Source organism: Neofelis nebulosa, chromosome 10 (genome assembly GCF_028018385.1).
Source record: "Neofelis nebulosa isolate mNeoNeb1 chromosome 10, mNeoNeb1.pri, whole genome shotgun sequence".
Classification (NCBI taxonomy): Eukaryota; Metazoa; Chordata; class Mammalia; order Carnivora; family Felidae; genus Neofelis; species Neofelis nebulosa.
This window is the reverse complement of record NC_080791.1, coordinates 99719750-99825906: the sequence shown is the minus strand read 5'-3', so window position 1 is coordinate 99825906 and position 106157 is coordinate 99719750. Positions and strand designations below refer to the sequence as shown.

Here is a 106157-nt window from a genome sequence, read left to right as displayed (position 1 = left end):
TGAGCCCCACGCTGGCCTCAGCACTGAAAGTGCAGAGTCTGCCTAGGACTCTCTCTCCCTCTATCTGCCCCTTTCCCACTTGCGTGCTCTCTCTCGCACGCACAAAACTAAACTTAAAAAATACACGTATATGTATACACATATAGATAGAAGTCTTTGTTATGCTAATCAGGTGAGTAGAGGGGGACCCTTAGATAAGTTCAGAATAGGGCCAGTTACCAAGAAGACCAACCCTGTGATGGTGAATCTAGAGTTGGAACTTTGGGCCAGGCCAACCTCCTGGGAAGACCGGGAACCGGAGATGGAGTTCATCGGTCACACTGGGCAATGATTTAATCAACTGTGCCTGTATAATGAAGTCCCAGTAAAAGCTGTACACCAAGGCTGAACAGAGCATCCTGGTTAAGGAAATTTCGTTGTGCCTGGAGGAGTGATATGCCCTAACTCCACGGGGGGGCAGGCAGCATGGGAGCACTGTGCTCCCTCCCAGACTTCCCCCCATGTTTATCTTTTATAATAAAAGTGTAGGGGCACCTGGGTGGCTCAGTTGGTTGAGCGTCCGACTTTGGCTCAGGTCATGATCTCACGGTTCGTGAGTTCGAGCCCCACATGGGGTTCTGTGCTGACGGCTCAGAGCCTGGAGTCTGTTTCGGATTCAGATTCTGTGTCTCCCTCTCTCTCTGCCCCTCCCCCATTCATGCTCTGTCTCTCTCTGTCTCAAAAATAAATAAACATTTAAAAAGAAAATTTTTTTTTTTTTAATTTTTTTTTTCAACATTTTTTATTTATTTTTGGGACAGAGAGAGACAGAGCATGAACGGGGGAGGGGCAGAGAGAGAGGGAGACACAGAATCAGAAACAGGCTCCAGGCTCCGAGCCATCAGCCCAGAGCCTGACGCGGGGCTCGAACTCACGGACCGCGAGATCGTGACCTGGCTGAAGTCGGACGCCTAACCGACTGCGCCACCCAGGCGCCCCTAAAAAGAAAATTTTTAAGTGTAATTGTAAGTATAGAGCTTTCCTGAGTTCTGCAAATGGATCTAGAGAATTATCGAACTTGTTGAGGTCGTGGGAACCCCCAATCTTATAGCCAGTCCAAAGTGTGAGTGTCCTGGGAAATCTGAGAGCTGGCTTCTGAAGTAAGGGCAGTCTTGTGGGGGAAGTGAGCCTATAGAATCTGATGCTAAATCCCTAAGGGGGGGGGGGGGGGGAGGCGGTGCTTATTGTCAGAATTGAATTGATCAAAGTGCACCCAGTTGGGAGTGAGACTGATAAAATTTAGATCACACACACACACACACACACACACAGCTTCATTCTACCCTACTAAAGCTGAGACTTCTGTAGACAGTCCATTTCTATAGGTGACCTCCTGAAGTTCCAAAACCTAGAGCTTTAAAATGAATTCAGGAAGGTCAACTTTTGACGTTAACATCAAATACTGAGTAAAGACATCACCCCATTGCACATCAAATAATAATTATAATTAAATATATATTTAATATGTAAACACACATCTATTTATGGAAGTTTATTTATTTTGAGAGAGAGAGAGTGAGAGAGAGAGAACACATACAGGTGGGAGAAGGACAGAGAGAGAGGAAGAGAGGATCCCAAGCAGGCTCTGCACTGTCAGTGCGGGGCTCGATGCAAGGCTTGAACTCAAGAACTGTGAGATCATGACCTGAGCCAAAGTCTTACACTTAACTGACTGAACCACCTAGGGGCCCCTGAAAATGTTTGTTTACTTAAACGATTGTTCTTCCTAGGTTTTACTTGTCAAATGTCAGCCCTGATCATTTGGTTTTACTGAAACAACATTATCACCACAACCAAAAAATCTCAGTAATTCCAGAGGTGCTTAAGTCCCCAGTAAACAGGAATCAGGCCTGATTTTTCTTTAAAGGGAGTAACTTTGACCACTTTTAGTCTAGATATATACAAACTTTCCTGTAAAGAGCCAGATAACATTTCAGCCTTTGTAATCTAAATATGGTCTCTCTCACACATTCTTTGATTTTGTTGTTTGTAGGACCCTTTAATTTTTTTTAATGTTTATTAATTTTTGAGAGAGAGAGAGAGAGAGAGAGAGAGAGAGAGAGAGAGAGAGAGAACAGGGGAGGAGAAGAGAGATAGGGAGACAGAATCAGAAGCAGGCTCCAGGCTCTGAGCTGTCAGCACAGAGCCCAATGCAGGGCTCGAACTCACAAGCCGTGAGATCATGACCTGAGCTGAATTCAGACGCTTAACTGACTGAGCCACCCAGGAGCCCCTTTGTAGGACCCTTTAAAAGGTCTGCTTTAGGGGTGTCTGGGTGGCTCAGTTGGTTGAGCTTCCAACTCTTGATTCCAGCTCAGATCATGATCCCAGGATCGTGGGACTGAGCCCTTCATCAGTCTCCGTGCTCAGTGTGGAGACTGCTTGGGATTCTCTTTCTTTCTCTCTCTCTCTCCGTAGAATAGAATAGAATAGAATAGAATAGAATAGAATAGAATACAATACAATACAATACAATACAATACAATACAATACAATACAATACAATACAATACAATACAATAGAGGTGCCTAAGTGCTCAGTTGGTTAAGCATCCAACTTTGGCTCAGGTCATGATCTCGCAGGTCATGAGTTTGAGCCCCGCATTGGGCTCTCTGTTGTCAGCACAGAGCCTGCTTTGGATCCTCTGTCCCCCTTTCTCTCTGCCCCTCCCCTGTTCATTCTCTCTCTCTCTCTCTCAAATAAATAAATATAAACTCTAAAGGGGTGTCTGTTTGGCTCAGTTAGTTGAGCATCCGACTTTGGCTCAGGTCAGGAGCTCACAGTTCCTGAGTTTGAGCCCCGCCTCAGGCTCTGTGCTGTCAGCTTGGAGCATGCTCTCTGCCCCTCCCTCCCTCACTCATTCTCTCTCTCTCTCTCTCTCTCTCTCTCTCTCTCTCTCTCTCTCTCAATCTGTCTCTGTCTCAAATAAACATTAGGGGCACCTGGGTGGCTCAGTCAGTTGAGCGTCTGACTCCAGCTTAGGTCATGATCTCATGGTCCATGAATTCAAGCCCCTCATTGGGTTCCGTGCTGACAGCTCAGGGCCTGGAGCCTGCTTCGGATTCTGTGTCTCCCTCTCTCTCTGCCCCTCTCCCATTCGCACTCTGTCTCTCTCTGCCTCTCAAAAATAAAGAAAGGTAATAATAAAAAAAAAAAACTTTTTTAAATAAATAAATAAACATTAAAAAAACAAAAAACTTTAAGGGGCTCCTACGTGGCTCAGTAAGTTAAGCGTCTGACTTCAGCTCAGGTCATGATCTCACAGTTTGCAAGTCTGAGCCCTGCATTGGGTTCTGTGCTGACAGCTCAGAGCCTGGAACGTGCTTCACACTCTGTATCTCCCTCTCTCCCTCCCTAGCTTGTACTCTGTCTCTCAATCAATCAATCAAACTTTAAAAATAATTATAATAAAATAAACAAATAAAAATAAAATAAAAGGTCTGATATAGCTATAATTTGCCTAGTCCTGGTCCAGATCCCTAACACCTTCTCTGAGGGCAATAACAGCAGACTATGTCTCCTTCAAAAGCCAGTGGTTCTCAACCCTGGCTAAGCATTAGAATACTATAAAGAGTTTTTAAAAAAATAATTCATAGGGGTGCCCGACTGGCTTAGTCAGAGGAGCATGCAACTCTTGATCTCAGGGTCATGAGTTAAGAGCCCCACGATGGGTGCAGAGATTATTATAAATACATACATACATACACACAGACAGACAGACATAATTGATATTGGGATGCCTGACTGGCTGGCTCAGTCAGTAGAACATGCAGCTCTTGATCTTGGAGTCCACGCTAGGCATACAGCTTACTTGAAAAGAAAATTTGATATGGGTGGGCACCTGGGTGGCTCAGTCAGTTAAGCATCAGACTTTGGCTCAGGTCATGATCTCACAGTTTGGGCGTTGAGCCCCTCGTCGGACTCTCTGCTGTCAGTTGGGGGCTGCTTTGGATCCTCTGTCCCTCCCTCTCCTTCAGCCCCTCCCCCGTTGGTTCTCTCTCTCCCTCTCTCTTTCTTTCAAAAATAAATAAATAAACTTTAAAAATTCTTTCAAATAAATAAATGCATATTTAAAAAAAATTTTTTTAACGTTTATTTATTTTTGAGACAGAGAGAGACAGAGCATGAACGGGGGAGAGTCAGAGAGAGAGGGAGACACAGAATCTGAAACAGGCTCCAGGCTCTGAGCAGTCAGCACAGAGCCCGACGCGGGGCTCGAATTCACAGACCGCGAGATCATGACCTGAGCCAAAGTCGGATGCTTAACCGACTGAGCCACCCAGGTGCCCCAGTAAATGCATATTTGAAAAAAAATTGATATGAGCTCTGTACTCCCACCCCCAATCCAACTGATTCCGATTTTTATATTGCTTTAGCGCTATCCAGATGGTTTTATGAAGAGACAGCATTGAGAACTATGGTTATAAATATTACAGTTATTTCAGTCACCTCCAGAAATATAAGTTCCCCAAGAAAAAAACCTTTCCCATTTCTGTGCACTGTGATTTAGCTCATCTCAACTTGGTTCCACCTGTTTTATAATAGGATCCAGATTTTTGTAAAAGGCTTATTAATAATAATAGCTACCATATAACGATTGCTTATTTTGTTCTTTGTACAAGACAAAGATCTTAAAACTATGTTCTAATTTAAACTTCACGGCTACCCTAAGAATACTGTTACTAGCACATTGTATAGCTGCTGAAACAAAATTTAGGGTTGTTAAGAAACTTATCCTGGGTGCCTGGGTGGCTTAGTCGGTTAAGCATCCAACTTTGGCTCAGATCATGATCTCACAGTTTGTGAGTTCTAGCCCCACATTGGGCTCTGTGCTGACAGCTCAGAGCCTGGAGCCTGCTTTGGATTCTGTCTCCCTCTCTCTCCCTCCCCCGCTTATGACCTGTCTTTCTCTCTCAAAACAAACACTAAAAAAGTAAAAAGAAACTTATCCAAGCAACCACATCTGGAAGGTGCAGAGGGTGAGTTTTTGAACCAAGATGTTTGGCTTCAGAACTCCTATGCACAACTACTATATTACAATGCCTCTTCCCTAAGAAATGTCAGAAAACTGAAAATAGCTTCAAAGCAGCAAATTATCCTGTTTCTAGCTGCTAATTTTTCAGAAATTTGGGGAGTCTAATCTCAGGACACTAATCCAGATATTTCTCCCATAGGCAAGAAAGAATTCTTGCTACTTATTTCAAGTTTGTACATGTTTACATACTATATTCATTTAAAAAATTTAGTGCTTATGTTCCAGAAAGTGCGTTTCGTAAACAGGGAACAAACTGGATAAGTCACGGTTTTCATGGCTTTTACATCCAAAAACTGGCTGGCTCAGTCAGAAGAGCCTGTGACTCTTGACCACAAGGTCATGAGTTCAAGTCCCATGTTGGGTGTAGAAATTATCCAAAAAAAAAAAAAAAAAAAAAAAAAAAATGGCGGTGCCTGGCTGTCTCAGTCAGTAGAGCATAGCAATCTTGATGTCAGGGTTGTAAGTTCCAGCCCCATGTTAGGTGTAGAGATTACTTAAAAATAAAATCTTTAAAAAAAGAAAATTTGAGGGGTTATCTATACATTAGGGGTTATCTACCATACAAGGTTGTGGTGAGAAAATACAATTTTACGTGTAAAGCGCTTAGGCAGTGAGTGCCTCACACACAGTTAAGTGCTCAGTGAACGTTAGTTTACGGAATCTCGAGTGCACTAGGTCTTGAGTAATGGAGCATTTCCCATTGCGATGCTGTATTCCCCTAGCGTCCAAGTGGCTGGCTCCAGAGGAGGGAAGAAGGGGAGAGGGAGGGGAAGAGTGCTAAAGGACGATGAAGCAGGTTGAGGATACCAATGGGCCAGATTGGGAAAGCTGTAAACCATCGCAACAATTTAGGACTTTCCCTCTTATGAAGTACAATGTCTAGTGATTTTTTTGTCTATGTCAATATTTTTTTTGTCAATGTCTAGCTGGTAAGTAACCCAATGAGACATCAGATTTGTGCTCTAAGAAAACTTACAAAAGCGTAAAAGACCCTCTATTCTATTCAGTGTTCAATATTATACCCCAAGTAACCCACAATAATCAGGACGAAACTCGGAAGGACTCGGAAAGCACGGCAACCTCCGAAGGCACACACACATAAAAACAACCAACCGCAGGCAGAGAATAGGGACAAGATGGAGGACAAGGGGCATAAAGAAAAGACTCTGCAAAAGACGCATGGGTGGAGTTCGTAATGGGAAGTCGTTCTAACTCAGGCTCTTCCGCGCTATTGGCTTGACTCTCACTCTTTTTCCTTTTCCACTGGCTACTGGCTCCTTCAATGGATCAAAACAGCCAATCGCCTAGCACCGTGGGTAAAGCCCGCCCTGCCTCCCTGGAAGGAGGAGCCAGAATAGCGTACAGGATCCAGGGCGCTTGCGCGGGCGCGCGCTCCGCCGGTTAAAAGCAGATTCTCTGAGGAGGTGGTGTCGCGGTGCATGAATATTGATTACGCAGCGCCGCGCCGAGCGCCCGCCCCTCTCGGCTGCCCGACGCTCGCGGCTCGCGCTCAGGCTCGCGATGGGGAAGAAGTCCCGGGCGGTACCCGGCCGCAGGCCTATTCTGCAGCTCTCTCCGCCGGGTCCCCGTAGCAGCACCCCGGGAAGGGACCCGGAGCCGGAACCCGACACGGAGCCGGATTCGACGGCGGCGGCGCCCAGCCAGCCAGCTCCGGCGGCGCCACCGACGACGACGACGACGACCACGGTGACTACTGCCGCCGCGGCCCCAGACGACTCGCCTTCAGAAGGTAAAGGTGCGCGAGGGAACTCCGGCACCTAGGTGGGGCTTCCGAAACTCGAGCTCGGGGCTTGCGGCCTAGGGCAGGGCCCTGGGAGGAAGAGAAACCCGGGCGGGCGGGCTTGCTCCGCATCCGAGGCCTGCTGCGTGGGTCCCGAGGGGAGGACCGATGTGGGCCCCAAAGGCGGCGGAAGGGGCCGGCGGCGCCTCGGGCGCCGGCCCGCCCGAGGGGCGCCATCTCTGGTGCAGGGGTTGGCCTGGCCTCCCGAGTCTCTTCAGCGTCGGCGCTCGGGTTTGCATAACTTCAGGGGATATTTGTGAGAGTCCGGGCTTCGCTTCCGAGGCCTGGAGATAGGAAACCTGCCCTTTTCTACACGTCTTGTGCTTTTACCTTCGTTTTTGTTGAAACTGAGAGGGATCCTTTAGAAGTGAGTACGCCCATTTTATTATGCCAGCCAAAGCGAACGTAACTCCAAATGGGTAGGTAACCCCAAAATTCCTGCAGAAGTGGCGCTTGTGGCTTCCCAAGTACTTGTTGGTTTCTCCCCGGAATGGTTCTTGGAATAAGAGTAACTGTTCAGCGCGCTGCTACGGGGCCAGACGCCGGAGATGCCGAGACCTTTTCAGGCGCTAAAATAACCCCTTGGTAGTTATTGCGGGGGGGGGGGAGGATGCTATGGCTAGCCTTGCTTATTTTTATTTTATTTTATTTTATTTTTTAAATATAACTTAAATCGGTTTCCATTGGCTATGCTTGTTTAAAGGCCCAGTGGTATCCCCGAGAAGATTTGTTCTGTGTCTGTGTATTTTTAAAATTTTGAATGACTTAAGGTATACTTTTATGTACCATCCTCGCGTCCTTAATGTTAAAGTCGCTAGTCACGTGGAAGAGTCTAGCTCTGCTTGTTTATCATCTCCCAGTTATTTGGGTCAGTGATGGATTTATACACCCTGTTTTCAAGTTGGTGAAATTGAGATTTGAAAGGTCAAATCAAAGATTGTTTTGTCACCTGTAGTGTTTTCTCTGGTCCACCGTCTAACTGTAGTTTTCTTTTGTACCTTTTTAAAATCCAGATGAACAGGAAGTGGTGGTGGAGGTTCCCAGAGTTCAGAATCCTTCCAAACCACCAGTCATGACCACCAGACCTACAGCCGTTAAAGCAACAGGTACGCTTTTTTTTTTCATCTTTTCTACAAGGTCTTTCATTAGGGTCAGATTGGGTTTGTATATATTTTGTTGAATGCTTCGGTGCTGCTTACATTTCTCCCGTAAAATGAAAATTTAACATTTTTGAAAATAAAGTAAATTTTTGTATGTGATGGCTTGCTGGTATGTACACTTAAACCAAAGTAAGGTTTGTTGTTGCTTTTCTTTCTGTAGCCAAAATACCTTTTACTATTTTTCTTCTAATCCTGTTTTGTAATTTTCTGGCTCCCCCACTAGCTTGATGTTCTTTAAGGATACCAAGGATGTCTTTCATTCTGTGCATTTCTTTTCCAGCACTATGCTTTGGTTGGTACCTAGCAAATGTTTGTGGAGCTGAAAATTGCTCTTATTAAATATTTTTTAGGGGCACTTGGCTGGCTCAGTCAGTAGAGCCTGTGACTTTTTTTTTTTTTTTTTTTTTTTTTTTTTTTTTAATATTTGTTTATCCTTAGAGAGGGAGAACACGAGCAGGGAAGGGGCAGAGAGGGAGATACAGAATCCAAAGCAGGCTCCAGGCTCTGAGCTGTCAGCACAGAGTCCGATGTGGGACTTGAACTCACGAACTATGAGATCATGACCTGAACCAAAGTCGGACACTTAACCAGCTGAGCCCCCCAGGCGCCCCAGAGGGTGTGACTCTTGATCTCAGTGTTGTGAATTTGAGCCAGACCTTGGTTATAGATATTACTTAAAAGAATAAAGTCTTAAAAACAAATAAGTATTAAGTGTGAAGGAATATTTGCAACAGTGGTTTTGTAGATAAACCTGGTCTCAAATTGGCATTCTAGCATTAATGCTAATACCTTGGGAGTGCATTCATCCATAAAATAAATCTTATGGGAGGGCACCTGGGTGGCGCAGTTGGTTAAGTGTCCCAAGACTTGGTTTCCATTCAGGTCATGATCTGGGGGGTCATGGCATCAAACCCGGGGTCAGGCTCTGTGCTGACAGCTTGGAGCCTGCTTGGGATTTTCTCTTTGCCTCACTCTGCCCCTCCCCTGCTCACTCTCTCTCTGTCTTTCTCTCTCTGTCTCTCTCAAAATAAATATTAAAAATAATTTTTTTTTCTGAATCAGCCAGCCCTAAGTTGTTTTGAAGATTAAATTGAACAGGGTACATGAAGTTCAGATACACAGCAAGTGCCAAGAATGTTAGTTTTTGCTAGTCTTTATATATCTTGAAAGATCAAAATATGTTTTGATACTAAATTTTTTTTTAAGTTTATTTTTTGGGAGAGAGAGAATCCCAGGCAGGCTCCACGCCAACGGCACAGAGCCCAACATGGAGTTTGAACCCACAAACTGTGAGATCATGACCTGAGTTGGATGCTTAACCAACTGAGCCACACAGGCACCCCTTGATACTAAATATTTTATAATTGGTAATAATTTTATTCTTTCAGTTTGGAGTTCTGTCCAAACATGACACCTGAGATAATAGAAGTTTGTTCTCCTTTCCTCCCAGTTGCCATGTAAAAAAAATAGGGTCGTTTAGAAAAGCTAAAACTTGGTTGTAAGAGAAATTTCAGAACTAGGAAATGCCATTTTATATTTGTAAACTATGTATGTTATTTTGAGTTTTCTATGATGAATAGAAATTTAATGTTCCAAGAAGAAATTTCTTGAATTGCTCTGTCAGCATTTCAGCCCTTCATGTGCCTTGTGAATAGAACTATTTTCATTCTGTCCAATTTCATCCTGAAACATAAGGTATCTGCTTTATTCAGTTCTTAACCTACCAGTTGTGATACTCCGGAAAAATGTGTCAAACAAAACCCAAAGTGAAACCATTTTCTATTATTTGTATGGCTTCTATAGCTATTAGAGTAGATACTCAAGAATTTTCCCTTTTTTTTTTTAGATGATTTTAAAGAATTTTACTTTTATCACTAGAAACATGCCAGATTTCTTTCCACAGAAATGAAGTATAAATCTTAAGTTGTTAAAGTATGTTTTTATAATACAGTAGAGCACCTTGGTGGCTCAGTTGGTTGGTCAAGCCTTCAACTCTTGATTTTGGCTCAGGTCATGCCCCCCCATCGGGCTCTGTGCTGACAGGGCAGAGCCTGCTTCGGATTCTCTCTCTCCCTTTCTCTCTCTCTGCTCCTCCCCTATACTGATCACGAGAGTTCTCTCTTTTTCCAACGTTTTTTTTTTTTTTTTTTTTTTTTTTTTATTTTTGGGACAGAGAGAGACAGAGCATGAACGGGGGAGGGGCAGAGAGAGAGGGAGACACAGAATCGGAAACAGTCTCCAGGCTCCGAGCCATCAGCCCAGAGCCTGACGCGGGGCTCGAACTCACGCACCGGACCGCGAGATCGTGACCTGGCTGAAGTCGGACGCCCAACCGACTGCGCCACCCAGGCGCCCCGAGAGTTCTCTCTTAAAATAAATAAACTTAAATAATACAGTACAGCAAGCATAGCTAATATTTTCATGCAGAAGAATATTATGGTAATATGCATATGAAATTAAGAAAAATTCAGGGGTGCCTGGGTGGCTCAGTCGGTTGGGCGTCCGACTTCGGATCAGGTCATGATCTCACGGTCCGTGGGGTTGAGCCCCGCGTCGGGCTCTGTGCTGACAGCTCAGAGCCTGGAGCCTGTTTCGGATTCTGTGTCACCCTCTTTCTCTGACCCTCCCCTGTTCATGCTCTCTCTCTGTCTCAAAAATAAATAAATGTTAAAAAAAAAATTAAAAAAAAAAAAAATTCAGAGTGAGCTCTGAAGTTAGATCAGTTGACTACTATGATAGTCATTGATATTTCAGCATCATCTAGGAAAGGGTAATGTAGCTCCACTGATGAGTGTCAGAAGTCTGTAAATTGGCTAAAATTCTACACTCAGGTGTGTTTTCCTGGAAGAGGGTCCATAGTTTTTATTATATTTATTGTTAGTAGTTTCTGTAACCAAAAGGATTGAAACACTGTTCCAACGATGTATTGAGGCAATTGTAGACTTATTAGAAAAATAATAGTTACTGTTTGAAGCTTATCAAGTTAAGTTTATACCTAAGAAATAATTTTCTACCGAATGTAGTTGATTTGCACTATAAATTGTGTGGCACCATCCATTAAAGGTAAGCCTATTGAGGTTTCAGCAGCCAGCACCCCTTTCAGTAAAAGACTGCTAAGGACTATGGCTTCAAAGAATGTCCTGGTTTTATTTTATTATTTTTTTTTTTAATTTTTTTTTTTTAATGTTTATTTATTTTGAGATAGAGACAGAGCATGAACAGGGGAGGGGCAGAGAGAGAGGGAGACACAGAACCTGAAACAGGCTCCAGGCTCTGAGATGTCAGCACAGAGCCCGATGCGGAGCTCGAACTCACGGACCGTGAGATCATGACCTGAGCCGAAGTCGGACACTTAACCGACCAAGCCACCCAGGCGCCCCAAGAATGTCCTGGTTTTAAATAGCTGTATCATCTCAATAGTAGTCTGGGTTATGGTCCTATGAAGCTTTTGTTTATTTATTTTTTTTAAGATTAAGCAAGTTTACATAATATTAGGACTTTATTTTCAGTATCAGCTCTAAATTCATTCCTATTCCTTATCATTGATGGAGTAAATTTTCATAGGTGTGATTAGAACTTAACATGCATCTCATGGCTTGCTTTTATCTTCCTTTTATTCCTTTAGTGTTTAGTTTTTGTCCCATTAGCATTTTTGCATGTAATCCTGTAATCTGATTAATCATAAATTAATATTGCATCAGGTTCGATGCTATAATTTGTTTTGCCAGTCCCCTATTTGAGAGCATTTGAGTTGTTTACAGCTTTCATTATTTAAATAAAGTTGCCAGAAGCTTTGTGTGAAATTTTTTTTTAGTTATTCCTTGGGGTTGTATTCTCAAAGATGGGATTATCTATCTTAAAGAAACTTGGAGTTTTGTGGCTTTTGGTATGTGTTACCAGATTATTCTTTTTTTTTTTTTTTTTTTGTTAATTTTGTTTTAACGTTTATTTATTTTTGAGACAGAGAGAGACAGAGCATGAACGGGGGAGGGTCAGAGAGAGGGAGACACAGAATCTGAAACAGGCTCCCGGCTCTGAGCTGTCAGCCCAGAGCCTGACGCGGGGCTCGAACTCATGGACCGCGAGATGATGACCTGAGCCGAAGCCGGCCGCTTAACCGACTGAGCCACCCAGGCGCCCCGTTACCAGATTATTCTTAAGAAATAACCAATTTAGGGGCGCCTGGGTGGCTCAGTCGGTTGGGCGTCCGACTTCAGCTCAGGTCATGATCTCATGGTCCATGAGTTCGAGCCCCGGGTCAGGCTCTGTGCTGACATCTCAGAGCCTGGAGCCTGCTTCAGATTTTGTGTCTCTCTCTCTGGCCCTCCCCCGTTCATGCTGTGTCTCTCTCTGTCTCAAAAATAAATAAACATTAAAAAAAAAAAATTAAAGGGGCGCCTGGGTGGCTCAGTCTGTTGAGCGGCCGACTTCGGCTCAGGTCATGATCTCACGGTCTGTGAGTTCGAGCCTCGCGTCGGGCTCTGTGCTGACAGCTCAGAGCCTGGAGCCTATTTCAGATTCTGTGTCTCCCTCTCTCTGACCATCCCCTGTTCATGCTCTGTCTCTCTCTTTCTCAAAAATAAATAAACAGTAAAAAAAAAAAAATTTTTTTTTAATTAAAAAAAAAGAAATAACCAATTCAGGGCACCTGGGTGGCTCAGTCGATTAAGCGTCCAACCTCGGCTCAGGTCATGATCTCACAGTTTGAGTTCGAACCCTGTGTCAAGCTCCATGCTGACAGCTCAGAGCCTGGAGCCTGTTTCAGATTCTGTGTCTTCCTCTCTCTCATCCCCTCCCCCACTCGTGCTCTATCTCCGTCTCAAAAAGAAATAAATGTAAAAAAAAATAATAATAATTTATGGGGGCTCTTGAATGGCTCAGTTGGTTGAGCATCTGACTTGATTTTTGCTTCGGTCTTGATCCCAGGGTCCTGGGATGGAGCCCCACGTCGAGCTCTGTGCTGAGCTTGTGGCCTACTTAAGATTCTCTCTCTTTTCCTCTGCCCCTCTCCCCTGCTCGTTCTCCCTTTCTCACTTAAAAAAAAAAAAAAAAAAAAAAAACCTTTTTAGGGCATCTGGGTGGCTCAGTCAGTTAAGCATCTGACTTCAGCTCAGGTCATGATCTCACAGCTTATGGGTTTGAGCCCCGCATTGAGCTGTGTGCTGACAGCTCAGAGCCTGCTTAGGATTTTGTTTCCCTCTCTCTCTGCCCTTTCCCCACTCACACTCTGTCTCTTTCTCAAAAAATAAATAAACATTAAAAAAAAAAATCTTTCTAGTCCGCTTTGAATATTTTAGAAATTTGGGTGCCTGGGTGTCTCAATCGGTTAAGTGTCTGACTCTTGATCTCAGCTCAGGTCATGATCTCACAGTTCGTGAATTTGACCCCCAAGCTCTGCATCTAGCACTGCGGTGATGGTTTAGAGCCTGCTTGGGATTCTGTCTCCTCCTCTCTGTCCTTCCCTACTTGTGCTGTCTCTTGTGTGCACTCTGTGTGTCTCTCTATCAAAATAAATAAATAAACTTAAATTTTTTAAATTGGTATTTAGTGCAAGAACTTTACCTGTATGGTAAAGATAATGAAGGCAAGATTGATAGGACTAAAACAATGAATGTGAACCCCTATGATAAATGAAGCAACCTAATGTTTATTTTTAGATGATCTCATGAATTCATTTATGGAATTATGATACAACTAGATTTTACTTCCTGATAAATCTGTTCATTTACCAAATATTTACAGAGAACATAGGCTGTTGCCAGACCCTAGGAAATTTAGTCTTAGTGATAGCTGAAAAGTTGGCTGGAGTTTAACATTTAATGTATCTGTTACAATAAAATTAGATGTAAAAAGAGAATATATGCTTGCTTAATTAAAATTTTTTTTAATGTTTATTTCTGAGACACAGAGAGACAGAGCATGAGTGGGGAAGGGGCAGAGAGAGAGGGAGACACAGAATCTGAAGCATGCTCCTGTCTATCAGCACAGAGCCTGATGCGGGGCTCGAACTCACAAACCGTGAGATCATGACCTGAGCCAAAGTTGGTCGCTCAACGGACTGAGCCACCCAGGCGCCCTTATGCTTGCTTAATTTTAACATTAGAGTGGCCACAGGTCGTACAGAGGGAAATGGCATACATAGCAGCATTACAGAAGCTATATCTGATACCTCTTAAGTTTGAGGAAGACATTGAAGATTGGTTCTGGCTGGGTTTTTGTTGTTTGTTTTGGTTCTAGCACTTTGATTTCCATTATAATTAGTCCCTTCTTGTTTGAGGAAAAATTGGAAAAGATTTTTAGCTTTGAAAATCTGTTTCATCTACTAAACCCTAATCAGCTTTGTTGTTTCAGATGGACACATAAATCAACAAATTCCTTTTTTTTTTTTTAATGTTTATTTATTTTTGATAGAGAACATGTACAAGCAGGGGAGGTGCAGAGAGAGAGGGAGACAGAATCCCAAGCAGGCTCCGAGCTGTCAGCGCAGAGCCCAATGTGGGGCTCAATCCCATGAACCACAAGATCGTGACCTGAGCCGAAATCAAGAGTTGGAAACTTAAACAACTGAGCCACCCAGGCACCCCTACGAATTCTAAAATCAGGATTTACTCTGTGCTATTTTGAAAAAGGATGAGGTTGATTGGTTGTATATTTTGAGAAGGATGTCAAGTAGCTATGTGGATGGTTTTATTAGCTCTAAATGCATATTATAATTTCTATCTCTGTGGTAGTTCAGTGATGACTCATTTTGAGGCTGTGTTCTAATCTGTAAGTAAACTAATTGTAAACTCTGACTGAAGAACAAGGTCATATTTTTCTTCCTGGAGCATACTGGCATTGTTGTCACTAACATTTACCATTTTCTTTCTAGGAGGTCTGTGCTTACTTGGTGCATATGCGGACAGTGATGATGATGAGAGTGATGTTTCAGAAAAACCAGCACAGTCCAAAGAGACAAATGGAAACCAGTCAACCGATATTGATAGTACATTGGCCAACTTCTTAGCGGTTAGTGGTGCTTTTGTTTGGCTTTTTAGCTATTGAAGCCACTTTGGGACCTGGATCTCAAGTGGTTAGCCTGCTTGTCAGTTTCGGTGTTTCTGTCTTCTTTCTCCCCTTCCACATCTCTTCCTTAGTCCCTCCCCATCCCAGTCATCTCTTTTTTGTAAAGGTTGTAAGGAGGAGAAAACTGGAGAATTAAAGTGTTTGGGGATCTTTTACATAATTGGAAATTGAGAGTTTTGATTTAAGCTGAGAATTGATCATGTAGAATTTTTTTTATGGTGATTGTCATTTTCTCAGTGTTCTAGTTTTGAGGTTATTAATGCATTTGTTACTATTTCCATACTAAAGGAGATTGATGCTATAACAGCACCTCAGCCTACAGCTCCTGTAGGAGCCTCTGCTCCACCTCCAACTCCACCTAGACCAGAGCCAAAGGAATCAGCAACATCTGCCCTTAGTTCTACCACTTCAAATGGAACAGACTCCACTCAGACAGCAGGGTGGCAATATGATACTCAGTGTTCACTTGCAGGAGGTAAGTTTGATACTTTGATTTTTTAAAGAAGTCTGAAGTGTAATTTTCAAAGGTGTTCTAGGCATTGAAATTCCCAAGGATGAAAGCCCATATGCTTTAGCAGACTTTTAACCAGTTGCAATTTTATGCCAAGTGAATAATTAAAGCCATTATTTATTTTATTTACTTGTTTTTTTTAATGTTAATTTTAGAGATAGAATATGAGCAGAGAAGGGGCAGAGAGAGAGGGAGACACAGAATCCGAAGCAGTAAGGCCATTATTTTAAAGGTTCTTTTTTGGGGGCACCTGGGTGGCTCCGTTGGTTAAGTGTCTGAGTTTGGCTCAGGTCACAATATCATCGTTCATGGTTTTGAGCCCCGTGTTGTCAGTACAGAGCCTGCTTTGGATCCTCTATCTCCCTCACTCTGCCCCTCCCGCTCCCCTCAAAAATAAAACTTAAAAAAACCCAAAAAACTCCAGAATCCTTAAATAATTCTTTGTCTTTTTTTTTTTTTAACTTTTTTGAAATGCTTATTTATTTTTGAGAGAGAAATAGAATGTGAGTGGGAGGGAGGGAGACACAATCTGAAGCAGGCTCCAGGCTCCCAAATTGTCAGCACAGAGCCCGACATAGGGCTTGAGCCCACGAACTGTGAGATCATGACCTGAGGTTGGACTCTTAACCATCTGAGCCACCCAGGCACCCTTGTCAAACTTTTTTAAGTAATTTGTGCAAAAATGATTTGGGAAGGAGGAGTTAGACCTCCAGGGGACATTTGACTGTGTCTCTAGACATACTTGGTTGTTACACCAAGGGGTGGGGAACTGTTAGTGCATCTAGTTGGTAGAATCCAGGATGCTAAACACTACATGGGACTACCCTCACCACAACAAAGAATTATCCAGCCCAAATGTTAACATTGCTAAAGTTGAGGAACCTTGTGTTAGATTGTTAATAGCTTTAGAGCTGAGTTGGGGTATAAAGTGAGAATTGTGGAGAAATTTATGCTTCCTTTTTTAATTTTTAAAATTTTTTATTTTAATTCCAGTATAGTTAACATACAGTGTCCTATTAGTTTCAGGTGTACAGTATAGTAATTCAAGATTCTATCCATTATTTTGTGCTCGTCAAAGTGCACTTCTTAATACCTATCACCGATTTCACCCGTTTCCCCTCCTCCCGCACCCTCTAGTAATCATCAGTTCTCTATAGTTAGTCTTTCTTCATTTGTCTCTCTCTTTCTTTGCCTTTGCTCATCTGTTTTATTTCTTAAATTCCACATGAGTGAAATATCATATTTGTCTTTTTCTGACTTTTCTTAGCATTGTACTTTCTAGCTCTGTCTGCATTGTTACAAATGGCAAGCTTTCATTCCTTTTTATGGCTGAATACTATTCCATTGTGTATATACCACTTCTTTGTTCATTTATAAATAGGTACTTGGGCTGCTTCCATAATTTGTCTATTGTAGATTATGCTACAATAAACATAGGGGTGCATGTATACTTTCAAATTAGTATTTGTGTTCTTTGAATAAATACCAAGTAATGCAATTACTAGATTGTATAGTAGGTTTTTTTTTTTTTTTTTTTCTTAATGTTTATTTATTTTGTGAGAGAGGGGGTACTTGTGCATGTGCTGGTGAGCAGGGAAGGGGCAGAGACAGAAGGAGAGAGAATCCCAAAGTGGGCTCCGCACTGTGAGCACAGAGCCCAGCACAGGGCTCAATCCCATGAACCCATAAGATCATGACCTGAGCCAAAACCAAGTTGGACACAACCGACCGAACCACCCAGGGACCCCTATTTTTAATATTTTGAGGAACCTCTGTACGGTTTTCCACAATGGCTGCACTGGTTTATATTCCAGCCAACGGCGTGGGGAGGGTTCCTTTTTCTCCACATCCTCACCAACGCTGTTTCTTGTGTTTCTGATTTTAGCCATTCTGACAGGTGTGAGGTGACACCTCATTGTATTTTGACTTGCATTTCCCTGATGATGAGTGATGTTGAGCGTCTTTTTCTGTGTCTGTTGGCCATCTGGATGTCGCCTTTGGAAAAATGTCTGTTCATGTCTTGCCCATTTTTATTTGGATTATTTGTTTTTTGCTTGTTGAGTTGAACAAGTTCTTTATATATTTTGGATACTCATCCTTTATCAGTTATTTCATTAATAAATATCTTACCATATTCATGGTAAGATATTCATGGTAGATATTCATGGTAAGATATTCATGGTAGGTTGTTTTTTAGTTTTGTTGATGAGAAATTTTTGGTTTTTAAAATTTGTCTTTCTTCTAGTTGGAATTGAGATGGGAGATTGGCAAGAAGTCTGGGATGAGAACACAGGATGCTATTATTATTGGAACACACAAACAAATGAAGTGACTTGGGAGTTACCCCAGTATCTTGCCACCCAGGTACAGGGATTACAACATTACCAGCCCAGGTAAGAATAGACTTACAGGAGAAATTACCTAGGAAGAAGTTAGAGTCTTTCTCTTGTTGATAATATTTGCCTTTTCTCTTACTAAGTGTATATCTATATCTATATCTATATCTATATCTATATCTATATCTATATCTATATATATATATTTTTTCAGTTCTGTAACAGGTGCTGAAGCTAGTTTTGTGGTTAATACAGATGTGTATACAAAGGAGAAGAACGTTTCTGTTTCCAGTAGTAAAAGTGGACAAGTCATAGCCAAGCGAGAAGTCAAAAAGGTAAGTTCAACATATCATTTGCTTGCTTGCATGCTTATTTATTTCTTTATAAATGCTTATTTATTTTTGGCGGGGGGAGGGAAAGAGAGAGGAAAGAATCCCAAGCAGGCTCTTACATGGGGCTCATACCCACAGACTGCGAGATCATGATCTGAGCTGAAATCCAGAATTGGATGCTTAAACGACTTAGCCATCCAGATGCCCCTCATTTGCTTAGTTTAAATCTTTTTTTTTTTAATTTTTTTAATGTTTATTTATTTTTGAGACAGAGAGAGACAGAGCATGAATGGGGGAGGGGCAGAGAGAGAGGGAGACACAGAATCGGAAGCAGGCTCCAGGCTCTGAGCCATCAGCCCAGAGCCTGACGTGGGGCTCAAACTCACGAACCGTGAGATCGCGACCTGAGCTGAAGTCAGACGCTCAACCGACTGAGCCACGCAGGCGCCCCTGCTTATTTTAAATCTAAAGAACTTGACTCTTGCTCTGGAACAGGTATAAAAGCTTTCTGTTAGTATTTTATAACTGGATGTGAAATAGGACAAATGTTTCTTAAAGCTTTATTTGATGTTTATGTTTAATATGTAGCCCTTATAACAGTTACCCAGTTCATTGGTTCTTCTGGAGCTTTAGGGTGCCAAAGAGGCTCATTGGGTCATCATGAAAAGGATGTGGGAGCAGGCAGGCTTCAGATCTCCTTCTCTAGTTCAGAATAGTTCTATTTTGGGAACCCATATGTTTTTTTTGTTTTAAGCCGAAATCTAGTTGGACACTAAACCCACTGAGCCACCCAGGCTCCCCATATCTTGAATTTTAATTTTTTTTAATGTTTGTTTATTTTTGAGAGAGACAGAGCATGAGTAAGGGAGGGGCAGAGAGAGGGAGAGATAGAATCCTTAGTAGGTTCTGAGCTGTCAGCTCAGAGCCTGACATGGGACTCAAACCCACGAACTGTGACATAATGACCCAAGCCAGAGTCAGACGCTTAACCAACTGAGCTACCCAGGGGCCCCATGTACCTTAAATTTTTAAATGATGGGTTTAAATAGGAGGTATATTAACATATATTTTTAGGGGGTGCCTGGCTGGCTCAGTCGGTATAGTATGCAACTCTTGGTCTCAGGGAAGGGAGTTCAATCCCCATGTTGGTGTGGCACCTACTTAAAAATACATACATACATACATACATACATACATACTTTTGGAACAATTTGGTTTTTACAACTCCAGGCGGGAGATAGACTATTTTTCTTTTGAGGTGGACTAAATATTATACCAGTGTAGGAAGTGAGCAATATAGGTATAACAACACATTTCACTTTTCTCTTTGTCACTTTCCTAACATACCTCTTAGGTTATGTCATCTTACAAAAGAGAGTAGAGATTTATCCAGTTACATAACTGACAAAACTTAGATTTTATTTAATTGTTTAAATCTGCTTCTTGCTAACTTGCCTTTTGACTTGGGAGAATAGGTGGAAGGATATGTGTGAATCGCACCCAGAACTAGGTTCTAGTTCAAACACTGCTTTCCTTGTATGGAAAGATCCCAAATGTCCATCGATGGATGGATGGGTAAAGATGTGGTAGATATATACAATGTAGTATTACTTGGCAATCAAAAACAATGAAATCGTCCCATTTGCAGCTACAGGGCTGGAACTAGAGGGTATTATGCTAAGCACAATCAGCCAGAGAAAGACAAATATCATATGACTTCACTCATATGAGGAATTTAAGATACAAAACAGATGAACATATGGGAAGGGAAGGAAAAATAATATAAAAACAGGGAGGGGGAGAAAACATATAAGACTTCTTAAAAAAAAATTTTTTTTTTTTACATTTATTTTTGAGAAGCAGAGCACAAGTGGGGGAAGGGCAGAGAGAACGAGACACAGAATCCGAAGGAGGCTCCAGGCTCTGAGCTGTCAGCACAGAGCCCAATGTGGGGCTTAAACCAACAAACCATGAGATGATGACCTGAGCCAAAGTCAAGACACTTAACTGACTGAGCCACCCAGGCACCCCAAGAGACTTCTTAAATATGGAGAACAACAGAGTTACTGGAGGGGTTGTGGGGGGGGGGGAGGGGATGGGCTAAATGGGTAATGGGCATTAAGGAATCAACTCCTGAAATCATTGTTACACTATATGCTAACTAACTGGGATGTAAATTCAAAATAAAACAAAAAAAACCACTGCTTTCCTCAAGTAACAATGTTTGCATTTTACACTTGTAAGGAAAATGGTACAAATATATATACTAGTCTGTTGGCCGTTTGTGGTTTTTAAGAACATCCCATGGTTGGGGCGCCTGGGTGGCTCAGTCATTTAAACATGCAACTCTTGATTTAGGCTCAGGTCGTGATCTCATGGTTCATGGGTTGGAGCCCCACATCAGGCTCTGTTCTGACAGTGAGGAGCCTGCTTGGGATTCTCTTTCCCTCTGTGTCAGCCTCTCCTCTGCTTGTACATGCATGTGCTGTGTCTCTTTCTCAAAATAAATAAAAAGGAAGGTTGATAATTTAAAAGAAAAAAAATATATATATATATATATATCTCCCCATATCCAGTGATTGAGGGGTCCCTGGGTGGCTCAGTCAGTTGAATGGCCAACTTTTAATTTCTGCTCAGGTCATGATCTCACACTTTGTGGGACTGTGCCCCGCGTTGTGCTTTGTGCTGCCAGTGGGGAGCCTGCTTGGGATTCTCTGTCTCCCCCTCTCTCTGCCCCTTCCCCCCTTTCAAAAATAAATAAACATTAAGAAAATAATATGCACTAAGTGGTGCAGTTGCTCTGGAAAACAGTGTGTGAAGGTTCCTCAAAAAATTAAAATAGATCTACCCTATGACCTAGCAATAGTACTGCTAGGAATTTACCCAAGGGATACAGGAGTGCTGATGCATAGGGGCACTTGTATCCAATGTTTATAGCAGCACTTCAAACAATAGCCAAAAAGGGGCGCCTGGGTGGCGTAGTCGGTTAAGCGTCCGACTTCAGCCAGGTCACGATCTCGCGGTCCGTGAGTTCGAGCCCCGCATCAGGCTCTGGGCTGATGGCTCGGAGCCTGGAGCCTGTTTCTGATTCTGTGTCTCCCTCTCTCTCTGCCCCTCCCCTGTTCATGCTCTGTCTCTCTCTGTCCCAAAAATAAATTAAAAAAAATAAATAAATAAACAATAGCCAAATTATGGAAAGAACCTAAATGTCCATCAACTGACAAACGGATAAAGAAGATGGGGTTTATATATACAAGGGAATACTACTTGGCAATGAGAAAGAATGACTTCTGGCCATTTGTAGCAACATGGATGGAACTGGAGAGTATTATGCTAAGTGAAATAAGTCAGGCAGAGAAAGACAGATACCATGTGTTTTCACTCATGTGGATCCTGAGAAACAGAAGACCATGGGGGGAGGGGAAGGGGGGGAAAAGTTACAGAGAGGGAAGGAGGCAAACCGTAAGAGACTCTTAAATACTGAGAACAAACAGGGTTGATGGGGGGGTGGTGAGGGGAAAGGGGGTGATGGGCATTGAGGAGTACACCTGTTGGGATGAGCACTGGGTGTTGTATGGAAACCAGTTTGACAATAAATTATATAAAAAACATGCAGTGATTGAAAAACAGTCATTTTTAGCATGAACAATTGTGTTATATTTATTCAGGTAAAGTTTTTTTATTTTTTCATTTGAAAAATAAATGAGATTATTTTATTTATAGGAAGTAAATGAAGGAATTCAGGCTCTCTCAAATAGTGAGGAGGAGAAGAAAGGGGTGGCAGCATCACTGCTTGCTCCTTTGCTGCCTGAGGGAATAAAAGAGGAAGAAGAGAGATGGAGAAGAAAAGTAATTTGTAAAGAATCAGAGCCCGTTTCCGAAGTGAAAGAAACCAGTACGACAGCAGAAGAAGCAGCAACAATAATAAAGCCACAGGAAATTACATTAGACAACATGGAAGATCCTTCTCAGGAGGATCTTTGCAGTGTTGTTCAATCTGGAGAAAGTGAAGAGGAAGAGGAACAAGATACCCTTGAATTGGAGCTGGTTTTGGAAAGAAAAAAAGTAAGTTTTTGTTAAGTACATTTTTTCCCCTATTACTATCACACTCTCGGGTCATTGTGCTCTGTTTATAGCCATTACCAGGATTTTGTTTTTCTCAACCTTTTGTCTACATATGTTTAAGCTGATGCAATAAAAACCTTAACTATCGAGTTACAGTTCTTTTGGTTCCTGATGATGCTTTTGATAGTTGACTAATAAAGACTGACATTGCTCTGATTTAATGATAGCTAGATACAGTGAGGAATGACTATCTTTGATTTAGACTCTTAACAAATGAGCATGGTAGATTCTTAGTGATAACTTGGTTTTTAAATTAAAGTACAGGTTGACTTCCAGTGATCCACCTATGGCGTTAAATAGTTAAATGGGTCTTGTAAGATAATAGATTAAGAGAAACTCATAATTTCATGTGCTTCCTTTCAAAAAAGATGGTCCTCAGGAAATTTTCTCGATTGAGAAGTTGATTTTTACAATTTTCTGCCCTGATTTTTCTTTTTCTTTTTCTTTTTCTTTTTCTTTTTCTTTCTCTTTCTCTTTCTCTTTCTCTTTCTCTTTCTCTTTCTCTTTCTCTTTCTCTTTCTCTTTCTCTTTCTCTCTCTCTTCTCTCTCTCTCTCTCTCTCTCTCTCTCTCTCTCTCTCTTTCTCTTTCTTTTTCTTTTTCTTTTTCTTTTTCTTTTTCTTTTTTTTAATGTTTATTTTTGAGAGAGTGTGAGTGAGCCAGGTAGAGGCAGAGAGAGAGAAGGAGAGGGAGAATCCCAAGCAGGCTCCATACAGTGCTCATCATGGACCCCCACACGGGTCTTGATCCCACAACCACGAGATCATGATCTGAGCCAAAACCAAGAGTCAGACACTTAACCGACCGAACCACCCAGGTGCCTCTGCCCTGATTTTTCTTGAAACAGTTTTGTCTAGGGGCGCCTGGGTGGCTCAGTCGGTTAAGCGGCCGACTTCGGCTCAGGTCATGATCTCGCGGTCCGTGAGTTCGAGCCCCGCGTCGGGCTCTGTGCTGACCGCTCAGAGCCTGGAGCCTGTTTCAGATTCTGTGTCTCCTTCTCTCTGTGACTCTCCCCCGTTCATGCTCTGTCTCTCTCTGTCTCAAAAATAAATAAACTTTAAAAAAAAAAAAAAAGAGTTTTGTCTGCTGTTTGGAGTATGAATCAGAAATGTAACAGGTGTTATAACGGCAATATCTCCTTTAAGCTTTTCCACTTTTGAAAAATTTAAAGCTATCAGGGACAAGCTACGTTAGACTCTATCTATTGTGTTCATGTACTAGAAACTTTGTCTCAGTGAATCTCTAGAACCTTTTCCCTTTCAAATTGGTATTTGTTAACTACAATCATGAATAAGTGTTTGCTGAGTAACGAGCATAATGCTTGGCGCTGATGGAAAAAATGTATTAAATACTTCTGTCCTCAAAGGATTTTAATTCTGATAATGCACAGTTATCATTCTTGGTCTCACAGATGCTTAAGTGTTGACGAACAGGTAATAACACTCTAACTTTGTTGTCATGTTCATTGTAGGCAGAGTTACGAGCCTTGGAGGAAGGAGATGGTAGTGTGTCAGGGTCTAGTCCGTGTTCTGACATCAGCCAGCCAGCGTCTCAAGATGGAATGCGTAGACTTATGTCTAAAAGGGGGAAATGGAAGATGTTTGTTCGAGCTACCAGTCCAGAATCTACCAGCCGGAGTTCTAGCAAAACTGGACGAGAGACTCCAGAAAATGGGGAAACTGGTAATTTGTGTTTTATGTTAAATTTGCAGAGTTGAAAGATACAAAGGGGAAATCCTTAGCCTTTTTTTGTTTTGTGTTTTGTTCCCTTTTCAGCAAGAAGGAGGTAGCACTTGCATCCTTTTATGGAAGTGCTGGAAAGGGAGCTTCCTTTCACTTCTTTAACTGCTCTGTGAAAAGTAGAGAAGTGAAAGGAAGCTCCCTTTCCAGGAGCTTTGGTTGGGGATTCACTACTGATTGGGGACTACCTCTCCCTCAAAAACAGGAAAGCAAGATTCACTCCCTTTTTAAAAATCTTGGTACAGTAACTGCCTTATCTGTATTTTTTTAAAACATTTTATTCATTTATTTTTGAGAGAGAGAGAGAGAGTAGGACAAGCAAGGGAGGGACAAAGGGAGACACAGAATTCGAAGCAGGCTCCAGGCTCTGAGCTGTTAGCACAGAGCCCAACATGGGGCTCGAACTCACGAACTGGGAGATCATGACCTGAGCTGAAGTTAGACGCTTAACCCACTGAGCCACCCAGGTGTCCACTGCCTTATCTGTATTAAGTCCATGAGCTCTCATTAGCTCACTGTTTCTGTTTGTAAGCAAGGCAGGCAAAGACTACCTCTGCCAAGCCCAGCCTCCTCTCTACTCTCTCTCTGGTTTTTTGTTTAGATAGATTAGTCTTTTCATGAGGACCCAACTTCTCTCTATTCAGGGTAATGTAGTAGAGACCCTGCTGCATCTTTCCAATCTGTTAATAGAACTAATATCTTAATCTCCATTTGACCCTTATTCTTTAGTGGAAAATTAGCAGTAAGATTTGAGCACTAGACCTTAGTTTGGTGTACTTAACAAAAGATACTTTTATGGGTTATGGTCAAAATACGATAAATAAACAAAAACACAGTAATAAGTAAATGCAGACATCCTTGTTCGAGATTTTTTTTCAATCATATAGAAGAATATGAAGTGAAAATCTTAAAGTCCCCCTTCATCTTTTCCCGATTTGTATTCCTTACCTCTGAAGTCCATTTTCTCTGTCCTTTACCTATATCTTTCCAGACCTTTTCCGCTGTATTCATTGGTGGTTGTGTGTATATGTGTAATCTGTACATGTGCATGTGTAATTTTTGCCATAGATGAGATTAACCATGTGGATTGTTAAACATACTTAAAGTGTAAAATTACTGTTTTTAACCACCAAGTACAAAAGATATTTTCGTTTAACTCTTCTTCATCAGTGGACATTTGAGTTGTGTCCATGTTTCACTTTTAAAAGTAATACTGCAGTTGTATTATTAGGTAATACCAGCAAGCCATTCAAGTGTCCATCCAGGGTAGAATGGATAAATTGTGGTGTGTTCTTGCAATTGAATACTAAGCAACCATGAAAAAAGGTCAGTGGTCTACAGTTAATATGCATTAAAATGAATCTAAGAAACAATAGTGTTGAATTTAAAAAGCTACAGGAGAACGCATATGTTTGTATTCTCTGTATGTAAGTTGGAAAATCGTAAAAAATACTGTGTTTAAAGATCTTTCCATGATGGAACTAGAGGAAGGCACTTAAACCACAAGGGTAGAGATCACGTTTGATGTGGATGTGATGGCAGAGGCACTGTGAACTTTAGAAGTGCCTGTGATAGTTTTCCACTAAGCTGGGTTGTGGTTTCTTGAGTTCTCATTTCATTCTTTATATTTATTATATACATACAGTACTTCACAATAAAAACAGTGTTGTAATAAACATCTTGGTATATATATCTTTATGCAGATTTTAGTGTCATTATAGTATAGATTCCTAGCGATATAATATTATTAGGTCCAGGGGTATATAGATCCTATCTAATTGCCCTTTGAAATAGGCAAAAGTCTTAGAGCACTAGTAGTGCTTTAAATTGTTAAAGTCTTTTACCTGCCAGCAAATGTAAGATGTCTAATATACAAATGAATTACAAACTGGTAAGTGGGGGGGGAGAGATTTGGTTTCAAACAATTTTTTTTTAATTTTTTCTTATTTTTACATTTATTTTTGATAGAGCACAAGTGGGGGAGGGGCAGGGAAAGAAGGAGACACAGAATAGGAAGTAGGCTCCAGGCTCTGAGCTGTCAGCACAGAGCCCGATGCGGGGCTCAAACCCACAAACTGTGAGATCATGACCTGAGCTGAAGTCAGATGCCCAACCGACTGAGCCACTCAGGTGCCCCGGTTTCAAACAATTTGAAAACGCAGAAGGAATATTAATAAGAGCAAGGCCGTTATATGATAAGATTAAGTACTTAATATAAACTTTTAGGCCAATAAAAGTTATTGAAAGTGATGTTAAAAGTCACATTATTCTTTACATCAAAGATTAACCAGAGTCAAGAAAAAGTATTTAAATTTAGTTATTTCTTAAATCACTTGATAGCCTCATGACAGAATGATTTATATCCTGTATGCGAACTAGTTTGATAAGCACACATCTAGGTGGTAAGCAAACATAACAGAGAGGTGGTAAGCAAACATAACAGTTTGTGTCTTTTACTCCATTTAAGTTGATGGTAAACCTGTTCTCTTTTGAAGATTCCCACTAAGAGACATCACCAAGCAGAAGAGTAGTTTGGTCCGATATAGATTGTCTACAGGTATTAACCAGTTTAGAAAGGAGTTTATCAGGTAGTTTAAAATTAATGCTGCTGTGATAGTGAAACCCTTTTTTCAAAACTCATATTGTGAAGAAACTTTATGTATCCCAGGTTTGATAACCTAGCTTTTATAAGTAATTGAAGTAATGGTATCCTGGAATAGATTAGAAAAGATAAATAGATGAATGTGAAAGGGAAACTAAAGACTACAGGGTAATGTGTTAAAACAGATTGTTATTTATAGACATTTTAAGAAAGGGGATTATAGAGGATAAGGTTTTTTGGCTTTTTAAAGACAGGTGGATAAGTCATTACGGTTTATTTAATAAAACAGGCAAAGGAAAAAGAACAAATTTTTTTTCAGATACCGCTGCTATAGGAGTAAGAAAAGTTACGTGATGTACTATATTAGTATTCCTTTTGAATTAATTTTACATGTTTTCTTTTGTAGTAATTGGTGCTGACACTTCAGAAAAAATAGATGAAAATTCAGACAAAGAGATGGAAGTCGAAGAATCTCCAGAGAAGATAAAAGTACCAACAGCACCTAAAGAAGAAGAACAAGATTTGAAAGTATGTATTTAACATGGCTTGACAAATTTTTTAAAAAATATTTTTAATGTTTATTTTTGAGAGCGAGAGAGCGTCCAAGAAGAGGAGGGGTAGAGAGGGGGGACAGAGGATCCGAAGTGGGCTCTGTGCTGACAGCAGAGAGCCTGATACAGGGCTCAAACTCATGGACCATGAGATCATGACCTGAGCCAAAGTTGGAGGCTTAACCAACTGAGCCACTCAGGCGCCCTGACAAATAGATATTTTTAAAGTTTGTTTTTCTTTTGAGAATGAGTGTGTGCATGAGCAGGGGAGGGGCACAGAGGGAGAGAGAATCCCAAGCAGGCTGCACACTGGCAGAGCAGAGCCCAAGGCAGGAGTTGATCCCACAAACTGTGAGATCATGACCTGAACAGAAGTCAGGAGTTGGATGCTTAACTGATTGAATCACCCAGGCACCCGGACAAATATTTTTAAATTGGGCAACTGTTAAACTACATTCTTTGTTAGCAAGTACTGAAAGTAATCTTTGCTATCTCCAAATATAAGTCATTTATTTAGTTATGTGAAAAGGTCATATTTCAGGCTGTAACACTGAATTAGAAGACTGACTTGATGTAGAGAAATTACCTAAAAATAAATTCTAAATGCTTTAATTGCTTTCTTTTAAAATTTTTTTTAACGTTTATTTATTTTTGAGACAGAGAGAGACAGAGCATGAACAGGAGAGGAGCAGAGAGAGAGGGAGACACAGAATCTGAAACAGGCTCCAGGCTCTGAGCTGTCAGCACAGAGCCTGATGCGGGGCTCAAACTCACGGACCGTGAGATCATGACCTGAGCCGAAGTCGGACGCTTAACCGACGAGCCACCCAGGTGCCCCTAATTGCTTTCTTTTAAAAGTTTCGCCTTCTGGGGCGCCTGAGTGGCTCAGTTGGTTAAGCATCCGACTTCGGCTCAGGTCATGATCTCACGGTTCGTGGGTTCGAGCCCCGCATTGGGCTCTGTGCTGACAGCTCAGAGCCTGGAGCCTGTTTTGGATTCTGTGTCTCCCTCTGTCTCTGCCCCTCCCCCACTCACACTCTGTCTCTCTCTGTCTCAAAAATAAACATTAAAAAAAAAAAATTAAAGTTATGCCTTCAGGGGCAACTAGGTGGCTCAGTTGGGTAAGTGTTCGACTTCTGCTCAGGTCATGATCTGATGGTTTATGGGTTTCAACCCCACATCGGGTCTTCTGCTGTAAGCACAGAGGCCACTTCAGATTCTCTGTCTCCCTCTCTTTGCCCCACCCATGCGCACGTGCCCATGTTCTCTCCTCTCTCTCATAAGTAAATAAACATTAAAATATGAATAAATGAAATTTAAGCCTTCATTGGAAAGCAATAATAGTGTATCAATGTAGGCTCCTGTAGTTTGGAAGTACTGAAGAGACTAAAAGTCACAAATTTAATTTCTGCGTGTACTTCTCTTTACATAAAGGCTAACTCGGTTCCAATTTTATTTCTAGCCTGATGTCAAGAGAATTGGACCATATAAATATGTGGCTATTTAAGGATGGTCTGTTGGAAAAATCACATAGTACATTCTTTTGACTCAAAAGAGTTTATCCAGTCACTGGCTAGTGTACAACCATGTGAAAGGGACTGGGAGAATTAATTTTGTTCAGTGCGTAGCTGATAAAAGCACTTAGTAATAATTAAATGATAGTTTGGACACTATTGGGAGTTACATCATTTAGCATCTGTTTTCACCTGTTGAATTCTATATTGTCTCAAAGTATACATTCAATTTCTCTAGGCTTGTCCTTATTTATCACTTATTATGTGAAGTATTTTAACGTAAATTAGAGTTTTCTACATAACTAGAAATAACTATAGTTATTTTCATGACTGTTCAGATGCAACTATTTAAGAAGGGCTGTTTCTAGGCAGAGCCTTTTTAGTATGTTTAAGAACAAAATAGTTTACATAATACAGAAAAATGTGGCTGATTCAATTTTATTTTTCTCTTTCTTTCCTACATTACAGTTTCAGATTGGAGAACTGGCAAATACCCTGACAAGTAAATTTGAATTCCTAGGCATTAATAGACAGTCCATCTCCAACTTTCATGTGCTGCTCTTACAGACTGAGGTAATTTAGGCATTTATGTATAGTTGGTCTTTGAGTAAAATGCTCTATGTATAAGGCATTCATCTTATTTTTTTAATCCTAAATTAAAATTTTTAACATTGGTGCAAATCTGAACGACTAACCCAGGAAACAAAACTGTGTATTAGCTAAAGCAAAACGTAACTATGAAGATAAATACTAAGATTTTATGTGTGGGGATACCACCTTCAGTAGGCATATATTCTATTTTATGTTTAAAAAATATTTTTTTATACAAAAATGCTGATTCAAAGGGGCACACGTGCCCCAATGTTTATGGTAGCACTGTTAACACTAGCCAGATTATGGAAAGAGCCCAAATGTCCATTGACAGATGAATGGATAAAGAAGATGTGGTATCTGTATACAATGGAATATTAGCAATCAGAAACAATGAAATCTTGGCATTTGCAACAGTGCAGATGGAACTAGAGTGTATTATGCTAAGTGAAATTAGAGAAAGACAAATATATGACTTCACGCATATGTGGAATTTAAGATACAAAGCAGGTGAACATACGGGAAGGGAAACAAAAATAATATAAAAATGGGGACAGGGACAAAACATAAGAGACCCTTAAATATAGAGAACAAACAGGGTTGCTGGAGGGGTTGTGGGTGGGGGGATGGGCTATAAATGGGCAAGGGGCATTAAGGAAGACATTTGTTGGGATGAGCACTGGGTGTTACATGTAAGGGATGAACCACTGGATTTTACTCCTGAAATCATTATTGCACTATATGCTAACTAACTTGGATGTAAAATAAATAAATGAATGAATGAATGAATGCATTAAATAACACAATGAGCCTAATAACAGATTCACATCAAACTAAAAATAAAAGTTTGGAGTCCTTTTGTAACCTGAATAGTTTACAACATGTTAGAGCAGGATTCAGTAAGGAACTCCTGTAGGAAGCTTACCTCCCTAAGTATTGAACCTTTGCTTTTGATTACTGAACCAGATGAACTCTCTACCAAAAACTAAAATTGTTAGGGAATTAATATAGTCCAAAGGAGAAAAACAAAACTGCTACTCATTTCCACAGATACTGGAGAGTTGGCAGCATAAAAATGTACTAAGGTCCAATCTTGTTTTTCAGAACTGTGTAGAGCAAACAATATTTTATATGAAATTAAGACAGTATTTCTGTGCGTTTTGGGCCTACTTTCCTTTTGTGAGAGTATAGCAGTACAGTTGTAGACCAGAAGACCTGTCCCTTTTATTTTTGTCTTCTGATGTAACAGTAAGCCTTTTAACTTATTTCTCTGTTTGTTGATTCTAGACTCGGATTGCAGACTGGAGGGAAGGGGCTCTTAATGGGAACTACCTTAAACGAAAACTTCAGGATGCAGCAGAACAACTAAAACAGTATGAAATAAACGCCACTCCTAAAGGCTGGTCCTGCCACTGGGACAGGTACGCACTCTTCTCCCCTTTTCACCTTTCACCTTTGACATCTCAGACATGATTTGTGATCACCACCACCTGACGACATGACAGCCTGTCCGGAGACTGAGAGCAGCTGCAGTTAGCGGTGCTGGGCAGGCAGAGCACCGCAAGCACTTACAGTTTGGGCCAGCCACACGGAGAAACAAAAAGCAATGTTTAAAGTGTTCCATGTAACGGATTTTTTCCCAAGATGGACAAAGCTGGTTTTTACTCTCCAGAGTGTTGTTGCACGGAGTAGGGCGGGCTTGGGGGTTAAGCGCATGCGAGAGCTCTGTGCGCTTTACAGGACCTCTGGAAGCAACTACTCCTGATTAACCTCGGTGAAGTTAAGGAAAGCTTCGTGCCAGAAGATGTGAATGAAGAACAAGATTACTATCTTCTGCCAGCAGGTCAGATGAAAACATTTCTTTTTATATTTGGCTTTTCTTGATTTTTTTTTTCGTTATTTGAAATCTTTGCTCTTTTATTTTTCAGCTCCCAGATCCTCTCCCTCTCTTTAGCTTTCACTGTGTTTGATATCAAGAGTATGAAATGTGAATTCCACGGTCCAAGAGGGGAAGAGTCACCTTTCGCAAACTTCGTTGTTCTCTTCTTTGGAAGGGAAATTAGTGTTCTAGGAGATTGAGTCCCTTCGTTAATGAAACTTGAAACCCTGTTAAACATTGGCAAAAAACAAAACAAAATGTGAGAGGTGTTTTCTAAGTCATCTGTTGGAGTGAGGGCTCAGGGCTGTATTCACAGAGCTGCTGGCAGTGCAAATAGCTTTGAATTATCCTTGGTTCTTCATCCTCAATTGTCAAAGCTCTTTGTTGCCTTTGTGAATAGCAGTCCATTAAGAAGAGGTTCGTCCCTGTGAGAGCAGACTGCTGTCCTGGGACAGGACCAAACGGAAGTGTCTTTGTAGGAGAATGGGTCTTAAAACGTGTGTTTTCTTTCTTGTAATTTAGGGATCATAGACGATATTTCTATGTAAACGAACAGTCGGGCGAGTCTCAGTGGGAGTTCCCAGATGGTGAGGAGGAAGAGGAAGAAAGCCAAGCACAAGAAAGTAGAGACGAGACTCTTCCTAAACAGACCTTGAAAGACAAAACTGGCACTGATTCAAATTCTACAGAATCTTCTGAGAATTCCACAGGTGGGACAATTTACCCTATATTAATTGGAGAGAAATACTTTTGGAGAAAAAAAGATTTGTGTTAGTTGGTACCATAAAAGAAGAAAGTAATTCAAATCATAGCATAAATTTCTAGCTAAAAAATAGTGGCTTAACATAAAAATACAAGAGTTAATACTGAAGAAAACTAAGGCAGGGACTGCTTAGAAATCAGCAGACTATTGATATCAGACTTTGCTAAAAAATAAAATGATGAGCCAATATATTTTGATTTTTAAAAGATTGTCCCATAGGAGCTTCCATCTGCTTTCTAGATAGGATGCTCCCGATTCAGGAATCATTTAATGTACCCAATTAGATCTAACAACAACAAAAAGATTGTCCTATAACCACTCTGTCATGCCACAAAGCCGTGTATCCACTAACAGGAATGTTAATGTTGAGGAACTAGTAGCTGAATTGTCAATATCTTTGTGGAGTGATAATAGATTTGTTTTCCCTTTCTGTAGAAAACTTAATTTGTAGATAGTGCAGCCTCATTTTTGCACTCCACTATTCTTACAAGTATGGTTGTTGTAAATCAAAATATTCTGAAGAAATGGTATGAAACTAGGACCATTATTTCAGGGAAGCAAAATAATCATTGGAAATTGCCAACAATATTCTAGCATAAAACAGTCAGGATGGCTCAACACAGTAGATGTTCTCCTAGAGGTCTTTAGTTTTGTTGTATACATTAACTTATTTTTACTTATGTATTTATTTTTTGAGAGTGTGGGGGAGGGGGCAGAGGGGAAGGGAGCATTTTAAGCAGGCTCTGTCCTGAGCAGGGGGCTCGATATGGAGCTCGATCCTATGACCATGGATCATTACCAAAATCAAGAGTTGGATACTCGACCGACTGAGCCACACAGGCACTCCTTATTTTGTTGTATACGTTTTTAAAAAGGCTTTCATAGCTCCTTAGTTAATAGGAGCTCCTCTAAAGAGGAGTGGCTTGATTTCCACATCTTGGAAGATGCATTTTTGCCCCTCTAAATCCACCATTCTTGGAATGACAGAAATAAGTGAATAGTGAAGCCTAGTCAAGGCTATGATTTTTCATTCTAAAAAACTGGTAGCTGTTTGTTAAAATGACAGTACGTGAAACAGGAGTCTGTGATTTGGCTTTTAAAGTAATAAACATTTAAAGGTAAAGGCATGGAATTTGTTGGTAACATAGGGAGTGGACAGCTGAATTCTTTTGTCCTCTGCTTACGAAAAATGATGTTTTGTATTCTGTTGCTCCCTGATCCCAGTTAAAAAGTTCTGATAATGTACCAAATGAAACTGATCATGTTAGATGATTTTTTAATTTCTAAAATAGCCTAGGGGCAGTTATCAGATCACTAAACAGAAAGCCACATTTGGCTGCAGTGATAATTTTGCATGAAGCAAAAGGGTGGTTTTATTCTACTTACTATTTCAGAAATATATTTTCTGAGTTACAGGGTGTCTTAATATTTTCACAAAGGGATTTTCTTTTGATTACTTTCCTCATTCTTTTCTTTTGGTAGTAATGATAGATATGTCTAATAAGTTAGTTTTATCATGTTAACTGAAGTTTGTCCAGTGAAGGCTTGATGGTGGTTCTGGATAGGAGATTCCACTCCTGACTGCTGTCTAATGTCCCTTTCTTGTATGTTACAAAGCTGAGTATTCTAGAATTACCAACTCTTAGGTGTTCTGTGAATACCTTAGAATTATTTTCTCACTTTGTTGAAGACACATAAAGTTGGGTACTGTCTGGTTAAAGGAAGACTGAGACATTCCTATCTGAGTAAAACAATTATGCTGTAGGAAAAAGTCACTGATAAACTGTTTATATTCTTAAGCCTCTTTAATGAGAGCCATTAAAACTTGATAATCTTGATCTAAGTAAAACCCAGATCTTGTACTAAGGTTTTTGGGATTTAAGAGCAATACTGATGGTTATTTAAGCCTGTCAAGAAAGTTTAGTATATTCACTTTGTCAGCCCAGTAGTGGTTAAAATCATGTTTTAAATAAGAAAAATTACTACACTGTGGGGAGCAAGGAAGTTTCAAACTTCTGTTCATTTCAGTCTTCATTCATTGTTTGAATTTAACATCCTGTCTCTAAAGATGAGTGATATTTCAAGATACCTACTGTGTCTGTCTTACTAGGCTTTGTCACTTTGGGTAAATTCAGCTGCTTTTCAAAAGTCTATGGAACTATTATTTATACAGTAACTGCTAAACTGGCCTCTTGGTTCAGAATACTAAGCAAAAATGTTCTCTTTGGAGAAATACAGGAAAACAGTAAAGGGAAGCTTGCCTAGAAATAGAAAAAAACAGGTTCTTGAAGAGCAAAATTTGTATCCCCACACTATTTATTCTAAGCCTGTAACTTTCAAATTTATTAGCATATAATAAACGCTGTGTTTACCTTTATGTTTTTAATTTTAATTTTTTTTTTAATTTACGTTGTTAGCATATAGTGCAATAATGATTTCAGGAGTGGAATCCATTGATTCGTCCCTTACATATAACACCCAGTGCTCATCCCAAAAAGTGTCTTCCTTAATGCCCCTTGCCCATTTAGCCCATCCCCCCACCACAACCCCTCCAGCACCCCTCAGTTTGTTCTCTATATTTAAGGGTCGCTTATGTTTTGTTCCCCTCCCTGTTTTTATATTTTTGCTTCCCTTATGTTCATCTGCTTTGTATCTTAAATTCCACATACGTGTGAAGTCATGATATTTGTCTTTCTCTGACTAATGTCACTTAGCATAATACACTCTAGTCCCATCCTAAAAAAAATTTTTTTTTAGTTTACTCTTTTTTGAGGGAGGGGGAGACAGGGACAGAGAGAGGGGACACAGAATCCAAAGCAGGCTCCAGGCTCTGAGCTCAGCACAGAGCCTGACGTGGGGCTCCAACTCAAGAACAGGGAGATCATGACCTGCGCCAAAGTTGGCCACTTAATCAACTAAGCCACCCAGGTGCCCCCAAAACTGTGTTTTTTAATCTCTCCTTGGATTTCAGACTTGAAAGTTCGCTTAAATGGCAAAATATACCAACTGGGTTATATTTAGAAATGAAGAGAAGCATCGTGTAGTAGGATATCTATTAATATCCAAACTTTGTGTTTAAGCTAAAGAAAGCTATCAGTGTTAAGACACAGCTTTTATGTTTTGAGCAAACTTAGTATGGGATTCAAATATTAACTAAAAATGCTCCTTGTTTGCTGCTAAATTTATCTCCTTATTGACAGTTTAATTAATTCTGATTATCTTTGCTGGAGGTTGTAAACCCCATTTTTAACCTTGAACCTGTATTTCCTTGAGTTGCTTTGCATAGTAGCATTTTGCCATCATAAACATTTCTGTGTTGCATTATGATTTTAGACGAGAGTATGTAAAATTTAGCTTATTCATTTACCTACCAAATGTTGTTGAAGGTTTAGTAGAAGGAAGTTTGATAAATTATTAATTCTCAGTACTTATTACCTTAGTTCTGATGTAATCTTGATGTTCTATTATTATGTAACATAGTAAACTGCCTGGCCAAACTTTATTCATCTAAAGGTCAGTGTATAAATTCACATTAGATATGACCAAATAAAAAAGTTAATGAGACTTTTGAAGTCTATTAGCTGGAAAACTGCATTCTTGTTTTCTGGTGAATTTTTTCTTTCAGTGCTCCTTTCCTTTGCTAAGTAAGCAACATCTCAGAATAATTACAGTAACCTTGTAAATCCTATTCTTAAAATCTTTTGTGTAATATTTTTACCTGCTCCATAAAAAGTAAAGCTATCCTAAAAGCCAAATGGTTCATAATGGCTTAGGTTTTACCTTATTGAGAACAGCGTGGTATCTTCAAGCCAAGTAAATAAAGGGTTTTATCCTTGTCATAGAGACTTTTGTTTATGGTATATGGTTATACCATCACTTTTGACCATGAAATTTAACAGGTGATTGCATTTAGATCTCTATTCCATGAAAAGTGAGATTTATTTTTTGTACTATTAAAAAATTTTTTTCTTAATGTTTATTTTTGAGACAGAGCATGAGCGGGGGAGGGAGGGGCAGAGAGAGAGGGAGACACAGAACCCTTAGTAAGCTCCAGGCTCTCAGCTGTCCAGCACAGAGCCTGATGTGGGGCTTGAACCCACAAGCCGTGAGTTCATGACCTGAGCCGAAGTGGGATACTTAACCGACTGAGCCACCCAGGTGCCCCAAACTGAGATTTATTTAACTGTGATTTCTAAATCTGTTAGATCCCTGGTATTTCACCAAGACTTCTTGGTAAAATAGCACTAGACTAGGAGTCAGACCTAGTCATTGAGAGCTGTATGATCTTGGGCAAGTCATTTCCCTCCTGGGTTTCATTACCTTTGAAATCAGAGAGTTGAACTAGATGATTTCTCATGTCTCTTCTACTCCTAAATTCTATGATTTTTAGGGAGAAAATTCCCTTCAGCATTCCTGGGATATATATCTAATAGTCCCATATATTGTGAAACTTCCCTATTGACGATAAAGAGGGATGGGGAAGGCTACAAGTAAGTATATCCTCCTATTTTCTCTAACCTTTAAAACTTTTCCCAGGAGAGAAAGGACAGTAATTAACTGGCTTTTGCAGAATTTGAGGAAAGCTGATCCTGCAGCTTTTCAGCTATAATTTCTTAACTCAGACTTCAGCAACTTCAGATCTTCTGCATCTTCAAATACCTCTTTCCTCTTTTGTGTGTGCCTTTGTTATCCTTTACCTTGAAGATTTGTTTTTCTAAATTTCCCTTTCTCATCACAGAAATAAAAAAAAAATACCTTCCTTGATTTGTGTTGCTGTGGTTTAGCAAATAATTCATACAAAGGTACAAAGGAATGATAGAGTTGACAAGACCACCTTGCAAATGGATTTTTAAAACTTAGTAACCCAGATTAATAAAAGGTATTTTGAATGAGTACTTCTCTGGGTCATCCATGATCAGTTATCTACTCGCTAAAAAATAAAATAACACGGAATCAGAATCACAAATGTACATTATTTACTCCCCTCTTCTTTTTTGAAATAAAGACCCAGAGCATTCCCTTCTAGTTGTGTATGTTGAAACTGTGAATGTTTGAAATAAGAAACTTCAAGCTCAATGACCAAATTTCTCATTGAATTGATGTGATGTACTTCATTTATTTATCCATAAATCTGGGCCCAAAGAACACACTAGTATATAACAGCTAGGGCAGGTGCTAACTGTGGGGTTCACAAATTTATCTTTCTATGGAAGCATTTTTGAACTGAATTGCTTAATATTTCAGTAGTATGAGTGTAGAGAATAGATGCCTGTAGGTCCAGTTGTCTCACTAGGCAGTTGAACATTGTTGTGAATGTAAGCCATGGAGCTTTTGTCTTGCCCTTTTCCTGACTCCTATTTATTTTCATAGGTTCTCTTTGTAAAGAGTCCTTTTCTGGCCAAGTTTCTTCTTCATCACTCATGCCACTTACTCCATTCTGGACTCTCCTTCAGTCGAATGTGCCTGTGCTTCAACCTCCATTACCTTTGGAAATGCCACCACCCCCACCTCCACCCCCAGAGTCCCCTCCTCCCCCTCCCCCTCCCCCTCCTCCTGTAGAAGATGGTGAGATCCAGGAGGTAGAGATGGAGGATGAGGGAAGTGAAGAGCCTCCTGCCCCAGGAACAGAGGAGGATACTCCATTGAAACCTTCCACACAAACCACAGTTGTAACTAGCCAGGTGAGAAATGCTCTTTGGCATTCCAAAGGGTTTCTGGGGACTGGGGCATGACTGACACCATGTTTTATATTAGAAGAGGATGTTTAACTAGAGCTTTTAGCCACTGACTAGATTCTCTTCTGTTTCAGAGTTCAGTTGATTCTGCCGTCTCTAGTTCTCCTTCCACTAAAGCGATAAAAAGAAAAGCCACAGAAATTAGTAATGCAGTAGTTCAGAGATCAGCTACCATTGGTAGTTCTCCAGTCCTCTACAGCCAGTCAGCTATAGCTGCAGGTAAGCATTGTGATTGAAATCTGTTTTCCTGAACATATTACATCTTTGTTTTTGAAATTAGGTGTCATAAAAGGCTTTTAGATATCATGTAAAGGCTTTTCATTTCAAGAACTCCTTATATGTTTTTCTTTCAGTTACTAAAAACTACTGTTAACAATTTGACATGTTCCATATTGTTTTCTGTGCACTTACATGACATCAGTAATTTTGATAATTTAAGTACCTTAATGCTGAAGTGCCTGGCTGGCTCAAGTCCGTAGAACATGGAACTCTTGATCATGGGGTCATGAGTTCAAGCACCACGTTGGGCTTAGAGCTTTTTTTTTTTAAAAAAGAAAAAAGTACCATAATACTAAAGTATTCAGAAATATTTTGCTGCCAGAAAATGTGGCTGTATTTTTTGAGGAGAAGGTATATTGGCATCATTTTATAGGTGATCTAACCCCCAAATCCCTTTTCTATCTTTGTTTCTGCTTTGTCAAAGTGTCCTTCTTAATAGTTTTATTTTATGGCTTGTATGTTAGGTCATCAGGCAGCAGGGATTGGACACCAGTCTGCAGGGATTGGACACCAGGCAATATCTGTTAGCCATCCAGCAACAGGAATGGGTCATCAAGCCAGAGGAATGGCCCTACAGTCAAATTACCTAGGACTGGCAACAGCTCCTGCAATCATGAGCTATGCTGAATGTTCTGTCCCAATGGCAGTGACTCCCACATTGCAGCCAGTCCAGGCCCGAGGTGCTGTGCCTACCACTGCCATTATTGAACCACCACCTCCTCCTCCTCCGCCACCACCACCACCACCGCCGCCAGCTCCCAAAATGCCACCATCTGAGAAGACAAAAAAAGGAAAGAAAGATAAGGTACAGTAAATCTCTCCCAAGTTTTTATTTAAAAATTTTTATTATTGAAGTGATATTCATGTAAAAACCAACATTTTAAAGTATATAATTCAGTAGCATGTAGAAGTATGAGTTCTCCAACTTTGTATGTAATTTTCAATATTGACTATTTAGGCCCCCTTGTAATTTGATACGAATTTATTCAGCTTTTCTATTTATGCATAAAAAGCCAGTGGAGTTTTGATAGGGATTGCATTTCATGTCTGAATTGTTTGGGTTATACTGCCATTTTAACAATATTGGATTTTTCAGTCTGTGAACACAAGATTCTTTCCATTTATTTAGGTCTTCAGGGTTTTTTGGGGTTTTTTTTTTTGGCAATTTTTTGTAATTTTCAGTGTAGAAGTCTTTTACTTCCTTTCCTAAATTTACTCTTAGGTATTTTATTCTTTATTCTGTTGGATACTATCATAAGTGATCGTTTATTTGGTTTACAGTTTTAGCATTATATAACGTCCTTTTTCATCTTTTGTAACAGTTTTTTACTTAGTCTCTTTTATATTAATGTTGTTAACCCTTGCTTTCTTTTGGTTACTATTTGCATGGAGTCTGTTTGTCCTTTTACTTTAAATCTGTGTATATCCTTAGAAAATTAACATTTACAGACATCACCACTTCAATTCTGTTTTTTTGTTTATTTGTTTTGAGGGAGAGTGCTCACTTGCGGATGGGGCAGTGAGAGAGAGAAGGAGAGAATATCTCAAGCAGACTCCACCACTGTCAGCACAGAGCCAGGCACGGGCTCAATCCACAAACTGTGAGATCATGTCCTGAGCCAAAATCAATAGTCAGACCCTTAACTAACTTGAGTCACTCAGGCTCCCTATTCAGTTCTGTTTTTTTAAATCCATTCTGCCAGAATACATCTTTTAATTGGAGAGATTTATTTACATCAGTAAATTACTAATTTATTATCAGTAGTTACTGACAGGGAAGGACTTACTGTTGCCGTTTTGTTACTTGTTTTCTGTATGTATTCTGAAGATTTTTTTGTCCTCATTTCTCTCACTGCCACCTTTTGTGTTTAGTTGACTTTTTAATGACACATTTTGATTTTCTTGTCATTTCCTTTAGCATATGTTCTATATTCATTTTCTTTATTTATTTATGTTTTTTATTTTTATTTTTTAACGTTTATTTATTTTTGAGACCGAGAGAGACAGCATGAACGGGGGAGGGTCAGGGAGAGAGGGAGACACAGAATCTGAAACAGGCTCCAGGCTCTGAGCCATCAGCACAGAGCCTGACGCGGGGCTTGAACTCACGAACCGTGAGATCATGACCTGAGTCGAAGTTGGACGCTTAACCGAGCAAGCCACCCAGGCGCCCCTCTTTTTTTTTTTTTAAGATCTTTTTAAAAAGTGTTTTGTTTTTTTTTAATGTGTATTTATTTTTGAGAGAGAGACAGAATACGAGTGGGTTAGGGGCAGAGAGAGGGGGAGACACAGAATCCGAACCAGGCTCCAGGCTCTGAGCTGTCAGCACAGAGCCCGACGTGAGGCTCGAACTCACGAGCTGTGAGATCATGACCTGAGCTGAAGTTGGACGCTCAACTGACTAAGCCACCTAGGCGCCCTTATATTCATCTTCTTTATGAAATCATGGGTATTATATGTAATGTGCTTAAGTTATAATCAGTTTTAAACTGATACATTCTATTGCAGACAAAAACCACTCCTATATAGCTGCATCCCACTCTGTTATGTTATTGGTGTTATAAATTATATTTCTACATACTGTGTGCCCAGTAACATAGCTTTGTAATTACTTTTTATGCTTTTGTCTTTTAAATTCTGTAGAAGAATAAAAAGTAAGAGTTACAAACCAAAATCACAATTCTACTGATTTTCATATTCATGTGTTTACCTTTATCAGAGAACTTTATTTTTTTGTATGACAACTTAGGTATTTAGCATCATTTCACTTCAACTTGAAGAACTCCCTTATGCATTTATTGTAGGATAGGTCAAGCAATAATGAACCCCAGAGCTTTTGTTTATTTAGGAGTATCTTAATTTCTTCTTCATTTTTGAAGGAAAGTGTTGCCTGTACAGAATTCTCAACTTTTTTTTTTTTTTCTTTGATCACTTTAAATATATCATTCTGCTGCCTTTGGCCTGCACCATTTCTTCCAGAAATCCTGATAATCTTATTGAGGAAGCTTTGTACATGACAGGTCATTTTTCTTTTGCTGCTTTCAAGATTCTCTTTGGTTTCTGACAAGTTATGTGTCACAGGGTGATCTTTTGGGGCTTATTCTACTTGGAGTTTGTTAGACCTCTTGGGTATGTATATCCATGTCTTCATTAAATTTGAGTAGTTTTTAGCTATTATTTCCTTTTAATTTTTTAAAAATTTATTTTGGAAATAGAGCATGCAGACAAGCAGGAGAGAGGGGCAGAGGGAGAAAGGGAGAGAATCTTAAGCAGGCTCCATGCTCAGCACAGAACCCAACATGGGGCTCAGTCCCACATGACCCTGGGATCATGATTTGAGCCAAAATCAAGCTGAGACATCTTGGGTGCCCCTTGGCTATTCTTTTTCTTTTTTTTTTTTTTTGTTTATTTATTTTGAGAGAGAGAGAGCATGCACACTAGTGGGAGAGGGGGAGAGACAGAATCCCAAGCTGATGCCACACTGTCAGTTAAGAGCCCAGCATAAGGGTCGATATCACAAACCATGAGATCATGACCTGAGCTGAAATCCAGAGTCAGACACTTAACCGACTGAGCCACCCAGGCACTGTGGCTTAAAATATTTTATTTCTTAAAATAAGTTCTGCCGTTTTCTTTCCATATTCCTAGGATTCCCATAATGCATATATTAGTCCACTTAATGGTGTATTATAAATTACTTAGATTCTGTTCACTTTGTTTCATTTTCTTTTTTTTAATCTCTGAAAATGCACTTATGTATTTTCTTCAAATTCTTATATAAATTCTAATTAGTTAACATATACAGTGCAATATCGGTTTCAGGAGTAGAATTCAATGGTTCACAGTGTTTTTCTTTTTGCTCTGCAGACTCCGTAATTTCAAATGACCTACCATCAATTTTGCTGATCCTTTCTTCTGCCTATCAGAGTTGGCTGTTGAGCTAATGAATTTTTCAGTTCACATTTTTCAGCTTCAGAATTTCTATTTGGTTTGCATTTTCTTACAGCTACCTGTTTGTTGATAATCTCATTCATGTGTAATTTTCCTGATTTCCTTTAGTTCTTTGCTTTTATTTTTCTTTAGCTCTTTGAATACATTTAAGACAACTGTTTTAAGGTCTTTAGTGAGTCTGAAGTATGTATTTATGGTTGGTTTCTAGAGATTTATTTTGTTCCTTTGAATGCACATGTTTGCCAGTTTCATCTGTGCTTTGTGATTTTTTTTCTTTGTTGAAAATGAGGCATTTGGCAAAACAACTGTCTCTCCCAGTCTTTGCACATGCATTCTCTTTGTGGAAAGACCTTCATTAAGAAGCCCAGCATGAAGGTTTAGATCTCTTTGGGCCTTTTCTGGGCATCTATGTCCCCTGTGTGGATTTTTTTTTTTTTTTTTAATTTTTTTTTTTTCAACGTTTTTTATTTATTTTTGGGACAGAGAGAGACAGAGCATGAACGGGGGAGGGGCAGAGAGAGAGGGAGACACAGAATCAGAAACAGGCTCCAGGCTCCGAGCCATCAGCCCAGAGCCTGACGCGGGGCTCGAACTCACGGACCGCGAGATCGTGACCTGGCTGAAGTCGGACGCTTAACCGACTGCGCCACCCAGGCACCCCTTTTGTTTTTTTTTTTTTAAGAGTGTGCAAGCATGAGAGAGAGGTAGGGGGGAGACAGAGAATCTTAAGCATGTCCCAAGTTCAGTGCAGAGCCTGAACGCAAGACTCAGTTCTACGACCCTGGGATCATGATTTGAGCCAAAATCAAGAGTCAGACACTCAACCAGCCAAGCCACCCAAGAGGCCCCCCATCTGTATACATTTAATTTATTTATTTATTTTTTTTTTTCAGTTTATGTATTTTGAAAGAGAGAAAACTTGTGTGTGAGCAAGCAGGGGAGGGGGAGAGAGAATTCCAAGCAGGCTCTTTGCTGTTAGCACAGAGCTGGACGTGAAGTTCGAACCTGCAAATCATGAGATCATGACCTGAGTTGAAACCAAGAGCCGGGTGCTCAATCAGCTGAGCCACCCAGATGCCCCTAATTTTCATCTTCCTGTCTTACACCTTCTTTTTTCCTAGGAGCTTTATATGTTGTTTAGTATTCCTCTGCCCATAATCTCTGCTCCTAGGTATCCACAAGACTGCAGTTTCCCTGTGGTTTTCACATTGCTGCAGTACCTGCTGCTGCCTTTCATGGCTTCCAACCTGAGATTCAAAATATGCTGCCATTACCGCTTGAGCTCCAAGTTAGTCAGTGTACCGAAACCAGTCCTTCAGGCAGCCACAGACAGAAGAGAGAATACTTTACTCTTTTCCTTCCCTCCTCAGGTAGGGAACTGAGAATTGGGCTGTTTCATCCCAACCACACAGGAGAGGGTGGTGCAAAGGCAAGCAAACATGCCACAAAATCTCCTACCGTTTTGAGTGTGACTTTTGTTTTTTGTTTTTTGTGTTTTTTTTAGATTTTATTTTTATGTATTCTCTAGACCTAACATGGGTCTCAAACTTAAAACCCTGAGATCAAGAGTCCTATACTCTACCTACTGAGCTAGGCAGGTGTCTCAAGTGTGGCTTCTTGATTGAGTGTTCTCTTGTTTGCTGCAGATCTTCATCTTGTTTCCATAGTTCCCATAAAGCAGTTTTAGTCTGTATTTGTTTTCATAATGTTTCCTTGGGGAAACAGGGCCTGGAGCTTCATGGCCTTCCATTTTACTGATGTCACGTCACATTCAGTGGCCACTTTTGAATGCCCTGATTACCCAGAGTTTCTCATCAGCTATTTCTCTGTGTTGGCACTTTATCTGCCTGAACCAGAATCATTTCTCCAGGGATCAGCAGGGCAAATTCATTTGCCTTACCATGGTTAAAGGAACCTTACTGAATGAGATATGTGTTCACACAGAATAGGCCATGTGATTCCACTTGAAACCCCTTGTCCAGGTTAGTATTATGGTTTCAGAAATTATCCGGAAACGAAGTAAATATTATGGAAGTCAATGATAACAATTAGAACACTGTATTTAATATAGTGTCAAGGTCTATACTATAGCATATATGGTTCTCCTGAGCCAACATACTGTTTACCACCTCCATATCTTTGCTTTGTCTACCAGTCCCACTACTTTTTGTTCTTTACACAATTAAATGTTAGAACAACGAGTGCTGGGGAATCATTTCTTGTACGAAGCCTTCCTTGACACTCTTTTCTCCAATTCTCCAAAGATTTCATGCAGTAAGTAATTTCTTAGCCGGTCATGCTTTAATGGTTTTGTAAATAATACTTTAGGAAATCCAGAATTCTAATTTGTTAATATGTCATTTTTATGTACTTCATATTAAAACAACGATAATCTTATCTTTCCTGTTACAGGCCATTTTAAAAGAATATAAAATAATATACTTCCTTGGATGTTTAAGAATATTTGAAATGCATGTTTTCAATCTTGTTGCTGAGGAATTTTGTGTGCAGCTTACTAGAAAATAAGCTAGGGGCGCCTGGATGGCTTAGTTGGTTAAGTGTCTGACTCTTGGTTTCGGTTCACGTCATGATCTCACAGTTCATGAGTTCAAGCTCCACAGCAGAGCCTGCTTCAGATCCTCTGTCCCCCTTTCTCTCTGCTCCTCCCCTGCATGTGTTCTCTCAAGAATAAAATAAAACATTTATTAAAAATATCAAGTGTCCTAGGGGTGTCTGGGTGGCTTAGTCGGTTAAGCACCAAACTTCTGCTCAGGTCATGATCTCAAGGTTTGTGGGTTCGAGCCCTGCATTGGGCTCTGTGCTGACAGCTTAGAGCCTGGAGCTTGGTTCAGATTCTGTGTCTCCCTCTCTCTCTACCTCCCCTGTTCACGCTATGTCTCTTTCTCAAAAATAAACGTTAAAAAAAAATTTTAAATACCAAGTGCCCTTAAAAAAAAAAAAAAAAAAGGCTAGAAAACAAGTCCTAGCCATTGGATCTTTATTCATCTGACTGCCTGTTCCCCTGTAAAAATGTGCTGGAACAGCCATTGCAGGGGCCCCTGGGTGGCTCAGTTGGTTAAGTGTCCAAGTTTGGCTCCAGTCATCATTTCATGGTTCTTGTGTTCAAGCCCGTGTCAGGCTCTGTGCTGATAGTGCAGAGCCTGCTTGGAATTCTCTCCCCCCTCTTTCTGCCCCTGTCTAACTTGCACTTTATCTCTCTCAAAATAAATGAACTTTAAAAAGAAAAAAACAGCCAGTATAATTCTTTATCCATGGTTTTGGATGTGATTGGCAATAAATAACTTCTAAAACAACTTATTTTCCCATGACAGGAATCAAATGTGATAAAAAATTTTTTCACAAAACCTATAGAAGTCAAAAGGAAACAACACTGACTCTACCTAGAGCTTTGGATTTTAGTCATGTTTGACAGTGTTCAGTGAGAGGTCATACCTCACCGAGCCCTCTGTCCACATATGACCGTTATTAGTTCATGTTACTTTTTACATGTATGGTTCCGTGCTAACCCCAGGTGGGCTGTTTTGGAGCTTGTTGGCAGGGTATGTATGCAGTGTGTGAGGCTGAACCACAGGTGAAATGACAGCCTAGATTGTGGGGGTGTGTGGGGCTAAAGGTATAAACACAACAGATGGAGCACTAAGTTCTCCAGAACGTTAAGAACTGTCCATTACAGTCAAAATATGGTATTGAGCAGAGAGCAAAGTAAGAGAAGAAAGACTGAAAATCTAAAACTTACTTTCTCAGATTTTGGGGAATTAAGAAATATCTCTCAAGTACAGGCAGGAAAAACAGGGTGGGCCCCCATACCTGGTCCAAGATGAGCCCAGCAGCAGTTAATCACACCTACCACTCAACTGCTTGTTGTGTTTCTAGTGTAACCTGGTCAGGTCTTCAAGTACATAGCTCTTCAAAATATAGGGTTAAAAAACATGTTTCCCCCCATGTCTGATACAGGAGCCTTTGAATTTCACATAACTAATCACAGATTCAACAAATTTGGTTTTTGGTTTTATTTATTTTTTTAACATGATCAGGTTTTTTTTGTTTTTAATGTTTATTTATTTATTTTTGAGAAGGGAGTGTGCAAGAATGAGTAGGGGAAGGGCAGAGAGAGATGGAGAATCCGAAGCAGGCTCCAGACTCCGAGCCGTTAGTGCAGAGCCTGATGTGGGGGTTCTAACTCATGAACTGTGAGATCATGAACTGAGCCAAAGCCGGATGCTTAACTGAGTGAGCCACCCAGATGCAGGTGCCCCTCAACAAGTATATTTTTGAGGCATACTATTTGTCAGGCATTCTCCCCAGAAGCTGGGGACGCAGAAGTGAATCAAATGTTTCTGGGGGAATACAAAAGAATACAAACCAAAGAAGTGGGGGAATGGGGTCGGGGAGACAGATAAGCAAATGCATACATGTTTGGTGCTTTAAAATGCAGTGAGAAAAAACAAGCAGTGTCAGGACAGAAAGTGGTCTTTGGGAGGTGGTGCTGTTTCCAGTTAGGTTGGTCGGGGAAGGCCTCTTTGCTAGGGTGCCATTGATCAGAAGCCTGATGATAGTGATAGAGCAAACCGTGTTGGATATATGTAGGCCTACTTTTGCTACTTTCACAAGATTTTTTTTTTATTCTGAAAGTAAATACTTACTATAGAAAAAATTTAGAAAATGAAGATGAACCAAAAAACTTTTATTATATCTCCTCTTAGAACCATTCTTACCATTAATATTTTGATACATCTTGCTTTGTAAATATTTGTTGTCATTGACTTTGTTGCTGTTCCCAGGAAAGCTGGTCATTTGTTTCTCAGCTCTATTTTACTTAATGTGAACACTGCATTTAGTTAAAATTTGCAAGAGGAAACACTGTAATTCTGAGATAAGGGCAACAGTTTTGAATTCCATAGAATAATGAGGCTGAAGGAAATTTTTCTGACCTAATTTTATAAAAACACATTTATGGGTTTGTTTTTTTTTTTCCAGTTTTTAGAATTTTGACCAAGCATTAATTAGATTTATAGTTGGTAGAAATTTCGGGCAAGAATTTATAATAGTATTTATTTTTTGTGTTTCTGTCCTTTTGATTTATTTTTTTGTCGTTTTGATTTTAAAGTTTACTTATTCCTTAGATGTAAGAAGAACCTTGATCTTGTGTGGATCTTATTTCCATATTTTATGTATTTTCTTCCTTCTGACCTTTACCCTTTGTTCTAGGCAAAGAAGAGTAAAACCAAAATGCCGTCTTTGGTAAAGAAGTGGCAGAGTATCCAGCGTGAGTTAGATGAAGAGGAGAACTCTAGTTCCAGCGAAGAGGACCGGGAATCAACTGCACAGAAGCGAATCGAAGAGTGGAAACAGCAGCAGCTGGTCAGGTAAACAAAAGCCCCCAGATGAGTGGGTTATGGTGGTGGTTTTATTTTTTTTTTTTTTTTTTTTTTTTATTTATTTATTTTTGAGACAGAGAGAGACATAGCATGAACGGGGGAGGGGCAGAGAGAGAGGGAGACACAGAATCGGAAACAGGCTCCAGGCTCCGAGCCATCAGCCCAGAGCCTGACGCGGGGCTCAAACTCACAGACCGCGAGATCGTGACCTGGCTGAAGTCGGACGCTTAACCGACTGCGCCACCCAGGCGCCCCAATGGTGGTGGTTTTAAAGCAGCAGTCATATTCTTTAAATCACAATCCTTAATTTTTGATATATTTTACAAACCTTTATCTAAAAGTTTATAATTCATAATGATTATTTCCCTGTGAGAATTATGATCTACCCTTTTTCAAAATTATAGATATCAAGAGTTTAAAATTTTTTTTTAATGTTTATTTTTGAGAGAGGAAGACCATTTGAGTGGGGGAGGGGCCAAGAGTGAGGGAGACACAGAATCCAAAGGAGGTTCCAGCCTCTAAGCTGTCAGCACAGAGCCAGACCCAGGGCTCAAACCCACAAACTGTGAGATCATGACATGAGCTGAAGCCGGGCACTTAACCGACTGAGCTATCCAGGCATCCCAGAGATAACAGTTTTAATACTTTATCCTACTGATTGTTTCTCTTAAGCAAAAAAACTGTCTTTAACGTACCTGTCTTAGCATACCAGGAAAAATACCTGTCCCACTTACCATGTAGATCCAATAGACCCTTTCATAAATTTTTTTTGAAATTATTTTACAGGGGCACCTGGTGGCCCAGTCGGTTAGGCATCTTGATTCTTGATTTCAGCTCAGGTCATGATTTCACGGTTCATGGGATAGAGCCCCACGTTGGGCTCTGTACTGATAGGGCCTACTTGGGATTCTCTCTTTCTCTCTCTGCTCTCTCCCCCTCTCATACTTGCATGCATGCCCTTTCTCTCTCAAAATAAATAAACATTTAAAAAATTATTTTGCAAATAATTTACAGAAGTTAAAGGGAGGGGGAGGGGGTGTGCCTGGCTGGCTAGTCAGTAGAGAATACAACTCTTAATCTTGGGGTTGTGTTCAAGCCCCACTTTTATTATTTTTTAAATATTTTATTTATTTTTTAGAGAGACAGAATGGGAGTGGGGGAGGGGCAGAGAGAGAGGGAGACACAGAATCCACAGCAGGCTCCAGGCTCCGAGCTGTCAGCACAAGAGCCTGATGTGGGGCTTGAAATCTTGAACCGTGAGGTCATGACCTGAGCCCAAGTCGGACGCTTAACCGACTGAGCCACACAGGCGCCCCTGTTCAAGCCCTGCTTTGAGTGCATAGCTTACTTAAAAAAAGATTTAAAAAGGGAAGGGGAGAAAACTTCATTAGAGATTTTTCTAAGAATTTAAGCATAGCTAACTCAAATTTTTTTCTTTATTTTCTTGGTTTTAAAGGTGTCCAGACTAAAATGAGTAACATTCTTTGGATGCAACTAATTGTTTAGTTGTTACAACATAACCTGGAAGATACTCATCTCATAAATAGTGCTGCCATATTTCAGATTCATCTTTGATAGGTTCTAGCTTATTATTGCTTCTGGTTCTTAACATTTGCAGCATTCATAAATGTAATACTTAACGAAACCATTTGGAAGAGGATAGCCATCTTTTGTTTCCTAATTGAAGGCATTTTTAGTTTTAGATATATAAACACCAATTAGAATGGTCACTGTAAGAGGTTTTTTGTTCCTAAAATATCTATTTCTGCAGTCATTATATACCTGCTTTCAGCATTTGTCTACTTATAAACCCTCTGAAATGAATTTTAGCATACAGCATCATAAAACCTGAAGGATTCCTGTCGTGTCATTTTAGGGAAATGACATAATCCTGGTTCTTTTTGTTTGGTTTTTGTTAATATTTATTTTTGAGAGAGAGAGAGAGCATGAGCAGGGGAGGAACAGAGAGGGAGGGAGACACAGAATCCGAAGCAGGGTCCAGGCTCTGAGCTGTCAGCACACAGCCTGATGTGGGACTTGAACTCACAAATCCTGAGATCATGACCTGAGCTGAAGTCAGGTGCTTAACTGACTGAGCCATCCAGGCACCCCAGTCCTGATTCTTGTTACAAAATAATTGGGTGGTGGTGTTCCTTTTTAATGAGAAAATTATACTTCTTTTTTTGTTAGAGATACACTGTTCACACATGAATCTCAAATTTGAGAAAATTCATCTAGGATGTGGTCCTCTTCATACCCATAGTCTGAAATGTTACTTACCCAATAAGTTTTACCATCATAATTATTAGAATGTACAGTGCCACTGTCTGTTTGCTTTTATCCTTTGGTTTGTTTAATACTTGCAAAGCAAAGCAGGGGCACCTGGCTGGCTCAGTCGGTAGAGCATGCAACTTTTGATCTCGGGGTCACGAATTCAAGCCCCACTTGGGGCATAGAGCTTACTTATAAATAGTAATAGTATGGGAGAGGGGGGGCATACTATGAATGAAGATGTTGCCTCCAGACTCTTTTACTTCCTTGAAAGGTTACATGCTTTTGGGGGGCAACACAATAAGAAAGCTGGGGATGCTGTTACTGACAATTTGTGCTTTTGCCTCATCCTTGTAGGCGATTCTGTTACTTGGGTTTTCTTATTATTTTAGTCTTTTTGGTATTGCTGGAAATTGAGTAATGATTAATTCCTAACAATGATGAAATAGGAAACTATTTCAAAATGATAGGTGGGGAATCACAAAAGATACTGTATTTAGATTATTTTAGATTTATAGAGATTTATAAAATGGATCCAATGCACCCATTCTGGTAATTATAGTGTCTGAGTTTAACGTATTTTGAAGATGATTGAATAAGCTATGAGATAGCAATGCTTACAAATAGTTAGAACTGTTCGAAAGAGAATTTCAAAAACATTATATCCAAAGGTCTTTGATAGTAAGTTGAAGGTTAAAATATATCTTTCCTAAAGAATTGTAACTCCTTGGGGCTAAGAAAAACTTTCACAAGAATTGTTGTATTCCTTCAATGTGACTTTAATGGTTACTGGAGATAGATAAAACTAAGCATGCACTCACGTATCCATAAAACTGTAGAGAGAGTATATCTTTGGTTGACCCATCAGAATTAAGAAATTTGATGAAGAATATGCTGGTACTTAGCTGAGAAACTGTTCTTTAAAACTTTATTTTTGAGAGAGAGAATGAGTGTGAGTGGGGGAGGGGCAGAGAAAGAGGAGGAAGGAGACTCTGGAGACGTCAGTGCAGAGGCTCGATCTCAGTTCTTGACCTCCTGACCTGAACCATAATCCAGAGTTGGATGCTTAACTGACTGAGCCACCCAGGCACTCACTCCTGAGAAACTTGAAGCATTGTAATGAACGTACTTGTGATGGGTCAGATTTTCAGTGTTAGGCAGTGGCTTTTGTTAGGAAATAAACAGTTTCATATTTTTTCTTTCCATTGAATAATCTGTATGTTGTTTTCACAGTGGCATGGCAGAGAGAAACGCTAATTTTGAAGCGCTTCCTGAGGATTGGCGAGCAAGACTGAAGAGAAGGAAAATGGCTCCAAACACATAGTTTGGGGTGGGGTGGGGTGGGGGTGCTTTTTTTATAGGTTGTTTTTGTTTGTTTTTTTGTGCATTCAGTTCAGAGTCTTAACCAGTTTTACTGTCGTCAGTAAACAAAATGTTATGAGGGAGAGCATATAAATTTCCTGGGCAAAAGCATAGACATACAAAGTTATCACATTTGTGAAATGTAATTTTTCTGTTTTGCTGAAGGGTGAGGTGAGGTTGACTGAATGCTTTGACATGGCTGCCTTTATTTTCACACTGGCAAACTCAGCGTATTAGGTACATTAACCTCTGATTGGGAACATGTGGTTCATGAGTATAATACCTCAGTGGAGGACTCACTGACAAAAAGTGAAGGATTTTCCTGTCTAGTAGAGGCTCATTTAGTTCCTAGTGTGGCTCTCTCTCATTAACTTCTACTCCAGAACAAGTGCAATTAAGAAGGCAGCTCTGTATTCTGTTTTGCTTAACTGGGATTATCGGAATCTCTGACGTCTTCTTCTAGCCTGCCACCCCTGAAGTGCTGAGGTATATTGAGGTGTTTACCTTGTGCTGACAGATGGCCACACTCTTTAGAGGATTCTCACAGATTCTAGAACTGATAGCTCAGTCATTTCACACACTAGTGGCATATTTAAATCTCAATACAGGCAGCAGCAGGTGTTCATATCTTTAATTTTGAGGACTTCCCCCTCACATGTGTGGCAGTAAATGTAACAAGAGCCACTGTATGTATTAATGTGTCTCCATTGTCTTAACCTTGTTCCAAAATTCACCTCCCTTTTATGTGAATGTACTCTCCATAAAATTCCAGTATTTAAAAAGCAGTTTACTGTTCTGTACTTTCTATTGTATCACAATCAGGTAAAAGTCACTTTAAACTGAAGAAAAGGCAAATTGTGTTTTAAAGCTGTTTGTATTTCTCCAGTTTCTGACCTTGTAAATTTGTATATATGCACTAATAAAGCTTTTTTTATACTTCTGATTGGTTATCCTTGCTCTTCCAAGCCTGTTATATCATGATTGTACAATCAAGACTTTGTAAGTCCAGTCATACTTGTCTTTTATCAAATAAATACAGTATAACGCATGTGTAAACACTGAAGAGGACAGCTCTCAGGAAAAAGAGCAGCAGGATCTTGCGTCATTTGTGGGTGGGAGAGCTGTGGGGACGGTGAGAAAACAGGCTTCTAGCACCAGAAGGTACTCTGTGACTTAAATTTTGGAGCTTGTATACTATAATATTAGCTAACGTTTGACCTAAAATCCTGGAAATGATGTAATGTGGTTAACATTTTAAGATTGCTTTATTCCCTCGGACTATAAAAGTAACCTCTACTTTGGTTATATTCATATAAAATTAACCAAAGACAACAGTTAATAGTTTGATTTTTATTCCAGTACATTTATATGCATAGGAGTTTTACCTACTGGGTGTCCTGTATATCAGTGTGTTTACGATTAATGCAAGTGTTGGGGTGACATTTTGTATATAAACTTTTTCTTATAATTTTACTAGAGCAAATTTCTAGAAAAGCTACCAACTAGCAAAGCTTTTAACTCCCTAGCAGTTCTCTAGACGTGTAGGAGTTGTTGCAGAGCACCAGTACGTTTGTCATTATCTTAACAGAATGGAGCACTTTCTAAAGTCAGATAATTCCATGGTCAAAATGTGTGGTTTCAGTTTTGTAATTTTTCAATTCTAGCTATGGGCTGCTGAGACTATAAGGTCAAAGAAAAGGGGAATCCGCTCCATCTGAGCAACACTTACCAGTTACCTCAACCTAAGGAATGGCAAAGAAGTCTGGAATTACTTTTGAGGCCTGCTAACTGATACTGTATTCACCGGTCTAATTTTGGTTCCCCAGAAGCGGGGCTGCAACTGAAAGGAGGAATCAGTGTGAAGAGCTGGAGGCTGGCCAGTCTTCCACCTTTTCTAGGTTCCTCCCTCATACCCTGGAGGCGGGGCCTCGCTCCCGGAAGCGTCCCGCCACCCTGCTCTCCTACTTCCGCTCCGTCGTTGCTAGGCTACCGGGGCCCTAGCAGCAGAAAGCCGCGGCAGGCGAGTGCTGCAAGCGTGTTCTTTGGGCGCTGAGCGTTTCGGCCGCTGTCCCTGCAGTGAGGTGGCCTTCCGCCTGGCTTAGGCTCCTTTGCCCGGGACGGGCCGGGGAGCGGAGGCGATCGCACCCTTCCCCTGCCTTTCTAGGAAATCTCCACGCCCCCGCCCCTATTCTTCGGGAAACTGCCCCTCACCTCCTCTTCTAGCACCAGAAAGCCCTGAACCCCTGGGTCCCGTTTTCGCGGGCCCACACTGCGGGCCCCTGACCTTTCTTCTCTACCCCGAGGCGACTCCGTCGCATCCCTCTACCCCCACCCCCCATTCGCAATTCTTTCACTTTCCTGTTGCGTCCTGGTGGTGGGCATCTCCCTCCTCGGAGAGGGAAGCATGGGACCAGCACGGGTCCAGGCGCCTCCGGAGGCAGAGGCTGGAAGACAAACCGCCCTCCCTAGTTCCTCAGGTGTGCCTCCGAGCCTCAGAGTGGGAACCAGTAGCCAGGTGCTTGTATGTGTGAGAAGCTGGGTTGGCAGGGAAGAGGGAGCGATGCGGCAGGGTTTCCTAAAATTCGCGTGAGAGCCGCGCAGGTGGAGGAGGGTGGGGGAGAATATCGGCAGTTTTTTTCAGTTGTCCTGTTCTGGTGTTTTAGCTTCTGTGTAATCAGCTGCCCTTTTGGAAATCGGGCGGGGGTTGTGGCTGGACGCCGGTGTCACTGACTTGTCTTCAGCATAGAATGCAGAAGTAACATGTTCCCAGCACTGGAAACAGAGGTAAAGCAGGAGGTTGGTACACTCCCCTCTCCAGGAACTCCACAGAAATCCAGTACTTCTATATCAGAAGGTATATTCTGGTGGCACCTTTTTCCGGCAGGAGATCTTGATCCCCAAGATAGAATAATTTGCATGAATGTCTTTCACTCGGTTTGTTTACAGAATCCTTGGGTATACTGTCCTTTGCAACAAACACTTCTTGTGTGCCTTTTGTTAAGAGTTCAATATTACTTGAAAGGACTTTCGTGATTGAGATGACTTTTCCTTTCACAGACTCTTCCTGATCCCTATGAAGACTTTATGTACCATCATCTTCAATACTATGGCTACTTTAAAGGTAATATCTCATTCTTACCTAGCATCACCTTTTCTGCCTTCATGGAGTAAATGGTTTCATTAACTGGAAGAGTTGCACTTGGATGAACTAATGGCGAATTTTTCTAGCACTATAAGGGAAAGGTGAAGGGAAGTGAAAAGTACTTCCTTTCTCCATTGCTGTGCTGCTGTGTGTCACCTCTTTTGAGTGTGTATACAAGAGTCTGTCTCTCCTTGCGCCAATACCACCACCCTTTCTTAATTATACCATATGGCATTTAAGTAGTCTTGATAATCTGGAAAGACATGTCCTGCATCTTGTCCACAAGTCTCTTGGCTGTTCTTACCTTTTCCATTGTATTGAATCTGTAGATCAAATTTCAGAAGAAGTGAGAATTTTCTAATACTGGTTCTGCAATCTATGAATATACTCTGTTTCCTCGTCTACATAGGTGTTGTTTAATGTCTCCCAATAAAGATTTGTAAATTCGTCATGGGACTTTGTATCGTTAGGCTACCATAAATGGTATCTTTTTAAATTTTGATTCTCTTTGTTCCTAGTATCTAGAAATAAAATTAAGTTTCATTATTGATTTTATTTCTATCAACCTTGTTAAACTTTCTTATTAACTGTTTCATTTTTAAAGTGATAATTTGTGGGGCACCTGGGTGGCTCAGTTGGTTAAGTGTCCGACTTCGGCTCAGGTTACGATCTTACAGTTCGTGGGTTTGAGCCCCACATCGGGCTCTTTGCTGACAGCTTGAAGCCTGGAGCCTGTCCCTCTCTTCTGTGTCTCCCTCTCTTTCTGCCCCTCCCCTGCGCGCACTCTCTCTCTCTCAAAAATGAATAAACACTTAAAAAATAATAAAGTGGTAATTTGTTGAAAACAATTTCCAGTTAGCCAGATTCAAGAGCCCTCAAGACAAAGCAGCTTTGGGCACCTTTCTCTTTCCACTGTACCATGCTGCTTCTCAAGTCTCTCCTCACTGTAAAATGGAGAAAATGATGCTTAGCTCACGTAAATTGGAATATGAAAGCTTTTTGGAAAATAGGACATGTTCATTGTAAAAGCCTGCCGTGGGTGATGGGTGGTGACAGAACTAGTGGCGGGTTTGGTAGTGGTCGTGGTTTTGGTATTAACCTAGATGTTACAGGTGATGAACTAGCCTTCCAGCACCTTTGTTGAATTGTCTATTCATAGGTCACAGAGGTAGTTTACCAACCTCAGCTACGCACCAGCATGTTTGGAAGAATAATCCTCGATACCTGTTGAGCGGCTCTTTTGGAGAAAGACAGGGTATGGTACCAGACCCTCTGCAAAAGGAGAAGCTTCTGTGTGAGTAATAATGAGTGTCTGTGAACCCCAGAATTCAGTTGCCTTGAGCAACTCCTTCAGGTATTGAGGAGAATATGGCCTAACTCGAGAGAAGCCAGAGAAGCAGCCTCGGCCACCGTTTCCTGACATCACTCAAAAATGTTCTATCTAGATCCACTTTGGAGTATAGGTTTTAAATTAAAATACTATACCTTCTGGGGGCGCCTGGGTGGCGCAGTCGGTTAAGCGTCCGACTTCAGCCAGGTCACGATCTCGCGGTCCGTGAGTTCGAGCCCCGCGTCGGGCTCTGGGCTGATGGCTCGGAGCCTGGAGCCTGTTTCCGATTCTGTGTCTCCCTCTCTCTCTGCCCCTCCCCCGTTCATGCTCTGTCTCTCTCTGTCCCAAAAATAAATAAAAAACGTTGAAAAAAAAAAAATACTATACCTTCTGGATTATCTTTTTCTTCAAATTGTTGGAAAATTTGTTAAGACTCTTTGGTCAAGAGGAGCACATTGATTTTTACACAGATTTGATGGATGTATTTGTTAAGGCAGTTTGCATAATAGTGGTGGAAACCAGGGGACTCCTGGGTGGATCAGCCAGTTGAACCTTCCAACTTTATTTCGGGTCATGATCTCACAGTTCACGGGTTCAAGCCCCACGTCAGGCTCTGTGCTGACAGCTCAGAGCCTGGAGCCTGCTTCAGATTTTCTGTCTCCCTCTCTCTGCCCCTCTCCCACTCATGGTCAGTCTCTCTCTCTCTCTCTCTCTCTCTCTCTCTCTCTCTTTCAAAAATAAACATTAGAAAAAAAAAAAAGAATGGTGGAAACCAATTTCAGCTAGCTTAAGCAAAAAATAAGTTTTCACAAGGATTTTATAGGTTCCTTCTGGAATCTAAGGGCAGGTGTGCAGTTGAATTTCTCCCTCAATACATATGCAACCAAAAGTCAATTCACTTTTCTTTTCCCCATATCCTCCCCTGATCCCAGTTCAAGCTGCCGTCATTTCTCATTATTGAAACAGCCCCAGTACTTGGTCTCCTGAATTCTTCTCTTGTTTCATGCTAACCCCTTCCAGTCTGTTTTCCACACAGCATTATTCTTTTTTATATGCAAGTCTGATTGTGCCCTTTTTCTAGTTAAAACCTGTGAATGACACGACTCAAAAGCCATAAAATACTGTGAAGAAAGCAAAATAACAAACTGAAAAAGAAAAAGTTTGCGACAAATATGTCAAAGGATTACAGTCCTTAACATAACAGGCTCTTACAAATCAATATGTAAAAGATGACCAGACAGGAAAATGGGCAAAGACAACCAAAGCAGAAAAAGACATGAGCAAGCCTTTCCTAAAAACAAATACAGTCAACAGGCTTATGGAAAGATGCTCGATTTCACGTCTGATTAAAGATACAAATCAAAATGTCAAGGTGCCGCTTTTTTAATTATGGGATTTGGGAAAAAAAGCTTTTTTTAATGACACCTAGTATATATAGGTCAGGGTATGGGGGAACACTCCTCCACTGCTGTCAGGGATGTGAACAGGTAGACTATTTTAGGAAGGCAATTTGACACTACCTGGGAAATTTAGTACAGTGCACGACCCTTGACGCAGCAATTCTGTTTTAAAATCTATGTCTGCGCACATCCCAGTGCCCTGAAGGCTCTTCCATTCTGTGTCCCAGGGCTCCTGACAGGGAGTTAGAAAGGCAGGGGTTGAGCGAAGGAGACTCATCTGGGTGGGATGGCTTAGGAGCCAGCTGATTGCCCCACACCCTTCAGTTTCCTCCTGCCCCATTTAACTGACACTCAAGATAACATTCATAAGAAATGATTGCCAGGCTCAATAGAATAAAAAACATGAATGCAAAATCAGCTGGTAGAGGCAACAGTGTGAATGAGGTTTAGAGTGTGATTGATAATAGGATGTGCCCGGGAACCTGTGGGTGGACTTATAGAAGTCTCCTCCTACGATAAGTTCATCTCAGCCTTACTGCTTCTGTCCACTTTGTTCACAGTAAGGGGTAGTCCTCACAGGACAATGCAGCTGTAAATGCATGATCCTTATAGTAAACTGAGAATCTCAGTGGTATTAAGGAAAAATGATCTTTAGAGCAACCAGACTCCAGACTTTTTTTCCTGTTTTGATCGTTGAAGTAAAGATCTTTTTGCATCATCTTTGTAGCAAAGTATTTTTATGCTGTTGGTTTTTTAACCAGAAAAGAACAAAGAGAAAAAGGAATGGGTTACAATACAATCTGCTTATTTAAAAAAAGAAGAAAAAATAATAAAGAAGGGCACCTAGGTGGCTCAGTCAGTTACAGTTAAGTGGTCCAACTTTGGCTCAGGTCATGATCTCATGGCTCGTGAATTGGTGCCCTACATCGGGCTCTATGCTGACAGCTTAGAGCCTGGAGCCTGCTTTGGATTCTGTGTCTCTCTCTCTGCCCCTCCCTCACTCATTCTCTGTCTGTCTCTTTCACTCTCTCAAAAATAAATAAGCATTAAAGAAAGTAAATGAATAAAACAAAAGAAAAGGAATATATGTGTAAAGTTGCAAATTCAAATGGCAGAAAAAAAGGAAAACTAAAAGCCCTCTGTGCCCTACTCCTGATAAAGTCATTATTGTCTTAATTCTTTTCATATATCCTCATGTATCTGTGTATTCTTGTCTTTTTAATTACTCACAGGGGATACTATACACAATACTATAATACTATAACTTTGATATTTTTTTTCCGTTTAATAATACACCTTACAGAGCTTTTTCAAATGAGCACACACACAATTTTTTACCTCATCTTTTTTTTTTTTTTTAACGTTTATTCATTTTTTGAGAGACAGAAAGAGAGCATGAGTGAAAGAGGGGCAGAGAGAGAGGGAAACACAGAATTCCAAGCAGGTTCCAGGCTCTGAGCTGTCAGCACAGAGCCTGACATGGGGTTTGAACTCACAAACCACGACCTGAGCCAAAGTTGGACGCTTAACCGACTGAGCCACTCAGGCACCCCTACCTCATCTTTTTTAAGGGCACCTACAGTATTCCACCTGATTAATATGTCATAATTATTTTAACTTCCCTTTTGATGTTTTTGTTTCCACATTTTTGTTATTTGAACATTGCTTCAGTAAGCGTCTTAGTATGTGTAGTTTTTTTCTTTTTAAGTTTATTTATTTATTTTGAGAGAGAGAGCGAGCAGGGGAGGGCCAGAGAGAGAAGGAAAGAGAGAGAATCCCAAGCAGGCTCCGCACCATCAGCACGGAGCCCGACATGGGGCTTGAACCTACGAGGCATGAGTTCATGACCTGAGCCAAACCAAAAGTTGGGCATTTAACCGACTGAGCCACCCAGGCGTCCCTGTATGTGTATCTTGATGAATTTTTGTGAGAAAATCTGTAAAGTAAATTCTTAGCAGTGGGATTGCTGGATCAATGGTTCTGTATTTTAAATGTTACTAGATAAACTGCCAAACTGCTTTCCAGAAAGTTTGTACTGATTTGCCCACTTGCCAGCAGGTTCTGAGAGTACCTGTTTACTTAACACCTGTGCCAGAATGAATGTGAAAACACATAAATGCTTTTTGTGTCTGTTAGGTAAAAAAGTGGTATTTCCTTGTCATAGTGGTTTACATTTCTTGATGTAACGCTGAGCAGCTTTACCATCTTTCCAAGTGTTTATGATCCCCCCTCCCCTCATTAAACTAGGGAAAAAATTAAGAGACAGAAAAAACAGGGCCCTGAAATTAAAAAGAAAAAATTTTAGAGAAAGAAAAGAAAAAAAGAAGGAAAAATGGGGCCCTAAATGGGGGTGGAGGATGGAAAGGGATAGGGAAAGAGGGAAGAAAAAAGAAAGTCACAGATCCCTAGGACAAACCATGCCTTCTTCTTCCTCTTTCTAGGGCCCACCTGTATATCTTCACCTGTGCATAGACAGATAGAAGCTGTGAGCAGAGGTATTCCATGTCCTTCCAGACCCGAAAACTCATGCTGCTGCTTTACAGAAATACGTCTTCACTCCCTGCTCTCCCCTCCAGATCTGGCACTCACCACACCCAGGGGCTTTTGGCCTTTCCTTCCCCCTCTCCTTGCCTTTCTTTGCCTTCTTCCTCTCATTTCTCTTCTTTTTCTCCGTCCTGGGAGCCTCTTTTCCTCCTTTCTTTCTCATTCTTTTTCCCAAGAGCTCATCTTTCTCTCCTGCCCCTGCTCGCTCCTCTTCGTTAGTTTCTGTGTCCTCCCAACCATTGTATTTTGAATTTGAAAGTTAATTTGTAGATTATTTCTACAAATTAGTTAATAGTTATTAGTGTTGTTAATAAAGTCTTACGTACTTTTCTCTAAAACGCTAACAGATGAAATGCAGTTTCCTCTTTTGCCTCTCTCTAAGCAAAAATAATATGACATAATTTGATTTAAAAAACAAAAAAGTTTCTTCTAACTTACTCTAAACCTTTACATTTAAATATTTAATAGACTGTGTAGAATTTTAATAATGTAGAATTTTAACTTTGCATAATGTCAGTGCTGTCGTCTTGGACTAAATCTCCTTCTTGAAGGAGACACCTGTCTTAGGATTGTGCACCTGTGCTCATATTTTAATACAGTGCTTCAAGTTACTTGGTTGTCACAGTTGAGCTGTAAAGTCACCAAGGAGAAAAGGAAAGCTGTTCACTCATTCCCTTTCTCTCTGCAGATTCTCTTATGCTTAGTTCACCACTTCTTAAGAGCAGGCAGCTTCTTCATGATGAATTTGGTGAAGTCAGCCCATGTCTTCGAGAACCCCGAGATCTCTTTACCTTCTTCTCTAGCAGTGGGCCTCTGCAGGCTCCGAGGTGGCCAATAGAATGTGAGGTCATCAAGGAAAACCTTCATCATATTGGTAATGTGACTTCTGTTTCGCGGTGCTGTCCTGACAGACATTATTATGAGAACCTATTAAGTCCAGCATACTGAAGTACAAGGCAGGACAGATTCAACATCTGTTAGCTCATCCTGAAATGATTAAGCCCTGGGAAACTGATATACACTGGTCAAAGTAAAAGTTACACTAATGTGTAAGCTTAAATGCTTCAGGGTTTATTGGAATGGAGGGATACCTTTCTAGAGGCAGAAATATATCAGTACTTACATCTGCCTCAGTATTAATATGCTTGAGTTTTAGGAATTGTATTTTTTTTTGACTCAAAATCACATGATGTAACATTTTTTTTTTACTTTTTTTAACTATTAGAATTTATTTTTTAAATGTTTTATATGTCATCTTTAGATACTTTCTATTATGATCTTTTTATTTGTTTATTTTATTTCATTTTATTATTATTATTTTTTAATTTACATCCAAGTTAGTTAGCATATAGTGCAACAATGATTTCAGGAGTAGATTCTTTAGTGCTCCTTACCCATTTAGCCCATCCCTCCTCCCAGAATCCCTCCAGTGACCTTCTGTTTGTTCTCCATATTTAAGAGTCTCTTAGGTTTTTGTGCCCCTCCCTGTTGTTGTATTATTTTTGTTTCCCTTCCCTTATGTTCATCTGTTTTGTCTCTTAAAGTCCTCATATGAGTGAAGTCATAATGATATTTGTCTTTCTCTGACTAATTTCACGTAGCATAATACCCTCCAGTTCCATCCTCATAGTTGCAAATGGCAAGATTTCATTCTTTTTGATTGCCGAGGAATATTCCATTGTATATATATATACCACATCTTCTTTATCCATTCGTCCATTGATGGACATTTGGGCTCTTTCCATACTTTGGCTATTGTTGATAGTGCTGCTATAAACATGGGGGTGCATGTGCCCCTTTGAAACAGCGTACCTGTATCCCTTGGATAAATACCTAGTAGTGCAATTGCTGGGTCGTAGAGTAGTTCTATTTTTAATTTTTTGAGGAACCTCCATACTGTTTTCCAGAGTGGCTCCACCAGCTTGCATTCCCACCAGCAATGCAAAAGAGATCCTCTTTCTCCGCACCCTCGCCAACATCTGTTGTTGCCTGAGTTGTTCATGTTAGCCTTCTGACAGGTGTGAGGTGATATCTCGTTGTGGTTTGATTTGTATTTCCCTGATGATGAATGATGTTGAGCATTTTGTCTTATGTCAGTTGGCTATCTGGATGTCTTCTTTGGAGAAGTGTCTATTCATGTGTTTTGTCCATTTCTTCACTGGATTCTTTGTTTTTTGGGTGTTGAGTTTGATAAGTTCTTTATAGATTTTGGATACTAACCCTTTATCTGATAGGTCATTTGCAAATATCTTCTCCCATTCCATCGGTTGCCTTTTATTTTTGCTGATTGTTTCTTTCGCTGTGCAGAAGCTTTTTTATTTTGATGAGGTCCCAATAGTTCATTTTTGCTTTTGTTTCCCTTGCCTCTGGAGACATGTTGAGTAAGAAGTTGCTGAGGCCGAGGTCAAAGAGGTTTTTGCCTGCTTTCTCCTCAAGGATTTTGATGGCTTCCTGTCTTACATTGAGGTCTTTCATCCATTTTGAGTTTATTTTTGTGTGTGGTGTAAGAAAGTGGTCCAGGTTCATTCTTCTGCATGTCACTGTCCAGTTTTCCCAGCACCACTTGCTGAAGAGACTGTCTTTATTCCATCAGATATTCTTTCCTGCTTTGTCAAAGATTAGTTGGCCATACGTTTGTGGGTCCATTTCTGGGTTCTCTATTCCGTTCCATTGATCTGAGTGTCTGTTTTTGTGCCATAGGAGTTGTATTTTTACTAGCCTTGGTATAGCTGATGAACACTATACATACCAGAACATAGTTTTTACTGTTGTTGTTTTGTTGTTGTTGTTGTTAGATTTTTTTTTTTGTTTTTTTTTTTTTTTAAGTAGGCTTAAACCCACTGTGCAGCCCAGTGCGGGGTTTGAACTCACGATCCTGAAGATCAAGACCTGAGTTGAGATCAAGAGTCAGACAGACACTTAGCTGACCGAGCCACACAAGTGCCCCAGTTTTGGCTGTTTTGGTTTTTTTTAGAGAGAAAGAGAGGTAGGGTGCAAGTGAGAGAGGGGCAGAGAGACAGAGAATCCCAGGAGGGGCAGAGAAAGAGAGGGAGAGAGAGAAAAAGAAGCAGGGCTCATGCTCACCTGAAGCAGGGCTTGTGCTCAAACGAAGTGGGACTAGAGCTCACCTGATGTGGGAATCAAACTCATGAACCCCGAGATCGTGACCTGAGCCAAAAGTCAGATGTGTGACCATTAAGCCACACAGGTGTCCCAGTTTTGACTGTTTTTAATTGCATTTTGAGTTTATTGGAGTGTTTTTGTGGAAATGGTGGAAACTAGTTTTGTGAGATTGCTGGTCATACGTTTGAGCTCTTGGTGCAGATACAATCTTCAGCATTCATTATGTGAAGGTTTCAGAAGTGGGTTGCATTGAAGTGGAGACTTTTCTAATGGCTGGGATGCCTACATCTATCAAACATTATGTCTCTGCTTTAGACTGCTAGATAAACAACTGGATGTTTCTTATTCTCACACTTCCCTCTTATAATATTCATTCAATATATATTTAATAAGCATCTGCCATCTGCTAAGTGCAGTGCTTGGTGTTACAGATATAATGATAAACAAATGGAGACACCGAGAGTTCACATACTGGTGGGGTTGTTGAAGATACAACCAGGCAATTGCTTAGAGTTTAGTCCCTCTGGGAACGCTTAACACCAGCCTGGAAGATTAGGGAGGGTTTCCCAGAGGAGATGACACATATACTGAGATCTGAAGGATGATAAATTACAAGTAATCCACCTGAGAAGGTCAAAGAAAATATTCTAGTTAGAGGACATAGAGGAAGAGCATGGCATGTTTGAGCAACCATGGAGCATTGAGCATGAAAGACAGGAGATAAAGCTGAAAATAGAGGGAACTTCTCAGTGTCTTAACTGGGCACAGGATTCTGCTCTTAAGGTGTTTGGAAATGGAGGGTGAATTTTGAATTTGTATAATAGCTGAGAAGTCCTAAGATCAATTTTCAGATAAAAGTCTTAGTTGATGTGGCTGAACAATAGGATTTTGCTTTTCTCTGTATAAAATAAGCAGAGAAAATTCCTGTGAGGATTTTGGATGCAGTTCCAAGAGGGGGAAAAGGTGGGAAACTGGAATTAAATAACCACGTTATTGCAGTGGTAATTCACAAAAGCACTAGATTTTTATTTATTTTTTTAAGTACTATGCCCAACGTGGAGCTTGAATCCAGAATCCCAAGATCAAGAGTTGCACCCCAGCACTAGATATTTTAAAAGGCAATTCTTTTTAATTTCAAGGAAATTTGATAACAAGCACCTTATTGTTTAAACCAAATTGACACCCTCATCATTTCCCATCTCTTTAAAGATAAGAAATTAGCATTGTTTTTTAAAATTTTTTTTAATGTTTTATTTTATTTTTGAAAGAGAGACAGAGCACAAGTGGGGGAGGGGTACAGAGAAAGGGAGACACAGAATCTGAAGCAGGCTCCAGGCTCCAAGCTATCAGCAAGAGCCTTACTCGGGGCTCAAACTCACGAACCGTGAAATCATGGCCCTGAGCTGAAGTCAGACACTCAACTGACTGAGCCACCCAAGTGGCCCAAGCATTGTTTTTTAATGAGTTGCATCTTTATTATTTATTTTGTCTTTATTTTTTTATACTTAGTCAGTCAGAAGATAATATTAGAAGCAGTAAAGAACTGCAGGGTTTTTTTTTCATGTTTATTTTTGAGAGAGCACGCATGTGAGTTGAGGAAGGGCAGAGAGAGAGGATGACAGAGGATCTGAAGGAGGTTCTGTGCTGTCAACCCAGAGCCCAGTGTGGGGCTTGAAATCATGAACCCTGAGATCATGACCTGAGCCAAAGTCAGATGCTTAACTGACTGAGCCACCCAGGTTCCCTAAGAACAGAAGTTTTAAGCACAGATTTTGGAGTGATTCCAATGAGGTTCTAGGCCCAGATCTGCCACTTACTAGCTATGACCTTGAGCTCATTTTTTTTTTTCATTCAAATTTATTTAAACTGAAAAAAAAAAAAACAAAACTGGTTACCCATTTCTCCCATCTACCTCTGGCAACCACCAATGAGCTTATTTCTTTGGTTTTGTTGTTTGTTTTGTTTTTTAAATCCAATATGTAAGAGATCACACAGTATTTGTCTTTCTCTGTCTGACTTATTTCACTTACCACAATGTCCTCAAGGTCTGTACATGTTGCAAATGACAAGATTTCATTCCTTTTTTATGGATGAATAATATGTCATTGTGTATTTGTACCACAATTTCTTTGTCCATTCATTCATCAATGAACACTTAGGTTATTTCCATATCTTGGCTATTATAAATAATGCTGCAGTGAACATGGGGGTGCCCTTATGTTTTTGAGTTAGTATTTTCATTTTCTTTGGATAAATACCCAGAAGTAGAATTGCTGGATCATATGGTAGTTTTATTTTACAATTTTTTTTAAGTTTTTTTTTTTTTTTTTTTTTAAGACAGCGAGAGAGAGCACAAGGAAGAACAAGTGGGGGGGGGGGGCAGAGACTGAGGGAGAGAGAGAATCCCAAGCAGGTCCCTCATTGCCAGTGCAGAGCCCTACACAGGGCTCAAACTCAAGAACCATGAGATCATGACCTGAGCCAAAATCAAGAGTCAGATGCTTAACCGACTGAGCCACCCCTGTTTTATAATTTTTTTGAGGAACCTCCATACTATTTTCCATAGTGGCTGTACCAATTTACATGCCCCGCCAACAATAGGGTTCCCTTTGCTCCACATCCTCACTAACATTTGTTATTTCTAGTCTTTTTGATGATAGCCATTCTAACTGGTATGAGGTGATTTTCATTGTAGTTTTGATTTGCATTTCCCTAATGATTATGATGTAGAGCATTTTTTCATGGCTCTGTTGGCCATCTGTATGTCTTCTTTGGAAAAATGTCTATTCAGATCTTCTGCCCATTTTTTAATTGGAATGCTTGTTTGTTTGCTATGAAGGTGTATGAATCCTTTATATATTTTGGATAGTAGCCTCTTATCAGATATATTATTTGCAAATATTTTTTCCCATTCACTGGGTTGCCTTTTCATTTTGTTAATGATTTCCTTTGCTGCACAGAAACTTTTTAATTTGATGCAGTCCCACTTGTTTATTTTTGCTTTTGCTGCTTTTGCTTTTAGTGTCAGATTTAAAAAATAATCACCAAGGGGCACCTGGCTGGCTCAGTCAGTAGAGCATGTGACTCTTGATCTTAGGGTTGTGAGTTCAACCCCACATTGGGCATGGAGCCTACCTAAAAAACATCATCACCAAGACCAATGCCCAGCAGCTTACTGCCTATGTTTTCTTCTAGGAGTTTTATGGTTTCAGGTCTTAAATTCAAGTCTTTAATCCATTTTGAGTTTAATTTTTTGTATGGTGTCAGACAGTGTTCCAGTTTCATTCTTTTGCATGTGACTGTCCAGTTTTCCCAACACCCTTTATTGAAGAGACTGTCCTTCCTCATCATATATTCTTGGCTCCTTTGTCATCAATTAATGGACCATGTATATGTGGATTTACCTCTGGGCTGTCTATTCTGTTCCATTGATATATGTGTCTGATTTTATGCTAATACCATACTGTTTTAACTACTGTAGCTTTATAATATAGTTTTAAATCAGGGAGCATGAAGTCTCTATCTAGCTTTGTTCTTCTCTCAAGATTGCTCTGGCTACTCAGGGTCTTTATGGTTCCATAGAACTTTTAGGATTCTTTGGCCTATTTCTGTGAAAATAATGCCATTAGAATTTTTATAGTGACTGCATTGAATCTGTATATTGATTTGGGTAGTATGGACATTTAAAAATATTCTTCAAATACGTGAGCATGAATATCTTCTAATGTATTTGTGTCTTCTATTTCTTTCATTAATGTCTTATAGTTTTGAATATATAGGTCTTTCACCTCCTTAGTTAAATTTATTCCTAGGTATTTTATTCTTTTTGATACAGTTGTAAATGGGATTGTTTTCTTAATTTCTTTCTGATAGTTCATTACTAGTGTATAAACATGCAACATGTTTTTGTATTGATTGTAGTGATTTTGTATTCTGTATATTTACTGAATTTATTTATTAGTTCTAGCAGTTTTTTGATGAAGCTTTTACTATTTGGGGGAGTTTTTGAGAGAGAGAGAGAGGGGGGGGGGGCATATGAAGAGGGAGAGAGAGAATCTTAAGCAGGCTCCACACCCAGCACAGAGCTCAACACAGGGCTCAGTCTCACGGCCCTGGGATCATGACCTGAACCAAAATTAAGAGTGGACGCTTAACCAACTAAGCCACCCAGGTGCCCCTTTAGTGTTTTTTATGTACAGTATCATGTCATCTGCAAATAGCAACAGTTTAACAGTTTTCCTTTCCAATTTGGATGCCTTTTATTTATTTATTTTTCCTTGCCTGATTACTTCAGCAAGAACTTTCAGTACTATGTTGAGGAAAAATGACGAGTCAGCATCTTTGCCTTTGCCTGATCTTAGAAGAAAGGCTTTCAACTTTTCACATTTGAGTATGGTTTTAGCTGTGGACTTGTCATATATGGCCTTTATTATGTTGAGGCTCTCTCTATACCCACTGTGTTGAGTTTTTATCATAAATGGATGTTGAATTTAGCCAAATGGTTTTTCTGCATCCGCCAAGATGATTGATGATTGTTATCCTTCATTTTGTTAATGTGGTGTATCACATTATCTAATTTGCAGATGTTGAACCATCCTTGCATCCCTGGAATAAATCCCACTTGATCAATGTATATGATCCTTTTAACGTATTATTGAATTTCATTTGTGTCTTTATATGCTGTTGGCTTTCATCAATGGCTACTGTAGTTAAAATGATACTGAGAGTTGCCCAAGTCACATACGAGAAATCTTTTAGAATTGAGTGTTACTGAAAAAGCTTTGTTTCTTCTGAAATAGTTGATATACTTGTTCCTCTATGGTAATATAAATTATGTAGCTGATCATATTTTCCTGCCTTTAAAAAGAACTTTTGGGCACCTGGCTGGCTTAGTCAGTAGAGTACATGACTCTTGATCTCAGTGTTGTAAATTTGAGCCCCGTGTTGGGTGTAGAGATTACTTAAAAATACAATCTTAAAAATAATTGCCAAAGAGAAAGAAGCTCAGGGCCAAATTTTGAAGAGTTGTTAGAGCAACTGTAGATCAACTATATTGACCTTTCTGGCTTATTTTTAAGTCTTCTATTTAAAGTTTATATTTTGGGGCGCCTGGGTGGCTCAGTCGGTTAAGTAGCCGACTTTGGCTCAGGTCATGATCTCACAGACTGTGAGTTCGAGCCCTGCGTCAGGCTCTGTGCTGACAGCTCAGAGCCTGGAGCCTGTTTCAGATTCTGTGTCTCCCTCTTTCTGACCCTCCCTCGTTCATGCTCTGTCTCTCTCTGTCTCAAAAATAAATAAACGTTAAAAAAAAAAATTAAAAAAAGTTTATATTTTTGTTGTATATGCTTTTTGTTAAAAATCTCCTCATAATCTTTATGGAAAGAAGCAAGACATAATTTACAAACAAATTGGAGACTTACTATGAGAATTTGGTTTGATTCAACCAGACTAACCACATGAATAATAATTATTATATATAATTTTACATTAGTTCTGGATAAAATACCTTTTATGTTGCTTCTTATTTTGTACATTTTTAATGTTTTCTTTCAGAGTGGGTTCCACCTCAACCAGAATATTTCTATCAACCTACAGGAAATGAAAAGTTACCAGAAATTGTAGGAGAAGAAAAAGGCACAGTTGTCTTTCAATTAGATTCAGGTATTGTTATTACACTGAACAGTCAGTGATAATCATGACAATATTGTAATAAACATATTTTCTATAATAACAGTTATTTTTAACAAACTATAGTTTAGTGGTAAATAAACTGTCCTTCCAGACCAGCCTGAATAGGAGCCATGATATTAATGGCTAATCAGATTTAAAATTTCAGTTGTTTTTTGGGGCGCCTGGGTGGCTCAGTAGGTTGAGCGACTGACTTCGGCTCAGGTCATGATCTAACGGTTTGTGAGTTTGAGCCCTGCATCGGGGGCTGTGCTGACAGCTCGGAGCCTGGAGCCTGCTTCAGATTCTGTGTCTCCCTCTCTCTCTGCCCCTCCCCCACTCATGCTCTGTCTCAGAAATACATAAACATTGGGGCGCCTGGGTGGCGCAGTCGGTTAAGCGTCCGACTTCAGCCAGGTCACGATCTCGCGGTCCGTGAGTTCGAGCCCCGCGTCAGGCTCTGGGCTGATGGCTCGGAGCCTGGAGCCTGTTTCCGATTCTGTGTCTCCCTCTCTCTCTGCCCCTCCCCCGTTCATGCTCTGTCTCTCTCTGTCCCAAAAATAAATAAAAAAACGTTGAAAAAAAAAATTAAAAAAAAAAATACATAAACATTAAAAAATATATTAAAAATAAATAAATAATAAAATAAAATTTCAGTTGTTTTTTAAAATGACAGTACCTTTTTCTTAATAGTTCTAAGCCCATTTTAGAGGTTCTTTTGTATTGGGGAGCCTCGGTGGCTTAGTCGGTTGAGCTTCCGACTTCGGCTCAGGTCATGACCTCACAGTCTATGAGTTTAAGCCCCACGTTGGGCTCTGTGCTGACAGCTTGGAGCCTGGAGCCTGCTTCTGATTCTGTGTCTTCCTCTTTCTCTGCCCCTCCCCCACTCATGCTCTGTCTTTTTCTGTCTCAGAAATAAATAAACATTAAAAAAATAAATTTAAAGGTTCTCCTGTGTCACTCCACTTCCTAGAAATCAGATATTGGATATTTGGGGGAACTTGCTCTTCTTTTCTCCATCTCTGTGTTCTAGTGAGTTCTTTGTAGTATGTGCATATAACTCTCATTTACCATGTGGTTTAATTGATTTCCATTAATTTGCAGCCTTCCTATAGGTAGAATCCATCTCTCTCTTTTAATGTTTATTTTATTTTGAGAGAGAGAAAGAGAGCGCAATTGCAAGCAAGAGAAGGGCAGAGAGGGAGAGAGAATCCCAAGCAAGCTGTACAGTCAGCACGGTGCCTGACACGGGGCTCAATCCCACAACCATGAGGTCATGACCTGAGCTAAAATCAAGAGTCGGACACTTAACCAACTGAGCCACCCAGGGGCTCCTAGAAAATATTTTTAGGGGCACCTGGCTCAGTTGGTTAAGCATCTGACTGTTGATCTCAGCACAGGTCTTGATCTTGGGATCGTGAGTTCACACCCTGTGTTGGACTCCTTGCTGGGCATGGAGCCTACTTAAGAAAGAAAAAAAAGAATGAAATTTGGGAAATATACAAATACTCAGAAATTAAATCGCATATATATATTTTTTTTAACATTTGTTTATTTTTGATAGAGACAGAGTGTGAGCGGGGGAGGGGCAGAGAAAGATGGAGACACAGAATCTGAAGCAGGCTCCAGGCTCTGAGCTGTCAGCACAGAGCCCCATGTGGGGCTCGAACTCATGGACTGCGAGATCATGACCTGAGCCAAAGTCAGATGCTCAACTGACTGAGCCACCCAGGTGCCCCTAAGCAGCACATTTCTAAGTAACCCATGAATTAAAGAAATCATAAGAGATGAATATTTTGAGCTGAGTAAAAATAAAACAACATCAAAATTTATGGGATGCAGTTAAAGTACTGCAAGGTAAACCTATGGCTTCAAATGCCTATATTTGAAAGGAAGAAAGAGCTCCAATTAATTACCTAAGCTTTCATATTAATAAATTTGAATAATAAGCACAAACTAAGTCCAAAGCAACCAGAAGGAACGATATAATAAAGATAAGGATGGAAATCAGTGAAACAGAAAATAGGAAAACAATGTGGAAAATCAAACCAAAAGTTGGTTCTTTGGAAACCTCAACAAAACTGACAAAACTTTAGCTAGACCAACCATGAAAAAAGAGGAAGGAAACACACACAAAAAAAGAATTACAAGTTACAACTTATTGCCAAAAAATTAAACAACATAGATGAATAGGAAAAATTGTTAGACACAACTGACTCAGGAAGAAATTTTAAAAATCTGAATAGATGAAAACAAAGAAATTGAGTTAGTAATTAAAAATCTTTGTGCAAAGAAATTCCTTGCCCAGATGGCTTGACAGGGTTTGTTTGAATTATATCAAACATTTAAAGGTGAAATAGTACTAGTCCTTCATCAGCTCTGAAAACAGTAACAGGAGGAAACATTTCTAACTATTTGTGAAGCCAATATTCAAAGTTAGACAAAGACATCACAGAAAAGCCGTATTCCTTAAGAATATAAATGCAATGTTTTGATGATTTTTTTTTCTATCCAGGTTCATAACTGTGGAGACTTATATAATAAGTATTTTAAAAATGAGGACCTCTAAAAAAAATAAGTAAATAAAAATAAATAAGTAAAATCAGGATCCCTAATAATCATCTTTAGGGCAGAAATGTTTCCTTGCTGATGGAAGCTAAGGACATTTTACTCTTTTCGTTGTCAGCGCAATGATTGCAGGTTGCCTTCAAAATCTTGATAATTCACTGTGGCTCCAAACGTTCTAGAATCATAGAGGTGGAAGGCACACCGTGTTCTCTCCTTCCCTCTCCACCTTCCTTCCACAATACTGGGCTCCACTATGTGTATCAGTAGCAAACATTTATTAAGCAGTTACTATGCACTGCTATTTTTTCTGCATGCAGTCTTAAAAATCTCTTATCTTGTAAATGAGAGATGAGGTAAAATCAGGAAAAGAAGAGGTAAAGAAAAAGATTTTTAAATAAAGAAAATAATCTATTGCTTAAGAAAAATATATAAATGCAAAAATCCTCAACCAAATATCAGTAAACCAATTCCAACAGCATATTAAAGGATTATACAGCATGACCAGGGAGGATTTGTTCCAGGAATGCAAGGATGGTTCAGGCTAAAAACCATACACCAATGTGGCACACCACATTAGAACAAAGGGAAGAACACGATCCTCTCAAGTGATGCAGAAAAAGCATACGAACATTCAAAAAACTAGGAATAGAAGAAAATTCCTCTGCTTGAAAAAGGTTATGGAAAGGATGAATCAACTTCACACTCACTAAAATAGCTATAATAAAGGCAATAACAGGTGATGGGTAGGATGTGAAGCAGGTGGTAATAGAAACATTTAAGACAGAAAGGACATAAGGGCACCTGGCTAGTTCAGTTGGTAAAGCATGCTAGATCATGCGACTCTTGATCTCAGGGTTATGAATTCAAGCCCACATTAGGGGTAGAGTTTACTTAAAAAAAGAAAAATAAAGGAGAGATAATGTTCAAGAGCAATGAGTCAAGAAAAGTTAATAGGAACCCTCCCAAGGATGAGGAATTAAGTTTTAAATTCATAATCTCAGAATGTGAAGTTAGTCATAGGGATGGACATGGCAAGCTAGAGAAGCTTTCAATAAGGGCATCCTTCGTCATCACCAAAAATTACCTGATGCTTATTGTATATATACGTACCAGAGTTAATTAGAAGTTTTGTTTTTTTTTTAATTTATTTATTTTGAGAGAGAGGTAGACCACGAGCAGGGGAGGGGCAGAGAGAGAGGAAGAGAGAATTGCAAGCAGGCTCTGCACTGCCAGCATGGAGCTCAATGTGGGCCTCGAACCCACGAATCATGAGATCATGACCTGAGCCGAAGTCAGACGCTTAACCGACTGAGTCACCCAGGTGCCCCTAGAACTTTTTAAAAGGGGTTCTCTGAGATTGGGAAATGTTGTATTCAAGAAATAGCAAGAAAAATATTCTCACAATTTGAAAATCAGTATTTGCTATACAGTAATGATCAGAAAGGAAATCAATTTTATTGGAGGAGGAATATGTACCAAGTTTAGTTAGTAGAAATAAAATGTGTTAAGTCAATGAAATCAGGGTAGGCTTCTAGAGAAACAACCAGAACTAGGAGGGAGGGACCGCAGTGTTCACATTTCCACAACTGGAAAAATGAAATGAACCGATTCTAGCAGGTGGCCCAACTTCGAAGTAATTTCATATGCTCTGCTCCCAGTTGCCTTGATTATGAGTGCTTGTGTTAGTAATACCGTGTTGGGAAAAGCTACATGTGGGGAAGTGAGTGAGGTGAAGCAACTTACAGTCTCCCTAGCTCCACCTACGGAGAGTCTGAGAAGGAGTTTGGAAGACATTCAAGTATAAGGTCTTAAGTGGATAGACTTCAGTCATAAATAATGGAGGATGTACTGCTCCTGGAACCTCAGGAAAGTATTGGGCTTTTTTTTTTTTTTTTTTTTTTAAGATTTCATTTTTAAGTGGGGAGCCTGGGTGGCTCAGTTGGTTAAGTGTCTGACGTCAGTTCAGGTCATGATTTCACAGTTTGTGAGTTCCAGCCCTGTGTGGGACTCTGTGCTGACAACTCAGAGCCTGGAGCCTCTTCAGATTCTGTCTCTGTTTCTCTCTGCCCCTCCCCCTGCTCATGCACTCTCTCACTCTCGCCCTCAAATATAAATAAACATTTAAAAAAAGAAAAAAAGGATTTCATTTTTTAAGTAATGTCTATACCCAAAGTGGGGCTTGAACTTCACAACCCCGAGAACAAGAGTTGCATGTTCAACCAACTGAGCCTGCCAGGTGCCCCAAAAGTCTTGGGTACTAGAAGTCTATTTTACCTCTTGTTGACCTGGTGGTAGTCATTTTCAACAAACTCCTTGACCTTGAATTCAATTGCTTTACCTGTTCTATTCAGAGATGTTTTCTGCCTAGGAGCAACCCCTAGGGCTGAGAGCTCACTCTCCTGAGGGCAACTTTTGTGAATTTTCCTTATTGTCCTGTTAATGCGCAGTTGTGGCAGTGGTCTTGATCTTGTCCTTTGGATTCACCAAGGAGAATTGAGCCCACCCTGTTGGAGGAATGAAGAAACAGAAAATGGAGAAGATGGGACTCCAGGGAGAATTTGGGAGTTTGTCGGTTTACCTGCTATGAGAATAATGGGGAGAAACAAGGAAAGAGGTTTTATTTTTGAGAAATGTTACTGTGGACTATGAATTGGATCATCTTTAATGTTTTTACCTGAGAGACTCAAAAAAATGTCGAAATTCCTGTATTAATTACATCTGGTTGCTGGTCTATAACTTTGTGCTTCCATGAAGAGACTGAACCACATAGGTCCCCAGCTTTTAGTTGCATTACGTGACTCTGCTCCTGCCTCCTCTGTGCTTGTTTTCTTCTTTTACTCGCTTCTTTATATGCTTGCTTTTCTCTTTTGCTCTCATTATCCAAATATTTATTACCTAAGTCTCCACAGCGACAGAGTTGCCTATTGAAACAAAAGCTGTCGTAACATGAACAGATTTACTAATAAATTAGACTTATATAATCAGTCCCCACATGTCAGCATATTACTGTTTAATGCTCCCATCTGCCCTGCCCTGTGGTCAGCGTCTTTGTTAATATCAGTCACTTGCCAATTGGTGGATATTGTTAATATGTGACAATATAATGCAAGTACAGTAAAAATCAGCTGCAAAGTGAAATTATCCTTAACAAGAGATGCAGGATTTTATGAAGCTGATGGATGTTAAGGAATTGTTTGAATCACTTGCAAAGCCACTGACAAATGAGAATCTAGACATTTTTTTAGCAGTTAACAACAGTTGAAGAGAAAATCAACAAAAGATGACGAAATAGGCTCTTCTAGACATAATGATAAGAATATGGTGGTACAAAGTCTTTGGGAAAACTACAAAGTTTTACAAATAGTTTTGAAATAGTTTTGCAAAAGAAACTGTAAAAATCAAAGATGTCAGATGGCAGTCTTACTGAATTTGTCTGAAAAGTTGCAACCCCACTTTTTTTTCTTTTTTTTTTTTTTAATGTTTATTTTTGAGAGACAATGAGAGTGGGGGAGGGGCAGAGAGAGAGGGAGACACAGAATCCAAAACAGGCTCCAGTCTGAGCTGTCAGCAGAGCCCAACAGGGGACTTGAACTCACAAACCGTGAGTCACAAATCACACTCACAAACAAGTTAGATGCTCAACTGACTGAACCACACAGGCGCCCCTCAACCCCACTTTCTAAAACAAATTAACAATTGATTATTGCAAGGATTAGAAAGAGATGATTATAATCTAAATTTTGTTAAATAAAATAAATTATATATATACATATATTTGTTGTTTGTTTTAGCATCATTTTAAAGATAAAATTTCAATCATAACCTTTTCACTATAATTACTATAGATATTTTGGTTCCCTTCTTAGGCTAATTCACCCATGCCAATTCTTCTCAAACTTCTATTATTTTTTTATATTTAAATCTGGAAGGATATACCAAAAAAATTATATGAAGTATACTTTCTTTGTTTTTCTCCATTATCTTTTTTTAATGTTTATTTTTTATTTTTGAGACAGAGAGAGAATGGGAGAGGGGCAGAGAGAGAGGGAGACACAGAATCTGAAGCAGGCTCCAGGCTCTGGGCTGTCAGGATAGAGCCCGATACAGGGCTTGAACTCCTCCCAAAATGCAAGATCCTGACCCGAGCAGAAGTCGGAAGCTTAACTGACTGAGCCACACAGATGCCCCTCTATTATTATTATTTTTTTTTATTTTTATTTTTTTAATTAATAGATGCTCAGTTGGTTGGGCGTCTGATTCTTGGTTTCGGGTCAGGTCATGATCTCACAGTTTCATGGGTTCAAGCCCTGTATAGGGCTCTGCACTGGCAGTGCAGAACTTGCTTGGGATTCTCTCTCTCCCTCTCTCTGTCCCTCCCCTGCTTGTGCTATCACTGTCTCTCTCAATATAAGTAAATAAATTTTTTTAAAAGTTAAAAAATAATAGATGCTATTTTTTTAGAATAAAGATTGTAAATGTTTTCAGATGCTCTATGTAGAATCTCATTTGTTTGTCAACGTCCTTTCAGATTAGGGCTTATGTGGGTACAAACAGTATCTGAGATGCCAGGGGCAGCCGTGCAGCAAAAGGAGGTGCTCTACACCACTTTAAAGGTCTTCAAAGAAATACAATGTTTAAAATTAAAAGTCTCAGCAAGGACCCTTGAAAATCTGAATATTCATTATCGTTAACCTAGAATGGCGTTAAACACACAGAGGAGCTCTGTGAATATTGGCTGGATGAATAGATTCTTAGTGGAACCTGCTCTAAATAGGTCTGTCTCCTCTGCAGTGCCCACCGAAGGTTCCTATTTCACTAGTTCCAGAGTGGGAGGCAAGCGAGGGATCATCAAGGAGCTTGCTGTTACGCTGCAAGGACCTGAGGACAAGACTCTCCTGTTTGAGTCAAGGTTTGAGAGCGGGAATCTGCAAAAAGCTGTCAGAGTGTGAGTAACAGGAATTTCCCAAAGGGGTGATCGCTGGAGGGACTGACTCACATCTTCAGGAGTCATATTAGGAGTTAGGGGTGTTTTTGGAAAAGAGAGAAGTGGTGAGAAATGGTATGAGGATGAAGAAAAATTGAATAATTGTGACTCATTCCCTCAGGGTAAAAATTTATCTACATTTTTTTTCTGCTTATGAAAGAAATTAGTATTAATTTAATTTGTATTAATAGGGGCGCCTCGCTGGCTCAATCAGAAGAGCATAATCTCAGGGTCGTGAGTTCAAGCTCTGTTTTGGGTGTAGAGTTTACTTAAGTAAAACTCAAGAAGAAATCTGTATTAATAAAAATACATAACATAAAAAATTGAAGTTCTGTAATCGTACCTCTCAGATGCAGAAACTGTTAACAGTTTGATATACATGCAGTAACTTTTTCCCCTTTTACTGTGTATGTATAATATACAGAAATTATTTTGTTTTTAAAAATGGGATGATGGTATACATACCGTTTTGCAAATTGCTTTTTTCCACATAATAAGCTTTATATTTTTCCTATGGCAATACTGCAGATTTATCTCATTATTTTTTTAATTTTATTTTTTATTTTTTAAATTTTTTTTTTTTTTTTTCAACGTTTATTTATTTTTGGGACAGAGAGAGACAGAGCATGAACGGGGGAGGGACAGAGAGAGGGAGACACAGAATCGGAAACAGGCTCCAGGCTCTGAGCCATCAGCCCAGAGCCTGACGCGGGGCTCGAACTCACGGACCGTGAGATCGTGACCTGGTTGAAGCCGGACGCTTAACCGACTGCGCCACCCAGGCGCCCCTATTTTTTATTTTTTAAAATTTACATCCAGATTAGTTAGCATATAGTGAAACAATGATTTCAGGAGTAGATTCCTTAATGCCCCTTACCCATTTAGCCCATCTCCCCTCCTACAACCCCTCCAGTAACCCTCAGTTTATTCTCCATATTTATGAGTCTCTTCTGTTTTGTCCCCCTCCCTGTTTTCATATTATTTTTGTTCCCTTCCCTTATGTTCATCTGTTTTGTCTCTTAGTCTTCATATGAGTGAAGTCATATGATTTGCGTCTTTCTCTGACTAATTTCACTTAGCATAATACCCTCCAGTTCCATCCACATAGTTGCAAATGGCAAGATTTCATTCTTTTTGATTGCCGAGTGATACTCCATTGTATATATATACCACATCTTCTTTATCCATTCATCCATTGATGGACATTTGGGCTCTTTCCATACTTTGGCTATTGTTGATAGTGCTGCTATAAACATGGGGGTGCATGTGTCCCTTCAAAACAGCACGCCTGTATCCCATGGATAAATACCTAGTAGTGCAATTGCTGGGTCATAGGGTAGTTTTATTTTTAGTTTTTTGAGGAACCTCCATACTGTTTTCCAGAGTGGCTGCACCAGCTTGCATTCCCATATCTCCTTATTTTTAATAATTCATATTATTCTAGGGGCGCCTGGGTGGCGCAGTCGGTTAAGCGTCCGACTTCAGCCAGGTCACGATCTCGCGGTCCGTGAGTTCGAGCCCCGCGTCAGGCTCTGGGCTGATGGCTCGGAGCCTGGAGCCTGTTTCTGATTCTGTGTGTCCCTCTCTCTCTGCCCCTCCCCCGTTCATGCTCTGTCTCTCTCTGTCCCAAAAATAAATAAAAAAACATTGAAAAAAAAATTTAAAAAAAAAATAAATAAATAAAATAATTCATATTATTCTATTGTATGGATGTTCCATATCATGTGTAACCTGTGCCCAGCTGATAGGAAATGAAGGTATTTACTCTTTTTTGTTTAATGAATTAACAGAATTAATACTCTTGGGCACTTTTTAAATTATATATATATATAATTTTTTAATTAATTTTTAAGTTTACATCCTAGTTAGTTAGCATATAGTGCAACAGTGATTTCAGAAGTAGATTCCAGTGATTCATCCCCTACATATAACACCCAGTGCTCATCCCAACAAGTGTCTTCCTTAATGCCCCTTACCCATTTAGCCCATCCCCCCTCCCACAACCCCTCCAGCAACCCTCAGTTTATTCTCTATATTTAAGAGTCTCTTAATGGTTTTTCCCTCTCCCTGTTTTTATATTATTTTTGCTTCCCTCCCCTTAGGTTCATCTGTTTTGTATCTTAAATTCCTCATATGAATGAAGTCATATGATATTTGTCTTTCTCTGACTAATTTCACTTAGCATAATACCTCTAGTTTCATCCATGTAGTTGCAAAGACATTTATATTTTTAAATATTTGTGATGTTATGGGATACATTCTAGAAATATAATTGGGGGGCCAAAGGGTTTGAACACTTTAAGTATTGCTGTTTTTTGCCAAATTACCCTCCAACATGATTTCAGTTCCCATCACCGGTGTATGAAAGCGACTGTTTCCCAAAGCTGGAATATGCATGAAATGGAGGGAGAATGACTTCCTATTTTAATTTGCCTTTCTTGCATTATGCCTGTGTGGGAGCATCTTTTCAGGATTTAGTATTTGTATTTCCTCTTCTGCTACTTTTCAGTAAGGTGAATGCATTCCAGAGATGCCCCCTCATCTTCAAACAGTTGATAATCAGAGCTAAAATAACACCTGAGGCTGACAGTTCTCCTCCATAGTGGTCATGTCCAGGAGGTAGCTAACAGCCAACAGAGGGCTCTGGCTTCGCTGCCATTAGGTGTGGTTCTAGAAATGTGTTGAAGTGGTTGGGAACTGCTACTGAACACTCCAGAACGATACTAAAAAACTCACAGAGCTCCAAAATACCCCAAATAAACTTGGTTGACCCATATTTCTTTCAGCCTAATGTATGAGTTGAGGAACTAGGTACACTAGAAAATTAATGTTTGAGGTAGCAGGCTTTCCTGTTGAAATAAGATCTATTTTTGCCCAGGTAAAACATTTTTTAAGCTTTGTTTTTTGAGGGGGGATGTGGTGTTACAGAGATATTCTTCTATTTTCTCCACTACAGAGATACCTATGAGTATGAGCTCACCTTGCGAACTGACCTCTACACAAACAAACACACTCAGTGGTTTTATTTTCGAGTGCAGAACACTAGAAAAGATGCCACCTACCGCTTCACCATTGTCAACTTGCTAAAACCCAAGAGCCTTTATACTATAGGGATGAAGCCACTCATGTACTCCCAGTTGGACGCCAAGACCCACAACATTGGCTGGAGAAGAGAAGGAAATGAAATCAGGTACTATAAGAACAACAGGGACGATGGGCAGCAGGCCTTTTACTGTCTCACATGGACCATTCAGTTCCCACACGACCAGGACACTTGCTTCTTCGCACACTTCTATCCATATACATACACTGACTTGCAGTGCTACCTGCTGTCAGTGGCAAACAACCCTGTCCAGTCTCAGTTCTGCAAACTCCGAACTTTGTGCAGGAGCCTTGCAGGAAATACCGTCTACCTGCTCACCATCACCAACCCATCCCGGACCCCTCAAGAGGCAGCTGCAAAGAAAGCTGTGGTCTTGAGTGCCAGAGTCCACCCCGGAGAAAGTAACGGCTCCTGGATCATGAAAGGCTTTTTGGACTTCATCCTGAGCAACTCTCCAGATGCCCAGCTCCTCAGAGATATCTTTGTCTTCAAAGTGGTTCCTATGTTAAATCCAGATGGAGTGATTGTGGGGAATTACCGGTGTTCATTGGCTGGAAGGGACTTGAATAGACATTATAAAACCATTCTGAAGGAGTCTTTCCCTTGTATCTGGTACACCAGGAACATGATCAAAAGGTGAGCCCCTTTATCTGTTGATCTTCCTCCGAATGCTGTGAGTGCTCTCTGATGGGTGCGAGGGCTCTCTTTGATGATTGATTGATGGCAATCAGATACGGCTTGAGAGAGAGTCTGCCATTCTCTTTGCAGTCACATGAGTTCGTTCAGTTTCAAACATTTAAGTCATGTTTTGTCTCTGGGGTTAAACTGAACATGCAACATTTCTGCCAGGGGTTGTTTGACGTATAAGTGAAACAATGGAATAGAGAGGTCAGAAGTCAGAAGTCCATAGGTCTTTGTCAGGAGGCCTGGCGAATAATAATAATAGTACCTAACTACTAGGCAGTGTTTGTGTATAGGGGACAGGCGGTATTCTCAGTGCTTTACAGATACGTGACCCGTGTAATCTTCACATTAACCCCCTGAGGTAGGCACAATCAGTATCCCCATTATATATGGTGAGGAAACTAAGGCCCAGAAAAAAGTCACTTGGCCAAGGTCATAGAGCTAATAAGCAACAGAATAGATAATTTGAATACATGCTCTCGGGTTCCAGAATCTGAGTTCCTTATTACCTCTTATATTTCATCGCATAAAGAAAGAATAATAAAAAAGTCAGGTAATATTTTCCAAGCCTGTGTGAAAGCAATTGAAGGCTATGATGTAATAGTACCCACCTTAAAGGAAATGAAACTACAGCGTGTAAGATACGTGAATGCATACACCCTCTAACCTTATCTGTGTGAGAGGGTGGGGGGAGTGTTGGGCTGGCAGGCAAGATGGCTAGGGGCATGTGCTTGGGAGTCAAGACAGGCCTGGCTTTGAGACGTGGTGTTACTACTGGCTGGTTCTGTGACCTTGGATGTGATTGCACCTCTCTGCACTTCAGCTTTCTCATCTGTAGAGGAGGGTAATCTTACCTGCCTTGGGTGGTTACTTAAGAGAATTAGATGAGGACCCTTGTCATCTGTTTAGCGCAGTGCTCAGCACATTGTAAGTGTGTGGCATTACTGTCATCCTCTTCATCCTATCATTATCATCATGGAGAAGGTGACCGTGATGGAAGACTGAGGAGGTGTCCTGGGTGAAGAGGAGACAAAGAGGAGCTGAGCCTTACAGGAACCGGTACTGGAAAGTCAGGGACCCAGGCTTTCTTCGTTTCCCTTTTTCATCCCTCCACTTACAGCCTCTTCCCTTCTCTTTCTCTTTCCCCAGGTCTGCCCCCAGAGGGGGCTTTCTTTCAGTTGATTTCCTCCACTTCCTTGTCAACTTATACAGGGCCTACCCAGGACCCCTTTCCACATCAGGGTGTTTTCATTTCAAGTCCCTCTGACTGGCAGGGGTGAGGAGTGCTGGTGGCATGTTTACAGCAGTAGCCGAGGGTGGGGACAGGGTCATTTGAAGGGGTTGGCATTTTCTTTAGTGGGAAGGTAGCAACAGACATACTTAAGGAAGAGACTGTAAAAGATCCTTGATTATTTTCATGCATCTGGATGTCCACTAAATCTTTTGTTTGCCCCTCTCAATAGACTTCTTGAAGAAAGGGAGGTTCTCTTGTATTGTGATTTCCATGGCCACAGCCGTAAGAATAATATCTTCTTGTATGGCTGTAATAACAATGATCGCAAGTACTGGCTTCATGAGCGAGTCTTTCCTTTAATGTTAAGCAAAAATGCGCCAGATAAGGTAAGCACACAAGGTAAGCACATAAGGTAATCTTCCGTCCATTGACTAAGGAGGAAAGGAGTTCGCTGCATCCTATATGTAGTGTTTGATCTGCCACTTCACATTTCTTTTCATTATCTTGGGTAAATCCCAGCAGCCTGGACCTCAAGACTTTACTCTGGTTTTCGTTTACAATATAATGATTCAACAGTTCTCTACATTATTCAATGTTCATCGTAACTGTACCCTTAATCCGCTGTATCTATTTCACCCATCCCCTGCCCTCCTCCCCTCTGCCAACCACCAGTTTGTTCTCTGTACTTAGGACTCTGCTTTTTTGTCTCTTTTTTCTTTGTTTTGTTTTTTAAATTCCACATATGGTTGAAATCATATGGTACTTGTCTTTCTCTATTTCACATAGCATTTTACCCTTTAGGTCCATCCTTGTTGTTGCAAATGGCAAGATCTCATTCTTTTTTATGGCTGAGTAATATTCCATTGTGTATCTATGCCACATCTTCTTTATCCATTCATCTATTAACAGACACTTGGGTTGTTTCCATATCTTGGCTGTTACATATGGGTGCAATAAACATATGGGTACATGTATACCTTGGTATAAACATATGGGTGCCATAAATATATGGGTACATATATATCTTTTTTGAATTAGTGTTTTTGTTTTCTTTGGGTAAATACCCAGTAGTGGAATTACTGAGTCATATGGTAATTCTATTTTTAACTTTTTGAGGAACCTCCATACTGTTTTCCACTGTGGCTGCACCAATTTACATTCCCACCAACAGTGCATGAAGGTTCCTTTTCCACATCTACACCCACCCTTGTTATTTCTTGTCTTTAATTCTAGCCATTCTGATGGGTGTAGGTGATATCTCATTGTGGTTTTGATTTGCATTTCCCTGATGATGTGTGATGTTGAGGATCTTTTTATGTGTCCATTGGCCATTTGTACATCTTCTTTGGAAAGGTACTTCAAGAATTTAGAAAGATGTGGCTTTAAGAATTACTCTGTGTACATCCACAAAAGAACAGATAAATAATATATAGTATATCCACACAATGGAATGTTATTCAGCAATAAAAAAATGAGGTGCTGATATGCTAAGACATAGGTGAATCTTGAAACATGCTACGTGAAAGAAGCCAGACCTAAAAGGCCACATTTTTGTGTGATTCCATTCTATGAAATGTTCAGAAGAGGCAGATCTGTAGAAACAGAAAGTAGTGATTAGTCAGTGGGGAGGGGGAGGTGGCCTGACTGCTAATAAGTACTGGGTTTCTTTTTGGAGGTAATGAAAATGTTCTAAACAGAGAGTGGTGATGGCTGCACAACTGTAAATATACTTACATCCTTGAATTGTGTACCTTAAATGTGTGAATTTTACAGCATGTGAGTTGTATCTCAATAAAGATGATATTTTTACAATGTTTTTTTAATGTTTATTCATTTTTGAGAGACAGATACAGACAAAGTACGAGCAGGGGAGGGCAGAGAGAGAGAGAGAGAGAGAGAGAGGCAAAGAATCCCAAGCAGGCTCCAGGCTCTGAGCTGTCAGCACGCGGGGCTCAAACCCACAAACTGTGGGATCATGACCTAAGCTGAAGTCGGACGCTCAACCGACTGAGCCACCCAGGCGCCCCTCAGTGAAGATGAGTTTTGAAAATTGTTCTGGCTGCTTTTCCTGGGCACAAGTTCAAATTCTTAGTAGGTAACTTATTCTCTTTAATCCTGTGCGTGGCAGTGGAAGAAGGGATTGAATGATACACAAAATACTAATATTATATGAGTCTCCACAGAAAAGTTTATATAAGACAAGATTACAAATAACTGTAAGATAGTAAATGGCTAATAAAAACAACTTAAAAGTCTTTACCAGTTGGCTGAGTAACAGCTCTGACAGTTAGGCATAAACAGAGGATCTGCATTGGCTTAGGCGTTGGTTTTCAGCATCATAAATAGATCCACAAAACATAATTTCATTAGAAAGAAGACATTAGGGGTGCCTGGGTGGCTCAGTCAGTTAAGTACTCAACTTTTGATTTTGGCTTAGGTGGTGATCTCATGAATCGTGAGATTGAGCCCATGTCAGGCTCTGCACTGATTGGGATTCTCTTTCTCTCTTTGCCCCTCCCACACTCACATGTGCGCTTGCTTTAACAAATGTTTGTTTATTTTTGAGAGAAAGAGAGGGAGTGGGGGAGGGCAAAGTGAGGATCTGAAGCAGGTTCTACACTGACAGCCAAGAGCCCAATCTGGGCCTTGAACTCACTAACTGTAAGATCATGACCTGAGCTGAAGCCGGTCACTTAACCGACTGAGCCACCCAGGTGCCCCATCAAATAAATAAACATTTACCAAAAAGAAAGAATAAATGAGGTTGGATTTAGAAAAGTTTTTAAATGATAGTGCACATTTTCTCCTATAAAGATATGTGACAAATATTTTATATCTACTATTCTTACATTAAAAAGAAAGAGGAAGGGGCGCCTGGGTGGCGCAGTCGGTTAAGCATCCGACTTCAGCCAGGTCACGATCTCGCGGTCCGTGAGTTCGAGCCCGCATCAGGCTCTGGGCCGATGGCTCGGAGCCTGGAGCCTGTTTCCGATTCTGTGTCTCCCTCTCTCTCTGCCCCTCCCCCGTTCATGCTCTGTCTCTCTCTGTCCCAAAAATAAATAAAAAACGTTGGAAAAAAAAAATTAAAAAAAAATAAATAAATTAAAAAAAAAAAAAAAAAAAGAAAGAGGAAGCTTTTCTTTCTCCCTCCATTTTTTTCTTCCTTCCTTCCTTCCTTTTCTCTTTGTTTTTAAAAAATCTTCCTGTCTGTGTTTGCTAGGGATCTCTTTAAATAAAATGGCATCCAAATATGTGTCTTGTTAAAAAAGATGTTTTTTAAATTAAAAATAAATGACATCCAGGGGCACCTGGGTGGCTCAGTTGGTTAGGCGTCTGACTCGATTTCAGCTCAGGTCATGATCTCTTAGGTTTTGGGTTCGAGCCCCATGTTGGGCTACATGCTGACAGTTCAGAGCCTGCTTGGGATTCTGTCTCTCCCCCCACCTCTCTCCCACTCACCCACTTGCACTCTTGGTCTTTCTCTCTCTAAATAAATAAGTATTTTTTAAAAAATTAGGGGTGCCTGGGTGGCTCAGTCTTGAGTGTCCGACTTTGGCTCAGGTCATGATCTTGCGGTTCATGGGTTCAAGCCCCACATCGGACTCTGTACTAACAGCTTGGAGCCTGGAGCTTGCTTCAGATTCTGTGTCCCCCTCTCTCTCTGCTCCTCCCCCACTCATGCTCTCTCAAAAAATAAAATAAAAACATTTAAAAAAAAGTTTTTTAATTAAAAAACAAATGACATCCAGAACCCAGTATCTAAAACAATTAAAAACAGAGCTATACTAAAGAGGGATGGCAGGCTTGGAACCTTGCCCATTCTGCCTCCTTCAGTCTTTGTGGCCTCCTTCAGTCTTTGTGGCTTGAGGCTCCTCAGTAGAACCCCTGGATTCCAGGGTGCACCACTTAAAAACCACTAGGTGGTGAAATGCCTTCCCACTGTAAAGCATTTTCAGCAGGATAGGATAGGTCGGGATAGGTGCCAAGTGTACATTACAAACTCCAAGTAAGGAAAAAGGGTTGGGGTGGTCATGAAGGACAATGGAGGATATTGAACTCTGAGCCAAGAACATTAAGTATGAGGAAGTGAGACAGTTCTAGGCAGATTATAGGGGTGAGGCATACCCAGATCATATGTAGAGGATAAACCCAACTGGATCCAAGGGCTCAAGTTGCAGAGGAGTAGAAAATAAATCTTAGAAATGTGGCTAGTGTCTTGAATGCCAAAGTAAGCCAGCATTCCCAAACTGGAGTTCAAAGAACCCTAGTCCTGCAAAATGACCCTGGAAAGGTAGGGAAGGGAAGGAAGGGTTCACGGGCAATAAGGAACAGAATTTACTCTCTCCCCTTTGGAGACTCACAGTCTACAATAATGAAATGCTTGGGAGAGGGGGTGCCTGGGTGGCTCAGTCGGTTAAGCATCTGACTCTAGGTTTCTGCTCAGGTCATGATCTCGTGGTTTGATGGGTTCAGGCCCCACGTTGGGCTCTGTGCTGGCAGCGTGGAGCCTGCTTGGGATTCTCTGTCTCCCATTCTCTCTGCTCCTCCTCCACTCGCGCTCTCTCTGTCTCTCTCAAAATAAAAAAAAAAAAAGGTCCTGCACAGGAAGACTGTGTAATTTTGTTAGCCCCTCATCCTCCTGACCAACATGACCATAGCACTAATTTTCTCCTCTGTAATCCCTTAGAATTATTACTATTTTATGGAACATACTTTAGGAAATAATATATAGACCCCAGGGAAACCATTCTTATATTAATGAGTCATTGGCATCTTATATTTGCCAGTTTATGATTAACAGAGGATTTGGGTTTCTCTTTAGTTCTCTTTTCATAGTTGTAATTTTAAGGTCCAAAAGTGCAAAGAAGGAACAGGACGAGTTGTAATGTGGCGGATGGGAATCCTGAACAGCTACACCATGGAATCTACCTTTGGGGGGTCCACACTGGGTAAGCTCTCTTTTGTATATCATAGGTCAGCATGACAAGGGGAAGCCAAGCAAAGCTCTGAGGACGTGAAGTCCTTTTGAATGTTGGGGAGATGATTGACCTAGAGAGTTTTCTTAACTGCGCCTTATGCCAAATTTGACTAACCCAAATATGAGTGTAAAATATAACACTTGGTGGGGCAGTATAGCCCCAAATATAATACTTGATGGGGAATCAGGCAGATCTGGGTTTGAATTGCCTCTCCATTTCCAAGTTGTGTAATCCTGGCTCAGTTACTTCATTTACTCTTTGAACCTCATTTTTTTTTTTTTTAACTGGCAATAAAAGTAGTACCTGCATTATAGGTACTACTTAATGCACGTAAAGCCCTTGGCATAGTGCCTACCACAGAGTAAAACTTCAGTAATCATGGCCATCATGATTGGAAATTTTTTCATTGTCAGATTCTTCTGAACCAAACCAGATCTAGAAGGAGAAAGACCCTGTCCAGAAGCACAGTATTCTAGAATCAGAGGTGGCGTTTCTAAGGAGCTATTCATAAATTAGATTTGCATTTGCTTATTATTTAATGAGAAATGTTTATGAATTTTTTTTTCAGGCAATAAAAGAGATACTCACTTTACTACTGAGGATCTAAAGTCTCTAGGTTATCATGTTTGTGACACCCTTCTGGATTTCTGTGATCCTGACCGAACCAAGGTAAAAATGGGGTTCAAGAAATGTGGTGGTGCTACTGTGATCAGTTTCACATGGGTCCAAAGTCAGCCTACTGAGATTATAGGTGGTCTTTATTTTCCTCTTAATATCGTTCTGAAGTTTTTATAATCAGTAAAAGAAAGCCCCCAGCCTGCACACTGTCCACAAATAGCAACCTCATAACTCACCAAGAATATAGAAGCCTTCATGCCAACCCTCCTTCAGCACACCTCTCCCTCATTTTGCATTCCAGAAAAGCAGGAGTTCTTCCCCTTCTCTGAAACTAACCCTTCCCTTTGTGCACCCACCAGCCCCTCAATCCATGGCCTCCCTAAGGTCTTGCCTTATTAATTACCTCCTCCCTTTTCTGTGTCCTCAGTTTTTTCCTCTTCTTACTTCTTTTTTTAGTTTATTTATTTATATATTTTTAATATTTATTTACTTATTGTGTGTGTGAGGGGGGGGGGGTCAGAGGGAGAGAGAGAATCCCAAGCAGGCTCCAGGCTGTCAGCACAGAGCCCGTTGGGGGCTCGAATTCTCAAACTGTGAGATCATGACCTAAGCCAAAATCAAGAGTTGGACACTTAACCAACTGAGCCACCCAGGTGCCCCTTTAATAAAAAAATATTTAAAAGAGAATCAGCCACAATACAGCCTGTTATATCACATCTGCCATAAGCCAAAATCTGAACAACCCCATTCTAATGTTTCCTTCCTTGCTATTTACAAAAATACAATAAATCAGACCGTTGAATTGTTTAAGAAGTTTGTTATTGTCCATAGCCAGGGAAAAGCACCTAAGGCATAAAATTCACTGATGTTCTGCCCGAGAAACACTTTTACTGCAGCTCATGTAATTTATATGTTAACATGTCCTTAGAAGCAGAGGTTACCACTCACACATCTTTATGTCCCCAGCAATAAATAAAGTGCCTTTCCGCATATGCTTAGTAAATATTTGACATATAAATAAGTGAATAATCAAAAATGTCCTTTTATTGATTTCCACAGTTCATACAGTGCCTAACAGAGCTTAAAGAGCTCTTACAACAAGAAATCCATAAGAAATTCAATGAGCTTGGACAAGATATGGATTTAGAAGGAAGTTGGAGTGACATCTGCTTGTCTGACATTGAATCCAGGTAATGAAATGAAACTTCATTTCAAAGAAAAACCAGAGAGGGGCACCGGAGTGCCTCAGCCAGTTAAATGGCCAGCTCTTGGTTTTGGCTCAGGTCATGATCTCACAATTGTTGGTTTGGAGCTCCGTGCTGACACTGACCATGTGGGAGCCTGCTTGGGATCCTCTCTCTCTCTCTCTCTCTCTGCCCCTCCTATGTACGAGAGCACTCACTCCCTCCCTCAAAAAAAAAAAAAAAAAAAAATCCACAAGGAAAAACCAGACAAGTTCTATTTTTTTATTGTTTTCGTTTGCTCTGTTGTTTTGTTGGTTGAGCCAAAGGTGCAAAATATTGAATAAATTGTAGTGCACTTAAATATATATCATTTCTTCAGCAACTACGTATTGAGTGCCTGCTCTTTGACAGCATCTTTTCTAGGTTAGGGAGATGGGCAGGCCGTGCGTGTAGGGCCTTGAGGCAGTTGTAAAGCCTTTGTCTTTCACTCCAAGGGAGACGAAAGCTTTTGGAAAGTTTTAAATAGAGAAGTGTCGTGTTCTGACTTGGGTTTTAGTTTCAGTGGGAATACCCTGGCTGCTATGTGGAAAATAGATTGTAGAGAGGAAAGGTGTAAGCAGGGACATGCATTTGGAGGCTCTTGCAATAATACAGGTAAATGCAGGTGGTGGTCTAGACATGAGTAGTTGTAGTGGTTGGGGGTGTATGAATTGGTTGGATTCTGGATATATTTTGAAGTTTCAAACATTAGGATTTTCTTTTTTTTTTTTTTTTTTTTTTTTTTTTTTTCAACATTTATTTATTTTTGGGACAGAGAGAGACAGAGCATGAATGGGGGAGGGGCAGAGAGAGAGGGAGACACAGAATCGGAAACAGGCTCCAGGCTCTGAGCCATCAGCCCAGAGCCTGACGCGGGGCTCGAACCCACGGACTGAGAGATCGTGACCTGGCTGAAGTCGGACGCCCAACCGACTGCGCCACCCAGGCGCCCCACATTAGGATTTTCTTATGGATGAGATATGGAGCATGAAAGAAAGAGAATGAGTCCATAATTGATTGGATGGAGTTGCCTTTTAAGTGAGATGGGAAAGATTAAGGTGGTGGAGAAGGTTAGGGGAGCGGTGAAGGTCAGGAGGCTAGTGTTGGACATGTTCAGTCTGAGATGTCTATTAGGCATCTAAATGGAGATATTAAATAGGCAGTTGAATATATGAGTGTGTAGTTCGCTGGAGAGGTCAAATAGAGTCATCATTGGATAGATGATGTTTAAACCTTAAGACTAGGTGAAATCCCAAGGGAGTACGTGCAGCTCGAGTAAATAGGAGGTCCAAGTCTAAGCAGGGTACACAGCGCACAGGCCACAAAGATAGGGAGGATCCAGCAAATGAGGTAGAAAGACCAGGACCCTACAATGGCTGACAGGCTATAGGATCTAGCCACCTGACACCTTATAACCTCCACCCTCACCCTTTCACACACCTCTCTCTATGGCTACACTGGCCTCATTCTTCTTCAGACTTGCCAGGCCCTCTTCTGCCCCAGGGCCTTTACACTAGCAGTCCCAGCTGCCTAGAATGCTCTTCCCGCAGATACCTACATGGCTCATTCCTTCACCTCCTTCCAGTCTTTGTTTAAATGTAAAATTTGTCAATGTGGCCTACCCTCATTACTCTAATACTGCCACTTGCTCCCCTGCCTTTGCCCTCCTGCCACTATTCCCTATCTCCCTGAGGTACTCTACTTTTTTTCCATAGCATGTTATCACCTTCTGTCTGTCTTAGGTCATTTACATCTCTATTGTGTTTATTATGTATTATCTGTTTCCTCCTATTGGATGTAGGTCCCACAAGGTCAGAGATCTTTATTTTGTTCACCTCTGTATCTCATGTGCAGAGTACCCGGCACATAGGGAGAGCTCAATAAATATTTGTTGAATTAATTTAGTTTGTAAGGTCTCAGCCCCACACTCATAATCTCTTCAACTATTTTAGGAAGCCTACCAGGTGGGTGAGTATCTGACAGGTGGGCAGGAACACCTTCTACTCCAGCTTACTGGCCAAGGTGCCTCATACCCATCCCAGCTGCCCTCAGTCAGAAGATTTCTGGGCTGGACATGACAGAGGCTGCGCTGTAGACTGTGGTGGACAGTCGAAGGCTCTCCTTCCTACTCTCTGTGGACATAGAGTTGACATCTGGGCCCTAAAGCAGTTCTGCTGGCTGAGTCTCCCAAATGTGTCCTTAGGAACCTCAAGTCAGACCATCAGGCCAGGCAGTGTGCCCCATTCACCACGTTGCCTCTTCCACTCTTCCAGAATTCTTTGCCTTGCTCTCCAGGACCACTGCATGAACCACTCTTCATCTCAGCCTCAAAAACAAAATGCCCCTGCATGTCAACCTCTTGGTACCGAGCCCGGGGGGAGTCCACTCCGAAACAGGGAGACTGCATCCTAGCTGGCTTAGCAGGGACACATTTAGTTAAGATACATTTAGTTAAGAATTATTGAAACCATTTTGCCGGCATCTGAACAGGAAGCCAGCTATCACGGGCCTCCATGGGTCTCCACCTCTCCATTCTCACCATTACCCAGAAAAGCAGACTGCGAGTGTCCAAGCCCAGTTTGAGTGTGCCCTGTGTGTGCACGTCCATGGTTTTCAACGTTTTCCGTGGCATGCCGCATCTAATGTTTTTATCCCGTTGACTAATAGTTTTCCGTTATCTCCAAAAGGGACTTCAGAGACTATTATCCAGTAGTGGATAATATTCCTATTCCTCAGACTAGAAAAGCCTTTTGAGAACAGGGAATTGGGAATTAGATCTGAGAAGAGAGGGTGTTCTTCCCGCTGTCTTACCGTGGGGTTCCTCATTGTGGACTGAAGGGAGGGAGGTGGAGCATGAACAGGATGAAAGTCCTGAGCAAAAGAATGGTTTGAAATGCTCTTTTCCCAGGAGATCTGAGTTTTGTGCCTAAGACACTTTTTTGTACATGGAGGCCATGTTCTAGAGCCCAGCTCTGGCTTCTGGCCACGCACACCCCGGGAGAGGGGGATGTATAATGGGACACTTAAACAATGGACATGATGAAGGACACAGGGATGGAGAATCCAAGTCCTCATTCATCCTAGCCCTTGAAGGAAGGGGGAGCTGACCCTCTGTGGGGGAAGACTTCAGATCCGTCTGGACCTGCATCCACAACTTTTGAAGTGGGAATTGAGATAATAAAAGTAATATTCCCGTAGGTAATAACCTACAGATTCCTTGTTATCAAATATGTTTATGTATATATTCAACGCAGTTTTAAAGAGTACCCGGGAGGCTCCTTGCTCTCTGAACTGGACCTGGCCAGACAGGAATGAATGAAACAAGCCCCGCTTTCAAACAAATCATAGTCTGTTATTCTCTAGAGCTGCACAGCGTCCCACAGTCACTGCCATGGGCAGCTTTGCCCACCTGGCCAGTACTTACTTTGCCACATGGATTACAGACTCCTTGGGGCCAAGGGCTTGGTCATGCTCATCTCTGCGCTCGATGCCCTGCCTGGCACGTAGTAGGTGTTCAGAATGAATGAATGAATGTGCTTGTCCGGAATTGCTGGTCATTGAAATGCAGGCACTGGGAGCAAATAGCAGACTGGATATTCTACTCCCACGCTGCCAGTCTGGCAAATGTATATGTCCTAGACATTAATAACAGGCATCTCCCTTTCTTCTTTCCTTCTGGAAACAGCACCAGTGGTTCTGATAGTTCCCTCTCAGATGGTCTCCCTGTTCACCTACTGAACGTAGCAGATGAGGTAAGATTATCAGACTCTTCCACTCAGGAAGTAGCAGCCTTAAGGAAAGCATGAGTCTCCTGGATAATTTGGTGGAATTTTCCAACTATCCTAGAATCTATAGAAAATATAGCAATAGCATCCTAACTGGTTACCCTGCCCTGGAGTCTTTCATTTTGTCCTTTATCACTTTCCTTTTATTTATTTATTTAAGTGTTTTATTTATTTTTGAGAGAGAGAGAGAGAGAGAGAGAGAGAGAGCAAGGGAGGGGCAGAGAGAGAGAGGGAGACACAGAATCCAAAGCAGGCTCCAGGCTCTGAGCTGTCAGCAGAAAGCCCGATGTGGGGCTCAAACTCACGAATCCTGAAATCATGACCTGAGCCAAAGTCGGTTGCTTAACTAACTGAGCCACCCAGGCGCCCCTATTTATTTGTTTTTAATAACTTTCCTTTGAAAATCTAGGAGAAAAAAATGTGAAGACTCCATGTTGACTACAAAGTCAACAAAATTTTTTAAAAAGTTTAAAACTGAAAAGCATCTTTTTTAAAAAATTGTTTTTACTCTTGAGAGAGAGAGACAGAGTACGAGTGGGAGAGGGGTAGAGAGAGAGAGAGAGAGAGAGAGAGAGAGAGAGAGAGAGGATACACAGAATCGGAAGTGGGCTCCAGGCTCCAAGCCATCAGAACAGAGCCCGACATAGGGTTTGAACTCAGGAACCATGAGATCATGACTTGAGCCAAAGTCGGACATTTATCCAACTGAGCCACCTAGGTGCCCCTAAAAGTGAAAACATCTTAAGAGATAGAGGTTGTCTCTTGATCTTGGGGTTTCAAGCCCCATATTGGGTGTAGAGTTTACCTAAAAAAACAAAAACAAAACTATTTCAAGAGATAGAGGTTGTTAAAAAGACCCATACTTTAAAAAAAAAAAAGTGTTTCTTTTTTTAAGTTTATTTTATTTATTTTGAGAAAGAGAGAAGGAGAGAGGAAGAACATAAGCAGGGGAAGGGCAGAGAGAAGGGGAGGGAGAGAATCCCACGCAGGGTCTGCACTGTCAGCTTGGAGCCCGAGTCGGGGCTTGATCCCATGAGCCATGAGATCATAAGCTGAGCCAAAATCAAGAGTCAGATGCTTAACCAATTAAGCTAGCCAGGTGCCCCAAAAAAGTGTTTTTTTATTCATATAGTTTTAGATAGTTTTTTATACTTCCATGTATTAAATTTTCTTTGCCCCATCTCATTCACAGATCTTATTACATAGATGATATATTTGTTGTGGTTCATTATGCACATAATTTCATAGTTGCATTAATAAATACCTCCATCATACAAGGCACCTGGGTGGCTCAGTCAGTTGAGTGTCCATCTCTAGATTTCAGCCTCGGTCATGATCCCAAGGTCGTGGGATTGAGCTCCACGTCAGGCTCCGTACTGAGCTTGGGATCTGCTTGCTTAAGATTCTCTCTCTCTCCTCCTCTGCCCCTTTATCCTACTCACTCTCTCTCAAAAAAAAAAAAAAAAAAAAAAAAAAAGGAAGAAGAAGAAATAACTCTCTCATAGGGTGAGATTAAGGCTGTGTCAGATGGAGCCTGCCAAATCAGACTGGACCCTATAATTTTTTCAGCTGCATTTACAACATCGATATAAGCGTCGCCACTCAACAGGTCCCTGGAAAATCAGTCCTGAGCTTCACTTGCTTAATTATTAAAGCCACCTTGTGTAACAGCCAGACTGACTCTTAACTACACACCCGATATCAGTATTGTCTGTACCTGACATTATTGCCATAAGTAATCTGGTTTCATATTGTAAAGCACAGATATTTGGATATTGATATAGGTGTCCCTTTGGCAGCATACCTGCAATAGTGGGATTTGGGGGTGTTAAATGGGGAGCGGACTCTGGTAACAAGGCAACTGAACTGTTCGTCCTCCGAGCCAGCAGCAGTTAGGCACCGTGAGGGCCCACGTCCCGGGGCAGCTCTCCTGTCTTGAGTGTTGTGTAAAAGAGTGCTGCACGCAGGTGGTCATTTCCTCCGGAATCCTCAACGACTAGGTTCTCTGTGCTTTTTGGAACAGTTGAATCAAAAGAAGAAGATGTATAAGAAGAAAAAAAAGAAGCTGCTTCAGACTAGGAAACAGCGAAATGAACAGTATGAGAAAAATAATTGGATGCAGGAGTTAAAGTTAACAGAAGATGCCCTGGTAAGAAGGCTCTGTTGCCTACTTCTGTGGTCTGGTTAAAGAGAATTCCAGAGCGGGAGCAGGACAGGGGGTTAACGTTTACTCTCAACCAGAAAGGGAATGGGGAATGGGGTAGAGGGAAGCTATTTTGAGTTCAGAGCTCTTCCATGGGTCCTCTGGACATCTCTGAGCAGATTTCCACCCTGGCCCCTGCACTACCCTCTGCCATGGCACTCTGGTCTGGATTTTGGCCATGTCTGGATTTCCAGAAGAAACGGGGGTGCTGGAGAAGTGGTGGCTGGAGCTAGCCCAGGGTTGCTGCGTGGCCGAGGTGTCAGGCCTCGTCCAGGCTGGCTCCTTCCCAGTCTTCTCCCAGCGGCCATTGTTTCCTAAAGATGAAAATGCTTTCCGATGTGGGCATTTTACTGTTGGGTGGATTGGGTCGATTATAAGTAGATTAATTGCAATGGATCAATTGAAAAATATTCTCTTTGCACTCAGTCCTTCCAGGAAAGGGCAGGGTTTGCTTCTTCTGCCCTGCAAAAACAGCCTACCTTTTTCAGAAATTCAGAGAATGCCAGTTCTTCAGCGATGAGAAATGAAAAACCAAGGTTGAATGAGGTAGTAGTTTTGCCTGACCTTTTTTTTTTTTTTTAACTTCCACATGGAGAATGTGTCAAAACTTTTAACTCCTACACAGAGCGCCTGAGTGGCCCATTTGGTTAAACGCCTGACTCTTGATTTTGGCTTAAGTCATGAACTCACAGTTCATGAGATCGAGCCCCGAGTGGGGCTCTGGGCTCACAGTGGGGAGCCCGCTTGGGATTCTCTCTCCTTCTCTCTCTCTCTGCCCCTTTCCCACTCTGTCTCTCTCTTGCTTGCTCTCAAAATAAATAAACGTTAAAAAAACACTTTTGGGGGGGTAATATATTTAAAGTGTACAATGTGATATTTGATATCTGTACACACTGTGAGAAGGTTCCCACCACTGAGTTCCCACCACTTCACATAGTTACCATTTTTTTCTTTAATAACTGAAAGTTTATGGTCTTTTACCATCTTCTGCCTATTCCCTCCACTCCCCAGCAACCACCATTCTACTCTCTGTTTCTATGAGTTTGACCTTTTTTTTTTCGGTTCCACACATAAGTGATACCAGGCAGTGTTTGTCTTTTTCTGTCTGGCTTATTTCACTCAGCGCGATGCCCTCTAATTTCATCCATGTTGTCACAGATGGCAGGATTTCCTTCTTTTTTAAGACTGAATAATATTATTTGCAAATATTTTCTCATTCCATAGGTTTCCTTCTGATTTTGTTTTTTTTTTTTAGGTTCAAAAAAAATTTTTTAAGTAATCTCTACCCCCAACATAGAGTTTAAACTCACAACACTGAGATCAAGGTTCACACGCTCTACCGATTGAGCCAGCCAGGTGCCCCTGCCTTCTGATTTTATTGATGATTTGCCATGCAGAAGCTTTTTAGTTTGCTCTAGTCCCACTTGTTTATTTTTGCTTTGGGGATCAAATCCAAAAAATCATTGCCTAAACCATTGTCGAGAAGCCTACCTCCTGTGTTTTCTTCTAGGAGTTTGACGGTTTCAGGTCTTAAGTATAACTCTTTAACCCATTTTGAGTTGACTTTCGTGTGTGATACAAGATAGGGGTACAGTTTCATTATTTTGCATGTGGACATCTAGTTTTTCCAATACTGTTTGTTGAAGAGACCATTTTTCCCTGTTGTAAATGCTTGGCTCTTTTGTAAAAAATTAATGCACCATATATTCATGAGTTTATTTCTGAGCTCTCTATTCTGTTCCGTCTTTGACTCTTTGTTGTAGATTCTCTGATTTTTCCAATTAGCACATCTGTCCCACAGGCTGAAGAATACAATAGCCCCCTATGTCACTCTTCCCTGTCAATGCCACCAGGAGCAGGGAAACATTAAAATCAGTGGGGACACTGACACTGCTTTGGAGTAGACACCACTGAAGTCTGACGACGGATATTGGTGGTTTGTGATTTTTTTACCCAGAGCATAAGAACAGGTGGTTTCATCATCTGTCCACCCCTGCAGTCAACAAATTGTACTGTGTGACCCCACATGCCACACGCTCTCCTGTGTGCTGGGAATGCAACATCGAACAAAACACCATCTCTGCCTTAGGGACCTTAGAGTCTACTGGGGATTTTAACAAAGAAGCAGGAAATTACATCACAGAGTAGGATGCAGAAGGAGCACAGAGGAAAGGCACCCAATCATTTTTTTAGTACTTTGGAATTATGTACCTATAAGATACTTGTGTTTTTTGGGGGGCACCTGGGTGGCTCAGTCGGTTGAGCATCCGACTTCAGTTTGGGTCATGATCTCGCGGTCAGTGAGTTCGAGCCCCGCGTCGGGCTCTGTGCTGACAGCTCAGAGCCTGGAGCCTGCTTCTGATTTTGTGTCTCCCTCTCTCTCTGCCCCTCCCCCACTCATGCTCTGTCTCTCTCACTCTCAAAAATGAATAAATGTTGAAAAAAATTGAAAAAAAAATTTGTGTTTTTGATGTATAAAAACAAGTTTTGGTGGGGCGCTTGCCTGGCTCAGTCAGAAGAGCATGCAACTCTTGATCTTGGTATCATGAGTTTAAGCCCCACGTTGGGTATAGGGATTACTTAAATAATAAACTTTAAAAAAAGTAAAAATAAAAAAATAAGGGCCGCCTGGGTGGCTCAGTCAGTTGAGCATCTGACTCTTGATTTCAGCTCAAGTCATGATTTCATAATTGGTGAGATCGAGCCCTGCGTGGGACTCAGCGCTGACACTGCAGAACCTGCTTGGGAGTCTCTCTCTCTCTCCCCTTCTCTCTGTTCCTCTCCTGCTCACACAAATGCTCTCTCGCAAAATAAATAAACGTTTAAAAATTTTAAAAATAAATAAGTTTTCATATAATAGTATACAACTCTTAGTAGACAGGGTGCAAAATAGGCCCTTTTCCTGCAGAATGCTACCCTGTGTTTAACAGTGACATAATGAGGTCTCACTCTGTCACACCAAAGAACCCCCACCGAGCTGGCTCTGTTAGGCATGGAGGGCAATTTGGTGTCTGGTGTGACAGTGGCAAGATCACAGCTTTCAAGTCCCTCTTGAGTTCAAATTCCAGCCTTACTGTCACTTTCCTTGAGTTACTGAACCACCCTGGGACTCAGTTTCTGCCTCTAAAATATTGGAGTAATAATCTCCACATCATAAATGTTGAGAAAAGTAGATGTGAAACTGTGTAAAATGCCTGGCATCTGGTAGGCAGTCCATAAATAAGTAGTTTCCTTCTTTTCTTTGAATTATTGTTCATTTGTGTCTTGACTCTCTTTCCGTGTTACAGCAGTGTAATGAATTAACATGTGTGAATAAAAAAAACACCTAGTGTAGGGGCGCCTGGGTGGTTCAGTTGGTTGAACATCTGACTCTTGATTTCAGCTCAGATCATGATCTCATGGTTTGTGGGTTCAAGCCCTACATTGGGCTCTGTGATGACAGTGTGGAGCATGCTTAAGACCCTCTCCCCCTCTCTCTCTGCCCCTCCCCTGCTCTGCTCTGACTCTCTCTCTCTCTCAAAAATAAATAAACCTTAAAAAAAATTTTTTTAAATGCCACCCAATGTATATTCTATATAATCACATTCGTGCAAGTGGAAAATGTAGTGAGAAAGTGCTCATCTATTTCAGTCACAGTTACATGGAAGAGACAAGGGCACCTCGCTGGACCCATCAAAAATGACCTCCTTGATTCTGACAAAGAATAAAGAGAGAATGCAGGTATGTCACTAATCTATATATACACACCTATACGCCAGCAATTAATTTGACTTGGTTTTCAAGTGCCTTGTGTGATCCAGGGGGGGTTGGTGATCCATGGTGCACAGTTCACCTCCTAGGGTTGGTGTTGCTCGGGGCACAGCTGAGGCGTTTTGCCCCCGCGCAGCTACTGAGCCCCTGGCCACCAGGGGGCGCAGCCCACGAGGCACCCCAGGATAGGAGGAATCCCTCCCCCCTAGAGCTCAAAGCTTGCCGTGGAGAATTTAGTTTTATTTCAACAAACATTCGTTCGGCGGCTATTCTTTTGTAACTCCATGGCAGCATTTCAGGTGAAACAGCGATAGTGAATAACGCATTGGTTCTCAGCCCTAGGAGATGGTAACAACAAACCCGGGCGCCGCCCTCAGTCTCAGTCTTGAGGTGTGCCTCCCGGCCAGTGTTACCAGTGATCGTTCGATACCGAGGATTGTGAATGGTTTCCTTTTTAAAAGGACTAAGTTAGAACGAGTTCATCGTTATCCCCTAATAACATCTCTCTTGCTCATTTGCACTGGCATATTCCTTCCTGAGAAGGAGGAAAAAGAAGTGGAGAAACAGCTAGTAAGCCGAGAGCTCTGGGTATGTCTCTGGGCGGGTGCTGCTCACGTGTGCCCGCGGCGAACAGCGTGAGCACCGCTGGAGTAACGTGGGCAAACTAGAGAGAATGGACGGCTCTCCCAGGGTGACGTCCCTGCTGGCTTCCCAAGGCTGCTGTTCGGGACTTCTCAGGTTGGCGCTCCCGGGTAGCCATCAGTAGCTTATGGAGAGTCTACGAGGGGCAGGGCCCCTTGAGGACTGTAAGACATAATCCCTCCCTTCAGTCCGCCATCCTCCGGGAGGATGAAGTCCAACCCCCGTGGCCTGACAGAACCGGGACAGCAGTGGGAAGAGAGGTACAGGTGAATCAAATCAGAGAGGATTTCGGTCCTGACAGGCAAATGAGCCACGAACTGCCCCCTCTCGTCTTCAGCATTCGCTCAGGACGTCACCAGGTTGCTCACACCTTATCCCACAGCTGAAACCTGCTAATTGGGCAATAACACGTAACGGGGGGTTCAGTTAAACCCAGATGGCGGGTGAATGCCATCCAGACCTCTACCTTCCTTTTCTTACAATTTCTGGTGGAACGTTTCTCTAACATGGGCGTTTAACTTGCAGGTATAGGTAAGCAGAAGTGAAAACAATGGGGCAGCCTCCACCTTGAAAGACTGAGTTCTTCCCTCTGTGTAATGTCTCTAGACAGCTTATGAAATGTAGTCGTTGAACTCAGGGCAATTAAAATATTGCCCACAGACCAACCCTTCTTCGGCTCTCTGAAGGATTAGGGCAAATGCTTGATTCCTCTGTGCTCTGGAACAACATCAATGACTGTACTTCGGCATTTGGGGAGAAACGCAAATACTTCTCACTAACTCCTCGTTAAACCAACCCCGACCCTAACTATGACTTCAGAAATCGCAACATAAAGTGATTCAACTTTTATATCTTGTTTGCCCAGACGGAGAAGCCAAGATCCACAGTGTCGTGCTCTCCCAAGAGAATCACAAACTCCAGCCAAGAGCCAGCTCCAGATATGAAGTCACACTGGTCCAGGAACAGATATCCTGCCACAAAGAGAGGCCGTGCCGCCATGACGGTGTACCCCTCCTTGCACATATACACGTACCCATAGGGGGCCTTGGCCACACAGTAGCGTCATTGGCAGTGGGGCTAGACACGTAATGAGGGGAGTTGTGTGACTTGGGGTACACTGCGTTGCGTGCTCATGGTGCACTGACCTTACGCTGTGTGCTTACATTGCATGCATGCCCTCGGGACTCATACCTCATGAATCAGGTTTTTTTTCATAAAGTGAAATTATATTATGATGTATACAAAAGCTTCCTTTATCAGAAATTGAGGTGTGTATTCATGAACCCACAGCACAGATATACCTCATTCTAACCAATAGATAGTCTTTCTAAAATTATGTGCAAATTAACTTTAAGAGCTCAAATTCTGTTTTAAACCTATTCTGGGAGTGTGCTGTGTTTAAAAAGTCTTGCGTCAAAGCTTTCTAGCAATGAATGGTCAGACTGTGATTATCAGATTGGCTCATGGTGGCTCATTGGCTCATACCACACAGAACAATTCGTGTATTCGCCAGTTTAGTCTTACATCTATTATGTTCAACACGGTTACGTATGTTTTTTAACCCATTGATTAAAATTCTTTCTCTCTAACCAGTTGTTTCCTTTGATTGATCGACTGCATAACCTTTTTTTTAACGTTTATTTATTTTTGAGACAGAGAGAGACAGAGCATGAACGGGGGAGGGTCAGAGAGAGGGAGACACAGAATCTGAAACAGGCTCCAGGCTCCGAGCTGTCAGCACAGAGCCCGACGCGGGGCTCGAACTCACGGAATGTGAGATCATGACCTGAGCCGAAGTCGAACGCTTAACCGACTGAGCCACCCAGGTGCCCCTTCGATCGACTGCATAACCTTAAGCGAACAGGTGTTTTATATTTTAGATCTCTCGTGAGCACCAAGCACAGTCAGCGGACTATAGCCTGTCATGTTAACAGGCTGGAGTCGTGTTGAAGAAGGGCCACTCTGGCTCATGCCAGGCCTCCTGCTCTGACTTTCCCCTCTTCCTGTCACATTGGATTGAAAGTTTCCTGGTGTGTTTTTCACCATCGCCTGTAAACTTCAGCCTCCACCCCTACCTGGATGACTAATGATTAGGACAACATGGCAACACAAATTTTATTACAATTCCAGTATCTGTGCCTTTTAAAAAAATTAATAGACTTGGGGCGCCTGGGTGGCTCAATCCGTTGGGTGTTTGACTTCGGTTCAGGTCATGATCTCGCAGCTGGTGGGTTCATGCCCCACGTTAGGCTCTGTGCTGGCAGCTCTGAGCCTGGAGCCTGCTTCCGACTCTGTATCTCCCTCTCTCTCTCTGACCCTTCCCCACTCATACTCTGTCTCTCCGTCTCTTAAAAATAAACACTAAAAAAATTATAAATAAATAAATAAAATTAATAGACTTTATTTTGAGAACAGTTTTAGATTTACAGAGAAACTGAGGAGACAGTACAGAGAGTTCCCCTATATTACCCACCCTTCCACCCTCCACATACACGGTGTGTCATTTAAAAAAATCTTTTTAATATTTTGAGAGAGAGCATGCGCACATGAACAGAGGAGGGGCAAAGAGAGAGGAGAGAGAGAATATCAAGCAGGCTCCACACTATCAGCATGGAGCCCGACGTGGGGTTTGATCTCACAAGCATGAGATCATGACTTGAGCTGAAATTGAGTTGGACGCTAAACCGACTGAGCCACCCAGGTGTCCCTATGTGAGTCCTTTTAAAGGGAATATCTGCTCGAGCTCTTTTTCATTTGTTTGTTTGGTTTCTGATATGGAACGCTTCAGGAATTTTCATCTCTTCCTTGCCCAGGGGCCATGCTAATCTTCTCAGGATCTGTATCCATTTTAGTATATGTGCTGCCGAAGCAAGCAGGCACCTGCCTGTTCCACACCTTACATCCTAAAACCTAAAGCACATCCAAAACCCCACTTTTTGTCCCTAAGAGGATATCTTTCAAGGACAAGTCCCCAGACAGCTACAAACTGCTGAGGGCAAACCTTTGTATGAAAGTTGTTCAGAAATACTTGTCTCTTTTGGAGAAAGTTTATAAAGAGCACCCCACTATGGTGATGTTTTTGGAATCAAATATCAGAATATACGATCAGATTTTTTTTAAGTGCTTTTTGAAAGCAACAAACTCCCAGGGGAGTGGGGGAGAGCTTCCTGAGAGATGTGGTCTGAATGCTAAGATATTGAAAGGGAAGAAGGAGAGAATCCATGTAATCCAGACACGGCCTCCACATCCAATAATTGCCAAAACATTGTGGCAGTTCCATTTTGAGACCTGCTCAGCTCACAGTCAGGCCTGCAGAGGGGTAGCTGTTTGTTTTCTTTAGAAGAAAGCAAGCCTTCCTGCTTGGATGGTTAGGAAGAAGTGCCTCCCCCCAAACACACACACACACACACACACACACACACACACACGCACACACACACACACACACACGCACACACACACACACACACAGATTTACATGCTGCAGCATCAGGCAGCCAGTGTGCCTTTCTCATTTTGCTTTTGGTAGGAGGTTGCAAAGGGTGCCTCTAGCTGGAAACTTATTTTTTTTAATGTTTGTTTATTTTTGAGAGGGTGAGACAGAGCATGAGCAGGGGAGGGGCAGAGAAAGAGGGAGACACAGAATCTGAAGCAGGCTCTAGGCTCTGAGCTGTCAGCACAGACCCTGACTCAGGACTCCAATGCATAAATTGTGAGATCACGACCTGAGCCGAAGTCGGACCCTTAACCGGCTGAGCCACCCAGGCGCCCGTAGCTGGAGACTTTATTTTATTTAATTAAAAAAAAATTTTTTTAACGTTTATTTATTTTTGAGACAGAGCATGAATAGGGAGGGTCAGAGAGAGGGAGACACAGAATCTGAAACAGGCTCCAGGCTCTGAGCTGTTAGCACAGAGCCCCTCGCGGGGCTTGAGCCCATGGACCTCGAAATCATGAGCTGAGCCGAAGTCGGCCACTTAACCGACTGAGTCACCCAGGCGCCCCACGTAGCTGGAAACTTTAAAATGACAAACTAAGGTAATTGATTTTGTATGAACATAATAAATCTCATGCTGCAGGAGAAACAACCCAAAGCATCTTGATCACTAAGAGTTAATCATGAGAACGGAGCATTTTAGTCGGGTCAGAGACCAACATCTACCTTATATTCAAGAGTTGTCAACAAAGGTTAAAGGCGGCAGGGTGTTGCCTGGCTGGCTTAGTTGTTAGAGCATGTGACTCTTGACCTTGAGCTCAGGAATTCGAGCCCCACCTTGGGCAAAGAGATTACTTAAAAATATATATATATATTTAGGGGCACCTGGGTGGCTCAGCTGCTTAAGTATCCAACTCTTGATTTTGGCTCAGGTTTGTGAGTTCAAGCCCCACGTCAGGCTCTGAGCTGACAGTGTGGAACCTGCTTGGGATTCTCTCTCCCTCTCTCTCTGCCCCTCTCCCTCAAAATAAATAAATAAATAAATAAATAAATAAATAAATATTTTTTCTAAAAAGGGAAAAATAATCTATATCCTATTTTGTCTATAAGTTAAATACACAATCACTAATGGTATGTTTTAAGATTCAAGAAGTATTTCAGGTAAACCTGTTTTCTTTAGAAGCCTTACTTTTGGGACCATGTAGTCACAACCAAGGTCCTGTGGCAGTACTCGTTTCTGTTTCTGGAGAAGTGGCAACTCTTGAAAGTGGTAGAAACAAGTCCAAACGGGTAAGGTGATGACAGTAAGCATTACTCTTAAGTTTCTGATGGAACATTAGATACAGGAACTCTGTATGGACACAGAGGCTCCTTAAAAAAAAAAATCTAGGTATTTTTTTCCCCCATTTGTCAATGCGATCTTTGGTTTAGTTATGTTGTCACTGGTTATGTTATGGTTTAGTTATTTTGATCCCAGCTTTTAGCAAAAATGCTACGCAGAAGGCTCTGCTTTGCAGAAATAGAACTGCTAACTTCTGGTTTTCCAGGTTGTTCTCCGACTAGTTCTGCTTTAATTACCTAGAATGGCAGAGATGTTTCCAGAGCACAGAGACTTGGAGCCTTCTGCACAGCATGGCTTTGATGCCACAAAGCCTACTCTGTCCTTTAAACTACAAAGACAAACTGTAAGGCATGGCTAGGTTTAGCTGAGCTACATTCCACCAGGGACACTTCTATTTCTTAGTGGAATATTCCTGGGGAAGATAAACTCACCCTTGTTCATGCTTGCCGAGGTCCAACATCTTTTATCCCCTTGCCCTCACCTCCATGCTGCCTGATCAACCACAAGGAAGCTCAGAGGTGATTTTCCTCTTTAAGCGGGTTCCAACTCAACTCTGTGCAGCTGGGTCACCAGCTGATTTCTCTGAGAAATCAGCTTCCACAAGACATTGGGTTCGGAAAGGCATTGTTTTAATTAGCGTGTCTACAAGACAAAGCTCTAGTGACAAAGCGTATACCACATGTCCAGAGGAACAGTTGCGCAGTAAGGGTCAAAAGAAAGGAAGATCCCTAAGAACATAGAAAGAAATAGTAACAACTTGAAAATCCGGACTCCCTGCTATACTTCTTCCCTAAGATATGTGCTACTCCCACAAATCCATCGGAAAGAACGCACTGAGCAGTGACTGACTTGGGAACGACCGAGAGTGCAGACGCGTGAGACGCCATTCCTGCCCCATGAAAAACTAAGACTTGTTCTGCGCTAAAGCTTTAGAACATGGTAGTGGGTTAAAGACAATCACCAACTTAAATTTAAAACACCTGGGTTTGAATCCCACCCAGGCTGGCGGGGGACGGGGTGGGGGGGTGCAGTTGCTCAACAGCTCTGGACCGTTCCGGTGAAATAATCTCTAAGGCCTCCTTGTTTTTCAAAATCACATTTTTGGGAACACTTCTCACAGCCGTCGCTCATGCAATAATGTGCCCGAAACAGCCTCCCTCTTCGGCCCGGGGCCAGCACCCGTCTCCTCTCTCCTCCTTGGGGAAACGAACACTCCGGTTGCTGAAAGGATAGCCCCTCCCGTCTTGCCCACGGCCAGATTTGGTCCAGGCCATCTCTCCTCCCGGTCCTTTGAACTGGCTATTCCCGGACCGACCGTAGGATTCGGTGACCGGAAATTACTTCAATAAACCTCTTGGCAGCCCAGCTCAAGCCCCAGCCGCTCTCTTTTCTCCCTCTTGGCCTCACTTGCTCCGCCATTCAGCTCAGACTCCGGGGCACAGATGTCAACCACTCTCTTGCCAGCACTCCAGAGTCTTTGCTCTCTGTCCTTCTGCCGCATCCACCTGGTAGTTCCTCGCCTTTGGATCAGCCTAGCCATCCCAACCATCTGTCTTCGCCACTCCTACACCCAGGCTGCCAACATGGCTGCAGGAAACCATGCCCCCAAGAGAACTGGGGCCACTGCTCATGGATCCCCTCCAGCCTCTGGAATTAACTCTCTGTTTCTGAAACTGAAGTTCCCTCATCCTTCCCCTCGCAGGGCTATTTCACACCACCTCCAGGTTCCTCAAGTGCCCTGTCCCTCCCTGTTACCATCACCCTGCCAGCAAACAACCTTACGAGGAGGTAGTGGTTGAGAAGGCAGGCTCTGGTGGGGTGGGGGTAGGAAGAAAAATTCAAACAAGTTCTGATCTGTCACTAGTGGGTTTGTTTATGTGTCGGTATTGGTAAAATGATTCTGAAACTTTTTCAGATGTATTCTAGGATTTGAGCAAACGAATACAAGAGTTGATGTTGAGTCAGATAGAGGGAGTGCTGGAGTTCTGTAACCATCACAGTGAAATGGACCAGGCAACACTCATCCTTGGAGGCCAAATTTAGGAGGAAATATGATGAGGAGGAGGAGGAGGAGGTTTTAAAGTGTCCACTCAGAAAACAAACAAACGGTCTACTCAGATTGCATATTAGTTCCAAGGGAAAAAATATTAACTATGTCATGGAGAAATTGGATGCACGTTGACAGAGTGACCACCGAGGGGCAGAAAAGAAAGAAAGATGTTCTCTTCCATCCGGCATTGTTCCATATGGTGCTTTGCCTGAATCTGCTACAGCCGTGCAGCCAACAAAGCTGGACAAAGTCGGCACCAAAGGCAGCAGAGCTGGAGGATGGTAAGGCCGCATCTCTGAAGGCGTCAGTGAGCCGCTGAATAAATTAACCAGTCCTGGAGATGCCCTGCGTCTGGACTGCTTGTTTATGTGAAGCAACAATTGCCTTTTCTTTGAATCTTGTTGTTGTCTTTTCTTTCCCTCTTGTGGATTGTACTTGAAATCCTTCTGGTTAGGAAAGGCAGCCAAATACACAAATTGGTGCACTGAAGTGGTCCAGGTGCTGAGGTAGAAGTCTGTAGGATGCAAAGGAAGGATTGGTGAGATCTGCCTGGGAAAAACCATCAAGACATTTCACGGGGTGCCTGGGTGGCTCAGTAGGTTAAGCCTCGGACATTGGCTCAGGTCGTGATCTTGAGTTCAAGCCCCGTGTCGGGCTCTGTGCTGACAGCTCAGAGCCTCGGGGCTGCTTTGGATTCTGTGTCTCCCTTTCTCTCTGCCCCTCCCCTTCTCTGTCTCTCTCTCTCTCTCTCTGTCTGTTTCTAAAATAAACATTATTTAAAAATTTTGGGGGTGCCTAAGTAACTCAGTCGGTTAAGCATCCGACTTCGGCTCAGGTCATGATCTCACAGCTTGTGAGTTTGAGCCCCACGTTGGGCTCTGTGCTGACAGCTCAGAGCCTGGAGCCTCTTCAGATTCTGTGTCTTTCTCTCTCTCTCTGCCCCTCCCCCACCCACACTCTGTCTCTCAAAAATAAATAAACATTAAAAAAATTTTTTTTTAATTTTTTTTAAAAACACACAAAACGACCAGTTTGGCATAGTGGGCTACTATTGAGCAGGATCTTTTCTTAAAAACTGATATATCACTGAGCTGAGTCCTGAAAGGTGACAAGTGTTTGGGAAGTGGGCACGGGGGTGGTGGGCATGGAGGGAGCAGGGAGAGCCAGTTAACGTTCCAGATCCATAAGGAACAGGGTGGACCCAGCGTTGGAGGCTGAGAGGGCTCAGGGCCATGTCACAGATGGACCATCCTGCAGAAGGGAGGTGCCGGGCAAGGGGACCAGCATGCTCAGATTTGCCTTATCATGGGC

General features: G+C 41.2%; 2 protein-coding genes and 1 non-coding gene across 12 annotated transcripts; 2 read left to right on the top strand and 1 right to left on the bottom strand.

Moving 5' to 3' along the window:
• The first annotated feature begins 6535 nt into the window (after nt 1-6535).
• On the top strand, nt 6536-51982 carry FNBP4 (formin binding protein 4). Of its 2 annotated transcripts, none has more exons than XM_058688968.1 (17): nt 6536-6831; nt 7890-7982; nt 14908-15044; nt 15390-15576; nt 17858-18005; nt 18163-18283; nt 22004-22345; nt 23875-24085; nt 27151-27272; nt 29278-29382; nt 30688-30821; nt 31802-31989; nt 37413-37723; nt 37852-37996; nt 38521-38861; nt 47237-47394; nt 50911-51982. In XM_058688968.1, exons 1-17 carry the CDS (start codon nt 6597-6599, stop codon nt 50999-51001), a joined length of 3069 nt encoding a protein of 1022 aa, XP_058544951.1. In that variant the 5' UTR covers nt 6536-6596; the 3' UTR covers nt 51002-51982. The 2 variants fall into 2 exon arrangements, with proteins under 2 accessions (XP_058544951.1, XP_058544950.1); XM_058688967.1 differs by having other exon boundaries at nt 6567-6825.
• Nucleotides 51983-52087: 105 nt separating this feature from the next.
• AGBL2 (AGBL carboxypeptidase 2) lies at nt 52088-100356 on the top strand. Of its 9 annotated transcripts, none has more exons than XM_058688974.1 (18): nt 52088-53516; nt 53703-53835; nt 54097-54160; nt 55341-55475; nt 59353-59406; nt 60144-60329; nt 68132-68239; nt 75605-75758; nt 78754-79536; nt 81048-81204; nt 85641-85767; nt 86366-86466; nt 87475-87605; nt 91324-91390; nt 93447-93572; nt 94053-94172; nt 97257-97346; nt 99899-100356. In XM_058688974.1, exons 2-18 carry the CDS (start codon nt 53800-53802, stop codon nt 99947-99949), a joined length of 2490 nt encoding a protein of 829 aa, XP_058544957.1. In that variant the 5' UTR covers nt 52088-53516; nt 53703-53799; the 3' UTR covers nt 99950-100356. The 9 variants fall into 9 exon arrangements, with proteins under 9 accessions (XP_058544957.1, XP_058544954.1, XP_058544952.1 ...); XM_058688971.1 differs by lacking the exon at nt 99899-100356 and adding an exon at nt 98884-99607 and having other exon boundaries at nt 53703-53823; XM_058688969.1 differs by lacking the exon at nt 99899-100356 and adding an exon at nt 98884-99607.
• A 430-nt stretch (nt 100357-100786) lies between these two features.
• LOC131488927 (U6 spliceosomal RNA) lies at nt 100787-100898 on the bottom strand. The gene has a single exon (XR_009250313.1). It is a non-coding gene; the product is annotated as a U6 spliceosomal RNA (small nuclear RNA).
• Between the last annotated feature and the right edge of the window lie 5259 nt (nt 100899-106157).

Excerpts from the sequence above, each read along its gene's own strand:
- FNBP4 (XM_058688968.1), top strand. The coding sequence starts at position 6,597 with ATGGGGAAGAAGTCCCGGGCGGTACCCGGCCGCAGGCCTATTCTGCAG. Across the intron at positions 24,086-27,150 it reads TCCAGAAAATGGGGAAACTG|TAATTGGTGCTGACACTTCA; the intron begins GTAATTTGTGTT and ends TTTCTTTTGTAG. Across the intron at positions 38,862-47,236 it reads AAAAAGGAAAGAAAGATAAG|GCAAAGAAGAGTAAAACCAA; the intron begins GTACAGTAAATC and ends CCTTTGTTCTAG.
- AGBL2 (XM_058688969.1), top strand. The coding sequence starts at position 53,800 with ATGTTCCCAGCACTGGAAACAGAGGTAAAGCAGGAG. Across the intron at positions 55,476-59,352 it reads GCAAAAGGAGAAGCTTCTGT|GGCCCACCTGTATATCTTCA; the intron begins GTGAGTAATAAT and ends TCCTCTTTCTAG. Across the intron at positions 97,347-98,883 it reads AGAATAAAGAGAGAATGCAG|ACGGAGAAGCCAAGATCCAC; the intron begins GTATGTCACTAA and ends TTGTTTGCCCAG.